The sequence below is a fragment of the Gigantopelta aegis genome, chromosome 6 (assembly GCF_016097555.1).
Source record: "Gigantopelta aegis isolate Gae_Host chromosome 6, Gae_host_genome, whole genome shotgun sequence".
Taxonomy (NCBI): Eukaryota; Metazoa; Mollusca; class Gastropoda; order Neomphalida; family Peltospiridae; genus Gigantopelta; species Gigantopelta aegis.
In genome coordinates this window covers 76,381,922-76,490,637 of record NC_054704.1, presented here as the reverse complement: position 1 = coordinate 76,490,637, position 108,716 = coordinate 76,381,922, and the positions used below count along the sequence as shown (strand labels likewise).

The 108,716-nt window shown below is 35.0% G+C and overlaps 3 protein-coding genes across 6 annotated transcripts; 1 reads left to right on the top strand and 2 right to left on the bottom strand.

Moving 5' to 3' along the window:
* The first annotated feature begins 1,696 nt into the window (after positions 1–1,696).
* On the top strand, positions 1,697–29,230 carry LOC121373890 (protein-L-isoaspartate O-methyltransferase domain-containing protein 1-like). Its single transcript, XM_041500688.1, has 6 exons — positions 1,697–1,764; positions 20,025–20,354; positions 22,788–23,062; positions 25,081–25,198; positions 25,784–25,966; positions 27,198–29,230. The coding sequence occupies exons 2-6, from the start codon at positions 20,048–20,050 to the stop codon at positions 28,049–28,051; spliced, it is 1,737 nt and encodes a 578-aa protein (XP_041356622.1). The 5' UTR covers positions 1,697–1,764; positions 20,025–20,047; the 3' UTR covers positions 28,052–29,230.
* Positions 29,231–42,517: 13,287 nt separating this feature from the next.
* LOC121376547 (myelin transcription factor 1-like) lies at positions 42,518–92,199 on the bottom strand. Of its 4 annotated transcripts, none has more exons than XM_041504457.1 (18): positions 92,057–92,199; positions 86,732–86,770; positions 86,174–86,201; positions 85,097–85,159; positions 83,879–84,558; positions 80,555–80,797; positions 79,466–79,538; positions 77,915–77,955; positions 77,000–77,090; positions 74,321–74,382; positions 71,946–72,020; positions 64,300–64,873; positions 60,169–60,372; positions 55,222–55,368; positions 50,988–51,050; positions 48,693–48,806; positions 46,890–47,050; positions 42,518–46,370 (listed from the first exon to the last, which is right to left on the bottom strand). In XM_041504457.1, exons 2-18 carry the CDS (start codon positions 86,751–86,753, stop codon positions 45,991–45,993), a joined length of 3,021 nt encoding a protein of 1,006 aa, XP_041360391.1. In that variant the 5' UTR covers positions 86,754–86,770; positions 92,057–92,199; the 3' UTR covers positions 42,518–45,990. The 4 variants fall into 4 exon arrangements, with proteins under 4 accessions (XP_041360391.1, XP_041360390.1, XP_041360392.1 ...); XM_041504456.1 differs by lacking the exon at positions 71,946–72,020 and adding an exon at positions 70,026–70,136; XM_041504458.1 differs by lacking the exons at positions 50,988–51,050; positions 71,946–72,020 and adding an exon at positions 70,026–70,136.
* Positions 92,200–94,921: 2,722 nt separating this feature from the next.
* On the bottom strand, positions 94,922–107,980 carry LOC121375867 (EARP and GARP complex-interacting protein 1-like). The gene is made up of 9 exons (XM_041503543.1): positions 107,860–107,980; positions 106,237–106,320; positions 105,298–105,430; positions 104,538–104,688; positions 103,447–103,546; positions 102,075–102,211; positions 100,984–101,151; positions 97,869–98,036; positions 94,922–96,370 (listed from the first exon to the last, which is right to left on the bottom strand). Exons 1-9 carry the CDS (start codon positions 107,899–107,901, stop codon positions 96,196–96,198), a joined length of 1,158 nt encoding a protein of 385 aa, XP_041359477.1. The 5' UTR covers positions 107,902–107,980; the 3' UTR covers positions 94,922–96,195.
* Positions 107,981–108,716: the final 736 nt, after the last annotated feature.

Below are 108,716 nucleotides of genomic sequence, written 5' to 3'. Positions count from 1 at the left end.
CTATGTATACAAACTTGTATGATTGAATAACTTAGTATTTTGTTTATTGGATTGTTTTCTCTCACAAATGTGATTATTCCTGCTATTTTAAAGTTTAATTTCACATTTATTTAAAAAAAAAAAAAATGTTAGTTTTGATAGGCGATACATTTTTACAATTTGTATTAATTATGATATTAAAATCTTATTTGTTTGTCTTTCAATAATAAAATAACAATATTATAAAATGAACAACATACTTAAAAATAAAAGTGGCATGTTTTATATTTTTAAAAATATAGAATGTTAGGTGTATGCACATTCAATGTAGCCAATACCAAAAATATGACATAGGCCAGTATGTTCTAAATGGTGTGGCCATATCTATGTAAAATCTGAAATTAAACCAATTTTTTTTAAATAAAATAAATAATAATAAATAAATAAATTTGTTAAATTGTTATATTTGTTAAATAATTATAATAAAACGTTTCAAAAGCACTAAACAAAAATAAAAATAGGTCATAAGTGATATTAATAATTGTTGTTTTTAAAACGAAACACAACGCCCAAAAGTTAAACTAAAATATATATAAAAACTAAATACCAATTGTCATATTATATTAAAAATAAATTATCATCAAACTGTTACACTATTTTACTTTGCTTACTTAAGTTTTATGTAGTTGTTAAATTGTTGACGCGCAATGCGCGGCTGTGAGACATGTGACGTCCCCAACTAAGCAATGGCGGAGCAATCTACTCACAAATAAACTAACAACTTATTAGTCTTACAAACAAAAAACATTTTAAAATTTGCAAATAATAAATTAGTCTATAACATATTAGGTAGTTTTTTTCGAGGGAAAGTATTTTTCATTAACTACTGGTGCTGAAAAGACTAAAAACCATAAAAGTCAATAGCTGTTGCCAACAGCCTCGTTTTGGATATCCCAAATTATCACTGATTATGTTGTGTCGATACACTTTTACATGGAAAACTTATGGAAAAAAAAAAAAAAACATAAGTTCTGTCATTAAAAATTAATTAGCACAACGAAATTACATCTTTGTACTATTGTTTTATGTTTTTTAGTTTAACCATTGGTATGTTTTAACCAAAATATACAGAAAGGTCGTTCGCCTGGTGCGCAAACCAGAAATAAAAACTTCCCTTTCGATTGCATTTAACATTTAAAAATGTACTTTAAACTAACACAATTCTCCCCGACACTTTATTCAAAGTGAAGAACAAATTACAATTAATTATTCGGAATATAACTTTTATTATGCACTTCTAATTTCAAACCAAATAAATTAAAATTCTTACCCTCAACACAGCATTCTCTCGAGCGCCATTTAACAGGATCGGTTTGCATGTAGTCGTAAATTTTCGATACTTTCCGTAACTGCGTTATGACCCGAAAATCATTAAGGTTCCATTCGCTGGAGGTAAACGCATTTGCCAACTGGCTATTCCATTTCATGGTATACAATGATGCTTTTTTTCTTTTCTTTTTTAATCTTTTTACCATTTCTTTGATTAACTTTTGAATTATTTTTGCGATTTCAGTAGTTACACAATATATTTATTGTCTTTTAATTTTGTCGATTTATAGAAAATTATAATACCATTGACTGGTATTCCGTTTGTCTACTTTTCAATAATATAATTGGACAAAATCATGTACACCAGTGCAGTGACGTCACCTTGTGTTGTTGTTTTGGTTCACAGCTGAGCTGATTTTGACATACTGACTGACAAGTTGAGTTTTAGAAAACAAGGTAAACAAAAGAGTTTTAAAAGGAATTTTATGTCGATATCATTGCATTATAACAGCGGCTATCTAATTGTCACGTTGCTACTTGTGATCGTTTGCTATGTATCCCGTGGTACTAAACAAAAATATTTTATCGAATATGGACGATATTTTTGAGGTTTTGTTGTAACATTTTCACGGTCATTCAGATCGCATTTAGCACAAAAGAAAAAAACTGTCAGTATTTTATCAAGCTCTTAGTTTCTTCAATAATTTATCTCTGTGTGTATTTGTGGATTTGTAAAACCCACAAATAGTTTATTATTGCTATAAAAATAACACAAATGAATACCAGTTAAAGTTTTTGCAGTGCAAAATAAAAATGGACCAAATTATTTAAGTCTTATTGTAAGGAATCAGTTAATCTAAAATTTAGTTTGAATGTCCCAATATTATGATAAAAAACAACAACTCATGCTTGTATCAAAAAAAAAAGAAAAAAAAAAGCTATACCTGCAGAATTTTGATTTGCATCTGAGTGAATTGTCCTAATTTTTAGTTACCAAGTAAATGGTATCTGGTTTATATAGGTTATGTTCTGTATGTACTGTACAACAAGACAAGACTAGGTTTCATCACCATCTATGTGTCTGTCTGTTCATCCATCTGCTGTCTGCCCATCCGTCTGTCTGTCTGTCTATCTGTGTCTATATATAGTTTTCCAGACTATTTTTGTGTAACATTTTGATTATAAGTAATCATTTAAGCTAAGATTCAATTTGTATGTCCCAATATTAGGCTCAGAGAAAACTCATGCTTGTCCAAAATAATATATAAGTTAAATCAATCTGCAGAATTTTAATTTGCATCTGCATGACGTGACCTAATTTTTATGTAAACCTAATTAGTAAATGGTATCTGGTTTATATAGGTTATGTGCTGTATGTACTGTCCAATCGGAGGAGACTATGTTTGATCTCTGTCTGTGTGTGTGTCCATCCATTAGCTGTGTGCCCATCTATCTGTCCGTTTGTGTCCACATATAGTTTTCCAAACTTTTTTCTGTAAGGGGCCAGATCAGGGTCAGGTCAGGTAAACTTTTAACATGCTTATATGCCACTAGAGCTTCAAGCATGTCTGCCCCAGGGCCGAGTCCTGGATAGCCAGGGGTCTGCTCCGGGCCAGAAATTTAACGGGACAATTTAGAAAATTACTTAAAATTAAATAAATATAGGGACTAATTTAATTTAAATTAACAAAAATTTGTTTGGTGTCTTCCAAAATTAAAAATTAATATAATATAAAAAATCATAATCTTTTTAAATTTCTACACCATTATTTAACTTTTTGAGCAGGCAATTCCAAAAAGAAAATACAGAGCATTTAATAATTAAAATTTAACATTATAAATTAAGCCCTGTCTGGAGAGAACGGGAGGATTGAAGGTTTGCCAAGGGCCACAGGAAAGTATTTATTAAATTTTTCTTTAAACAGTTTAAGGAGGGGTCTGAGCATATCAGTAACTAAGGTGTGACCGAAGTGAGGGGAGGGAGGCAAGCGTGAAAAAAAGGGAGAGGAGGCAAACCCCCAGACAAACCTATCTCTCCCTATGGCCTAAACCGCCTACGCCTAAGCGTCTAATCCCTATCCTCTGGAGGTGTACCCCGTACCCCCCATCGCCCCACCGGACACACCCCCCATCCTTCCAACCGTTGTGCCCTCCAATATCAGCACCCCCCGTGTAGATTTCCAGCAGTGGTATCCCTAGGAGAGGGACACAAGTTACTTATCCAGCGCTGGTAACAATAATTAGGAAAGACTAATTATAGAATGATAGTTGAGTCTGGCAAGTCGTGGCTGTGAAACGTATTCTGTAGAATCGAAGAACCAAGGCGCCTCTCTGTATGGGTAAACCTAATCATGGTACGCTGGCATAGGAGCAGCATCCCGCCCTATTGAATTCCTATTTTATATTAAATCAAAAGATTTCTAAAAAAACTGATAAAAATACCAGATCAGGGGTCAAATTTCAATTGTTGGGAGGCACAGCAAGTGTTGCCTTCAGTTTAATAACAAAAATTGAAGGCAAGGCAAGTTGAAGGGGCACATTGGCAAACACTTTCTTCAAAAGAGGGGCATGAAGGCAACGGGATATGTATTGCTTTAGCAATATTGTCAGAATTTTGTTTCAAAAGGGTCCTTGAATTTTTTTTTCCTATTTTGAGATAATTTCTGTTTACAGAGGGTCCAGTTTTGAGGCGTTTCACTGCATAATGGAAATTTTATCTGACACAATTGTATTTAAAGTATCCAAAGTTTTTTTGTTTTTCATGGTCATATATAAAAAAAAATAGTGATTGGTAGGTGGTGGGGGATTGGCAGGCAGGGGAATAGTAATAATGAGGGTTTTTTTAATAAAATGATTTGGGTTTTTTCAATAACAAAAAAGATTTCTTCTGGACATTGTTTTGTTACTTTTTTCTTTCATCACTACCTTTATTTCATCTATGATATACCGGTATACTGCAATATTTTATCATCTCAATACGAACCACAGTACAATTTAGCACATGACAATTTTTATACGTTGTTGATTTTTTGTAACACATTTTACCAGAAATAGACTGATGTCTTTGAGTAAACCTCTGTTGGTAGGCTATTTCTCCTTCCAGCCAGTGCAACACGCCTAGTATATCAAATGTGGTATGTGCTATCCTGTCTGTGGGATGGCGCATTTAAAAGATCCCTTGCTGCTAATAGAAAACTTCTGTTCATGACAGGCATGCACTACAACAGCTTGTTCTGAATGTGCACATAAAACCCTATAATAGTATAACCTGACCTAATGAAAAACTGGTATGTTTTCTCTCTGTGACTGTCAAAATGACCATATGTTTGACATTCAATAGCTAGTGATTAATAAATCACTGTACTCTAGTGGTGTTGTTAAACAAAACAAACTTCTTCTTGAGTAAGCCTCTTCTTTTTCAATGAATTTAGGATAAGAATCCCACCACCAAGTCATAATAAATAACTACGTATATTATACACTCATAATCCAGAAGTACTAGACTTGCTGATATTCTTAAAGAAAAATATATATTAAATGATTTAGCATATCAGCTGTAACTAATAAATAAAGTTCATTAAGGCTATACACACCCTACTTTTTAAAAATGTACATTTGTCTAAGAAGTAATGGTTAATGAGACAAGCTCAAGTTAATTTTGACGATATTTCCCTGTTTAAACATCTCAGACTTTAGCTTCTCTCTGTTATAATCATGTGTTGCAGGTTTGTAGATTAACTAAACTTGATGTCTTTCTTCTTCTGCGTTCAAACTATAGTTGATCAGGCTTTAGATTTGGAGTCCAGTTGTGGTGATAAAAAACACTGTCTCTGTCAAGTCTTCTTTGGAACCCCAAAGCTTGACAGCCAGTGTTGCTCCGTTCAGCCAGTGCTTTAGCCTGGCTTCATCATAGAGGGGGCAGAATTGCAGGATGTGACTTGATGCAGGGATGTCATTAATAGCCGGCACCCGGCGATTTTTCACCAGCTATCGAATCAATTGTCACCGAGTATCGAACTTCCAATAAACAATGCTTGTCGACTTTTTGTTGATTAATGGCCGCCTATAATTTTATTTTTACCTGCTATTTTTATTTTTAATGACATCACTGTGATGTCCATTTTTACGGACTGAAACTAGGGTCTGCATCTTTAAGTTCAAAGTTCATTATTTCGTCTGCTTTCATTTGAAAAATAAGTATCACAATATATCACAATATGGTTTTGACCCTATTACAGCACCCATAACTTCATCTACTATAAACATTCATAATTTTACCAATGAAAATGAAATTATTCTACAAGGCCATTTTTACAGTAAAAGCCCCAAATCACCAGTTTGGTCGATTAATTTTTGTTATGGGTTACTTTAACTCTCTTTAAAATCAATATATGATTGGACGCAAAAGTAGAATGTTGATATTCCTATACATGTATCAAAATCAATTTACCAGACCCTCTGCTACAACACCAACTTGAATTACAACACACACTACATACATATATGAGCTGTCACACGCGAAAACCTACAACTTGGCATAACGTCAGAAACCGAGTAAATGCGGCTCAAAGTTTGACGTCACATGTAAACGTGGAAGTAAAAGTCGACATGCTGTTTGCATTGTTTGTTTAAAAGAATTTAGAAGATGACATCTTCTTCTTTACATAAAGATCAGTTTGAAGTAAACATATATCTGTATGTACAATAGTAAAGTTTGTTTTATTTAACAACACTACTAGAACACATTGATTTTGTTTATCTTATCATCATCTATTGGACGTCAAACATATGGTCATTCTGACACAGGTTTTTAGAGGAAACCTGCTGTCGCCACATATGCTACTCTTTTTATGACAGACAGCAAGGGATCTTTTATTTGTGCTTCCCACAGGCAGGATAGCACAAACCATGGCCTTTGTTGAACCAGTTATGGATCACTGGTCGGTGCAAGTAGTTTACACCTACCCATTGAGCCTTGCAGAGCACTCACTCAGGGTTAGGAGTCGATATCTAGATTAAAAATCCCATGCCTCGACTGGGATCCGAACCAAGTACCTACCAGCCTGTAGACCGATGACCTAACCACAACGCCACCGAGGTGGGTATATGTACAATAGTGTTTGGTTACTATTTTGTATTTTGTACCTGAGAACATTGGTCGAGATTGTTAGCGATACCATCAGTACTTTGATACACATTTACAAGCATAGGGAGAAGTCCTATATATCGATATGGTATTCAAGTATCACACTTTTTTATAACGTACATGATTATACATAACATAAAGTTCAGCAACCTTTCCAGAAGTTATATACAATATTCATAAGTTAGACCAAACATCAAATTAGGATTGTATCGGGTTGCATAGGTCTACCACTTGGTTAGGCCTACTTGTTCTGTGGACTACAATCAACATAACTATTTCTACTCCTATTTCTGTTTATAATCTAGATACTGAAAACTAAATCATTTCCTACAACAACCAAAATATATATATCTGTAACAATACTACATTTTTAGTTATTTATTTTACCATCGTTTGCAAACAAATTTACTGTCGTCTGCACACACATTGCGGTACAGTAACAGAAACGTTCATTTATATACCTTTATTATACGTCATGATGTCATTGCATAAGCTGGTCTAGAGATTAACGTGGAGGTATAGTAGATCAATTCTCGAAAGGTTGTTTCTTCCAATTTTATTATTATTATTATTATTATTATTGCTGTGTGTTTTTGTGTGTGCGTATTTAATTATTAAATTATTATAATATATGTTCACTTTACTCACATCACATCATTTGTATAGAAGGAGTTGGTTTTCTTTTCTTACAGATTTATATTTTAATTTTACAAGAGCCTGAAGTAGGCCTACTCTTTGAGGCACATTTTGGAATTCAAAATAGAAGACCAAGACTAAGAACAGTGGAAATGGAAGAAACAGTATCTGTATTAGATGATCTGACACAATTGTATCTGAAGTTTTGTTTGTTTTTCATGGTCATATATATAAAAAAAATAGTGATTGGTAGGTGGCGGGGGATTGGCATTAGTAATAATGAGGGGGGTTTTTAATAAAAAAAATTAAAAAATTTAATAACAAAAAGGATTTCTTCTGGACATTGTTTTGTTACTTTTTTCTTTCATCACTACCTTCATTTCATCTATGATATACCGGTATACTGCAATATTTTATCATCTCAATACGAACCACAGTACAATTTAGCACATGACAATTTTTATACGTTATTGATTTTTCGTAACACATTTTACCAGAAATAGACTGATGTCTTTGGGTAAACCTCTGTTGGTAGGCTATTTCTCCTTCCAGCCAGTGCAACATGCCTAGTATATCAAATGTTGTGGTATGTGCTATCCTGTCTGTGGGATGGTGCATATAAAAGATCCCTTGCTGCTAATGGAAATCTCCTGTTCTTGGACGAAGAAACCGGCCAAGGCCGGTACCTGCGCCCATGACAGGCATGCACTACAACAGCTTGTTCTGAATGTGCACATAAAACCCTATAACCTGACCTAATGACTGGCATATCAAAGGCCGTGGTATGTGCTATCCTGTCTGTGGGATGGTGCATATAAAACATTCGTTGCTACTAATAGAAAAATGTAGCGGGTTTCCTCTATAAGACTACAGGTCAATATTACCAAATGTTTGACATCCAATAGCTGATGATTAATAAATCAGTGTTCTCTAACTTTAACTGTATTGGATGAATATGATAAATATGATAAATATAGATGTTGACAATAATACTGAACATAGAATCAAACACTTATCTGATGATAACACCAGTGAGCAGAATGACATTGAACCTGATCCAATTAGCAAAAAAAAAAAAAAAAAAGTTTTATTTAACGACGCACTCAACACATTTTATTTACTGTTATATGGCATCAGACATATGGTTAAGGACCACACAGATTTTGAGAGGAAACATGCTGTCACCACTACATGAGCTACTCTTTCTGATTAGTAGCAAGGGATCTTTTATTTGCACTTCCCACAGGCAAAATAGCACAAACCATGGCCTTTCTTGAACCAGTTATGGATCACTGGTCGGTGCAAGTGGTTTACACCTACCCACTGAGCCTTGCGGAGCACTCACTCAGGGTTTGGAGTCGGTATCTGGATTAAAAATCCCACACCTCGACTGGGATCTGAACCCAGTACCTACCAGCCTGTTGACCGATGGCCTAACCACGACGCCACCGAGGCTGGTTAATTATCACAAGGTACAGTGGATTGTCTTTTAGAAAATAATCTGAAAATCAAATTTATGACCATATTTTGAAGTTGAAGGAAATGGAAAAAGAGCAGAAGGAAATGTAGTTCTACGTAATATTCTCGCTAGGTAAAAATTAAAGGAGGGCGGAAGCCCCCCTCCACACCCCTCCCCCCCCCCCCCCCCCAAAAAAACCACAAGAAAAAAAGATAAAAAGGGGGTGGAAAACATGGTTACCGTATAGGCTAGCCCAAGTACTTGGGCTACGTGTAGGCCTATCGTTGGTTATTGGTCGATTTTGCGAAAAGACATACCCCTTGTTTTAATATTATTTTAATAAAGATTTCAAGATATCTAAAAAAAAACAATGGTGATCCCCTAAATTGGAATAACATGTCTGTGTTCTTTTTATTTCTTCATCGAATGAATCGATCGCATTGATATCGCCAGGTGATAAAAAGTAGTTTCATTTTTGTAAAGGCGGTGTATATTAAATTTGGCGTCCCAAGAAAAATACTTTTAATGATGAACACTACCACTTCAGTTATTTTTATAAGCAGTGATACCCCCAAAATGAAAAGTTTCTAATATTTTATAAAGAATTACCGAATAAACAAATGACTAGTTAAAAATCATCAGTTACGACCAACTACATCTGCAATTGAGAATAAAATATCAGACGAAAGTTAGTGAACACAAAAGACTGATTGACCGGGGCTGTTAAAATAGTGTTAAATTGCATTACGGTAACTATCTTAAGCTACTGAAGTTTTTCCACACCACGGCTTGTTTTCTTTGATGTCAAGTGTGCCAAATGATCGATTTTTTTTTCACTGTGAAAAAGTGACCAATATGAAATAACGGAGCTGGGTTCTGTAAAATATAGTAGGATACGGGAAAATAAAGAGGGATGGAGGCAAAACATGAAAGCGGGGCAGCAAAATACAATAGCGGGCCAGCCGCCCCGCTTAAATGGAGCAGCGAGAACACTTGTCGCAACAGAAACAAAACTAAATATAAAACCATTCGACCCTTTGTCCGCCCCAAGTATCAGGTTACAACATGCCCACTACCAACCGAAGAGTCAAACGATATCGTTCAACAGTATGACACCAGCAAAATATAAAATTACTCCATAGTGGATACAGGAATCTGAATAAAGTGGGGTGGGATGCAATATGTAACAGAAAATTGAAAAACATTGGTGCGAAATGTTGAAGTTCGCTAAATTTCATATCTCTCACTAATTAGTATATGGCTACATTCATGTACGAGATCTGTAGAGTTCTTTTTAAAAATTAAATCGGAGGATATCGCTTTAAAAAAAATAAGTTAAAATACTGGGTAAAAATAAAATGCAAAAAGTTACAATTCTAAATCAATTGATTTCATTGAAATTGGGCGGGAAGTAACCTAGAATAAGCCAATAACGTTGAAATTTCATTTTGACGCCATCTACTTTGATTTTGAAAATGTGACGTCATTAATGTTGTATTTTTACAAGATATAATTAAGATAGAGCCCAAATATCTGAGATTTAGTTTTGTAAGATTATTACCTGTTATTTACCAAAAAATAAGACAAACTTTTTTTATCTTCTAAGTTGTAGGTTTTCCATTGTGACGGCTCATGTGTACATATCGTCTAACTATTGCATGTATATAATCATTGTCATCATTACTATTACTATGAATCTGATTTAACCATTTTATATTTTTATTATGTTGTCCAATGTATACAATGCCATTTTTATATGATCCATATATAAATAAATGAATTGATAAAAAAAAGTATCGTATTATGATTGGTAACTGAATATGTTGGGATGGATTTGTTAACAGTAAATGACAGTAATGACCTTGGCCCCATTTTACAAAGCTATCTTAGCACTAAGATCACCTTAAATATATCTACCTTATGCAATAAAGGTGATCTTAGCACTTAGATCGCTTCATAAAACGGGGTCCTGGTGGATTAATTTAATTTTATTTTAACTTAGACTTCCATGCTTATATCTAATTAATGATCGAGCACACTGTCCCGGAAACACATCGTAATATGTTTTTGTATCATGGACTTGGGGCTGGGCGGTTAATGAAATTTCATGTTCTGTATCAGTATTTTTCGGGTGATTTACATCGGTATCAGTACAGTATTTGGTATTGATACAATACGGATATCGAGCGGCATTTTCAGTATACTCAGCTTTCAGTGCATGTCCGAGTTAAGTTATACCCACTAATTTCATCTAAATATATACAATTAAATTCCATACACAAGGCCCTCATCTTTATCTTCTTTTCAGCTATTTTACGTTCATCAGATATATTGTTAGTGTTTTACTAAAGGGCGGATGACATTTTTCAGTACTGAAATTGTGGTATTTTGAAATTCACTCGGTATGGTAAATCGGTATTGACATGATACCGAATGGTATATACGGTATTCCGCCCAGCTTTACATGGACTGTTTAACAGTACAAGCATTTATGTTTTAAAGATATTGTGTCTGTTAATAAGAATAATATACTCTTAAAAAAAAGAAACTTGACCTTGATTTTCTGGTAGACGTGATACAAGCAACCAAAGATCAAGATGCCATGGGAAGGGGATTACTCTGTACATGTCCAAAACAGTATCTCTGGGAATCCACTAGAAACATGTACACAGGAATATGTGTGACATAGGGGTGGGAAAAATGTCAGTATCGGTTATGACCACCACAAGCCCTGATAACAGCTTGACAACGGCGATGCATGGAAGCAATCAAACATTACACAACACATTGTGGAATGTTCTGCCACTCATGCTGCCATGCCGTAAGATGTTGCGGAAGTCACAGTGCCTGGGGTGGTGGATTCCTGCAGCACACACGCTGATCCAGAGCATCCCATAGATGTTCTATTGGGTTTAAATCCGGCAAACGGGCAGGCCAAGGTAAGGTCTGGACATTGTGGCACTGTAGAAACTGCTGACTGACACGTGCAACATGTGGTCTGGCATTGTCATGCTGAAACATTCCACTGTTGACATTCATGTGCAGAATGACATGATACTAAAGGATCTCGTCTCTATATCTGATGCCCGTCAGTGTACCTGGCACATGCACAAGAGACGTCCTACCACCATGATGGATTCCTGCCCACACCATGACACTGCCACCACCAAAACTATCAACTTGTTGCATTCAATTTGGAGCATAACATTGCCCTCAACGTCTATAGATATGTGTGTGTCCATCAACACATGAGAGGAGAAAACGAGACTCATCTAAGAACAAACCAGTCCTCCACCTGGCACGTATCCATCTCACCCTCTGCTAGCACCACTGCAGATCCTCCGCTAAATGACGTGGGGTCAAAACTACTTCTTCTAGGGAAAATTCCTGCCTCCCTCAGCCGATTATGAACTGTCTGGTCAGAAATTCTGCATAGTCCAGGGATTTGTGTCGCTGTGGTTGTTGATGTTGTGGTTCGATTTCGAAGATGGCGCACCCAGATGTATCGATCTTGAGAGGCGGTGGTTACTCTGGGACGACCTGACCTTGGCCTGTCATTAACACTTTGAGTGGTGTTGTACCGTGCCCATAAAGCAGAGATGGTCTTGCTGGAGATGCCAAAGTGCCTTGTCACAGCTTGTTGAGTTGCTCCTGCTTGCAATCTCCCAATGATATTGCATTGAGCTGACGTCAATCTTGGCATTATTGTGTTACCTACAGTGTCGTTATGCGGTCTGTTTGAATCACTGCAGATGTGGCCTTTTATGTCCCACCAACGGAGGGTTCGGCATGCAAAGTTACAGAACTCCATGATGCACATGCTTCTCTGAGGGTTGCGTTTTTGAATTTCAGTACAAACGTTGACTATGACTATGTTTATGTGAATCGGACGTTTTTTCTAGTGTTTTTGCATCACCATTTGCTAACTTACTTGATTGTCTTTACGATGTCTTTGATTCTGTAAAAATAATCTGATAGCATTATTTTTACCAATGTCAAGTTTCTTTCTTTTTTTAAGACTTTGTGTGAGAGAGTATGCCCTCCATGTTAAATTACCATGCATGTGCAGTTTTTGTCTTACTGTTACAAAGTTAAAAAGGTCAGATGTAGGGCTTTCCATATGGTTCGTCCACCGGACAATTCATCCACTCACCTCGGACAATTCGTCCACTCGATGACTGCATTTTTTAAAAACATATTAATAGTTATTTCTTTGACATTGTAATCGTTTCTTAACATTATTTTGTGGTATACTATAACCAAAAAAGTAAAATAGAGTTAGAATTCAACATTACTATCCAGTTTTTATTAACTGTTTGTATTCATTATTATGCGGACGATTCACTCACGGACGATTCGTCCACTCGCTCGTACATTATCTGACATGTCACGATGTGGTAAATAGGTAATGCAAGCCTCCGCGTCGGAAGACTTTATTACACACACACACACACCCCCCCCCCGCATATCATGTTCTCCTTCAGTGGTGTAAATTCTATCCACTGTACCCTCCCTCGTCACATGTTATCCCCATATGCCTAATAACCTCGAAATAAAATAAAAACTTGTTGTCTTCAATTCCAATTTAATTAAATGTACATTAAAAAACAATTCAACAAAACAACAAATGTCATTCAAAAGTTAACATATTTAACATATTTGACATTAGTAGAAATGAACAAGCGAATATTGTTGGTCAATTAAATCAGTGTAGAATCGATGAATGGTATTTCATCATTGTTAACTGCACAAATCACTGTAGGAGATTATCCATTCAAATATCAATGGAAGAGAAACATCCAACAGTCGGCCGACTAATGAATGGATAATCTTGCAACAGCACGAATCGATTCTATGGCAGTAATTTCGTCATTGGTGTAGCGTCTCCAAATGGCAAAGACTTCTCCCTGCCGGGTCCTATGCTTCAGCCATTGCATCCGTCCAACTCTTCCAGCAGTAATGAGCCTGCATTGCTAATTACTTCACAATATCACAATAGAGGACACCTGTACACTTAATTGGTAAAGCAAACAGAAACCAAACAAGTTGAAAGGGAAGGGCTAAAGATTATCTTCACTGGGCATATTGTACTAAAAACATCCTACGACATGTAGCGAGAAAGGCGTACATTATAGAAACAAATAATAACTGAATAAATAGAAACGCCAAAGAATTATGTCTGCAGAGCATTGTTACAAAAACATCTACCAAGCGTAATCTAATGCAATATAATTTATTTTCACCTTTGTAAATTTATGACACAGCAAAAAAAAATACGGGGTAAAATGTATCTAATAATTTATTGAGCCCCCATGTACATGTAGTACACATTATTTAGTCCGTGGACGAAATGTACTGGGGAAATAAAAACCCAGTGGACGAATCGTCTGGAACTGATTTTTTGTAGTGGACGAATTTTCAGTGGACGAATCGTCCGTGGATGAATTGTCCAGTGGACGAATCGACTGCATCCCGATGTAGGTAATACATTTTCGACTGTGTTGCATTAAAGTTTAACAGTAAGTTCATATTTAGATCAGTATCTCACATACTATAAGTCCTAGGTCAATAAAACTTGGTTTATAGTTGTACCTATGGATATACATCACAGTGCACTGTAACGTTTTATGGTAGGCAAAACATTTAATTTCATAGAATTCTTGTAATTTTTATGTGTGAGTATGTCACTGTGTGTGTATGTGTGTGTGTCACTGTGTGTGTGTATGTTGTGTGTGTGAGTGTGTCACTGTGTGTGTGAGAGTGTGTGTGTCACTATGTGTGTGTGTGTGTGTGAGAGAGTGTATGTGTGTGTGTGTGCGCGCACATGTGTGTGAGAGTGTGTGTGTGTGTGTGTGTGTGCGTGCGTGTGTGTGTATGTGCGTGTGTGTGTGTGTGTGTGCGTGCATGTGTGTGTGTGTGTGTGTATGTGCATGTACTTCATTCTTCTTTACACTGTAATCCTATAATTTATGACAATAAAATTCATTGTTGGTAAATAGTTAATTGTTAGTGGTTAGTGAGAGAAAAGTCAGCTTATTGTTTTTGTCTAAATTTGAGGATTTGCTCCAGCACTGTCTCTCCCCCCCCCCCCCCCCAATCTTATGCTTAAACTCTACGGTTCCATATTTAAAAAACACCTATGTCGAATCTTAAATATGTATGATACAGCTACAATTAGAAATATATTCTTGTTGTAGACTACCCCATTGATGGGCCTATTGGGCTATTTCTCATTCCAACCAGTGTTCTACAACTGGTATGTACTATCCTGTCTGTGGGATGCTACTTATAAAAGATCCCTTGCTGCTAATCAGAAAGAGTAGCCCATTGTGTGGTGGCAGCAGTTTTCCACTCTTAATATCTGTGTGGTCCTTAACCATATGTCCGATGCCATATAACTGTATTTAAAATGTGAGGGTGATTAATATAATATATGATACACATAGAATATAAGAAATATATTCTAATTGTAGACCAAGTGCTAGAAACAGTAGGGGTGATTAATATAATATATGATTCACATAGAATATAAGAAATATATTCTAATTGTAGACCAAGTGCTAGAAACAGTGAGGGTGATTAATATAATATATGATACACATAGAATATAAGAAATATATTCTTATTGTAGACTAAGTGCTAGAAACAGTGAGGGTGATTAATTTAACATGTATGATACATGTAGAATATAAGAAATATATTCTTATTGTAGACTAAGTGCTAGAAACAGTGAGGGTGATTAATATAATATATGATACACATAAAATATAAGAAATATATTCTTGTTGCAGACTAAGTGCTAGAAACATGTATAATACACGTAGAATATAAGAAATATATTCTTATTGTAGACTAAGTGCTAGAAACAGTGGGGGTGATTAATATAATATGTATGATACACATAGAATATAGAAATATATTCTTATTGTAGACTAAGTGCTAGAAACAGTGAGGGTGATTAATATGATATATGATTCACATAGAATATAAGAAATATATTCTTATTGTAGACTAAGTGCTAGAAACATGTATAATACACGTAGAATATAAGAAATATATTCTTATTGTAGAATAAGTGCTAGAAACAGTGAGGGTGATTAATATAATATATGATTCACATAGAATATAAGAAATATATTCTAATTGTAGACTAAGTGCTAGAAACAGTGAGGGTGATTAATATAATATATGATACACACAGAATATAAGAAATATATTCTTATTGTAGACTAAGTGCTAGAAACAGTGAGGGTGATTAATATAATATATGATACACATAGAATATAAGAAATATATTCTTGTTGCAGACTAAGTGCTAGAAACATGTATAATACACGTAGAATATAAGAAATATATTCTTATTGTAGACTAAGTGCTAGAAACAGTGAGGGTGATTAATATAATGTATGATACATGTAGAATATAAGAAATATATTCTAATTGTAGACCAAGTGCTGGAAACAGTGAGGGTGATTAATATAATATATGATATACATAGAATATAAGAAATATATTCTAATTGTAGACCAAGTGCTAGAAACAGTGAGGGTGATTAATATAATATATGATACACATAGAATATAAGAAATATATTCTTATTGTAGACTAAGTGCTAGAAACAGTGAGGGTGATTAATATAATATATGATACACATAAAATATAAGAAATATATTCTTGTTGCAGACTAAGTGCTACAAACATGTATAATACACGTAGAATATAAGAAATATATTCTTATTGTAGACTAAGTGCTAGAAACAGTGGGGGTGATTAATATAACATGTATGATACATGTAGAATATAAGAAATATATTCTTATTGTAGACTAAGTGCTATAAACAGTGAGGGTGATTAATATGATATATGATTCACATAGAATATAAGAAATATATTCTTATTGTAGACTAAGTGCTAGAAACATGTATAATACACGTAGAATATAAGAAATATATTCTTATTGTAGAATAAGTGCTAGAAACAGTGAGGGTGATTAATATAATATATGATACACATAGAATATAAGAAATATATTCTTATTGTAGACTAAGTGCTAGAAACAGTGAGGGTGATTAATATAATATATGATACACATAGAATATAAGAAATATATTCTTGTTGCAGACTAAGTGCTAGAAACATGTATAATACACGTAGAATATAAGAAATATATTCTTATTGTAGACTAAGTGCTAGAAACAGTGAGGGTGATTAATATAATGTATGATACATGTAGAATATAAGAAATATATTCTAATTGTAGACCAAGTGCTGGAAACAGTGAGGGTGATTAATATAATATATGATACACATAGAATATAAGAAATATATTCTAATTGTAGACCAAGTGCTAGAAACAGTAGGGGTGATTAATATAATATATGATTCACATAGAATATAAGAAATATATTCTAATTGTAGACCAAGTGCTAGAAACAGTGAGGGTGATTAATATAACATGTATGATACATGTAGAATATAAGAAATATATTCTTATTGTAGACTAAGTGCTAGAAACAGTGAGGGTGATTAATATAATATATGATACACATAGAATATAAGAAATATATTCTTGTTGCAGACTAAGTGCTAGAAACATGTATAATACACGTAGAATATAAGAAATATATTCTTATTGTAGACTAAGTGCTAGAAACAGTGGGGGTGATTAATATAACATGTATGATACATGTAGAATATAAGAAATATATTCTTATTGTAGACTAAGTGCTATAAACAGTGTGGGTGATTAATATAATATGTATGATACACATAGAATATAGAAATATATTCTTATTGTAGACTAAGTGCTAGAAACAGTGAGGGTGATTAATATGATATATGATTCACATAGAATATAAGAAATATATTCTTATTGTAGACTAAGTGCTAGAAACATGTATAATACACGTAGAATATAAGAAATATATTCTTATTGTAGAATAAGTGCTAGAAACAGTGAGGGTGATTAATATAATATATGATTCACATAGAATATAAGAAATATATTCTAATTGTAGACTAAGTGCTAGAAACAGTGAGGGTGATTAATATAATATATGATACACATAGAATATAAGAAATATATTCTTATTGAGACTAAGTGCTAGAAACAGTGAGGGTGATTAATATAATATATGATACACATAGAATATAAGAAATATATTCTTGTTGCAGACTAAGTGCTAGAAACATGTATAATACACGTAGAATATAAGAAATATATTCTTATTGTAGACTAAGTGCTAGAAACAGTGAGGGTGATTAATATAATGTATGATACATGTAGAATATAAGAAATATATTCTAATTGTAGACCAAGTGCTGGAAACAGTGAGGGTGATTAATATAATATATGATACACATAGAATATAAGAAATATATTCTAATTGTAGATCAAGAAAACAGTATATTAATATAATATATTGTATAAGAAATATATTCTAATTGTAGACCAAGTGCTAGAAACAGTGAGGGTGATTAATATAATATATGATACACATAGAATATAAGAAATATATTCTTATTGTAGACTAAGTGCTAGAAACAGTGAGGGTGATTAATATAATATATGATACACATAAAATATAAGAAATATATTCTTGTTGCAGACTAAGTGCTACAAACATGTATAATACACGTAGAATATAAGAATATATTCTTATTGTAGACTAAGTGCTAGAAACAGTGGGGGTGATTAATATAACATGTATGATACATGTAGAATATAAGAAATATATTCTTATTGTAGACTAAGTGCTATAAACAGTGTGGGTGATTAATATAATATGTATGATACACATAGAATATAGAAATATATTCTTATTGTAGACTAAGTGCTAGAAACAGTGAGGGTGATTAATATGATATATGATTCACATAGAATATAAGAAATATATTCTTATTGTAGACTAAGTGCTAGAAACATGTATAATACACGTAGAATATAAGAAATATATTCTTATTGTAGAATAAGTGCTAGAAACAGTGAGGGTGATTAATATAATATATGATTCACATAGAATATAAGAAATATATTCTAATTGTAGACTAAGTGCTAGAAACAGTGAGGGTGATTAATATAATATATGATACACATAGAATATAAGAAATATATTCTTATTGTAGACTAAGTGCTAGAAACAGTGAGGGTGATTAATATAATATATGATACACATAGAATATAAGAAATATATTCTTGTTGCAGACTAAGTGCTAGAAACATGTATAATACACATAGAATATAAGAAATATATTCTTATTGTAGACTAAGTGCTAGAAACAGTGAGGGTGATTAATATAATGTATGATACATGTAGAATATAAGAAATATATTCTAATTGTAGACCAAGTGCTGGAAACAGTGAGGGTGATTAATATAATATATGATACACATAGAATATAAGAAATATATTCTAATTGTAGACCAAGTGCTAGAAACAGTAGGGGTGATTAATATAATATATGATTCACATAGAATATAAGAAATATATTCTAATTGTAGACCAAGTGCTAGAAACAGTGAGGGTGATTAATATAATATATGATACACATAGAATATAAGAAATATATTCTTATTGTAGACTAAGTGCTAGAAACAGTGAGGGTGATTAATTTAACATGTATGATACATGTAGAATATAAGAAATATATTCTTATTGTAGACTAAGTGCTAGAAACAGTGAGGGTGATTAATATAATATATGATACACATAGAATATAAGAAATATATTCTTGTTGCAGACTAAGTGCTAGAAACATGTATAATACACGTAGAATATAAGAAATATATTCTTATTGTAGACTAAGTGCTAGAAACAGTGGGGGTGATTAATATAACATGTATGATACATGTAGAATATAAGAAATATATTCTTATTGTAGACTAAGTGCTATAAACAGTGTGGGTGATTAATATAATATGTATGATACACATAGAATATAGAAATATATTCTTATTATAGACTAAGTGCTAGAAACAGTGAGGGTGATTAATATGATATATGATTCACATAGAATATAAGAAATATATTCTTATTGTAGACTAAGTGCTAGAAACATGTATAATACACGTAGAATATAAGAAATATATTCTTATTGTAGAATAAGTGCTAGAAACAGTGAGGGTGATTAATATAATATATGATTCACATAGAATATAAGAAATATATTCTAATTGTAGACTAAGTGCTAGAAACAGTGAGGGTGATTAATATAATATATGATACACATAGAATATAAAAAATATATTCTTATTGTAGACTAAGTGCTAGAAACAGTGAGGGTGATTAATATAATATATGATACACATAGAATATAAGAAATATATTCTTGTTGCAGACTAAGTGCTAGAAACATGTATAATCACGTAGAATATAAGAAATATATTCTTATTGTAGACTAAGTGCTAGAAACAGTGAGGGTGATTAATATAATGTATGATACATGTAGAATATAAAAAATATATTCCTGTTGCAGACTAAGTGCTAGAAACAGCGAGGATGGGAGGAGCTGTTAGCACCGGCGAGGACAATAATGATCTGGTAGACAACCTGGTCGAGGCTGACTACATCAAGACTCCCATTGTGGAGAAGGTGTTCCGGGCGGTGGACCGCGCCGACTACTACCTGCCCGAACACCGCGACACGGCCTACAAGGACCTGGCGTGGAAGCACGGCCACCTCCACCTGTCGGCTCCCTGCATCTACTCAGAGGTGATGGAATCGCTGGTGCTGGAGCCGGGCAATTCATTCCTGAACCTCGGCAGTGGCACAGGATATCTCAGTACAATGGCAGGACTTATTATTGGTGAGTGTCATGATATTTACCGTTTACAGAGTACAGTATTTCATGAGAACTGTTGTTCTGTTCACGTGTTGGTTAAAATCACGAGAACCGCCAATGTGGTGAACAATTACATTCTAAAATTAAAAGTACCATATATATCGGTAACGAAAGTAAAAATCAGTTTATGTTTTTGAACCACCAATGTAGCACAGAACCGTACAGTTAAGTGTTTTAGGATTAGGTAGGTCTAACTCATCGGTCACAAGAAATAAATTCACGTTACCAAACAATCGGTTACTTAAGTAAAACTCACGTGAACTGACTTCCGGTTACTGTAGATTTTGAAATATTGTGTCCAGGTTTACAGTCGACTATGTCTAAACCAGACTAAGGGGAACTGACGAAATGCTTGGGTATACCATCAAATTAGATGAATTTGAATCAAGCTATCTATACTGAACAGCTAAGATCAACTTAAGTGCTTAACTACCTTAGGCACTTTAAGTGATCTTAGCACTAAGATCGCTTTGTGGAATGGGGCCCTGGGACCTATTTCACAAAACATCGTAAGTTTACATCTGCAACTAGCAGTTATACCAGGCACACATTCACACGTGTTTGGCATCTATTTCATGCAAAAAATTACATTATTACGGAAGATGGATTATTTTAAGGATAAAAGAAAATGAAATATGTGTACTTTTAACTATATTTGTTGTACTATAATAGTAATAAAAATTGTGGTTTAGTCGTAGATTTACATGCAAAACTAGGCTTACGATGTTTTGTGAAATTGGGCCCTGGGCTTATAAAACTTGACTGTAATAATCAGATTTTTATTGACATCATATGTATGCAAGTTATATGGTCTGTCTGTCTGTCTGTCTGTCTGTCTCTGTCTGTCTGTCTGTCTGTGTCTGTCTGTCTGTCTGTCTGTCTGTCTGTCTGTCTGTCTGTCTGTCTGTCTCTCTCTCTCTCTCTCTCTCTCTCTCTCTCTCTCTCTCTCTCTCTCTCTCTCTCTCTCTCTCTCTCTCAAACACACACATATACACAAAACAGAAGCCCTCACTTTTTAAAGACATTTGTTTTTGTGTTTGATTATGGACTATTATGCACTTGTTAAAAAAGGTGGTGGTAAAGTGGGCTATTGTCCATACACCAGATTGCTAGAACACTTGATGATAATCTTGTGAACAGCCGTCTAGGGTTGGAAACTTCCAGTGCTCAACATCCAAAACTACCAGATTTTACATTTTTACAACTGGGCATCAATGCCTGGTGTTGCTGCCAGACATTGTGTTCTTTCTTACGGTACTCATCGTGATTCATAACTGGTTCAACAAAGACCATGGTTTGTGCTATCTTGCCTGTGGGAAGTGCAAATAAAAGATCCCTTGCTGTCTGTCGTAAAAGAGTAGCCTATGTGGCGACAGCAGGTTTCCTCTAAAAACAGTGTCAGAATTACCATATGTTTGACATCCAATAGCCGATGATAAGATAAAAAATCAATGTGCTCTAGTGGTGTCATTAAATAAAACAAACTTTTATCTTGTGTGTTTCTGGTTATTCTGATGATTGGAGTAGATCAAAATAGATCCCACTTCCCATGAATTTTATGCCTGTTAAAAACAAACAGTACATGCACCATTGGTGTGTTATATTACTAGGAAGCAGATTAATAAATTATTTTGCTTTGATTTTAAAAACATATTTATTGTTATCAAAAGACATCATAAAAATTAAATTATTGGCATCACTTAAATACATTTTGAGACATCATGAAAATAAAATTATTGGCATCATTTAATACATTTTTATTATTATACAAATTAACATTTCATAAAAGTATGTCAATTGTGTTTATATGCAACCAGTATCATTTATAAGACAACTTCTCATTGGCTGTACATAATTAAATCATTAGGTTTGTACATTATCTTGCTTATTAACTGCTACATGGGACTGCAATCTCAACAAAACCCAAGGGTGTCTGATTACTGTTAGTTGGTCATGATTGACAGAGTTTTAAGCAGGTGACAGTAACTATAAAGATGTTCATTCACCCATGGAATAAAACCTTTCATATTGTGAGTACGAAAATATTTATGTAATAAAAGCTGATACCATACAATTTATCATTTGTTTTTGTTTCATAGAAATAAAAATGTATGGACAATTATAATTTTGTTTTCTTTCTCTCCATCTCTCTGTCTGTCTGTATCTCTCCCTCAATCTCCCTGTCTCTCCCTCGCTCTCTGTCTGTCTGTCTCTCTCTTTCTCCCTCTCTTTCTCTCTCCCCTCTCTCTGTCCTCTCTCTTTCTCTTCGAAGTGTCGAAATAACCATATATTGTACACAAAATAGCTCGAATTTAAAGTGTGATGGAGGTGTCATGCAACAAATATTCCTTCTTTTTAAAAAAAATTTATGATTAATTTTTATTTTTTCGAACACAGGACCATATGCTGTGAACCACGGTGTCGAGATACATGCAGATGTTGTTGACTATGCAAGACAGAAATTGGAGGAGTTCACTAAGAAATGTGATGCATTTGACGAGTTTGACTTCTGTGAGCCGAGCTTCGTTGTGGGAAACTGTCTCCAGATTAACTCGGGCTGCCGGCTGTACGACCGAGTTTACTGCGGGGCGGCCTGTCCGCAGGAACATGAAAATTACATGAAGAATCTAATTCGTGTCGGAGGAATTCTTGTCATGCCTTTGAATGATCAGGTAAAAGAAGAACATGTTAAATATAATAAGATAATATATTTATATTTTTTACTATTTATTTGAAAACCAGTAAAACCTCTCAAAACTGGAACCTCTGTAAACTGGAATGTTGTCAAAACCAGACAGTATAAAACATAACCTCTTTAAACCTTATTCTTTCTGGGGGGGTTTTGTACTAATTCCCATGGTTGTACAGCTTAGAGGAGTTTCAGTGTATTTGGAACAAAATTAGCATACCTGACCCTAGCATTTGTGTATTAAAGATAGTGTCCTCAATTTGCTACCATTGTACTTGTTTCCAACTAACAGAGCCTTTTTAAATATATTATCTTGTTTAAAATATCAGTGTCTGTATACATATATATGTTGTTTTTACATGGCTTGAATTAAAAAAAAAAAAATCTGCAGCAATTTAAAATATTTTAAACCAGTATCTTTTGCAACAAATACATGTAACACAAATTATCAACCAATGGCAATAGTTTTTATCCAGTGGCAAAAACTGCTATTGGTAATGGCCTGATTTCTAGCAGTTTATATTACAGTTTGAGTCTAAGCATCTTCCCTGGTGTAACAAAGGCCGTGATAGGTACTAACCTGTCTGTGGGATGGTGCATGTAAAAGATCCTTTGCTGCTAATCGAAAAGAGTAGCCTATGAAGTGGCAACAGTGGGTTTCTTCTCTCAATATCTGTGTGGTCCTTAACCATATGTATGGTGCCATATAACCATAAATAAACTGTGTTGAGTGCGTCATTAAATAAAACATTTCTTTCCTTCCCTTCAATTAAATACATGTACCGTATATCTTCGGCTGTAAGTCGATCTCGGCTATAAGTCGAGTCCCTAATTTCAAGCCCTGAAAACTTATTTTTTTATTGACCCGTTTATAAGTCGACCCATGAAAAACAACGTATAAATATTGAAGTGTTTTTTATTTTCAGCACATGAGAACAATAATGTACAATATTTGAACAAAAGAAAATTATTTTACAAACTTAGTTTTTCACGTTTTGTACATCGCAATAATATTCCAATCAAACTACATAGCATCAAAACGAAATATTCCCTTAGTAGAGAGTGAAAGCTGTTTGACTGTTACTGTATGGCACTGTACAGCATGGTTTTGTGCAAAGACAACAACTTTATTTGTAACAACCGACAACAGATCTCTACGATAAAATTGAAAGTACATGTATCGTCGGTTAATCACATGTTTTGCCGCCATATTAATACAAGTAAGGAGGATAACTCTGGAAAGTACACTGGTTTTTGTACCAAATGATGTGTGTCCCTATTGCTCTAGTGAACTGCAGAGATCAGTCTATTTTAAGGGAAAGCTTAGTAATATTCATGAAGTTAATCACTGACAAAACATTGTTTGAACAACCATTAATGCCAGTGACCAGATTTCAAAATAAACTCAGGCAACAGGTAGTTAGTACTGTTTACATTTTTGATATTAGTGATGACTGTTATTTTAACTAAGTGGACTGTTGTCTTGACATGTGAGTGAGATCGCACGCCTTTTCAAATAACCAAAACCGTTATAATGCCAAAAAAAAAAGGTTATAAAAAAACAAATGTGTCAAATTAGCATATTTGAGTATAAATACAGGGCATACTTCAACAATAAAACTTGTAAAATAATCCCCAAAACGGTAATATTTTTGGGTGAAATTTTTTACCCTCTTATAAGTCGACCCCCCAAGTTATAAAATAATTTTTGGGTGAAAAAAATTCGACTTATAGGCGAAGATATACGGTAGGTGCTTAGATTTTAATTGTGTTTTGATTTTATTATACAGTGAAACATCTCAAAACCGGACCCTCTGTAAACCGAAATTCCTTCAAAACCAGACAATTTTTACGGTCCCTTTTTAAAAATTACTACAGAGCTTAACCTCTCTAAATTGAATACCTCTTGATACAGGATGTTTTGTAGGTCCAGAGTGTGTCAGGTTTAGTGGGATTTCACTGTAATTATATATTGTAATCCTGTCTTTGTTTTTTAATCAGCTACTACAGATCCGGCGAACCGGTGAGACAGAATGGGAGACCAAGCAAGTCCTTCCCGTATCATTCGCAACACTCGTCCTTCCATCCAAGAATTTAGGAAACGACATGGTCGAGCTCCGTAAGTTATTATTTGGCAGTTAAAGGCATATTGTCACAGATCACTGACCTATTACATGACCTAACAAAGTATTACTTAAAAATATATATATTTGATTTGTCCCTAAATGTACTTTAGTCAACCATCTACATAACCACCATACTCCACTTATTTATGATATTTTGTAAAAAATAATTGAATTATGGCAATGGTCCATAATTCAAAAACAAACATACTGACAGGGTTGACATGGATTTCACTCCATCGTGCTGTAGTTAAAGTGATGCAATAGCTAGGTTTGGTCTGTAAAAATTAATGTAATTTTGATTTATTATTAATTTTTAAGGAAATAAGGTCCTTAAATCTGTGACATTATGCCTTTAACAGGGTGAGCCATGGGACAAAATGCATTGATCCCCCCAATTTAAAAGCAAGTTAATATATAGCTGTCCCCCTTTCAGTTGCTGACATTTTCCATTGCTTGTGCATGGTTAAAATATACCAAGGATGATAAATGTTTTTGACATATACCCTCACCAAAAAAATATATAAATCCGCAACTTTTTGTTTTTTTTAATTCTAGCATTATCATGTTTGTATTTACAGCTGATTCTCTAATGCAGTCACGATTCCTGCAGGACATATGTAGGATATCGATCCGAAAGATCCTACGCGAGAACGTCCTGCAAGCTCACCCACACCTCCAGGGAATCCGCAAGAAGAAAAAGAAACCAACGAAGAAGAAATCACACCGCCGACAGAGGATGAACATTGTGCCAATGAGCATGGGTATATTATTTCTAGCAGTGGTTATATAAGAGTGAAGATTGTGCCAGTGAGCATGGGTATATTATTTCTAGCAGTAGATATATAAGAGTGAACATTGTGCCAGTGAGCATGGGTATATTATTTCTAGCAGTAGATATATAAGAGTGAACATTGTCCCAGTGAGCATGGGTATATTATTTCTAGCAGTAGATATATAAGAGTGAAGATTGTGCCAGTGAGCATGGGTATATTATTTCTAGCAGTAGATATATAAGAGTGAACAGTGTTATATTCCTAGTGAGCAGGGCATGGGTAAAGCAGTAGATAACGACGGCTTAAACTTAACGACGGCATCAATGGCTATTGCCATCGTTGAGATATAAATTGCCGTAGGCAGGGAGCATCACTGTTGGCACTTTTGTGCTGTTGATAAAGCTCAACAATGGCAAAATGTATACATCTGGTGTACATTATCTGCCAGTATTTAGCATTTGTACATTTGAAATATGTCTTCATACAGTAAAATAACCTTTCAGTCAAGTTTATTTGCTGCAAAAGTCACTTTAACAAATAATTGCCATAGGCAGGCTCAAAATTGCCGTCAGTGGGCCTTTATAAAATTGTCATGGGAGACAAATTCTTAAGTTCAAGCCCTGAGTGAGCATTGATATATTATTTCTAGGAGTTGTTAAGTAGGATGGAATATTATCCCAGTCAGCATGGGTATATGACTTTTATCAGATCTCAGCAGATAGAAAATTGTGGCAATGAGCATGGGTATATTATTTCTAGCAGTAGTTATATAAGAGTGAATATTGTCCCAGTGAGCATGGGTATATTATTTCTAGTAGTGGTTATGTAGAAGGGAATATTATCTCAGTCAGCATGGGTATATGATTTTTATCAGATCTCGGCAGATAAAACATTGTGCCAATGAGCCTGTCATTAGGTATACATGTATTATTTCTAGCAGTGGTTATATAAGAGTACACAGGTGCATGTCATTAAATATATTATTTCTAGCCATTGATATATAAAAGTGAATATTGTCTAAGTAAGCTCAGGTAATTTTTTTATCATATCATATTTCATATTAGCTGTAAAATGTTAAGATGTGTCAATAAAATTAAAACTATGCTAATATAAAATGACACAATCCACCAGTCTTTCTACCTGATCCGTTTGATGATCATTTAAGACATTTAATTATTGCTGAATTCTTTTATTTAATTTTTTTATTTATTACTTTAAGGTATGATGATTCTTGGACAGTTTGACAGTGATGATGATGGCCACTTCCGGTTGCACAGTAGCCATAGCGACACCATGAGACTGGAAAGCGACGAACCGGATGAAGTGGAGGACATGGCTGAAGACGACGTTGATGAGAACAAAACTGATGACACGATGGAGGAAGACTTCACCGAGACCGGAACGAGCGACAACGGAGCCTCTGCCGATGTTTTCGAGGACGCCAGCGATGTTGTAGTCACCGAATCAAAACTGAGCGAAAATGGACAGCAGGAGAGCAATAACAACAACAACTGCAGCAGAAATGGATCAAAAACGAGAGATAAAATCCGGTTCGTAACTGTGCCGGAAGAATTCCCTCCGGTTCAGACCAATGGAATAGAGGAGCAGCCGAGACGTGAGAAGCTTCGTGAAAAGCAGAACAACAATTCGTCCTGCGATGATTCCGGCGACGACATGGACTTTGACGTCGTGGAGATGCTGAAGCGGCACAGTCGCCACAAGGAGAGTCAGTCGAAGCTGCGAGTTCGATCCTCATCAAACACCAGTGGGGACACGTCCGAGACCTCGGGCATCGGTTCGTTCTCCGAGACCTCGGCCATGGGATCGGTGTCAGAGACATCGGTGCTCGGGTCTCTAGGGGATGAACATGAAGGCAACGTCTTGCACCACCTGAAAGCTTCGCCGGGGAGCAGTTTGGAAGACTCCCCTCTGGGGAAGGATGTGGAAGAAGGGATGGATGTGAATGTGAAGGATGAGCCGAAGGATTCGGTCGGCTTGCATATGAGACTGTGTATAGATGAGCTGCCCATTCCAATCGCTCTGAAGACTTTCCTCAAGTATTACAGAAATTGATTTGAAATTTAGCAATATTGTCTTTTTCTAATAATTAAGGCCTTTAAAAAAAAAAAAAAAAAAAAAAAACACGGAGCATTAGAATTAAGGTACAGTAATCAATTAATAAAATTTGTCCTGACCTACTTTTTTGTTAGTCATAAACTTTTTATTTCCTCCTCTTTTTGATTTGATTTTAAAAAGTTAATAATGCTGTAAAATTATCTATGGACAAATAGGGTGCATTACAATAAACAAATTTTTGCTTTTTTAAAACAACAGCCTAATGATGGACATGTATAATTATTAATGATTTATTATATTATGCTTTCCATTATATAACTAGGAACATTGCCTTTGTTTATCATATTACACTTAGTAATATGTAATCATATTGCATTATGTAGTATGTAATCATATTGCTCTATGTAATATGTAATCATATTACACTATGTAATATGTAATTATATTACACTTTGTAACAAGTAATGATAAACATTTTATGATTCTGTGTAATAGACAACATTTTATTGTCATGTTTACTATATTGCAACTTTGTAATGCATAGAAATGAAAATTTGTATGCCTATGTTTTGTAAATCATATTACTCAAAGACTTTGTAATATGTATTGAAGTGGAAAACATTAATGGCTATGTTGTTTCTCCACATTATTTTTTTTGGGTAATATGTTACAATAAACATTTTAATCCCACTGTATTTTTAAAATCATGTTACACTTTGTAATATATATTAATGAACATATGGTAATGTTGTTTTCTCATAATACATTGTAGTATAATTTCTATGTTTATTAGAGTATACTTTGTAATACAAAGTATGTAAGAATGGACAATGGCCTACTATTGGCAGTTGATTTTGTTGTTTGTTTTTGTGAGAATATTGATGTGAATTTTCAGTGAACGGAATGTTCAGTTTGTTTTGTTTGGGTTTTTTTGTATGGTGAACTGAGTTTGATTTGTTTGAAATCATTAGAATATTTTTATACATGTCTTTATTTTTAAACCTGTGTATGTGTTCAAACTCTGATAAACTCTCCACTTAATAAGTCATCTTCAATCAATGTAAAACAAAACTTGTTTCTTTTTTAAAAAAACACTAATATTTAGCACTCTTAATTTAACCCAGGGCCGTAGCTAGCAGGGGGAGCAATGGGGGGGGGGGGGGCAGTTCCCCCCCCCCCCCCCCATTTTGTTTACTGGTTATTGATATTGACATTTTAAGTATGTCACCTCCCTAAAATGGCTGCAAAATGGTATTTCAGAGACTGGATTAAAAAAAATTCTAGTGTCTTACACCTTCCTTGCTCTTTTGTTCCAAGAATTCATCCCCCCCCCCCCCCCCCCCCCACACACACACACACACACATCAGAAATCCTAGCTACGGCCCCGAAATTATTTTCGCGGAATATCCTCAGAAATGGCATTAGTAATGCAGTGATATATAGGTGCAGATTAGTCTTTATGATAATTCTGTCAAAAGAAAGGGCCACTTTTAGTGGTATTTGGTGCTACATTCAAAGAGGCATAAAACATCTAACCATGGGGTTCCTGTTACCCTGTGTTTTGCATTGTGAAAAATGTTTTTAAAAATCATTTGAGAAATTCTTGATTAAATTAAGGAATTTGATGTGAGCAGAGGCATTATATTGGAGATATATTTGAAACCTATTACTATATGACAAAGCAAATGCTAACAACATGACGTTTATTTATAAGTGAGGAAAGCATCAAAATAGCTGGGAAAACTTTAACCTCGATTGTTATTTTCCTGTTTGTGGTAGTTTTTTTCCAATATCGCTCAGGCTTTTTAAATTAATAACTATATGATGTGACATATATTCTTTGTTTGATGTTTGTTGTAAATGGTATAGTTGTCTGACTGTTCCATTTTTGGATGATACAATTTGCAATTATTATGTCATTATCTATTCAATTAGCAGGTAAATTACATTGTGCCTTTAGCTACTATATATTATAAAACACAATGGAACTTTTTTAATATACAAATCTAAGAACATTTTGTTTTAAAAAATATGCTTAGTACTTATAATTTTGTAATTAACTGCCATAGTATGGGGAGGTGATGTATGAGAACTAGCTAGAAATCAGATTTCAATCTAGGTTTTACCGTAGTTAATTTTTGTAATTATTTTAATGTTATTGGGATTTATTTATGGTGGGTATTTATTTTTACATTTTTTCTATTCTTAAAGGTTATGGGGTTTTGTGGGATTTGTAAAAGGTTTAGGGGTTTTGTGGGATTTTAAAAAAGATTTAGGGGTTTTGTGGTATTTTTTTAAAGGTTATGTTAATAATTTATTCAAATATGTAATGTAATATGTTTTCATTAAGACAGTCCTATCGTAAAAAAATACTTAAAATTTTCAAAAAACTTTTCTCCAATATTTATGTATCAGGTTTGTTTTATTTTTGTTTGCCAGTAGAATTCTGGTTATAAATATATATTATGTAGCACATCTTTTTCAAGAAATTATATTCTTATTTATTATGGTAACTGTATATTTAAATTATGTTAATGTTTTTGCCAAAAGAATGTACATTTAAAATCTGGTCAAATCTTTAATGTAGTTTATAATCAGAACATTATTTTGGTCAGGAATTTCCTTTTGGACGACACTCTTAATTTCGTGTGGGCTTCCATTTTAGCCTGTTTTAATTTGTAATCCACCCCCACCCCAGTTCTGGAACAGCTCTTCCATTTCTGTGCTTTTCTTCATTTGTAATTTGAGGAAAGTAATGAACATGTATACTGTATCAGTCAGTGCTATTAGTATAATCCAAAACCGTGATATGTATTACTCCTAGATGGTGGTCATTTTGAAAGTTGCAATTATTGAAACAGTAATTTTCTGAATTTGTCATTTGCCAGATGAGCCATTTTCCATCCCTCCCACCCCAAACCCCCAGCCCCAACCCCCCACAACCTTCTTCCAGGTTCAAGTTATGGATGCAACCATACATGGGAGTGATTGGCATGGATTGCTTTTCTTAAAAAATTATAGCCGTCATACTGTGTTTCAGTTATTTGGCATTGAAATAATGGCAGTTCATTCAGTAAACTAAGAATTTTTTTTTTTATGCTTTTTAATTTTTTTCATGGTAAGTCAGTCACACATCAATGCAATAACACTTTGTTGGATTACATCGTCGTTGGACCATGTTACAGTCTCGGAAGTTTGTGACTCGGAAGTCTGTGACTAACAAGTGGTGTGTTCTGTGATATTTTGTGTACAGAATTTGTGTGTGTGACTGTATATGACTATACATGCATGGGTGAATGTGCATCATTTGGGTGTGTATGTGTGTGTGTTTGTATACAGAGGCGTATTCGGTGGGGCATGGATTGCGGTCGATTGCTAGACTGGTTTTCTCATTGAATGTTAGATGAATGTTGTGTGACAGAAGACGATGGTGCCAGTCAATTTGTTCACAAGTACATGATCATACCACAGACATGTATGCTACATGTATGTATGGGTGGGTGAGGGTGAGGGTGTGTGTGTGTTTTTTGTGTATGTGTGTGTGTGTGTGGGTGCACACTTGTGTGTATATGTTATGTGTGCATGAAGACGTGTGTGTTCTGTGATATTTTGCATACAAAATTGTATGTTTGTGTTGTTTTTCTCTATATATGAATGTGTGTGTGTGTGTGTGTGTGTGTGTGTATATGTTGTAGAATTTTTATATATATTATTATTAACATGTATGATTTTTGTTTCTGTCCTTGGTTTTCTAGTCTGCACTTTTTTTAAAGTTGGCTACACCTACAGTTAAATTTGTGTTAAGCAGACAATAAAGGGAGTGTCAAAGAGTGTCCTCTGTAGACAGCTGGCTGCTAAATACAGTTCAGAATAATATAATCACTCTGGTAAAGGTGGCTGCTGAAGTAGGTTTGATTGTATATGTATATGCATGGTTGTTGGGTTGTTTTTCTCTCTGAGAAATTAACATAGGCAGTATACAAACTTAACATGTAATGTATATTTGTCATTAAATTGTTATACAATGTATTTGTAAAAACAATAACTTAACACTGTTATACTATTATTGCAAAAGATTTGTATACATGTATATATGTTTATGGGGGAGAAAATGACTGTGACTGTTACTTAGTACTGTAATAATTATGTCTCTGTACAGTTAACATTAATTAATTGTGTTCATTACTATGCAGCAGACAATGTAATATTATGTCACTTGAAAATGTATATCTGTGAAAACTCTTAATCTGAGCTTACCTTTGTTTCACACCCAGTAGCCGATGTGAGTTTTTATGCTGGGGTGTCGTTAAGCATTAATGTATTTCATTTATTCACTCACATATTCACACACACACACACACACACACACACACACACACACACACACACACAAACCCACCCATCATAAACATGCATATGCAAAACACACACACACACACACATGCACACACACACACACACAAACACAGAGATACACACACAAACCCTCCCCTGAGAAACATGCATATCCTCATAACATTTTTATTCAAATTAGACCAGTTGCCTGACAGTTTGACAGACAGCACAGTGTACATTCAGGTGGCATTAAGTATATTACATGTACTTCTTATTTCATTAATCAGTTGGTCTCCATTTTATATGGATTTTAAAAATGTGGCAAAGTTTTAAAAAGAAATTTTGCTTACTAATAAATGTATTTATTTAATTAGACTGTTGTTCATACATTAATGTTTTGTTTGTGTTTAGGTGTGTTGGCATTAATTACACAATGTAACAGAAATTTTCAAAGTTATTAGTTATGTCAATTTTTGTGTTGATTATGTTTAGTTAAAGTGTACTGATTACAAAAATGTCACTACTTCTTCTAGAGTGTTAGTTTTAGTCACAAAATCTCACTTTCACTATTTTTAGGAAATGTTTTATGAATTTATGAGAGTTTTCGCTCCAAAGACGTATACAGAACACTATATTGATGGATTTTTTAAGGGCATTTATTAACAAAAATATTACATAGATATAAATAGTTATTTGATAAAAAATTATAACATCTATAGTTATATGACCAAAAAAAACAGGCTTTTATTTAAACTCTAGTTCATTGTTTTATTTAATATTAATTAATAAAAAAAAATATATATATAGTAGAATATATATAGTAGTTCTAAGTAATGTATAGTTATAGTTTAACCCATAAAATAATCAAAATTGATATAGGACATGACTGGGGCAAAATTGCTGTTGAACTTACATGTACCTGTTAAAAATGTAGCAAAATTAGAAAAACGTTCTTCCAGTCTTGCATTTAATATTAGTGTTTTACACTACTTGCTGTCTCAGATGCTACTTTTTTTTCTAGGTGGGGTTTTTTTTTCGTGGGTTTTTTTGCAGGGTAATATTTATGTGTTAACACCGAAATAAATAAGAACTGCATAAAATCTAGTTTAAACATTGTTCTGGTAAATTAATAATGTTACATTATTCTTATGTGTACTTGGTAAATGGCTGGCATATATTACTTATACTAAATTATGTGATATTTATGGTAAATGTAGTTTTTTTTCATCTTTTTTAAATTTTCTTTCGTATGTTTGAGTTTTTGTTTTTTCTTTTTTGCAGTTGATTAATTGGTTGATAATACTTAATATATTTCAAAATATGTTTTTGTTTGCTTTTGTTGTTAAAGTGATTAATACCACTAAAATAGTATAGTATTATCACAGACATGTACATTAACCTTTGTGAGCTAAAATTATCATAAGTATTATAGGTGGGGGGGGGGGGTTCCGATATAGTTAAATCTGCAGTTTCAGTTATAAAGCTATTACAATATATTATCATGTTTCTTGAATACCTTTTTGCTGATAAGCATAATATTGTAATATTCGCCACGTAAAAAAAAATGCAGTTTTCACCATATTGATATCCTCACCAACCTAGTTGGGCATTGTTTGTATTTTGTATCAAGACTTGTATTTTTCATCAAGATGTTTTGACAATATTCATTGATAGTGAAAAAAGGATGAGAAAGTGAAATAAAAGTTTTAAACAGACTATATTTAAGTTAGTCTAACAAATGATATTTGGTCACCTGTTGTCATATTGATGATGACATTAATTGTCTGTGAACTGCGGTGTACTGTTTGATGGTAGTAAGGATTGGAGATCATGATTAGCCATCTGGCTTTGCAGGTGTTAAAAGTACAAACCGTTGTTCCATAAAGCACATGTAGTGAAGTACAACAACAGTTTAAATCATGAAAAATCCCAACTACATGTAGCTGGGAATGCAAGTTCTGAAACCTCAAACCGCCATTTGCAAGAGCCCAGTAAAGAAGGAATTCTAAATTATGGATAAACTAGTTTAACTGGCAAGGCAATTTCTGAAGGCACAAGCTTTTGTTTTGGGGATCATCAGGAGCTTAGTACCATATTAATATTTTCATTTAAAATCACCTTCTTCTTTTTTCCTTCAAAAACATTTTTTTTTTTTTTAATTCTGACTTGCTGTTCCTAATAATTCAAATAAACAGTTTTTTGTGAGTTAAGTCTGAATTTTATTTTGGCTCATGTTTTTTTAATCATCACATTAATGTGTATTTGATTTTGATTTTGATGTCTTTATTTGTAATTCAAGTGTGCCATATAAATGTTTTTGTTGTGTGTTTTTCACACAAGTTGATGAAAGATGACCCAGAAGTCATGAGCTGTAAAGAGATGATCCCAAGTTTGGCGCCTGTGCAGGCAGTTTAGCAGGGGGAGTGAAGTTTATAGGGGGTAGCGTAATGCTCCCCTAGAAAATATATTGGAAAAAAACTTTTTTTGCTTGAGCAGGGAGGGGTTTTGACTCCCAAACATCCCCAACACCCTGCACACGCAACTCAATAAATCATTCTTAATAACTAGAATTACGCATTACCGGTAAATACATTTTCGTTTTTAGATTTCTAATTCTGACAAGAGATTAGAAAACTTTCAAAGAGATTACCAAGATTACAGAGAGATTATTAAGATTGTGATAAAATTATTGAAAATCCACTTAAGAAAAATGGCATTGTGCATGTGATATGTTTGCTTCATATAAAGATGGCAAGTTGACCATTTAAGTTATTAAACAAAATCTGGTGTGCTTGAGAGATTAGAACACTGGGGATGTTTTTATACTATATTGGGAATCTCAAAAATATAACTAGAATACAAAACTAGAATTAAATTACATCAGATACAAGTATGTAAAACCCACCATCTGAATCATGTTAAGTTTATTGAATTAAGGTTTTATTTCACAAAATCAGTCAACAATATGTGTTACTGTGAACCAGATGACAATGTTGGTTTGTCCTGCTTATCAATAGCATTGAAAATTACATCAGATACCAGTGTGTAAAATCCACTCTTTCTGAATCATGTTAAGTTTATTGAATTAAGGTTTTATTTCACAAAATCAGTCAACAATATGTGTTACTGTGAACCAGATGACAATGTTGGTTTGTCCCGTTTATCGGTATCATAGAACCTTCAGCTGTCATATAACAATTTTGCAAAGTAGTGAAAGTGCACACAATATACTATAGAAGGATTAAATTGACCGGGAAACACATGGTAATGGTTTTCAGATAACTATTTGTGTAAAGAAGCTTGCAGGTGTTATGGATTATCTAAAATATTGTACTTGTTATTTTTTTTCTTCATTATGCATGCAGTGCTATTTTGCTTATTGTAAAGTTTGTATATATTTTTTTTAAAGCGGAATTCACATTATTACTGAATGAATATAAAATAAATGTGTAGTTAAATGCAATTTTTTTTAAAAAAAAAAAAATCCTATCGCATGACGTTGCTTATTTTTTGGTTTGTTTTGGAGACAGGTAGAGTATGCCATGATTTGAATGCTTTAATACTGAATGATGTAATATATGTATACAGTGGATGAATAAACTTTCAACCGAAATAAACATTTATTACTGCACGTGTTTCAAACGAATGTTATTTAATATTTTATAATTAATGATGTAATATATGTATTCAGTGAATGAATAAATGCTAAAATAGACTGTTATCTTGTCATTATTATAGGCTGGGGTGGGATCCAGTTGAGTGTGTAGAGCACTTGTCTTAGGATCAAACTCTCTCCGATTAGGTTTTCCCCATCCCAAACAAAGAAAGAAATGTTTTATTTAACGACGCACTCAACACATTTTATTTACGGTTATATGGCGTCGGACATATGGTTAAAGACCACACATATATTGAGAGAGGAAACCTGCTGTCGCCACTTAATGGGCTACTCTTTTTCGATTAGCAGCAAGGGTTCTTTTATATGCACCACCACCAACAGGATAGTACATACCATGGCCTTTGATATACCAGGCATGATGCACTGGCTGGAACGAGAAATAGCCCATCCCAACCAGTGCCCAGCGACTATTATATCAAAGTTAAAGTTTGTTTTGTTTAACGACACCACTGGAGCACATTGATTTATTAATCATCGTCTATTGGATAGCAAACATTTGGCCTCGGTGGTGTCGTGGTTAAGCCATCGGACATAAGGCTTGTAGATATAGGGTTCGCAGCCCAGTACCTGCTCCTACCCAGAGCGAATTTTAACAACTCGGTGGGTAGGTGTAAGACCACTACACCCTCTTCTCTCTCTCTAACCACTAACAACTAACAAACTGTCATGGACAGACATCCCAGATAGCTGATGTGTGTGTGCCCAGGACATAATTGGATATAAGCACGAAAATATGTTGAATGAATGAATTTGGTAATTTTATACTCGTAGTCTTAAGAGGAAACAAGATATATTTTTCCATTAGCACCAAGGGATCTTTTATATGCACTTTCCCAGACAAGAAGGCACATACAACAGCCTTTGATATACAGTGAAACCCCTCTAAACAAGACACCCTCGGCTCCAAGTAAAATGTCCGGTTTTAAGAGGTATCCCATTTAGAGAGGTTAAGTTCTTTACTGATTTTTAAAAAAGGACCGTGAAAAATGTCCGGTTTTGAGGGAATTCCGGTTTTAAGAGGGTCCAATTTTGAGAGGTTTCACTTCACAAATAATGGTGCACCGACTGGAATGGGGGAAGACCCAGTCAGAGAATGGGTCCACTGAGATGTCTAGATTCTAGGACACTAGCACCTCAGGGAAATGCTCTTCTAACAGCTAGATCCTGGCCCTTGTAGACCTGATTGATAAATATAGCAGACGATAAAATCTGTTTTCAATGGATTCACTAAATCAGCTTCCATTCCAATCGGAGCATCATCACCATCACATACATCAACGGTTGTGGTGTGTGCTGTCCACGTCTTATGTGAAAGGAGACGAATGTTTAAAAGCTGCCATGTCTGTTTATTGGCAATAATGGCAGATTAAAAAAAAATTATGTGACCTAGAATACCAGCTGTATCTATAGTATCCCCTGCGCGTGCTGTAACCTCACTGTGGTGCAGGGGTGTAACATTCTCTTTAAGAATGGCCAATACAGCACAAATTGAAGTTTAGAGTAAAAGTCAGTATCTATCTGTGATATTTGTATTTGTATTTTTGCACAGTTCTTTACACTATTTTTATTTATATCTTGAATTTTTCTGTTGATGTTGATCATCACCTTGTTTGTTTCCATTACCATAGTTTGACACCCAACAGCCGATGTATTTTTCGTGCTGGGGTGTCGTTAAACATTCATTCATTCTATAGTATCCTGATGTTGGGGCCCATTGTTTTTCTTTTCATGGCCCAATCGGAGCCTCATGACAGGAGTATCAAAGACTGTGGGAAAGTGCAGATAAAAGATCCCTTGCTACTAAGGGGAAAAAATATAGTAGGCTTCCCCTGAAGACTGTCACAATTACCATATGCAGTGCACAATATTTCATAAGAACTGTTGTTCTGTTCATGTGTCAGTTACGCAACTTTAAAATCATGAGAACCGCCAATCAGTTATTTGATGAACAATTACATTCTAAAATTAAAAGTACCATATATCGTCGGCGCTCTGACGATGGGGCGAATATTCTAAATTTTGAAAATTGACATAAAAACTTTTTTCATATTGTTGGGCCAGTAGATTTTTATTCTGAAAACAACAACTTGATATTTTACTTCTTTAATTAGTTAATTAATTAATTAAATTTAGACAATGAGGCAAATTGCTGGATAGAGCCCGTAACGTTATTTGATGAACAGCCGCATTTACATTCGCCAGTTTGTCAGAGAAGTGACGCGATTAATTAGTGCATTGTATTCTCGCACGAAAGGGCATGTTCTAATGCCAAAGACAACTTGATGAATGCATTTATAAATACGTGCTCTATTTATCCTATATTCATGTAAATTTCAAATTGACCACTGCCAACATTAAGGATCACCCACAACTACTATATGTCTAGTGTTGATTAGCTCCAATAATTAATTCTGTTCCATTCATGATGAAATTGTTATTATATACTGTTAAACATAATTAGGAGTATTCATATATAACATTAAATAATGGATATTGTTCATTATATATTTTAATAGGAATTATTGCAGGCTATTAGACAATGCATTAGCGTGAAATTTTAATGTCTAGGTAGTTTGACATGGAGAGATGAAACACAAATTGTTGCCAAATTTGATGTTTTTGGTTCAGGGGTTAGTAACTAGTTGAATTCTCACAATTCGCCAAACATGCATGGATCCAGTGAGACATTCTCCTTATCAAGCATCCAATCTGATGATGGTGTATTCTGACCCATTCGTCTTAGAGCGCTATACCCAACTCGGCCAAAGTAGTGGGCTGACATTCCTGTTGTCACCTCATGATGTCCCAAACTTGTTCAATGGGTGAAAGGTCAAGGAAGAGTGTGGATGGTTTGCTGTTGCACAAATGCCGTCACTAGTGTACTACGATATGCACGGACATTATTGTCTCGATAAACAAATTTTTTCGGTCAGCGTGATGCGCGAAAGGTGCACATATTGGTCGATAGTACTGGCCTGTGAGCCTCCATTGGACAATGTGAAGTTGCATTCTGGTACATTCTGCCCCTCCAAAATAGTCATGAGCTTGGATGTTAACCTCGACGTACGGCTCAATGGGACGTCGCCAAATCCGGTCACGCTGATTATGTACATCTAGAGAGTACCTATCGATTCCTTTGAAAACATCACTCTGGCCCAGCGACGTGCCCACCTTTGTCTACGTCTTGCACAATATTGGCGTGGCGTCTGGCAGCAATGTGTCTCACCGTCAAATTGGTCGTGAAGTGAGGCCGACGTTGGACTTGATATGTATGCCATCTGTTTCGAATTGTCTGTAACACGAAGGCAGTAAACTATCTGAGATGTAGATTCCTCAAAGTGTAGGTTCTGATCAGGCGATCTTGAAGTGGAGTTGTGGCCCTAGGCAGGCCTAAACGAGGCCGATCATCCACGTTTTCAGTCATTGGATGTCGGGTCCACAAACTACTAATCACTCTCTGAGACACGTTGAGTGTTTGTGCAACAATTCGCTATGTTGTTCCAACCTGGAGCATACCCAGAACGCTGAGTCTTTTCCCACGTTGCAGATGTCGAATGTTTACGAAATGGACGAATGTTGACGACAGTTTGCCTCTGGGGTTAAGATCTAGTGTCTGTATTAAAAACAAGACGGCATTCTGCCACAGTGAATGCAAAATGTACGCAAACAGTGTTAAATTTGAAGTTGCACACCAATCACGTGCAATATGTGCTCACAAGATTTTGTACGAACAGCTGTCTTTAGGGGATGCGTTAAGTAGAAATGTTGTCATGCACAATGCTCCTGGTTTATATTTATATCTTATTTTCGTTCTGTAATTATTCACAATTGATTTTGAATATTCCGTACTTATTTTGATCAGTATATTTTAAAGTTCAATGTCATCACCTATAATGTTAGTTCATGAATGGGAATGTTATATTGTATCGATTTATTATGGGTATTCACTAATTACTGAATAACATTCTTTCATTATTATATGCATTTTTGATCAATTGATTTGATATCTGGAATGCCCATCAGCAGTTACTGACATCAGCTATACATACGTTCAGTGAAAGGGGCGGGATTTAGCTCAGTCAGTTGAGTGCTCGCTTGAGGTGCTTGCATCGCAAGATCGAACCACCCCGGTGGATCCATTCAGCTGATTTTTTTCTCTCTCGTTCCAACCACCAGTGCACCATAACTGGACAAAGGCCGTGGTATGTGTTTTCCTGTCTCTGGAAAAGTGCATATAAAAGATCCCATTCTGTATTAGAAAAAAACGTAGCAGGTTTCCTCTGATGACTACGAGTCAGAATTACCAAATGTTTGACATCCAATAGCCAATGATTAATTAATCGATGTGCTCCAGTGGCTTCATTAAACAAAACAAACTTTCACGTTCAATGAAGTGTTGTTTTTCAATACTATTAATTGCTAGATTTGCTATTTTATGACAATGCAGAAATAAGACTTATTGATGTTCATGTTAAATGTTTTCTGAATAAAGGTGCCACAAAATTCATTATGATGATCAAGAATAGCCATCAAAGCGGTTGTGTAAGTTATTCATTGTCCAATTATTGTTCTATAATTAAATTACGTTGTATGTTTTAATATTGGATCATTAATTGCCAGCCACATGATAAGTGCTTAATTTTTAGACCAAAGTCGTTAGAATATGGTTACATTAATTAATTTTAACTTTGATTTTTCCTTGCTTATATTAAAATTAAAGCATCATGCCTTGGACACACACCTTCACTATCTGGGTGGTCTGTCTAGGACAGGGTAGTTGTCCATGGTTATAAATAGAGAACCCATTCATGTTCTATGTTTGATACCCAATGGCTGATGTGTATTTTTTTGCTGGGGTGTTGTTAACCATTCATTAATTCATTTAGAGAATTCTTTCTGGGTGGAAGCCGATAGTGGGATGCGAACCCCTGTTCCTACCAACCATACGTGATATGCCGTACTCACTATACCATCGAGGCCGGTCATATCGTTAGAAAACAGAGGCTGAAGACATTGCAGCCAAGCTAGATGATACCCATCAAAAAGGGAAATCGTCGTCGAATCATCAAAGTGGAATGATATGTTATTTCACAAAAGGGCGAATATGTACTTACCATTTTAAATAGACTGTAGTTAATTGAAAAATATTCAGAATCACGTGAAACCTTTTGGAATTAAAATACACGATGTTCAGTTTAATGACTTTCAAAATTTTATGAGATTTTATGATATCAGTTTCAAATAGGATCATTTTTAAAAACGTTAAATTTTGATAACGTTTTTACTCATATTATGAGTAATGAAAGTGAAACTGAGTTTGTTTTTAAATACATTTGAACCACCAATGTAACACAGAACCCATAATTCAAGTGTTTTAGGATTAGGTAGGCCTAACTCATCGGTTACGAGAACTATATTTACGTAACCGAACAATCGGTTACCAAAATAAAACTTGCGTGAACAGACATCCGGTTACCTAAGATTTTGAAATACTGTCCCCTGCATATGTACGACATCCAAAAGTTGATGATTATTTAATCAATGTTCTCCAGTATTTTAACTTGTCTTTAATGCTAGACTTAAATGAACTTTTACAGAATATAGAAGTGTCTTCTTTTACCTTGTGGGGCAAGATGTAGCCTAGTGGTAAAGCACTCGTCTAATGTGCGGTCTAGGATCGATCCCCATCAGTAGCCTAGTGGTAAAGCACTCGTCTAATGTGGGGTCTAGGATCGATCCCCATCAGTAGCCTAGTGGTAAAGCACTCGTCTAATGTGCGGTCTAGGATCGATCCCCATCAGTAGCCTAGTGGTAAAGCACTCGTCTAATGTGGGGTCTAGGATCGATCCCCATCAGTAGCCTAGTGGTAAAGCACTCGTCTAATGTGCGGTCTAGGATCGATCCCCATCAGTAGCCTAGTGGTAAAGCACTCGTCTAATGTGGGGTCTAGGATCGATCCCCATCAGTAGCCTAGTGGTAAAGCACTCGTCTAATGTGCGGTCTAGGATCGATCCCCATCAGTAGCCTAGTGGTAAAGCACTCGTCTAATGTGCGGTCTAGGATCAATCCCCATCAGTGAACCCATTAGGCTATTTCTTGTTCCATCCGGTGCGCTACGACTGGTATATCAAAGGTCATGGTATGTGCAATTCTGTCTGTGGGATAGTACATATAAAAGATATCGTGTCATGAATGGAAAAATGTAGCTGGTTTCCTTTCCAAGACTTTACGTCACAACAACCAACGATTAATAAACCAATTGCTCTAGTGGTGTTGTTAAACATAATATACTAACTTTTGTTTCACCTTGCTGTCATTCATCTTGAACCGATGTCATTCATCTCAGATCAATTCTGTGGACCAAACTTTCAACAGTCCAAGGAAACATCATTAAAAAAAAAAATATTTTGAGGTTAAAACTGTTTAAAAATAAAATGAAAATAAAACACAGTATGCATTATGTTTATTAAGCATACAACAAATCTGGCATGCCAGAAAATGACTGACAAGCTTAACAACATGATTACAACAAGGTTCCGTCACTTCTATGGCTTGGATCCCTAATAATAATAATAAGAAGGAATGACAAAGTAAATGTGTCGAGTCATTGTTCACACAAACAAAATCATTGTATGGCATCCACTTGAAATAAATTAGCATTGGCCTGAATTCTCAATAAATATTAACAGGAAATGATTGAGTTACAAATATAACCAAAAACATTCACAATAAATACTAACAGTAAATGACTGAGTTACAAATATAACCAAAAACATTCACAATAAATACTAACAGTAAATGACTGAGTTACAAATATAACTAAAAACATTCACAATAAATACTAACAGTAAATGATTGAGTTACAAATATAACTAAAAACATTCACAATATATACTAACAGTAAATGACCGAGTTACAAATATAATCAAAAACATTCACAATAAATACTAACTGAAAAAGGGAATTGAGCAACAATAAAAACAAAACAAAAAGCAAACAAAAACATTCACAATAAATAGTAATGAGTTTGAACTACAGTAAAACACTATGTTAACAAAATAAATTAATGAGCTAAAAAATATACATTTGATCATGGATATTGCACAAAAAGTGAATGCACCTCAATAAATATTAAAAATGCAATGCTGTTCTGTCATAAGCAACACATTGCTTGGAATGCACTTGGTTAACATCACCAAGATATAAATAAATAAATTTCAAACAAGAGGGATAAAAATTTACCTTGGACATATATTTGGAAAACTTTGCAGTTTTATAAGTGGTTACTATGAATTTTTGATATAAAAAAAATCCAAAGAAACAGTTTTGGGGAAGTGCAAAAAATCGGAAATTCTTAAAAAAATAATTTGAAATTAAACAATAAATGCCTTCATAGAAGCACATAGTTATTGTAATGCACAACAGAATACAGAAATAATGTGAGATAAAAAGAAAATAACAAAAACATAAGATTTTCTCAACGACCAAGAAAAGAACCAACCACTGACAGAATGCAAGCCAAATGTATTAAGATTCAGGGTAGAGCAATTTTAAACCAGTGGGTTATGAATATTATACATGTAGTGGAATGTATGATATTAACGGCATGGACCTTAATAATAAGCAATACACTGGAATGTTTGGAATTTGTTTGGAAATTGTACTGGTGTACTAAATGGAAAAGGCTAAATGAGGATAATTTATAAAACAATACTATGGAATGTTTTTTTAACTGCTATTCTGTATTCGATAAATATTTCCATTTGTATTCTGTACCCATTCAAATAAACATTCAACCTAACTTCAATTGATTAAGACTATTTAAAAAAAAAAAAAAAATACACACAATGTTATTAAGTCTCCTTAGAATTAAAAATCTTGAAACAATAAATTTGATTAACAAAATAAAAATATTTGTTCAAATTTGTAAATCTAACATTGAGCATCCCTATCAGAGATATGAAGAATTATTTGGCTGGATTGTAATAAATAAACGTAAAAAAATTACTGTATTTTATCTAGTGGAAATGGATTCAAAATGAAATAAAATGTGTATATCGTGGCCTTTTCTAAATATGCTGCAGGTTTCAAATACCCGATTAATTATTTTAAACAGTTGGTGCATTGCAACCAGACCCACCTTTTCATCCAACTCTCTTCAATTTCCAAGCAAGAAAGCACTTAATTGTAGAGTACATTAAATGCAACAAACTTTTAAAGACGTAATTCATAACTATTAAAGAATTCATGTTTCACATTTGTACATTTCATCCTTGATAAAAAAAAAGAAAAAAAAAAAAGAATTTTGTTGAAATTCACAAACAAATAGATCCGACTAAATATTATGACATTTCACAATTTGATGGATATGTTAAACATTTTATATTGTAAATAACAACAAATATATAACATGAAATTCACATGACTTAGAACATTATTTGACATTAAATCAAAGCACAAGTAAAACAATTGTAAATTATGCTGTACTTCAATCTAAAAGGCGAAGCATGGAATAAATAGCAACAATATGTATATAAAACAATGACTATATCACAAAAATGATATGTATATATTACAAATACAACAGTTTACTACTAGTTAAAATGCATTTCTATAAAACTGGATTAAAATCACAAAAATATCCACATTAAAGAACATTAAAATTTGTGTTTAAAAGTATTAAATAACCATCTGGTTTTAGAAAATACATTTTTCCTTCATTTGACACAAATGATATCATACAATCATTATTATCAATCATAATTTTTGGCTTACATTAAAGATTTGGATTTATTTTTTGGATTCACATATGTTGAATTTTGTTCAATGTGAGGCAGTTTTTACTTGACAGCTGCTTAATCTACAAATCAGTACCCTTTGCCAAAACACAAAAACATTTAAAAATTACAAAAAAGATGTTATGCTTTAATTTTATGACTGCCTGGATTTTTCAATTTCATTTGGGTAACAAGGCAATATAAATTGTATATACAACATTAAACATTTTCCATTTTGATACTCAATATTTATTAGTGATACTTTTTAAGTATTAAATGACCGGGTTCAAAAATGGAAATTATCTCACTAGTCTGCCAGGCTTGTACCAACCAAAATGTACTAGTCTGTCAGAATTTGTACTAATTCATCAAGCTACAGAACAAATTTCCCAGCATTTTTATTATCTTTTCCTCAAGAAACTTCAGTGCTTAACGGTGCCATCTGAATAACAATAAACAACACGAAATAGGGGATATGCCAACATATTCAATATGTTTTCCTCAAAAACCTTCAGTGCTTAACAGTGTCATCTGAATAACATTAAACACATCATGTGTTAATACTGTTATGACGAAATAGGGGATATGCTAACATATTTATTATATTTTATTTTCATGCCAGCATAGTTGTTATATTTTCCATCTCAAGTTTTCTGTGCCATCCTAATGCAATTATGCCAGTATATTGTTTTACTGTTCCTTTTTAAGCTACTTCAATACTCAACAATGCCATCCTAATGGAAATTATGCCAGCATATTGTTTTAATGTTCCTTTTTAAGCTACCTCAATACTCAACAATGCCATCCTAATGGAAATTATGCCAGAATATTGTTTTAATGTTCCTTTTTAAGCTACCTCAATACTCAACAATGCCATCCTAATGGAAATTATGCCAGCATATTGTTTTAATGTTCCTATTTAAGCTACCTCAATACTCAACAATGACATCCTAATGGAATCATGTCAGCATATTTATGGTTTTAGTTTCTTTCTCAAGCTACCTCAATACAGAACAATGCTCTCTTAATGAAATTATGCCATCAGATTTATTGTATTTTTTGCCTCAGGCTACTTCTGAGTTAATACTTGACAGTGTCATCTTAAAGGAATTATGTCAGTATATTTATTCTTTTATTTCCTCTCTTAAGCTACCTCAATACTCGACAATGCTGTCTTAATAGCACTAAACAACGGGTTGACCTCGGTGTTCCGTTCAGACACCATCTCCTGCATCTTGCCGATAAACATATCGAGTGTGTCCTCTGTGACCGGCTCGGTGGTCGGGAGCTGGGCTGTCTGCAGGGACTGGAGCAGCTTGGTGCGCAAGGACGAGAGGTACGACTTCATGTTGTTACAGTGCGCGTCCAGGGCCTGGTTCGCCTGCTCCTGCTGCTGCATGCGAGATTCCATACAGGAGACCTCCGATCGTAGGGCAGCCATCTCGGAATCAGCTTTCTCGTTAGACAGACGGATTCTCTCTATGTCCTTGTCCAGCTGTAACAGGCTCTCGTCATTCATCAGATCTGAAAGAGAAACATTAATTTTTTAAAGACAAAAGAAATATATTTAGATGTAAAAGGATGTTGATTTTTGGAATGCAGCTGGCAAAGAATCCTTTAAAAATATTGCTATCAAAAAACAAAACAAAAAAATATAAAACCCAATCCCAACTATAAAAAAAAACCCAAACTCACCCAAAACCCGTTAAAAACAAACAGAAGAGTGATATATGAATGCTAATTCTAAACAACTAAAAATGAAGCTCTAATGAACTAGAACTGGTTGGCTTTGCTTCCAAGGTTGTGACTTCAGCCTGATGCTTTTTAATCAAATATAAAAAATAATATCCCACTCCCACAACAAATAGCACATTTAAAGACAAAAATAGGTTTACAACTTGCTTTTACAATACATCATCCCATCATTTTACTTTTTGTTTTGTTTTTAATTGATGCCATATTCAAAAATGTCCATACATTCCAAGCAAAATTTGTAATGAGTTATTTCTGTAGAACTAGACCCAATCAGCTTGCAGATCATACCTTCTCCAGCCTCTGCTCTTATCTGAAGACTGGCAAGGGCATTTGGAGTTAGTCGAGCTTTCTTCATGGCAATCGTAGCTCGGGGACAACCCGACAAACTTCGGTGGGAGAGGAAACTGCCATTAGCATGGCCAGAACCATCACATCCAGGTGTGGGACACCTAGTGAAATGAAATTATTATACTTTTATAGCACACTCAACTACTGAAGACAAGGGAATAACTGGCTAAGGTTAGATTGGCAAATGCAGTTGGGCTCTGCCGAGCTGCATTTGCCATTCGACCTGAGCAGGATAAAGCCAATATCTTAAAACAGTAACCAGTTATTTCTTTTATCCTGCAATCCTACAGGAATAGTTTGAAAATCATTATTTATTCTATTTTTGTGTACGCAAATAGGGTATTGTCAACCTAGCAAGGCTTTTGCCATATGACATCATACAAGATACATTACGTCATTCTTTGTAAGACGCTAGCTACATTCTATCACATTCAAAGAGCGTTTCTAAACTCTAACTCATAAATAAATATACAAGTTTTGTTTTGTTATCGAAAAACTAAATGTTATTTATATTTACTGTAATAAAACAAATGGTTTAAAGAGTATGTTTATTGAAAATCTAGTCTGAAATACTTGAGTCGAGTCGGGTGTATGTCACGTGACCTATATTTTTGGTCAGTGATTGAAACCATAGCGATTTATCTAGTCATCCTATCTTGCCAATGAAAACAGTGATCATGGGATAAATTTAAACAAGGTTCACTGCATAATCATCCTATTTGTGAAATATTTTGCAAAACTTTAAAGGCATCTAAACATTGTCTAAGGCCATAATAAAATAATTCCCAGATTTTCATCCCTACTAATCCTGAGGAAAACGGCCTGCCCTATTTCATGTTGTTTTAATTGGCAAAACAAAACAAAATGAATGTACATTTCAAGTCATATAATTCTATGCTTTTATAAGACAAGTCTATCATAACTTTCAACATCCACTTGTCATGTAATGCAAGTTCCTTTCCATTTTTAATTGTCCTATCTAACATTTCCTCCCCCCCCCCCCCACACCCTTAAATGATTCTGTTAAAAAGAGTCAAGCAGTGTATGATCGTTCGTTTGCAAGCATTTTTTTAAATATTATTATTTTCCAAGCCTTTATTTACAATTAAAAAACCCCATGCCAATTAATGAATGATAAAATGCAGAGACAGACACCAATATTCTAGACATGAACTTCATATGTAATTAGTTGTTGACAAAGCTTTACTAGACATAAAAACAATCCATGCAAATTACGACAGGTAAAATGCAGAAACACGTAAAATTTACAGACACCAATATTCTAGACAAGAATTACACGTCATAAGTAAGGTATAAGATTTTAGTTGCCTTTACGAGACAAAAAATGTTATAACTGATGAACTATTTACTCAGGATAAGTTAAAGTTTGTATTGTTTAATGACACCACTGGAGGACATTGATTAATTAATTATCGGCTATCGAATGTCAAACATTTGGTAATTCTGACTCGTAGTCAACAGAGAAAACATGCTACATTTTTTATAATGCAGCAAGGGATCTTTTATATGCACTTCCCACAGACAGGATAGCACATACCACGGCCTTTAAAATATACCAGTTGTGGTGCACTTGCCAGAATGAGAAATAGCCCAATGGGCCCACTGACGAGGATCGATCCCAAACTGACCGTGCATCAAGTGAGCACTTTACCACTGGGCTACATCCTGCCCCATACTCAGGGCAATATCTTTACTTGACAAACACTAGAGATAAAGACGTACATCACAGACTCCAGTTTGATTCCCTGCACCTGCAGCATCGGGTCCTGGTTCTCGATCCCGGCTATCAGCTCTCTGTGCAACTTGTGGCGGTTTGTCAGCGGGCAACCCGACGCACTGCGAACATAACAAACATAATGAACAACAAATTTTAAAACAATTAGCTCATTAATTACATTACTTGAATAAACTCAAAAGTTTTTAATATTCATCATAATTTTTTTCTATAATTAATGAATTAAAAATAGAAATTTGTCACAGCAATATAGTAACATTATTTCATTACATTTGTTTTATTTAACAAAATGTGGTGTATGGTTAATATATTCTTATGTCTATGATATATTGAGAATGACCATGTTACCATAAATCAAAATATGATGATTGTTAGTATAAAACAAGTAATTTTACAATGAAATTCTACAACTGGTTGTTTTGGTTGCTTACATTTCAGCATCTTTTTTTAAAGCATTTTATTTGGTAAAACAAAACTCACCATCATCTAATATTTTACCTAAATACTTTTTATACCATTATGTATTTTCTATCTGAATGCTATAAATATGTATAAATTACAATACATACACAAGGGCAAACTGTGCAACAATTGAGAACAACAGCACAAGGTTTGAACAACGATCACAGACAGTCAAATGTTCCATAATGGCTACCTTGTACAAGCAACAACAGCCTCTAAAAGGCACTCACGACTTGAACTTTAATATACAGATTTATGTATACTGGCAATTAATTTAAAGTAGCATTAATGCATGCTATTTATTCATTAAAAAACCCCATTTAGTAGATCTTTAAGTAGCCTTTATAAACAGGTTTGACTGTACTACAAACATACTTGACAGAAAAATTATTTAAAATATTTGTTTCAAAGTGAAAAAAAACCCTGATATTTTTCACTTTTCATTGCTACTAAACCTGACCTCTCACCCATGTGCATTCCCTCCCCTGCTTTAACCACAGACTGGTCTGAACATCCCATCCAATGGTAAAACAAAGGAAATGCACATATGTGAGAGGTCAGACTAATGTGTGATAAATAAATGGTACAATATATTAACAGGAATAAAAATGCAACAACAAGTCATGATGATTAGCACAGTATAAATCAGTGTAACTAAAAGGTAATTGTAAGTCAGTGAGAGATGCTCCGTGGAGATGATATTCAAAGAGTGAAAATAAAATCAACAAAACCATTAGCATATTTAAAGTTGTATCTCTGTACAAAATAGGAGTTCAGAGGATTTGTATAAAAAAACGGTGACATGATTCAAATTTCACCAAGCAACAAAACAATCACAACTGACCAGATTATAACAACAAAATTTAGAAAATTCAACTATAAATGATCACTGTTCAGTTTTTGTGTATATGCACGGTTTCATCAGCGATGAATATTTTATATGTAGTTTCTCACAGTCAGGACATCACATACAATCGCTTTTTAATATTCCTGTCATGGAGCACTGACCAGAATGGGAAATAACACAATTGATGGATTAAATGTGGAAGTTAGGAACATGACATCTCCAGTGGTTGAATAAAAAAGGATCAGAAACAGCAGCATTGCAATGACAGTATCATTCAACATATACGGGATTGATAGAATACTGCTTGTTCTTTTCCAAAAAGCTTTACAGTCAAATTACTCATCGCACATGCACATGTATACACATACTGTTTAATAAGTGCATTATATACGAGTGTATAGCTTTAATTATGTATTGTTTATGTATATACAATAATACCATGTACAGCAATGATTCAAGACCTTGACCCCCCCCCCCCCAAAAAAAAAAAACCCCACTATTTATAACCAAAATCATTAGTGCATGGAGGCAGCCCCCTCCCAAACATTTCATTAGCATTAAAACACAATGACATAATATTTTTTATGGTAGTGCAAGGAGGTGCAAAGTAAACACACTTATTTAAACAAAACTTTAATAAAATCAGAATGGGACTCATTAAATCTTGCATGCAGCAAAAGAACAAACATATTTTTACTCATTATAATTTCAGTACAACATATCTCAACAAACTTTAAACAAAATTCTACAATACAGAAACTGTGACTTAAAAAACAAACAAACATCAAATAGATGCAACTTCAGTTTTACTGTGTGTGTATCCAGGGCATTCACACAATATGACACATTTACAGTTCATAAAGAACAACCGTGGCAACAAAAATGTATTTGTTTTGGTGTGACGACATAAAACACACGTGACAACAATACTTGAGAAAATAACAAGCACATAGCAAGTCCCTGTAACTACTACCTGCGATGTGACAAGTATTTGCCAGTTATGTGACCTGACCCATCACAGCCTGGTACGGGGCATCTAGAAGCAGAATTAATGTCAACTGCTAACCAGGGGCCTAATTCATTAAACTCTCACAACTCTGCCATCTCACAGTGCAATGCAAAAAGACTTGCAAAGAGGATGCTTTGTTGTCTAGCAGAGCCTAAGAGACCTTTGTGAATTAGGCCCCTGGTTCAGATATTATTATTTAATTTTTTTTTTATGCTGAACCTAAATTTGTCTTTGTCGAACTTTACCCCTATAGTCCATCCATGCTCCTACGAAAATATTTTTAGTAAATAATTTCAGTTTAGATTGATGTAAAAAAAAACAGAAGGAAAAGTGTTTTGGAATATATTAGTTTTAGGTGCAATTTTAGACAACAATCGGGTTAGATATAAATAACTTGGTAGTAAATTTCATAGTATAAAAAAGGCGTTTCCCTGTCGGATGGACTATAGATTCAGATAACACTATCTATTATTATTTCCAATTCAAGGAAGAACCAGACACCTAAAATCTCTAGCATAGTTGGACCTACAGCAGGGCTTGAAACAGGAAGTAAAATATGGCCTGCTGTTAAACTGTTTTAGATAGCAGGCCAAAAGAAATATGTGCTGGTAAAAAAACAAATATGACAGCCTGGAGTGAGGGGAGGGTTTGTTAAGTTTTGTTTTGTTTAATGACACCACTAGAGCACTGATTTATTAATCATCGGCTATTAGATGTCAAACATTTGGTCATTTTGACAGTTTTAGAGAGAAAACCTGCTACATTTTTCCATTAGTAGCAAGGGATCTTTTATATTCAACATCCCACAGACATGATAGCACATACCACACCATTTGATATACCAGTCGTGGTGGTTGGAATGAGAAATAGGGAAAGTTTGAGATAGCGTGTGAAAAATTAGATCCTCTGATGTGTATTTTTGAGTAGCAGATGAGATCATCTTAAAAATTAAAAAATGACCTGTGATATTTGAAAATGACCTGTGACCTGTGATATCTGAAAATGACCTGTGATATTTGAATGGTTTTTAGCAGGTGAAGTTTCATTTCATCTCGTAGGTATAAAAAATGGAACAGATGAAATAATCATCATCAACAAAACAAACTTTAACTTATTTAATTAAAGTTCAAACATATCTGCAAAAGCTTGAAGTAAGTAAGGAATGTTTTCTATTTATGAAACACTCAACACATTTTAATTATGGTTACATGGTACCGGACATGTGGTTAAGGACCACACAAATAATGAGCGAGGAAACCTGCTGCTGCCACACAATGGGTTACTCTTTACGATTAACAGCGAGGAGTCTTTTATATGCAGCATCTCACAGGCAGGCCTTTGTTACACCAATTATGATGAACTGGCAGGAAGGAGAAACAGCCCAATGGGCCCACTACAGGGATTGATCCTAGATCGACTACACATCAGATTAGCACTTTACCACTGGGCTACATCCCGCCCCACCATGGACATGAAGGAAGGAAATGTTTTATTTAACAACGCACTCAACACATTTTATTTACGGTTATATGGCGTCGGACATATGGTTAAGGACCACACGGATATTGAGGGAGGAAACCCGCTGTCGCCACTTCATGGGTTACTCTTTTCGATTAGCAGCAAGGGATTTTTTATATGCACCACCCCATAGACAGGATAGCACATACCACGGCCATTGATGTACCAGTCGCACCATGGACATGAAGTCCAACATTTGACAGAGAATACCCACACAGAGCAAAACAATTACAGCATCAAATTCTTTCTTTTTTTAATGGCAAATCTGATGATGCCAACTGATGACCAACAAAAAGGTCAAGGGTATGATATTTAAAACTAATGAAAGGAACAAGGGTGGATACTGGACATATTTTAGGGAGGGGACTAAGAACAAAAGGACACATGGACAAACACCATGAAAAGGGCACTTAAATGAAAATTGTAAATACACTGCTGAAAAAAGAGCCATTTTTTTCTTCTCCTTTTAGGGGTAGGGGGGGGGGGGGGGGGTGGGGTGGGTAAGTGGGGGATGTTTCCTATAGTCCCCTACACTGAATGTAAAAAAAAAAGTTTTATATTATTTACCAAATATTAAAAACTAAATTTCAAAAGAAAACCAAACTTTACTGTAAAGTTTCATCAGAAAAAAAAAAGTTTTACATTATTTAAGAGAGATTAAAAACAAAATTTCATAACCAAAACCCACCATAAAGGCTCATCAGAAAAAGTTATATACTAACACACAATGACAACGCAAAACAGATATTTTTCAATATTTTGTTGTGATTAATGAAAAATATATTTATTGGACTTAAAATAACAATTTATGAGAGGAAGCCATTGATTGGTACTTTTGTCTGGGTTTTAATCCTGGTTTTGTTCTTGTTACACATACAATAGCAGAAACACACAAAATGGTGAGAAATGCGTTCACTACATGCTCAATCATGCTGCATGCAATGCACGTGAAATACCAGTATGTGGACACATAAAAGTCAAGTAACGGTGTCATATTCCTCGTCACATTAAGAATGCCACGACTCAGAGAACAACAAAGGGAGCGAGTGTTGGGCATGGTTCAAGGGGGGACTTCGCAAAGCCAAGTTGCTAAGTCCTTCCGAGTCCATCCATCAACTATTGGACGACTTGTTGAATGGCATCAACAGACTGGGAGTATCCGTGATCGACCTCGACCTGGTCAACGTCCAGATTTGACACCACCACCTCCGTGACCGGTTTAGAACTGCAACGATGACAACAAGCAACAACATGATAGGATGTCATGGAAGGCATATCCATCCGATGACGGTCGCCCATACAACGGTAACATCATGACACCGCAACATCATGCTCCGAGACTACAGTTTGCTCTCCAGAATGGTAATCATCCACCAGCCTTTTACCAGAGCATTGTTTTCTCAGATGAGTCCCGTTTCTCTGTCTCCTTTGCCGATGGAAGAGCATGTGTGTACTGGAGACTCCATGAACGGTTCACCGACGGATGTGTGAGGAAACGTGATCAGTTTGGCGGCAATTGTCTGATGGTATGGGGGCAATCAACTGTGATTTCAGGAGTGATCTCATCATTGTCCACAATGCCCTTACAGCCCAGCATTATGTTGACGTTATTCTAAGACCAGTTCTCCAGCCACTTTTGCGCCGTCACCGAAGACCAGGAGGCCCGTCCACATACTGCACGAATGACCTAGGCATTCCTGCAACAAGCCGGTATCACTGTTATGAATTGGCCTGCCGTTTCACAGGATTTGAACCCAATTGAACACATGTGGGATGAGTTAGGATGTCGTGTACGTCACCGCCAGCCACCACCGCGTAACTTCGCTGAGCTTGCACAGGCGTTGCAGGATGAGTGGAGGAACATTCATGTGGCTTCTTTGAGATGTTTGTGCCAATCCTTTCCCCGTCATCTTCATGCATGCTCACGGGCCAGTGGTGGACACACCAAATACTGACCGTGATATTGGGGGGGTTTGATCTTTTTGATTACGAATGCAACTCGATTACTGATGATAACTGGCCATGTTTCCATGTGAATGTATCTCATGAATACCAGTCATTAATGTCATATTACATTATCCATCAATTCATTAATAGTTTGTCGTTATTTGCAATGAAAAGTTGTTTTTGCGTTTTCATTGTGTGTCAGTATATATTACTGAACAGAAAGAAAGAAAGAAATGTTTTATTTAACGACGCACACAACACATTTTATTTACGGTTATATGGCGTTAGATATATGGTTAAGGACCACACAGATCTTGAGAGGAAACCCGCTGTCGCCACTACATGGGCTACTCTTTCCGATTAGCAGCAAGGGATCTTTTATTTGCGCTTCCCACAGGCAGGACAGCATAAACCATGGCCTTTGTTGAACCAGTTATGGATCACTGGTCGGTGCAAGTGGTTTACACCTACCCATTGAGCCTTGCGGAGCACTCACTCAGGGTTTGGAGTCGGTATGTGGATTAAAAATCCCATGCCTCGACTGGGATCTGAACCCAGTACCTACCAGCTTGTAAACCGATGGCCTAACCACGACGCCACTGAGCCCGGTTATATTACTGAACAGAGATTAAAAACAAAATTTCACAACCAAAACCCACCGTAAAGGCTCATCAGACAAAGTTATATATTACGGAACAAAGATTGAAAACTAAATTTCATAACCAAAACCCACCGTAAAGGCTCATCTGATTCCTTTTTATCCAATTCTTTACCCAGAATCCTCCTCAACTTGGCTGCTCTTGGGCACCCAGACAAACTGCGGTGAGATGCGTAGTTTCCTGTCACATGTCCAGACCCATCACAACCAGGAGTGGGACACCTGCGATTCACAAGTGCGTGGAAAGAAACACAACATGTCACAAAGACCAACATCTACAAACACTGCCCTATCAACAAAATGCACAATGGTAGAGGGCGGACTGCAAAAAATCCACCATTAATCATGTGAACAGTTAGCAAAATGCACAGGGAGTGTTTGAAAAACAAAACAATTGTGACAAGTTATTAATTATGCCAAAACGTATTAATATTTGTTACAAGTTCAAACAATATGATATGATTAAAGATAATGATCATGATCTGATATTTATTAATGATGAGAGATGATTTTAATGTTGATGGGTAAAAAAAACAAGAAAACAAAAAACAATGATATAAGTTCATGCAAACATTAGCAAAGCAAAACTAGATACTAAAAAAATTCCATTACTAAACTTTAACAATGATGCTGAGAGAAACCACTCCATGTAAAGTTGAAAAAAAAAAGTTCTACAAATACCATACATGTTCCCACAAAATGCTATATTAAAAACATCTCCAAACAGCTTTGCTTTATAGTTTAGACAGTAGTAATTTAAACCTTATAAATCAAGACCTTTAACAAAATTAGTCATTTTAACATTTCTTTTAACATAATCTTACAATAATTATTAGTAATTATAAAGAAAGATGAAGTGTTTGCCCCCAATTAAAACAAGTATACTGGAATATGCTTCCCACCCTGTCAAATAGCATGCAATTTTCTGTTTCCAGGTAAAAAATATTATTACTGCAATATAAAGACTCCATGCAAAAATAAAATGATAAGAACAAAACGAAATAACAAATGCATGCAAGCAAGTTTCAAAAGTCAGTTCCAGATCAGTTTAAATAGTATTAGATAATGTGCAATAAGAACTGTCAGTTTTATCAGTTTGTTATACAGTGAAACCCCTCTAAACCGGACACCCTTGGGACCAAGTAAAATGTCCGCTTTTAAGAGGTATCCGGTTTAGAGAGGTTAAGTTCTTTATACTGATTTTTTTTAAAAGGACAGTGAAAAATGTCTGGTTATGAGGGAATTCCGGTTTACAGAGGGTCCGGTTTTGAGAGGTTTCACTGTATTATCAGACTTTTGTACACACCCACTGATTATAACACCATGCGTTATTTATGATAACACACAACAATACCATGTGTTATCCATTTAAAGACATCTGACTGGCTACTCCAAGGTGAAGACCTGGTTGTCACATCCAAATTTTGTTTTCGAGGTTACATATATTTAAGAAATACCACACTTATGTCTGTGTCGTTATTTAAAAATGTATACTGTATTTAGAACTGTCAGTTTCAGATCAATTTGTAGAATTCAATAAGATCATCTGTATTTAGAATGTGTATTGGGTTGAATTTAATGTTACTGTTTTGTGACATATGCTTTAAAAGCCGAGATGGTAAATTAATGTTAACAAGTCTCTGACATTTAGTTAAATCCTATTTAATATTACAATCAGAAATTTGAAATCATAATACACTGGTTAAAGGTGGACTCAGTTTCAAACTCTTATCACATTGCCAATGTCTTTTAGGTTACAATTTTTATTTTTAGTAACAGTGACCTTGACGTTTAATGTTGAGATGTAAAATGTAATGATCCTATTCCTACATGTGAAGTTTCATGAAAATCAGACGAGAAATTAAGTCAAGATTTCCATTTTTAATAACAGTGACATTGATCTTTGACACATTGAGGCATAACATGTACTGATTCAATATATCATGATTTTATTCTTATATGTGAATTTTCATGAAAACCAGATGAGAAATGAAGTATGTAGAGGGGTTATTTCTATATTTAGTATCAGTAAACTTGACCTTGACACAGAGGTAAAACCTCAACTTGTTCAAGGTGACATGATCCTATTCCTACATTTATATATAAGATATTTCATGAAAATTAGATAAGAAATGAAGCTGGTGAAGGGGCGATATTTTAATTTTAATTTTTTAGTAAGTGACCCTGACCGTTGACAAGTCTGCATATTATTAGCCAATAAATATTAGGGACAACTCATAGCTGCAAACTGCAATTCTGATTTAGCACACACTGTTGGCAATGCATTTTTGTCAGTACAAACCATGCAGCATTAGCAAAATACTCTGAAATATCTAACCTGTGACTTTACTACATACGCAGTCACTGAAGAACATTTTCTTTATCATCTAGAGGCTTTTGATCCAGCACTGACCTGTTTGAATACTTAAGCAAAACTGAACAATAGACATGAACAAAACTTTTAAACACTCAACAACAAAGAATTTTTTGTAACTACAACAAAAACATAAAATAAAATAAAGAAATTAAATTAAGGTATATGGTCCTCTAACCTGTTTTGTCTAAAACTTATGTTTTTGCTTGAAATTATTGGGGGGGGGGGGGGGGGAGAGTTGATGATGGTTCACCAGGGCTGTAGCTAGCAGGGGGGAGGGGAGGCAAAGGGGGCAGTTGCACCCCCCCAAAAAAATTTAAATCCGGAAAGCATTATAGAAACTTAAAGAAAATTCTCTTCTTAACTGTTTAAGGAATTTTAGACTATTAACTACTCAGTTGCCCCCCAAAACAAAAAATCCTAGCTACAGCCCTGTTCACATGCAGAGATTTAGATCAGGTTTTTTTTGGTTTATTCTGAGCACAGCTAGGTCTTTGTAGATCAACAAGGTTATTAACAGCTGTTGATGGGTTAAAAAAATCCAAAAGTGTTTTTAATGCAGTGATTTTGAGGTTTAATGTCTTCAGGTTAGCATGCTGTACTTAATTTAGTTGTGATTGTTTTGGGTATACTTATTTTGGGGCACAGCGTTTATTGCCCTGACCGTTGGTGCAATCTAAAGCCCTGTCATCACAAACTTGTTTGGCACTGGACAACCTAAATTGTTAAAACATTATCTGGAAACAATCTTGACAATTAAAACAAATGTATACCGATTGGAAAAAAAAAATCACACGAATAATAACAGCAAATAAAGACTGCAACCAAAACCTTGAATTCAGTGTCAGAAGTTGACTGTTAATGAAAGTCAGTTTGACACTACTGGCATTCAGCCAATACACCGCAACTGGTATATCAAAGACCGTAGTATGTGCTCTCCTGTCTGTGGGATGGTACATATAAAACGGATTCTAGATTTTCACAAAAATCCACAAGCCATGGGATCGGTAGTTTAAAAATGTACTTGCCATTATTAAAAATGCACTAGCCCTACTTCAAATAAATACAATTTTACTAATAGTAATAATCAGATATGTCACCTAAAGAGGAAGATTGAGCTTAAAAATCCTTAGATTGGGGTGGAAAGAGGAAGCAGGATATTCATATTTACAAAATATGTAAATTATGCAGCATTTGACAAGGGTTTTTTTCCACTAGCCATCAGGCTAGTTATAGTAATTATTTACTAGCCCAACACTGAATATCACTAGCCATGGGAGTGGGGCTACTATAATCTAGAAGCCTTGTATAAAAGATCCCTTGCTACTAATGGAAAAATGTAGCGGGTTTCCTCTCTATGACTGTCAAAATTACCATATGTTTGGCATTCAATAGCCGATAATTAATAAATCAATGTACTCTGGTGGTGTCGTTAAACAAAACAAATTTTACTACTGACATTGAATACCACACTGCAGTATGAAATACAGCCATTACTACGCTAGTAGTGAATTCAATTTACTACTGACATTGAATACCACACTGCAGTATGAAATACAGCCATTACTATGCTAGTAGTGAATTCATTTACTACTGACATTGAATACAACACTGCAGTATGAAATACAGCCATTACTACGCTAGTAGTGAATTCAATTTACTACCGACATTGAATACCACACTGCAGTATGAAATACAGCCATTACTACGCTAGTAGTGAATTCAATTTACTACCGACACTGAATACCACACTTGCAGTATGAAATACAGCCATTACTACGCTAGTAGTGAATTCAATTTACTACCGGCATTGAATACCACACTGCAGTATGAAATACAGCCATTACTAAGCTGGTAGTGAATTCAATTTACTACTGACATTGAATACCACACTGCAGTATGAAATACAGCCATTACTACGCTAGTAGTAAATTAAATTGGTGTAGAATTCCATGTGTTCCCTTATTTCTTTCCATCAGACTGAGTATATTTCCAAAATGTATTATAGAATACCCAGGGCCATAAAAACGTCACGAAGACACTGTCTTAGACTTCTTAAAACTACAACCAAGAACACACCAGGCATAGTTAAACTGACCCTGGGTTCGTCTAATATTTTCCTTTAATTATTTTTACACCAATACCAAATAGACTTTAGATTTAATTATGTACAGATACATTTGGTTGTTCTAAATCAAACTTCAACATATGTTTTCAAATATTACTTATTTGTACCAATTCAATCATTGGTTTGAAAATTTCTGTTACCCACTGTTAAAGCTAAGTAACATTTGAATAATTGGCCCTTTATGTTATAAAATAAATATTCAAGAGACTGTAAATTTTGAACCAAAAGTACCTGTATGTTTTTAGAGGACCATGTACCTTTTAAGCAAGAGAACTCAAAAGTACAAAAATTGAAAAATTAAAATAGAAATAATAACAACAAATGTCAACAGAAGATGGTATAATTAATCATGCAAACAATACACTGAAATCTGAAACAAAATGAACTAAAGCAAAAATAACATAAATCATGCATAAATTATTGACACCAAAAAATGAAATAAAAATGACAACAAATAGAGCAACTGAATTGATTAGGCTGAGAACTGACTGCAGAAGTTACTGCGAGACTGCTCACTTACTTCTGTTCAACCTGACTGGCCGTTACCATGGCGCGATCGGCCATGGGGCAGCCTGACAGACTGCGATGAGACGAGTAATTACCGGTCACGTGACCTGAACCATCGCAGCCAGGAGTGGGGCATGACAGAAGTTCGCGACCCGCCTCCCTCTTAGGAGAGAGTGGGTCGTCAAACACACTGAATCCAGATTCGGGGCTCTCACGGCTGTTAACGGAAATATAAGGTGACGTTCAAGTTTCAAATTACACACAAAACGATTTTATGTAACGATTTATGCTAAATTATACATGGTTTACTTGAACAGAATTTATTAACGTGTTAAAAATCATAGTAGTGTGATATATGTACATATAAAATGACACCAAAAATTGGCTGTTAACGGAAATATACGGCAACATTCAAGTTTTAAATTACACACACAACCCGTTTTATGTAATGATTTATGCTAAATTATACATGGTTTACTTGAACAGAATTTATTAACATTAAAAATCAAAGTAGTGTGATATATGTACATATAAAATGACACACAAAAAACCATCAAGCCACATGAAAAAACCCAGAGAAAAGGATGATAAACAATGATACAATGAATGTGTTAAATCTGTTAGCCACATATTCATTGGCTAAATTATATAATGATTAACCAATGGAAACTTTGAGATCATAGTATGTAATCATGTCTTTCAAATATTGTAAGAATGAAGAGAAAAATAAACACGACAGCTAGATGACTGTATATATGCTTTATTTTCATAATACGAGTACTCAACAATATAGACTATACAAAACATGGTATAAAAGTTCAGTATGACAACATGGTACATACACAAAAGAGGAAGAAAAAATGAACTGCCTCAAAACATGACTCCAGAGTCATTTGTAAAGGAATGGATTAATGAATGTCTAACGAAGCCCCAACACAAAAATACACATCAGCCATTTGTAAAAGTTTCTTATTTCCGTAACATTATTGTATGAACACTATATATAAATCAAGCATCGAAAAACTTAATGAAATTAACGAAGTATTCCTGTCAGTGTTTAACATACAAGCATAAACTATTGCAAGTCTAAAAACAGAAGCAGCTAATATCGCTAGTTCTCCACTAAAGATTCTTTTTAACCTGACCATTTCGATTACATTTTCTAAAGGTTCTTTTCTTTTCCACCTGATCACCTCCCATTAATGTTACCAGTAATCACTATACAGTTCACAACTATGGGTTTTAATTTTTTTTAAATAAGTATAAACTGTGAATCTTTCTTGCCCCCAAAGAGCTGTATGTCATTAATGTTATGGTGTTCTATTTAACTTTATATTATTTCCCATTACTAGCAACCCTCGACTATGTGATTGCTTAGTCCTACTCTAAATTAACACAAGTAGCTTTTGTCTTCTCTTGTCATAATTTTGTTTTAATGTTTACATTAACTTAATGTTCAAGCATGCTGTTCTAGGCACACAATTCAGCTAATAATTAATAATTAAAGTTATTACAGGGGTGCAGAAAAGTACTTACAGGAGTGCAGAAAAGTACTTAATATCTACTTGTCAAATATATGTAAAAATAATTACGACAGATCAGTTTTAAAATATGGAATCAACTGTTCAAATAAAAATACATTTTTTTAATCTACTATTTTACAAACAAAAGTTGCAATTTAAAACAAAAACTTATGTTAACCTCATTATTAACATGTTTTCAGTAAAATACTGGATGGTCATTTGAAGTGAAATGTTTTGGGGTGGGGGGGTTTCATAAAATTATAATATTATTCTGTGATGTGGACTGACAAGACTACTGAAAATTCTGGTGGACAAGTAAATTTTGGTTGGTACTGGTCTATCAAGACTAGCCAGATATTTCCCATTTCAGCACCCCTGTGTCATAGTGGCCTTACACTTCCCCCACTATGTCCCATTCCTCTTTTAATAATTCCCATGTTTTATGTTTAATTTTAAAATAGCCTTGACCCTATCAATCGACATTTGTTTAGGATATAACTGGTAGCTAGCAATTGTTTTGCATGCGACGCGCAACTGTTCTAATTTTTTCTCAAATATTGTCCACCTATTCTTAAAGAAGATATGTTCGTTTAATGGTACCCCAGCACAATTTAATCTTGAGCTATCATCAGTAAGTATTTAAACATTTCTGATACTTCATCTGAAGAAGGAAGGAAATGTTTTATTTAACGATGCACTCAACACATTTTATTTATGGTTATATGGGATCGGACATATGGTTAAGAACCACACAGATATTAAGGGATGAAACCCACTGTCACCACTTCATGGGCTATTCTTTTTGATTAGCAGCAAGGGATCTTTTATATGCACCATCCCATAGACAGGATAGCACATACCATGGCCTTTGATGTACCAGTTGTGGTGTCATCTAAAGAAACAACAGTACTAGTGAGGTACTAACAAACCCAGAAGAAAGTTTGTTTTATTTAACGACACCACTAGAGCACATTGATTTATTAATAATCAGCTATTGGGTGTCAAATATTTGGTAATTTTGACATATAGTCTTAGAGAGGAAACCCGCTACATTTTTCCATTAGTAGCCAAGGGATCTTTTATATGCACCATCCCAGACAGGATAGCACATACCACAGAGGTACATGAAACGCCCGTCAGTAGTTTGATAGAGAAATACACACATTAATGAATGCGTTACAAAAATGACTGGATTATAATTGAAAAATTTGGAAAGGAAACCACCTATGCCTTTTTAGATTCAGCCAAAGTATGTGAAACTAGTCAACCATAACAAGTTAAATTATTATAATTTGCAAATGAGTGGCATACATCATTGAAAATAATAAATTTAAAGTTTTACCAATAAATGTCTTAATATTTCTGTTCATAAGTGCCATATTAATAAATAAATATAGAATTATTATTAAGAGAAATAAAATTATTTTTAACATCAAATTTTACAAAACAAAACGTTCATGTTCTACTTTGAAATGTGTATCCTTGATACAAACATATGCTGCCTAGACCTATAAAGTTTATGTAAGACACTGCAAACCATTTTTTCATTGAATCACCATTATTATCAGGTGTCTAGAAACATAGAAACCGACTGTATATTATAGAAGTATTATCAGACATACTTACAATGAATTAAAAAACAAACATTTATTAGATCTATCGTAATGTTAATTTTGTTTCTACAAGATGTATTATGTGAAATGTTGTATTTTAAAATAACTACTCATTTAATTGTTACTTTTTACCATCCATTACCAGAAGAGATGCTCTTTCTTTGATAAACTTTGGGGGTGGGGATGTTACATACAAGCTAAAACCATACACATAAATGGGTCTTCTTTGGAAAAAGGGCCAATTCAGTGTTACGAAATGAAAAAAAAAAAAAAGTTCCTTAAATAAAATACATTTTTTTCCTCTGGAATCTTGGGAAATATGTCTGGTTAAAGAAATAGGCCTATAGTCAGCTGTGTATTTTAGTTAGCTGTGTATTTTAGTTAACTAAACTTTTATTTTAATAAAATGTCAACTTTGTGACAGTGTGGTAACTGTTTTATAATACATTTAATCATGCATAACTTGTCGACATTAGTACTTATATTAGTTATTGCCCATATAAACCTCATAATTTCTGTATTTCTTCTTATCTAAATATCTAATCACCCTCATCCTCTCCACACACGCCCAATTACCTGGGCTGGTTTGAACATTTCAACATCCGAGCAAATGTCTAGAAAATGTTTTTATCAATTGTTTTATATGTTGAAACCTTTTCTTTTTTTCTTGTTATGAAATATATTCACCAAACTGAATTCAAATTTGTATTAGCAGAGTGACAAACAACTAAGAAAACCCTGCTATGAGCTCCATCAAATGGAATTAACACTAAAAGATGTTGAGTTCATTACCAAGAAACAACACTGTTCTCTTCCTCATAAAAACGGTACACGATGTCTCATAAAAACAGTGCCGAATGTCTCATTATAAACAGTGCACTCTATCTTTAGCACTGTACAATCTCCAGTTTTGAATTCTAATATTTACATCCAGAGAATAACAAAACAAAAAACAAAATATCTTTTTTAAATGTTTTAAAAATGTTTTCAACCATTATGTGAACCTACCCACTGCCAGGAGACGTGATGCCGTTTTCCTGTGAAATGATCCTGGCATTCGCAGCGTTGGCCAGCGCTGCATTCACGCTGAGTGTCTTGCTAACGGGCTGTGGGATATTCAGCGTTGTGCCACTGCGACTCAACAACAGACTGGCACTGGCACTAGCAGGCCTTGGCGGATGGGCCACATCCGTCATCACTGGCACGTTCTGACTCACTTTCGGTTTCAAAATATCGGGCGACTTTCTATTCAAGATAGATGCCGAATTGGAATTTGAACTAGTACTTGAGTTTGAGTTTGATGAAGGGTCGTAACGATACTGAGGCTTATAATGAGGACGCCGACTTAAAATATTCGGCCTCTCCGGGGCGAAATCTCTCGGTTTCGGAGGCAGAACCAAAACTTTGGGTTTAGTGGGAGGCTCTGCAGCTTCCTGATGTGTACGATTGTATTTTTCAAGTTCTTTCGCAAGATTGTTTCTTGGAGTCGCTTGTGACACAGATGAGCCAAATCCAAAAGTGTTTAGATCTAGTTGTTTGGTGAGTATCATCGGGCGCAGAACGCGATCGGACGAGGAACCACCTGTAAAGACAGGACAATAAATGAAACAAAGATGATATAAAACTTGAATACTTTTCAACAAAAGAAAAATTTGTGTAAAATATTGAATAACTTTATGTTTTAAAGTTAAAGTTTGTGTTGTTTAACGGCAACATTAGAGATCATACGTAGATTCATTAATCATCGGCTATTGGAAACCCGCGACATTTTTTCATTAGTAGCAAGAGATCTTTTATATGCACCATCCCACAGACAGGAAAGCACATACCACTGCTTTTGATATACCAACGTGGTGCACTGGATGAAATGACAAATAGTCCAATGGGCCCACTGACGGGGATCGATCCCAAACTGACCGCGCATCAGGCAAGCGCTTTATTACTGGGCTATGTCCCGCTTCTCATCTTTTAAAGTCTTTGTTGTAATATATAGTTTGACATCGAATAGCCGATGATTAATTAATCAATGTGCTCTAGTGGTGTTGTTAAAAAAAAACAAACTTTAAATTCTGTATGCAATCCTGCTTATAAAATGTTTAACTAGTTAACCTTCAAAGAATTAGTTACATGTACAATTCCAAACCTAAACAAAGAACACTTTTTTATGTTTATTTTTAATTACAATGATGTTTATTATAATTATGTTTACAATATAATAAAAGAATGATGGAGAATCCATTTGGTGTCTAACACATGGTTATTATAACACTTGATAACAGCAAGAGATCTTTTACATGTGCTTTCTAACAAATAAACATACAACATTAAATATATATACCCGGAATATTTATTTATATAACGGTCATTGGCAGGGGACCAGAAAGTATGACAGGGCTAGCCTTGGGTTTCCATTTTTGTTTGCCAAAACATTTGCTGATGTTCAATTTCTTTCCCCAATTTCAATATGTATTTGCCAACTACATTTCGGCATTTCAGTTAAAAGCTTTTTCAAAATCTCACGCTTTGATTTTAAAGTACATTATGAGTATATAATGAGTCCTCTTGCCAGATGTGAGTGAAAATTATCACAGGTGAGTAATGACAACATCCTTTTCCAACTCACTATTCAAATAAAACATTTATTTCCTGTTGATTCTACTCTATTAAAAGCAAAAGTTGCAATAAAAAGATATCTTAACATATTTACACTTCACAGGATGGCAAAAAGAAGTGATGTTGTTACAATTTTATGATACTATACTACGCTGTAGGCTTATAGATTAGTAGACATTCTGACTGACTAGTAAATTTTGCTTGATACTGTTCTGTCTGGTGGGCTAGTGGGCCATTTCCTATTTCTGCACCCCATATTTTCGAAGCTATCTTAGCTCAGACAGCTTTGAAAATCTATAGCCTATTCATTGGGCACTGATAGGGATGGGAAAAATACAATAGTGTTCCCACCAAGAAAATTCAAATTGGCGACCAATGCATCTCAAAGTGAGTGCTCTATCATTGAGTTACACCCTACCAAGGAATAAAAAAACAGAAATGTATCAATTTTAAGAGAAAACCAACAATTATATTAAACCATGTACAAGAAACACCATTATCAGTCCATCCTTAAAAAATCTATTGATCTGTTGTTACTTGTTCTATGATTTTTAACTGAAATTATTGGTAGGTTTTTTTTTTTTAAATTATTGTATTTTTAACAAGAAGAAAAAGGAAATTATGGCAGTTACAACAAATGACAATTTTTAACAATTAGCCACGACAAACAAAAATATGAACAGCAACAGCAAGAGAGAGAGAAAAAACAAGCATAAATCTGAACATTTGTTGGGTACAGTTGGTTAAATATGTAATCTTATTATTATGGTATATAATTAACTTTTAGGATCATCAAAGTAGCTTTTTTAACTTGTTGTTTCCTTGTAACATCACATAATTACCACAACGGAACATTAAGAGAAACTTGAGGTACCCTAAATAAAGTGCTACACATGTTGTCCGAGAACCCCAAATTGTAATGGTTTTTCAGTATTTTAAGTTGTGATGAAGTCACATCAATTAGAACTTTATTGGTTTTCTACCACCATAACTCTTAACTATAGTCAAGAATGTTTACTGTTTTCAACAAGAGTACCGGTGAGGTACATGATATGCCCATCAAAAGTAAAAGTAAAGTTTGTTTTATTTAACGACGCCGCTAGAGCACATTGATTTTTTATCTTATCATCGGCTATTGGACGTCAAACATATGGTCATTCTGACACTGTTTTTAGAGGAAACCCGCTGTCGCCACATAGGCTACTCTTTTTACGACAGGCAGCAAGGGATCTTTTATTTGCGCTTCCCACAGGCAGGATAGCACAAACCATGGCCTTTGTTGAACCAGTTATGGATCACTGGTCAGTGCAAGTGGTTTACACCTACCCACTGAGCCTTGCGGAGCACTCACTCAGGGTTTGGAGTCGGTATCTGGATTAAAAATCCCATGCCTCGACTGGGATCCGAACCCAGTACTTACCAGCCTGTAGACTGATGGCCTGCCATGACGCCAGTCCATCAAAAGTAGGTCATGGTGACCTAGTTATGGTAAAGCAACACACCACCATCCCAAGATGTACTTGCATGCAAAGGTTTATGATCCTATATGAACAGATGAGGCAGATATGGCCTGGCCAGGGATTTCCTTTAAAGTGTAATAATGCATAAAAAGTAGGTCATGATGACTTGGTTACAGTATGCAACACACCACCATCTTATATGAATTGATAAGAAACAAAACATTTACTAACATATGGATGAACAATGCCACATCATAATAATACGACCTGTCAAAAACAGGCATATAAAAATAGGTGGCTCTTTGAGAAATTCATTCATTTATTTCAACTTATTTTCGTGTTTATATCCAAGCACGCTGTCCTGGGCACAAACCTCAGCTATCTGGGCTGTCTGTCCAGGACAGTGGGTTAGCGGTTAGCTGTTAGTGAGAAAGAAATTGGTGTAGTGGTCTTACACCTATCCATCGAGTTGTTAAATCTCGCTCTGGGTGGGAGCCGGTACTGAACTGTAAACCCAGTACCTATTAGCCTTGTCCGATGCCGTAACCACGATGCCAGTTGATTGAGAAAGGTATGCTCTGAAGTAAAGTAAATGGCTGTGCTGACAACTAGGGAAGTATGGTATTATCAGTATAGTGATACTTTATGATTCAGATAAATAATATGTATATATTTTGATACTTCCTATCTGTATTGATGGACTCAGAAATTTCCACTGATGTGATAAAAAAAAAAAAAAAAGGGCCGGACATTATTAAATAAGTTTTACTACAATGAAGTACATTTCAATTTTTATGCTTTAAATAATAAACTTCAACTTTTTTCAGGGCTCGAACTTAAACATTTGTCTCCCACTGCAATTTTGAGCCTGCCTATGGCAACTGTTTTTAATTTAAAAGTAACATTTGCAGCAAATAAACACGACTGAAACGTTATTTTGCTGTATGTAGACATATTTCAAACGTGCAAATGTTGAATACTGGCAAATAATATAATGTACACTAAGTGTATACATTTTGTCATTGTTGAGGAGCTTTACCGACAGCACTTTTGTGCCGTCGATGATGCTCTCTACCTATGGAAATTTATCTCAATGACTGCAATTGCCGTCAGTGCAGTCGTTAAGTTCGATCCCTGTTTTTTTTAATAATTATTTTCTTAAATGCCTTCTTCAGTGGTATGTACAGGAAGCCCATATTGTGATATTATATTATGATATAAAAGTTCTCACAATACCCATCCCTAGTAAGATCATAGCCATCTTAAATCACTTGCTAGTGAACACACTGCAAGGTGTTAATGAAAGTCACACTGTGAGAACACTCCTATAAGACACGGACTGATGGTGGAGTTTGTTGGCATTTCAGAAAGTAATTTTGACCTTTTAGTTTGTATGCAATAACCAGTAAACCAAGAGCACCAGTGACCTACATGACAAACCCATTAGGAGTTCAACTAAGAAGCATACAAATTATTGAATATGCTATATGAATTTGTAAGTTAGATATGACCTGGACAAGGATTTTCTTTGATGTTCAATAATGTTTGATCTAGTTATGGTATGCAATACACAACCATTCCAAGTTGTAGCTTATTAGCATACAAGGTTTGATGATCTTATATGAATTGATACAATAGGCCACAGAAACGAAATGTTTATGGATGGACGGACGGACGGACGGACGGACGGACGGACGGACGGACGGACGGACAGACAGACAGACAGACAGACAGACAGACAGACAGACAGACAGACAGACAGACAATGTCAAAAAATAATACAACACATCAAAGATGCATGTATAAGAAATGTAATCTAATTCTATATTATATATAGTGAATTTTTTTTATTTCAATTTCATTTGTAAACTCAATTATTAATTAACCAACTGTTACCCAACAAGACTAAGGCCATCCTTTAACAATGCATTACTGTAACTGGACCCAACATTTTAGTAGTGGGTAGACCAGAAACAAATATTTAACTACAATCCAACATGCTTTTAATCAATAACTATCCATATCAGGAAGGAAGGAAATGTTTTATTTAATGACGCACTCAACACATTTTATTTACGGTTATATGGCGTCGGACATATGCTTATGGACCACACATGAGAGGAAACCCGCTGTCACCACTTCATGGGCTACTCATTTTGATTAGCAGCAAGGAATTTTTTATATGCACCATCCCAAAGACAGGGTAGTACATACCATGGCCTTTGATATGCCAGTCGTGGTGCACTGTCTGGTATGAGAAATAGTCCAATGGGCCCACCAATGGAGATTGATCCTAGACTGACTGCGCATCGAGCTAGTGCTTTACCATTGATATATATATTCAATCCCACATTACATCTTTGTACCGTGTACATTTATGAAACTATTAGTGACTGAAATTTGTCCTTCGAAATACCAAGAATTAATATATTTCTTTCTTTCTTTTTTTTCAGAATAGTAGATTTCTACTTTTTCAAAATAAGCCTACATTTTCATTTTAAATAGTTTGCAAACTGTTAATTTTTAAAACATTGCAGTTCATTACATAAACATAAATGTTGAGTCTTGTTACAGAAAACAATAAATTTTATAGTTGGCCTGGGCTATAACAAAAAAGGAAAAATGGCAGAAAAGAAAAACTGCACAGCTACAAATACGAACCTGGCTGAAAGGTCTCCTTAGCAGCTAGTTTGATGAGCTCCGCCTCGGAACAAGCCGCTAGGACCGCCCGAGACGGGTCATTGTGTTTTGGCAACACCACCAGATGGAGTCCTAATACCAAGAACCAAACAACAAAACATAATAGCAACAAATCAAACAAAACGTAAAGAAACATCAGTCGGTCGTCGGGAAATGGTTTTCCTGGCTTGTGATAATAAAACATATGAATTTGTCATAGGCCTAAATTTGGTTTTCTATCAACCTTTTGGTTATTTTCACTGACATGTCTGTTGTTATTAGTTAATATTTAGCCAAATTTTAAAAATATTTTCAATAATGATCTTACATTTGTTACTAATGTCTTAAATTTGTGTTAAGACACACTAACTGGTTTTAACTGGAGGTAGTAAAACTACCAATTTGAATTTTAAGGAGCATAAACAAAAGTGAGTAATAAGTTACAGTTTTAAGGGGTATTTCATTTAGAGGTTCTGTACTGATGTATAAAAAAAGACACTGGCTTAGCAAGGATTTTATATTGGGGTAGGGGAGGGGGCAGGCCAACCCACACAAAATTTAATAGTTAAAAAAAAAAAAAAAAACATTTGATTGGGGAGCTTTTCCCCCTGTGCCCACCCCCTGCCTATGCCACTGACAGAGGGATCATTAAAAACATCTGGTTTTGAGGAAATTCTGGTTTAAAGACAGTGGTTAACACCTACCCATTGAACCTTGTGGAGCTATAACTATCAGTGACCAATCTATATCAATTTTGTGCAATCTCTGCCCACCAAATGGTAGTCAAATATTCCCGGTTCATACAACAATAATCCTATGTTTGATGTTAAATACCTTTACATGGATTATTTCCTAGCTCCTTAAAGCAAAAACAAATCACATATTAATCACTAATACACACACTACACGAGGAAGCACGACAGCACCCCTTTCAATAATGTTCCGGTTAAATACATAATTGCTGACGGGTTTCTTCCTGTAGTGTGTGTATTACTGATTAATATGTGAATTTGTTTTTATAAAGGAGCTCGAAAGTTCTCGATGTAAACCTATTTAACATCAAACATAGGATTGTTGTTGTATTAGATCGGGAATCTTAGACTACAGTTTGGTAGGCAGACATTGTGAAAGAGGGATCATGAAAAACATCTGGTTTTGAGGAAATTCTGGTTTAAAGAGGGTCCAGTTTAAAGGGGTTTCACTGGATATTAAAATCTTTATTTTAAAAAGCATTTATTTCTGGATTTGTTTGCAAAATATTTTACAGTGAAATATTTAATGAAAACCATTTCCAACCACACAGTAACATTTGTGTACATTGTCCCAGTTCTTATGAATGCACAAAACTTATGTTTCACAATGCGAACAATTGAAGAAAAAATCTAACATTTCTATCCCTGATTATAATCTGGCAAGTTATAAGAGCAAAATAAAATAACACAACATCAAAAACAGAAATACGAGTAACAGAGTAACAAAAATAAAAACACCAACAAAGGATGCAGCAAGCAAACGTGCCAGATATTGAAGTGATTTGACAAGGAAATGAAAAATGCATTTCAGTTATATTTCTATTAGTTCCAATTGTTAGTAAAATTTGATTTTGACTGGAGTTTTAGTAAAAAAAAAAAAAAAATTGTTATATGATGTTATAATAAACTAAAAAAAAAAATCTAACATTTTTGCAAAGACAAGTCATTGATTATTTTTTTTAACTGCTTTTGTTTTTGTTCACTGAAGATAATGTACACAACTTTATGCAAAAAAAAAAAAAAAACATTAAACAAAAGAAAATGACAACAGCTGGTACCAACACAGAAATGCAAGCTTTCAGGATGGAAAATAGTATTTGAAAACAACAACCATGATTACAAAGAGTCATCCAATGACAAATGCTCTAACCTTCACTGCCTATGCCGGGTAAATCAACAATTTCATTCTGATTGTGAAAAATGTTATTCTGCGCAGTTTCTTCTCCTGTAATGGTCAAGGCTCAAATACTCAATGTTAGTCAATATTAATAACAAATTCAGCCTTGCTCGGTGTGTAAAAGTAAAGCAACAGCCAAGGTTATTCCAGTCTGCTTCACAGGCAATAAACAAACAAGTTAGTAGAGCTATCTTTAGGTATACAGTGCCGGATCCAGAAAATCCATCTGGGGGTTGGGGGGGGGGGGGGGGGGGGGGGGGGCAAAGACATGAGGCGGAATGCCAGGGAACTTTGGGGGAGGTTTAGAGTGTGATCGTAAAAAAAAAAAAAAAAAAAAATATATAATAAAATCATAACTGTCGCAAAATTTAGGGGGTCTCGTCTAGATCCGCCTTTGGTATATAATATATTAATTGAAGTGCAGGAGCAAAGAACCAAAAATCTGTCTGGTGAGAGATGAAATTGACTACAGGTGAAAAAAAGAAAATCTTAATAATTTTGCAAGGCCTTGAAAAGAAGGGTGCCATCATAGCTCTTTATCAAAGATTAAGAAAAGACTGGCACTAAAATCCAGAATTCAAAAATAGTTTGGAAATTTTCATCTCTGTATATAAAGTAAAAACCCTTCTTTACAAATGTCTTGTAAAAGGGCAAAAATCTTAAAAAAAATTTTTTTTAAAGTCAAGTTTTATTGGAACAAATTGTGGAATAAATATTATATGGTAATGTACACTAGGGTCTCCAAGAGTATTCGAGCACTCGGGCATGGACCAAGTCCAGCACAACTGAGTCCATTCACAGAGCATGAGTACCCATGCAAGGAAGAGCACTCTCGCTTAATCTTATTTTTTACTATGTAATTTTGCCATATGCTTGCTGCCAGTTACCTTATAGGGCTATGAGAATGTGTGGAATGCAATACAATGACATGATTTGGCATCCATGTTCAGCGCTGGAATTAAGATGCATCATGTTATTTGACTTTATTCCTTAGTCTCATTATCATCTAGTGTAAGTGTCGGGTACTCGTGTCTGGGTCGAGTTTGACCCTTGAGTACTCGAGTCCAGTATTCTGGACTCCTGGAGGCCCTACTGTACACACACTGGAAATCACAAAAACCAAGTTTTAAATCCAGTATGTACAAACAGCAATTCCAGAATAAAATGCATGTTGGTTTAGTGGAACATTTTTAATATTAACAAATGGGCTGGAAGGTAATGCAATGATATTAACAAACAGAACATTTTAAAAATTTATACTGGGATGAATGGTGTGGTATAAAACAAAAACTTATAATACAAAAGCAGAATTTTAATCCATCACCAGTACATTAATTTCTGGAATAACCAGAAGAAAACACTGTCCACAATAAATAAGATAACTGTAAATATTAAAGAAATGGTAATGAAACACTGATTATGTAATTTGAATCAGGTAAAAATTTAATGGGGGTTCTGAACGATAACCAAACAAATCTGTATTAAAATAAAATATTAAGATTGGAGATGTTTTGAAAACCTATTTTTGGGTATGCATCAGTTCTTTTTTCACTTTTTTGTTTTATTTAGTATTGCTGGGTGGGTGGGGTTTACAACCTCAACCCTCCTTTAAAAAAAAACCCAAAAAAACCCCTGGTTAATGAAGATAAAATAAAAGATATTTGAAACATCGTTATCAGAAACAACCCTCAAACTAAGAATGTGTTATCAGTGAAACAAGTAGATGGTTATTTTTTAGACTGGCTGATGCAGCCCTATAAAAACTATCAAGAACAACATTAACAATACAACCTCAGGTGTTTTTACATTACATAATCAGTGTTGAAAAACAAACTTGCCAGACTAAATCAACATTCCTGGTCTAGCTTTTGCTCATGGGGTATTAAAACTGATGTTTTACCCCCATAACAGTTCCAATTCTGAAAACATTTTTGAAATAAAACAAAACAGCATTTGTATTTAAAAATAACAATTACTTCAACAAGAAAAATTAAACTGCAATAAGAGACCACTGTAATACACTCACCCTTAAAAGTGTTGTACATTCACAAGAGCTGGGGAGGTCACAAGATCAACTTAGAACATAGTGTTATGTTAAAAATATAACAATGTATCACTTTTTAACATTCATATAATACATGTTAATGCATTTAATCATGAAACATTCTCTGCAATTATTAATTAATGTTAAGCAATTAAAACAAAAGTAACCTATTGTACTTTATGGAATAACACATGTAATTACTGAAATTAATGTCACAGAAGTAAACTATTTTTCATGTTTGATTCATTAAAAGAATTAGTTTTAAACTTTAAGCATAAATTACACAGTTGTGAAGAAATCTTACCCTTTTTGTTGTTTTGTGCACTGATTAGTTTGCCCATTGCTGCAATTGGACAGCCAGATAAACTGTAAAATCAAACATAATATAAAGTTTTTCTGTTTAAAAAAAAAGAGAGAGAAAAAAACCGTTTTATAAGCCTACATATAGACCATGTATCCCCCACCATGCATTACCTAAAATGGTTAAAATACCTGGGTATAATACTGTAAAAACATGATAATACATTGTGCTAAAGTATTGTTGGAAATAGAATAAAAATTATTTTTGTGGATTATTTCTTTCATATTAAACTGACATCTAAATATTTTGTAAATACCCATTCAAGGACACTTTACCTAATTTAGCATTTACTTGTTTGGGCTCTCATTGATGTACAAGGTAGTGTTTACTCTTGAAATTAAACTAAAGATGTCAGTAAACAGGTGATTTGTGACCTTTATTGGAACAGACTATAACACATTTTGATCGATATGTGTCAATTTCATTTACCCATAAACAAACTTTTAATTTAAAACTGCAAGTTAACTGATTATTTTGAATTACAGCATAAATTATTAATTATGACATTAGAAATTTACACAATCTTGCAACAATTTAAAGGTGCTATATAATGCAAGCTGTGAAAGATTCTCCAATAAAAATGTATTTTCTACCAGTAGATAAAATTATTTCCTATAATCATTTATGGGCATATTGTTAATGGTGACTTCTTTAAATGTTAAATAAAAAATTTATAAAAAAAATAAAATGATTTGCAATAACTGACCTTGGGCAACATTGAGATAGCACCTTTAATACCGGTATAATGGATCACTCATAATGGCTCTTGACAGTTTTGCTCAAAAGTTACTTATAAATGACTACAAATATTTTCTTTTGGAGAGGGATAGGGGCAAACCATCATCAGAAACAGTCCCTCACATATTGTAACAGCAATGAAATTGACACATGTTGACCAAATGTTTTTATAGTCTGTTCCAATAAAGTGCACAGATCACCTGTTTACTGACATTTTTCTTTTAATTTCAAGAGTAAACACCACCTTGAACATCAATGAGCGCTCAAACAAGTAAATGCTAAATTAGGTAGACTATCATTAAATAGATATTTACAAAATATTTACTTGTCAGTTTAATATGTAAGAAATAATTGACGAAAATCATTTTTATTCTATTTCCGAGACTACTTTAGTTGAAAAATACTATATATAAAACTAGTTTAAATGTCGTGAACATTGTATAACATTATACTAAGAAACAACAATATATTATAACATTGTGTCACTATGTTATAGTTGGAAAATAATTTATTTGGCTTTCAGCCTGCTTTAATAAATTATGTCAGTATGTCGACTGGCCAGTTACATTCATGAACCATGTTTGATATCAATGGCTACTTTTCTAGACACAGGTTTTTCTCATTACCCTAAAGAACAAGTTCAGATTCAAAGAGGAGACAGTGACGCATGCCCACTCCCACTCCCCATTCTGTTACCCCCCCCTTCCCAACTTATTTTACCTCCTAATCAGGGGCATAGGCTGGGGTAGGTGGGCTGGTAGTCCAAGTACTCTGACAGTAAGAGAGCTAGATGGACATTTGGACAGTTATCTGACAGTAAGAGAGCTAGATGGACATTTGGACAGTTATCTGACAGTAAGAGAGCTAGATGGACATTTGGACAGTTATCCGACAGTAAGAGAGCTAGATGGACATTTGGACAGTTATCTGACAGTAAGAGAGCTAGATGGACATTTGGCAGTTATTATGCTCTGTAACTATCAGTGACCAATCTATATCAATTTTGTGCAATCTCTGTGCACCAAACAGTAGTCAAAGATTCCCGGTTTATACAATAACAATCCTATGTTTGATGTTAAATACCTTTATATGGATTATTTCCTAGCTCCTTAAAGCAAAAACAAATCACATATTAATCACTAATACACATACTACACGAGGAAGCACGACAGCACCCCCTTTCAAAATGTTCCGGTTAAATACATAGTTGCTGACGGGTTTCTTCCTGTAGCGTGTGCATTACTGATTATTATGTTAATTTGTTTTTATAGAGCTCGAAAGTTCTCAATGTAAAGCTATTTAACATCAAACATAGGATTGTTGTTGTATTAGATGGGGAATCTTTGACTACAGTTTGGTAGGCAGAGATTGCATAAAATTTATATAGATTGGTCTCCGATGGTTAGAAGGGGCGGGATGTAGCCCAGTGGTAAAGTGTTCGCTTGATGCGCGGTCGGTCTAGGATCGATCCCCGTCGGTGGACCCATTGGGCTATTTTTCGTTCCAGCAAGTGCTCCACAACTGGTGTAACAAAGGCCGTGGTATGTACTATCCTGTCTGTGGGATGGTGCAAATAAAAGATCCCTTGCTGAGAAATAGCCCAATGGGCCCACCGATGGGGATCGATCACAAACCAAGCTCGCATCAAGCGAGTGCTATACCACTGGGCTACGACCCACCCATTCCCCTACTAATGCTTAGGAATTTGTAGTAAAAACCACAAAAAATGTCCTACATCACATCACCCATGCCACCCACCCACCTACTAGAGGCAATGATTACATCATATTTTTGCCCTTGGGTATGTATCTGTGTTGTTATTAGCCCTGTGTGGTAGAGATATTCATGAACATATGAATTGAAAGGTATTTTATTTACACGTACCTTCTGTGATGGTTACGATTTCCATTAACATGTCCACGACCATTACATCCAACTGTAGGGCATTTCACTGACCCCTCATGCATCGCAAGCACTGAAATTGAAATAGAAACATGAAAAAAATCAGAGCTCTGAATCCAAATGAAATGTGGCAACTAGAAAACTAATACACTGTACCAGCATTAGATATATCAATCAATCAATCAATCAATCAATCGATTTACAACAACCTTGACAACAATTAAACCTTTTAAGAAAATTAAGGTTACTACAAAAATTACTTTGATGATTATATTTTACATGGGCACAATTTATATTTTACTAGTAGAACTTTAGATTTTATAAACAAAAGTAGAGGTTACTGTAAACCGTATTAATATTGCAACGTATTTTTTTCACGAATGTATACCTTAGTGCATGTTCGCGACGTGTAAATTTCGCGAACAATCGTTGACAGCTCAAAAAAAAAAGGTGGATAAAGACAGCTCACTGTAATTGTTATAAAGTTACTGTCTGTAAATCAATATTCTGTTATCCTACATCAAGAAATTGTGCCTAGTACAGAGTCTATAGAAGGGATTAGGCCTGTATTAGAATCACAACTCACAGCTTCAGTTGTTAACTGTTAACACCCTTTGGTAGATAAAACAATAAACGATTAGTCGCCATTGATTGAAGTTACATAACACAATTAACGATTAGTCACCATCAAGGAGAGCTCGTGTATAGGCTGTGCCTGTAGAGTGAATCTTTTTGTGAATTTTATTCTCAATAAAATATTTCAAAACAAAACAAATTACTTTAAGCACACTTCAAACTGGAAAATAGTGCGTGCGTATTAATTTCGCGACATAAGGATGGACGCGAACAACGCGAAATTTATATGCACGCAATTTTTTCACGGTTTACAGTACTTACATTCTGGGTCAATCCTGTCCTTTCTAGGGCATCCTGACAAACTGCAAGGTACAATGTAAACACTTTAACATTTCATGAAACATTTTACACAAACATGCCAACAACCGAAGATGCCTTTAACTCTGGAGAGAGCAAGCATAATTTTGATGACTCATAAAATGAGAAATAATAAAAGTGACACAATGGGGTACAGGGCCCCATTTTACGAAGCGATCTTAGCACTAAGATCACCTTAGTGCATAAGGTAGCTATGCACTTAAGGTGATCTTAGGGATAAGATCGCTTTGTGGAACGGGGCCCTGGGCTTTAGATCTTACTCATTGGTATACTTAGTACCACATTACGGGGTGTCCTCTCACTGTCTGTGAGTTTCTTTAGTACAACAGTGGTGGGATTTTTTCTGTACTTAACACAGTGACATCTTTTTTATTTTTAACAATAATATTGTTAACAGCTGCTGAAGAGTTGTGAATATCCAGCTCTGGGTTTTGTGGTTAATCCATCAGGTTTTTTTTTATTCAATGCTATTAATAAAATCTTGGTAAACCATGCAGGTTGTTCAAGGGAGGCTACTTATTTAAATGAGGCAAATATGTTAGTCACCTTACTAAACAACATAGTCCAGAGGATATGTGCACAAAAATGACCGAACCGTGCACTTTTTGATACAAGCAAGAGAAATGAATCTATACTATAATCTGTGGTATATACATATACACAGTATTCAAGTTAAAACCATAACTGATGAAACTGACTGGTTGTATACTTTTACTGACAAGCCTATGTAACAAGGTTAAAATTAATATCATCATACATTAAAAGCTTTAAATGAAATACAATTAATTAGAGGTATTTTTAAAAACAGTGTAATAAACAAGAAATTTCCAAATTTAATGTCTCGCCTACACCAAACTAATTTGGTGTTTTTGCTTATTTGCATCTATGGATTAGTCACTTCATTTTATAAAAGAAATTTGTCATGTAAAATGCATGAATAATCTAGTTCTATCTAAAAAGTTTGTTTTTGTTTAATGACACCACTAGAGCACACCGATTTATTAATCATCGGCTATTGGATGTGAAACATTTGGTAATTTTTACATTTAGTCCTAGAGAGGAAACCCGCTACATTTTTCCATTAGTAGCAAGGGGTCTTTTATATGCACCATCCCACAGACAGGATAGGACATACAAAGGCCTTTGATATACCAGTCGTGGAGCACTGGCTGTAACGAGAAATAGTCCAATGGGCCTACCATAAAGTGTTTTCACTGTAATGAACATACACAGGTAGAACTATAAACCACGCTTCATTGACATAGGACTTGTAGCTTGGAAGAAACTAATATCAATGCAAAAACTTAACTTTAAACGCAAACGTTGACGCAATTACCATTTGAAAAGTAATACCTATATTTTGCCTTTTTACTTTAAGGTAAGACAAAAAACAATTATTATACTAAAGAGAAATTTGTAATTTAAAATGTATGGTTAATCTATCTCTATCTAAAAAAAAGTAGATAAAAGAAAAAGATTTAGATTTATCATTACCTCCTGTGGTGAGAATACAGTCCCGTCACATGTCCCGTGCCATCACACCCTGGAGTCGGGCACTTGCTGCCTTCTGAAACACAACACACTCAATGTTTCAAACACCGTTTAAATATCATCTTTCATCTGGGCTAAACACTGTGTTCATTTAAAAGCATTGTCTGTCACTGTCAATGACAAATAAACGTTTTAGGCAATTATAAAAAAAAAAATCCCTCCCTGAACTGAGAATTGAGCAATACCACCACTAATTGCCCCTGAAACAATCACTCAACCACTGAGGAATTATTAAGCCTCTATAATTTGCTGGGGTGAATTCAGACTTTTGTAATTGGTGGTGGGGGAGAAGAGGGGTCACAAAAATCTAAAATTGTCAAGTTTGAGTTTGCCAAATGCCCGTGCTAATAAGACTTTTAGAGTCCAGACTCAGTCTCTAATGACATCACACGCATACAATTTGTATGGCATTGTCATGACATTACTGTCTCAGACTCTATACTCTAAACGTTTTATAAGTACCAGGCCAGTTTGACCACTAGGACGGTCCTAAGGTATGCTCCTTGAATATCTTGAAACAAAGATGCCCTGACACTCATTTTCATGGCAATTTACTGTTGTATATATATTGTGGTTGATAAAAATCATTAAAAAGAGGACTTCAAATGGGACTTGGGAGTGGGGGTCACGGGACCCCTGTGATACCATCTCTGGATCCACCAATGCTTTGGAATACCTGACAATATTAAAATGATCAGCACACAAATCAATGAATTGATCGACCTGAATCTTTTTTTTAAATCTTCCCATGTCCAACGGGGTGGGGGGGGGAGGGAATGTCCTGGAACCTGCGACCCACCTCTGGATCCACCAATGGTTTGGAATACCTGACAATATTATAAAGCTCATCACCAAAATCAGTGAACTTATTGAATTGAATCTTCTTTCTTTTTAAATCTTCCCATGTCCAACGGGGTGGGGGGAGGGGGGAAGGAGGGGATATCACGGAATCTGTAACCCACCTATGAATCCAACAATGCTTTGGAATACCTGACAATATTATTATGCTCATCATACAAATCAGCGACTAACCTGAATCTTTTTTGGAATCATCCCGCGGCTCCTCCTGGTTGACCCCGGGAATGCCAAGTTTGGGTCCTCCGTCCGAGCCATCAGTGGCCCACTCGGCCAACACTGTGAAGTCAGAGTTGGCGACGTCTTCGTCGGAACTACTCCCGCCATCGTCGTCCTCTTTCTTAATGTCGTCTTTCGGCTCTTTCTTCACCTCATCGGGAGGCTTAGTGCTCGTCAGCTGTTTGCTGAAGGCAGCAGTAGCTAAAAATAAATTATAATATGCATTCTAATTCAACACATTTGTAAAAACGAATCTGACTGGATCTCCACTAAAAATTTCACGTGGTAAAATCACCGATATACCGGTTGCAAATTTTCTGGCAGAAATACGTCATAGGTTAAGCAAAGAACAGGGTTGTTTTGTAACGACGTCATAAAGACAACTTCTGTCGCGTTCATATTACGTACAGAAGTCGTTAAATACTGAGACGTTTTTATGTCAGAAATGAACATATTATTCTTTATTAGTCGTTTATTAGATCTGATTAAATATGTCAAATTACACATCTATGTTCGAGCCTCTAACTGTCCAACCACCCATCATCTGTTAATGGGCTGCCTAATGACGTCACCAGCTGGTGATGTTTATTTGCTTATTCTTACTAAAAATGTGACAATTTCCTATTTAAAATCAACCAGCAAACAGTTTAATTAGAATAGGGATAACCCTACTGTGTTTTCCGATTTGTGGAGGTATATTGGTGGTTTTTCTGTCGAAAATTTACCGTTTTATTGGCTCTGCCAACACATCGCCAATAAAACTAAATTTGCGACAATAAAACCACCAATATACCTCCACAAATCGGAAAACACAGTAGGGTTATCCCCTAATTCTGTCAATTGTATACCTGTTCAATCTTACTATAATAATATTTAGACATTTTGAAACCATGTGATAAATTTATTTTGTATTGCACATATGTGCGATACAGACCAGAACTTTTAAATGGGGAATTCCCTTTTTCTTTTTACTGCAGTTAGCGCCTTTTATTTACTGATGTCATATATGATCGTATTTGAAACATTACACAAGGCTGCCACAGAGTATGATTCTTAACGTTAAGTAAATCCATGAAAGGAGTTTTGATCATAGATTTAACAAAGTGTTGCAGTGTTCTCGCTGCTTCATTTTGCCGCCCTCCTTTTACGTTCCCCGCCCTCCTTTATTTTTGAGCGCCCTCCTTTATTTTTGAGTGCCCTTCTTTATTTTCCAGCACCTATCTCCGCTATTTTCAACTGCACTTTTTTCCACACAAAAAACAAACGATCAGTCTGCACACTGGACATCAAAGAAAACAAGCTGCGTTGTGTACGAAAAAGCAATTGACGAAACATTTACGACAGTTACCGTAACGTAATTTAACAGTATTTTTAACAGCCTCTATTTTGTCCAATATCTGTATCCATTTGTATGTTTGATAGACACAATAAAAGTTATATTTTATGTAAGCAATGAAAACATTTTATTTTTTATGGATTCGGCAATATCCGATTGAAAAATCCCCTCTTATTTGGCACCATATTTGTCACGTGATCAGAACGGTCATTCTATCTTTTGTTTCCACTAACTATCGTTTGATATTTTGTCCTCAGTTGCAGATATAATTGGTTAAAACTGATGATTTTTACTTTCTGTTATTCTGTTTATTCAGCAGTTCTTTATAAAATATTGTAAACTTTTCATTTTGAGGGGATATGAAAGCTTATAAAAACAAAGGAAGTGGTAGTGTTTATCATTAAAATCATTTATCTTGAGTGCCAAATAATATATACACTGCCTTTACAAAAACAAAACTACTTTTTATCAGCTGACGATATTTTATCACAGCGATCGATTCATTCGATGAAGATGAAAATAACAAAAATGTATCTGACATTAGGAGATCACTTTACAAACATCTTTATTTTTTTTTTAGTTTATCTTGAAATCTTTATTAAAAATAATAATATTAAAACTTTGATCGGTCCAGCAAAACCGGAACTGCCTGTGAAAGTCAGATCGATATCATCTTCGGTTCAATTAAAAGACGAGGTGTTTTTTTTATAAACCCCTTTGCACTTTTTTTTGTAGGCAAAATAAGGAGTATGTCTTTTCTCAAAGTCTACCAACACACAACAATATGATAACCAAACTACTCCCCCCACCCCCTTTTTTTATTGGTGTTTTTGGGTTTTTTGTTTGTTTTTTTGTGTTTTTTTAAGGGTGTGGTGCCAACCGGCGCCCTCCTTTAATTTTCACCCAGCGAGAACACTGTTGTTATGACATTAAATTAAAAAGCGTTTTTGTAAAAATAAAAGAAGGTATGTATTAAATACAGAACTTCACATACACTGTTTTCGTTTCCTATTTATTGCACTGGTATATTTTGTGAAAGAACATACCACTCGACCGCTATGCTGTCTCATAGTATATATTCTTGCGCAAAATAAACTTGTGCAATAAATAGGAAGTGAAAACAGTGTATGTGAAGTTCTGTATTTATATTCTACATTAGCAGTCATTGTGAGAGAAATAGTCTTTTGTAGATCACTGGTTTCACTGGCCTTCCTTTTCATAAATAAAACTTTTTTTTTTTTTTTATATCTGACAGATTACTCATTTAATTAGATTTTAAAACTTGTGCAGACAAAACCATTTCTCAACCAAAGGTCACCAAATTCTGAATTTATTTCTCTGAGGTGACAGTATGAAAAATAAAGTTCTAATTAACATATCAGAAATAATACAAGAAATTAAGTATGATATACAATATAGTGATCACCCTTATTTCCAGCCAAAGAAGTTTGTTTTGTTTAACATTTGGTAATTTTGACATAATATAGTCTTAGAGAGGCAACCCACAAAATTTGTTCCATTTGTAGCAAGGGATCTTTTATATGCACCATCCCACAGACAGGATAACACATACCACGGCCTTTGATACACCAGTTGTGGTGCACTGGCCAGAGTTCGAAATAAGCACTTGTCCGTTTGTCCTGACAAGTGAAAAACTGTTTCGGACAAGTAAAATGTACTTTAATGGTTGTCCAGTGGACAAGTAAAATGTTCAATGCAGTTTTATTTTGAGCAAAAATACAGTTCTTGTACTTGAATAAAAGTAAACATTTGGAGAGTGAAAATATTAGATTTTGCAATGTACTTGTCCGGTGGACAAATGCCACATTCTGCCTATTTCTACTGCTGCTGGCTGGAACAAGTTATTTCCAGCCAATGTATACAAAGAGTATGTGGCTGAAATTTATTCTTAGTGATGAATTAAAGACGATTCCAAATCTACTCACCCGCAACAACTTGAGACTGTATACTAGCACACTGTTCCTGGATCTTCAGGAGAATATCCGCATCATTCGTAGAGGTTAACATTTTGGCCATATTACTCGTTACAGGGCCAGATGACACACTGTCAGTTTCAGGGTCATCTTTCTCCTCCTTGACCTTCACCTCAGAATCATCCACCACAATACTATCACCCATTGTCAATTCACTCTTCTCACTGGCTGTTTTAGATGAAGAAGAGTCTGATTTTGTGGGCAGGGCATCCTGTCCACTCTCGCTATCCGGAGAATATATGTAATGGAATGGCTCCGAACTGTCCAACTCGCCAGAGAGACTGCGCAGCGCACGCTCAGCCTCCCGAAAACAGTTTTTATCATCGTCATTTTCTTCTTTCACACTGGGTTTCACGTCATCACTTTCCATAGGCTTGCTTGCCTCCGGAAGTTCTATTTTTATTGACTCATCTGGAAAAGCGACGGAATTAAGGACTAGATTTGTTGGCACAACGGCATCATCATCATCGTCGTCATCGTCGTCGTCGGTCTCAGACTTCACTTCCTGTTTGATTTCTTCTTCAGGAATCTTGTCCTCTTCTTTTTGTGATAGTCTCGCTTTCTTAGCAGCAGGAGTTTCAGATAGTCGTTCTTGTCGACGCTTCTCTGCCGCCAGGGGACAAGCTGTCAGGCTGAAAAGGGAAAGAAAGGAATATTTATTTAATGACAATTTGTAAAACTATGTTAAATATTATTTTTATATATATTTGGTCAAGCTTGAGAAGAAAACTACTGCCACCACTAAGGCTATTACTACCCCCCCACCAAACGATGATATTTTATATGCACTTTCCCACAGATAGGACAGTACATACCATGGCTTTTTATGAAGCAGTTGCAGGGCTAGCCCTGAATGAGCAGAAACAATTACCAAGTTTATCTATTATTAGTATTAAACTTCATAAATTGCGAAAACCAGTTATTTTCTAATAATATATCAATGACTACAAAAAGTTTTTCATCAAATTCAAATAAAATTCACAATTTGTGTTTTAAAATTCACAGTTGAACAATTTGGCAAGTGAGATAGCCCAGAGTTGTGAGTCATTGGTTTGACAACCAGAAACACACTGCATTTGCTATATAATAGTGTTAATTTAATCGTAACTAAGTTGTAATACCCAAAAATATTTTACACTGTTTAATAAAAGGTTTCATAATTATACTTACGACCGATGTCGAGAAAACTTTACAGACACATGACCTTCACCTTTACAACCTGGGAAGGAACACCTGCAGAATGATGAAACAATACTTTACTGAGTAAACATATAAAATTCTAAAATCAAAAGGTTGAACAACAGAAATGTAAAAATGGGAAATGTATCTGGTGAACCAGTACCAATCAACATTTACTAGTCTTACCAGAATTTCTACTAAGCTATACAGTAGTACACCATAATTTAGTCAGTAAAACAAAATTGCATCTTTATAGCAAAAATCTTTACTGTTGTTTCAAATATATATGTAGTATGTAGTCTTGAAAACAAATGATTAATGTTTGTTACCTGTTAGATGTTTTGTAATGTGACCTTGGACGAAGATGTAGGTAAAGTGCATCATCAAAGTGATGTTACTTTATCCATACAAGGTTTTTAAATTATGGTAGCCCCACTCCCATGGCTAGTCATATTCAAAGTTGGGCTAGTAAACAACTACTATTGCCATGCCTGACGGCTACTGAATTTTTTTGTCAAACGTTGCAATTTAAGTGTATTTTGTAAATACGAATATCCTGCCCCCACCCCAACCCCCCAATGTTAGTGTTTTTAAGCTATATCTCCCTCTTTAGGTGACATATCTGATTATTAATATTATCTTAATTAGTAAAATTGTATTAACTTAAAGTAAAGTAGGGCTAGTGAATTTTTAATTGTGGCTATTATTTTTTTTTTTAATCACTGATCCCATGGATAGTGGATTTTATAAAATTCTACAAGCCCTGCCATACAAACAAAATGCTTTCAAAGCACCATGTACACAATAGTTACAGTGGAACACTTATGTTGGGGATATCAAAGAACAATAAAATGCATGCAGGCACTCAAACTAAAAGATACAGGGCAGGCCCGTAGCCAGGATTTTGAGGGGTGGGGTTCATTTAGTCTTATGGTGAGGCATGAAGTGCCTCTGGGGTCACCTTGAAAAAAAGCAACCGGTTGTGGGGGGGGGGGGGGGGATTGAGCGCCCTGACCCCCACTGGCTACGGGCCTGCAGGGTATGAATAAATATAATATGATTTCTTACCCATTTGTTTGACCATCACTACTTTGTTCTGAAAAAAAGATGAAAAATAAATTAAATAAAAAATATTATAATTGGAGGGTTTTAGATCATAATTTGGTAATAACTTTATTGATAAGGTATATTCAACTTTCTCTCAAGATGATTTAATAATATATCTGAAGCAGCAAGAAACCACATTAAATTTAATATATTGTGTTAAAATTTCACACAGTATTATTCTTCAGATCATATTTAAACACTGACAAAAGCCAAAAAATTTGATGTAAATCTTGACTACCTGAAAAATAAATCCTTCCATAAACTAACTTAATAGAACTTTACACGCATGCACGCACACACACACACTCACTCCCTCACTCACTCAGAACCCTACAATTAAATGTAAATACATTTACAATGATTTACATTTTAATAAAGAATTACAATAGTAAAAAACAATTTTAAATACTGTCATCATGGGTGGGCATACATTTGTTGGATTTATAAATATGTCATACCATGGATAGGTAACAATTTACATGCAACTATCAATAAAACACAATAGTTTCGAATACATACCTTTCTTTTTCCCCGTTGACATTCTGTATTGTCTTTTGGCTAAAATAAATAAATAAATAAGTATTAAACAATTACACTTTTTCAGGATACACCAGGAAAAAGCATGAAACCAGAGCTAAGGACAGATAACTGTAATCCACGGTCTATGGTCCAGAAAGGACGACGGGCATAAGTAAGTAAGTAATTACACTTTTTCCTATCATACAGCAGTTTTTGACAAATGTTTGAGAAAGTCCACACAGAAGCCTTGGCTAGTGCCCTACGCAGTGTTTGAGATTAACAGTATCCCGATATCCCGGGGATACCAGAATTTAATTTTGGATACCAGACTTCAAGACCCCAGTATCCCACTGGTATAATACTAAATTCTCAGGTGGGATACCAGATTTTGAAATGTTAGTATCCAACTGGGATACTGCCCCAAAATATTAATGTCGAACACTGCTATGATATTATAGTAAAGCGGATGATAATTTTTACTACCCCAGACCAAAAATTCAGTGGCACTGTTGCAGGGACCGAGAGCTAGGGGATTTGCAGGTTTTCTAGATTGTGGTAGCCCCACTCCCATGGCTAGTGATATTCAATGCTGGGCTAGTAAATAACTACTATTGCCATGCCCGACGGCTAGTGAATTTTGTTTTTGTTAAACGTTGCAGTTAAGTCTATTTCGTAAATATGAATACTCTGCCCCAACCTCAAGCCCCCAATGTTAGTTTTTAAACTCTATCTCCCTCTTTAGGCGACATATCTGATTATTACTATTATTTAGTAAAATTGTATTAACTTAAAGTAAAGTAGGGCTAGTGAATTTTTAATTGTGGCTAGTAAAAAAAATTGAATCACTGATCCCACGGCTAGTGTATTTAATAAACATTCCAGAAGCCCTGGATTTGTCGAACCCTACTATAGACAACAAAGTGTGGAAGCCCTGGATTTGTCGAACCCTACTATAGACAACAAAGTGTGGAAGCCCTGGATTTGTCGAACCCTACTATAGACAACAAAGTGTGGAAGCCCTGGATTTGTCGAACCCTACTATAGACAACAAAGTGTGGAAGCCCTGGATTTGTCGAACCCTACTATAGACAACAAAGTGTGGAAGCCCTGGATTTGTCGAACCCTACTATAGACAACAAAGTGTGGAAGCCCTGGATTTGTCGAACCCTACTATAGACAATGAAGTGTGGAAGCCCTGGATTTGTCGAACCCTACTATAGACAACAAAGTGTGGAAGCCCTGGATTTGTCGAACCCTACTATAGACAACAAAGTGTGGAAGTAATATATGATCAACAACATTGGAATTAGTATTTGGATGGTAATTCTTGTTATTGTGCACAACAAAAATACAACCTTAACAAAACTTTAATAAGTAACTTGGAGTGTGTCGTTGTTCAGACGAAATAGTCGAAATAGGCTTTGTGAAATACAGTCATGCAGCCTAATAAAGAACATACACATGTGTATCTTGTAGGGATCCATGCATACAAATTAAAGGTACATGTACAGGTAACAATAAAACTGTTCAAGTGGCCACTTGTATACATGTTGTACTCAGCAGTCAAATTATATGTTTTTTGTATTATGTTGTTATATAATCAAATACAGGTCACATTGACATGTGTATTGAGCAAACACCTGCCTTAAGAGGCATCCTTTTTAAACATGCATGTAGAAAATTATACAGATACGTTCTTGTGTTTTGGTAGGGGGTTTGGGGGAAGAATTTTTTTTGCTTTAAGCAGGGAGCCAGCCTACACATGCTTTTGGTGGCTGTTTAACACTAAGTATTATAACTATATGTATATTTAAAATAATTATCAAACCTTTTGAAAAAAGCTTCATCACATCAGCTCCAGAAATGCATTTTAACATGGTGTATGAAATACGAACATATATTAACCACGCATCAATGAAAATAAACACATGCAGTCAAGTATCCACTGCTTGATCAAGTCTAGGTTTCTAAGTACTGTCTGTGAACATGCACTAACTAGTGTTATTAACCACTGCCCATCTGTCTATTAGAGATTTTTTATCAAAATGCTTTGTGTGACTGCCAGGTGCATTCTGATTGGTTCATGCTGTCTGCTGGCTGGGGAAGTGGGATAACCAATAACAAAGTAATCCGACATGGAACACCTGTTTCACACAGGTACAGGTGATAATTATTGACAACCATTTATTCACAAACTTTTGTGTCACTGTTGCTTTATTAAAACAAAATACAACTGCATGTAAAGAAACATATTGCATAAACATATACAATATTTAATATACATAATTTGTACTTTAACTAGTAATTATTTAATCAGTTATTTTAATATTAATAATCAAACTTATTAAAAACTGTTATAATTAATATATATATATATATATATATATATATATATATATATATATATATATATATATATATATATATATATATATATATATATTATATATATATATATATATATATATATATATATATATATATATATATATATATATATATATATATATATATATATATATATATATATATATATATATTATATATATATATATATATATATATATATTTATTTGCTTATGAATATGATTAAGAATTTTAGGCAACTAAAATTGGTTTGCATGATTTTTACTTCTAAATAAAAATCAATGATTGGATACCGTAATCATATTTGCTTTAAAGAAATTCAATTAGCTCAAACTTGCAATGAACTTTAAAAACAGTATTTGAACAAGTAGCTGATTTTTCAAGTTTAAGCAAAACAAAATATAATTAAAAAAATATGTTAAATTGCATATCATTAATGAACAGTTTCTTTGATACTTGGTAAAGTGACTTTGAGAATGTAAAATAGTTACAGGCATAATCATTTGGTGCCTCATAATGTCAATTTAAAGTTGCGTATCAGACACTTGTTCACAATTGTTCACATATAATATCGGTGTATGGATGGAGTGCATTCTAAAATGAATATATTTCAAATCACATATATACAGGGTCATGACCCATGCCTACTAGGCCTAATATATATACTGTTTCTAGAAATGTGCTGACATTTTGTTTAAGGTAGGGTAGGTCAGCTTTTTTTTTTTTTTGTACTACATTCACCTATATGGGTCTAGACAAAATGTTATGTCTGTACTCTTTTTCAACATATTTTTAAAAAACATAAAAATAATAATAATACATCACTTTTTTTTTTTTTAAGGGCCGACACCTTTTTTGTAGGCACGGTCAGATACCATTAAAAATGTTTTAAGGTCTAACCCTTATTTACCCAGTTACAGTGGCTCTGGGTTCTGACACCAGTATTGTCTTTGAGGCAAAGTGAGCGAGTGAGCAGCTTAGCCACTATGCCACAGCCAAAACCCAGATACAGGGATGTAGGCTAGGGGTGCATTCGGGGGTTTCAGACACACATCCCTAACTGATACTAGAATTATTTTTTTTTACAGTGCAATATTAGGCTATTCATATATAGGTATCCAGTGAAAATGTAGACAACGGGGTCTGCTAGTTTGTATTCGAACCCCCCCCCCCCTTATGCTATGAAAAATTAAACAGACAACCTCAATTAACAAAATAATAATAATTTAATTTATGTGAGCTTTACAAATTGTACAATGAAAAGTTATTTACTTCATTTCCTGGGATTGATTTTATCGACCTTGAATAAAAAATTAGCCAAGTGAATTTTTAAGCATGGCCAGCACATTTCCAAATACACTGACGCCATGGCACATGAATTAAAAAAAATTCTAAAACTCCTGCCATGCAAAATTCAGATTATATATCCATAAATTTAGCAATCATTTTCACTTGAAAATATTTATCTACAAAGAAACAGTCTGGTAATATATCCGGCCATTACCCCGCTGTTTGGGTTAGTTTTTTGGTTTAGGGTGAGCTAGGTCTACTCTTCATATATATGTATCAATATAATGGGGGTAACTGGCAGAAATCTATTTGTTACTTCACCGCACCTGGTGATTAGAGGTATTTTTGGTCATCCAGAATGATTACCAAATGGATGCCTCCCAAGTTAAATTTTACAGGCAATAATATTTCACACAAACCGTTGATGCATTAAGTTACAATGTATTAGTCCTACATATTCATGAAATAAAAAATGTATACATGTAACTTGAAAGAAGATACATAATTTGATTCCAAGTTTGAAATAACTGATTATATATACATGTACAATCAAACAGAACAATTGTTCACATGAAATATTGATATCGGTCTATGTATAGGGTGCATTCTTTCAAGAATGAACATATTTTAGTTTAATATACATGTAGTGTGGAAAATTTGGGGCCATGACCCCTGCCTATAAGGCCTAATATATATAGATAGATAGATAGATAGATAGATAGATAGATAGATAGATAGATTGATATATTGAACTGTTTCTGGAAATGTGCTGGGTTTTTTTTTTTTAAGGTAGGGTAGCTCTGGTTGCACAGGTAAAAATCATATTAACTATGATTTTGAAATATTGTCGTGTGTTTTTTTTTTTTTTTTAATAATATAAAATCCATTAGTGTCAAATCTGACCCGGCTGTTTACCCCATTTCAAAATATAATGGCTTTTAGTCTGTAACTTCCCATGACTGTTTTTGGAGGCATTTAAAATTACATTTTAGTCTTTTACCGAACATGTTTTTACAATCAACACAATCTAACAAGGTAATTAGAAAATATTAAATGTTTTGATGCTTATTCACATTATCTTCATGTTAAATGTGAACAACAAAATATATATCCTGTTGACCAATTTTTATTTTTCATCACTTTTACAACATTAAGAATTTAATGACATTTGTAAATTCCATTATTTTAGTGTTTACATGATTTATATGTATACTGTCAATCAAACTTATTATTTTAACAATATAACTAATACAGGCCATAACAACTTCCCCAAGTTCAGCAAATGAAGCTGCTAAAAAACAACAACAAAACAAGAACATGCTGTCAAATGTATTAATAGCCTGGAACAAGTACATGTGCCTGCATCGATTAATGTCACGTGACTTAACTGTTCGTGCCCGCCATTATGCGAGTGTCGAGCAAAATGAAAACCACTTTTATCCAACTGTAGACACGAACAATGCGGAAGTAATTATTAAAATGCTATGTAATACAATGACGAATGCATTCGATGCATACGCTGACCTCTAAAACTACCAAGTTACACACTGTTACTGGTTAGTCAAACATTGTACTAATGTGTGTCACACCGCTTCAACATTGTACGATTACGTATTGATGTCACACCGACAAACGACTGTCGCCGACTAATATATTGCGTTTACTCACATGTTGTATTATGGCAGTATATTATCCGCTTGCTCCAAAATACAGACTGTCACATGCTTAGCACGGCATGCGTTTGGTAAAAACATTAACTCCCGCGCATGAAAGTTTCAACAAAGAAACCATCTTCGACTTCACATTTATGATTTGCGTTATGTGCGCACGCGCAGTTGACACTTGGTGCAAGTTTGCATTACGACCATCTGCCCGGGAAAATCAATAATATTCGCTCAACATCACTGATTCTTTGTCAGTTTGGTGTTTTCTAATAAAATGCAAATGTGTGCGGATTTTTAATATATTTTTTAACTGTGCAGGAGCATTATAATTTAGGGGGGGGGGGACCACTGCTATTATGCAGGTCCATAAGAACGAAATCGGGGGGGGGGGGGGGGACAATATCTAGTGCTGGGGTCAAAGACACAAGTAGGGCTGGGCACAAGACAAATTTTAAAATTGTTTATTTATATATAGTCGAACAAAAAAAGAAAGAAGAAGTTTATTTTCGCCTTCGAGTGGCGGGGGAGGGATAGGGATGTTATGTTAAATAGTTGAGGCCACAATATATATATAATATTAGAATAACTAAATATTTTTTTTTTTTTTTTAAAGTTGGTGACGGTTATTATTCCCCCTCAAAAATGTAAATGAGGGAGAAAAAAATTAAATAAAAATAATATATATACACACACACGTGTATATATTACACACCAGTGTAAGATATTGCTCATGTCATAACAATCTCTCAATATCTAACTAGTCTAATATTGGCGTGACGTAGATCACTTGCTGACCCAATTCCTAGAAAAATAACGTGTAGCAGGTATAGTATCGACATCTGCTTACTTCTGTGATGCAACTTGTTTGCAGTTGGTTTGTAATAAATAAAATACTAGACTAACTTGCCTGTCATACCATTTTTTTTTTTAGTGAAAGTCGTGAACAGTGTTGGTATCTGACGAACAAAAGCGCTCGTCAGATACCAAAACTGTTTCCTCACTCGTTTCTTGAAAATGGTATGACAGGCAAGCTCGTTTAGTATTATATATATATATATATATATATATATATATATATATATATATATATATATATATATATATCCCCTATATATATTAGAGGGGCAGTCTGGGTTTTGTCCGAATTAAACGAAAATGCTCGAAGTTGGATAACATTTATTCATGGCACTAAATAGCATTACTGCGAAGCAGCTATATAGGGTTGCAATCGAAACACTACACAACTGCCCCCTGTGTCAAACCCTCAAATTCGCGTGCAAAAAAAACTTTTCACTGTGTATTTCCGTCATTCTATCCACAATATTAGGTGTAATCCATGTAAACCAAAATACGTTGCGCTTCATTTACAACCCAAAATAATTATTTGGCAATAATGCTAACATGAATAAATGTTATAATTAAGATTCGGGCATTTTGTTTAATTTGTTTAACGCCTACGAGACGAGTCTATGTATGTATGTATGTATATACATGTACACACACACACACACACACTCCCGCAGTGACGTAGGAAGGTGCCAGAAAGTGTGTGTAGGCACACACACACACACAGTCCCCACCACTTTTTGGCACCTTCCACCACCCTCTGTGGGATAGTGGTTATAAACGATGCTACTAATGGAAAAATGTAGCGATTTTCCTCTCTAAGACTACATGTATATGTCAAATTACCATATGTTTGACATCCAATAGCCGATGATTAATAAATCAATGTGCTCTAATGGTGTCGTTAAACAAAACAAACATTCCAACTAAACCATGACCAAGGTGCCAAAACGTGCCATGCGACGCAGTCTCAAGGGACCCATTCTTTCTAGACTTTTTAGAATTAACAGCACTGAGAGGAAAAAACACCAAATGTTACAAGGTTGCGTGTCGTCATTTGGGTGCGAGGGGGTAAAGCGCTTGCGTGATAGATCGATCCCCGTCATTGCTCCCATTGGGCTATTTCTCGTTCCAGCCAGTGCACTAAGTCTGGTGCAACAAAGGCCGTGGTATGGGCTGTCCTGTCTATGAGACGATGCATATAAAAGATCCCTTGCTGCTAATTATAATCAAAAAGAGTAGGCCCCAAATCCTGACTTACGACGGTTGTACTCAGATTAACAAATAACAAATAACCTGTTGTTATTTTTATCCTGCAACTCAACAAGAAGTGTGGTGAAATAATTTTTATTCCTAACTTTTGATATGCTAGTGCTAAATATCCAAGAATAGTTTTTATATTCATAATTTCATAATATGTAAACAAAATTACATTTACCACAACACAAAATTTGAAAGTCTAGTCCAAGCAACAGAGTTGAGTCAAACTGGTAACATGATAGGTGACAAAACTGCTAGTAGAAGTTAATCATTTAGCTTTAAATTGTCAATATAATTGGTTAATATAGAGGTTGCAATAAAAATATTGATAATGATAGACTGCAAGATTAAAACTCAATATTCATAAACATTTAATGAGAGAAATAAAACCTGTGACACTATTTATTAAATGGACTGTCCTGAGTTTGTTGCCACTGTAAAATGTTTCAGACTATTAAGGGTTTTTTTAACAAATAAAATTACATGTTAAATACATTTTCTTATTTAGAATATCAGTGGGTTTCTTGTTGTTCTAATATTCATTTTATGTATACAATTAATGAGAGGTAAAATAGCCTAGCAATCCAGAAACATTCAGATGACCTTTTGTATACAAACACTGATATTCTAAACAAAAAAATGCACTTCATATGCAATATTAGTCATTAAAATGTTTCAATGGTCGAAAACATGTTACCATAGCAGCAAATTCGGGACAGTCTCTTTAATACAGTATTATATAACTAACAAACAAATACTAGAGTCAAAAATCAATATTTTTATTATATTTACAAATAAATACAAAACACATACATAACACTGGAATGCTGGTTCAATTGTAAGTTGGATTTAAAATTAACACATTTTAATAAATATTATACACTGAATATTAATTCAATAAAGTTCGGACACCATCCATGCATCCTGAAACTTAACAACACTCACCCAATTAAACCTGTAACCAAAGACAATATATCTGACAACCATTTGTATACCACACCACAAGTGATTAACTATTGATCGATATTCAAGTCCCCCTCTACCCCCAACTTCTACCATTACACTCAAATTGAGAAACGTTCAGTCAAAATTATCTCCCTTTGAGGATAGTTTGAAATTCATTAGTAGGTTAAACATATTTCACAGTTTAAAAATAAAGTTTGTTTTGTTTAATGATGCCACATGAGCACATTGATTAATTAATCATGGGTTACATTTTCCCATTAGCAGTGAAAGATGACCACACATACTATGGCCTTTGATAACAGTTATGTGGCACTGTTTGGGATGAGATAAAACCACCTAAGGAATTTGATTCTATAACCTCAAGCAATCACTCTACCGACCAAGCTAAATCCAACTTTTTAGTTCCAAGTTTAACTGTTTGTTTATTTACTTCTTCCAATACACTGCTCATAAAATGTGAGTAGGAACCATGATTTAGAAAGAGTATGTGCATGAGTGTGTCCCAAAATTAAGAATCATAATTTTGATCGTCTGTGGCCACGTGCACATACACACATAAATATACAGTCCCTGCGAGAGTATCATTGCAGCCTAATAGGACACTGTAACTGGCAAGCATCATTTGGAATATTACCTCCATTTATGGAATATTCACTATACACACATTTGCATTGGACGAAATTTTCCAAACACTCTCCTTAGATATTAAACTTTAGAGTTCTTCAGCACTTACATAACAGTGGTGGTTATGAAATGTATTATGTTTGCACAAATTAGTATTTTTTAAATCGTCTGATTTTATGTTGTGTTGCGTAACTTTTGAACGTGCTCATATACCACAGAGGTTTCGAGCATGTCTGCCCCCCCCCCGAGTTCGATCTCTGGGAAGGCCAGGGACCCAACCTGGGGCAGACAATTTTATGTGATGTAATTATTACAGAGCCCCTTTTAACCACAAAATGGAACCTCTTGTCTCAAAATCCCTGCCACTGTAGACTGTTTTTGCACCTTTTTAGCAAATGAATTGAAAAATACTGTCATTCACATAGGATTTTCCAAGAAACCTGAATGCTACAACAGTATTTTGTATTTCTCTGCCCGTGGCACTCTGTTGATGACAAGTCTTCCATCGTAGCTGAGTGACCCAAACACCCAGGGGTCGGCGGTCGACCATGTCACGGCATACACACTGTCCTCGTGCTCCTCATACGTAGCTATCACTCCATCCTTGGGCGGGTCCACAGGTCTGTGGAGGGGGAAACATAATCAGACATTATTTCTACACGAAACATTTAAAACAATTTATTTCAGTGAAACTCGTTTATAATTTCTAGCAGTAACAAACTTAGAGCAAAAACTGGATAAAACGCTATGTAAAACACCCCTTGTTTTTCTCTTTAAAAACAAAATAAATTTTGTTTACAAACCTAAAAGTGAACTTAGAATGGACTTAATATGAAATTATTTATAATCATACAACTGAAATGATGATATACCAGTGACAGAGAAAAGGAAGGAAGGAAATGTTTTATTTAACGACGCACTCAACACATTTTATATACTGTTATATGGCATCAGACATATGGTTAAGGACCACACAGATATTGTGGGAGAAAACCTGCTGTCGCCACACAATGGGCTACTCTTTCTGATTAGCAGCAAGGGATCTTTTATATGCACCATCCCATAGACAGGATAGCACATACCACGGCCTTTGACGTACCAGTCGTGGTGCACTGGCTGGATTGAGAAATAGCCCAATGGGCCCACCGACGGGGATCGATCCCAAACCGACTGCACATAAAGCGAGCGCTTTACCACTGGGCTACGTCTCGCCCCTGACAGAGAAAAAGCCAAATCGGAAGGTGGGTCCAACAAGGGGGTTTGATCCTACAACCCCATCAACTCAGGGAAATGGTCTCTTGACTGAGTCAGATCATGGCTCTATCGTTAGTGAGAGAGAAGTTTGTGTATTGATGTTACACCTCCCAAATGAGTCATTTAAATCTTACTCTGAATGGGAGCCAGATAAAGGGCCAAAGGGTAAATTACTGTGAAAAAGTTTGTTTTGTTTAACGACACCACTAGAGCAAATTGATTAATTAATCATCAGTGATTGGATGTCAAACATTTGGTAATTTTGACATATAGTCTTAAAGTGGAAACATTTTCCATTAGTAGCAAGGGATCTTTTGTATACACCATTCCAAACACATACCGCAACCTTTGATATACCAGTTGTGGTGCATTGGCTGGAACTTTTTACATACAGTCGTAGAGAGGAAACCTGCTATATCTTTTCATTAGTAGCAAGGGATTTTTTATATACACCATACCACAGACAGGATAACACATACCACAGCCTTTGATATACCAATCTGGTGCACTGCCTGGAACAAAAAATATCCCAAGGGGCCCACCGATGAGGACTGATATCAAACTGGTGGATTAGCACTGGGCTACATCCCACCCTTCACTATGAAAGTCAAACTTGATATGTAACAGTACATGAAAAAGCTATACACATTTTGTTTCGCTCAATATCTGGAGGCATTGCAAAAAATGTCTGGAAAACAATGTGGGACAGATGGATAGACAGACAGACAGATACAGACAGACAGACTAACCAACAGAAAGACAGAGACAAAACCTATAGTCCCCTCTAAATCCATACTATTTTAATCATTGGCATATATCTCCACAAAGATGAGTTCCTGTTAAACTAGAGCAGTACATCAACAAACCTGTCTTGTAAACTATCTCCATCGTTGTCACTGTCGTCGTCCTTGTCAACCAGATGTCCAAAGGGTTCCGAGGACAACGATACGATGTTGTTGAGGATGACGTGGCTATCACTGCTCGATGTCAGAATCAGCTGATCATGAAACTGGTTGTAACGCACTGACCACACCCTGAAACAGAGCAATACTGCCATTAAGAGTCTATCCTACAACTACAATGCAGCATACTGACCACACCTTCAAATGAAATGAAATCAGTAGTGGCAACACTGTGCAATCAAGAGATTCTGTTGTCTTGATATGTACGTAACAGTGCGAGTGTTCTGACATTGTCATCAGAGATTCTGTGGTCTTGACATGTACGTACCAGTGCGAGTGTTCTGACAGTGTCATCAGAGATTCTGTGGTCTTGACATGTACATACCAGTGTCCGTGTTCTGACAGTGTCATCAGAGATTCTGTTGTCTTGACATGAACGTACCAGTACGAGTATTCTGACAGCGTCATCAGAGATTCTGTTGTCTTGACATGAACGTACCAGTACGAGTATTCTGACAGCGTCATCAGAGATTCTGTTTTCTTGCTATGTACGTACCAGTGCGAGTATTCTGACAGTGTCATCAGAGATTCTGTGGTCTTGACATGTACGTATCAGTGTCCATGTTCTGACAGTGTCATCAGAGATTCTGTTGTCTTGACATGAACGTACCAGTACGAGTGTTCTGACAGTGTCATCAGAGATTCTGTTGTCTTGATATGTACATACCAGTGTGAGTGTTCTGACAGTGTCATCAGAGATTCTGTTGTCTTGATATGTACGTACCAGTGCGAGTGTTCTGACAGTGTCATCAGAGAATTTGTGGTCTTGATATGTACGTACCAGTGCGAGTGTTCTGACAGTGTCATCAGAGATTCTGTAGTCTTGCTATGTACGTACCAGTGCGAGTGTTCTGACAGTGTCATCAGAGATTCTGTGGTCTTGCTACGTACGTACCAGTGCTAGTGTTCTGACAGTTCCATCAGAGATTCTGTGGTCTTGCTATGTAGGTACCAGTGTGAGTGTTATGACAGTGCCATCAGAGATTCTGTGGTCTTGCTATGTACGTACCAACCAGCCTCGGTGGCGTCGTGGCAGGCCATCGGTCTACAGGCTGGTAGGTACTGGGTTCGGATCCCAGTCGAGGCATGGGATTTTTAATCGAGATACCGACTCCAAACCCTGAGTGAGTGCTCCGCAAGGCTCAATGGGTAGGTGTAAACCACTTGCACCGACCAGTGATCCATAACTGGTTCAACAAAGGCCATGGTTTGCGCTATCCTGCCTGTGGGAAGCGCAAATAAAAGATCCCTTGCTGCCAATCGGAAGAGTAGCCCATGTAGTGGCGACAGCGTGTTTCCTCTCAAAATCTGTGTGGTCCTTAACCATATGTCTGACGCCATATAACCGTAAATAAAATGTGTTGAGTGCGTCGTTAAATAAAACACTTCTTTCTTTTTTTCTTTATGTACGTACCAGTGCTAGTGTTCTGACAGTGCCATCAGAGATTCTGTGGTCTTGCTACGTACGTACCAGTGCGAGTGTTCTGACAGTGCCATCAGAGATTCTGTGGTCTTGCTATGTACGTACCAGTGCTAGTGTTCTGACAGTGCCATCAGAGATTCTGTGGTCTTGCTACGTACGTACCAGTGCTAGTGTTCTGACAGTGCCATCAGAGATTCTGTTGTCTTGCTACGTACGTACCAGTGTGAGTGTTCTGACAGTGCCATCAGAGATTCTGTGGTCTTGCTATGTACGTACCAGTGCTAGTGTTCTGACAGTGCCATCAGAGATTCTGTGGTCTTGCTATGTACGTACCAGTGCTAGTGTTCTGACAGTGCCATCAGAGATTCTGTGGTCTTGCTATGTACGTACCAGTGCGAGTGTTCTGACAGTGTTATCAGAGATTCTGTAGTCTTGCTACGTAAGTACCAGTGCGAGTGTTCTGACAGTGTCATCAGAGTCATCAGAGATTCTGTGGTCTTGACATGTACGTACCAGTGCGAGTGTTCTGACAGCGTCATCAGAGATTCTGTTGTCTTGACATGTACGTACCAGTGCGAGTGTTCTGACAGCGTCATCAGAGATTCTGTTGTCTTGACATGTACATACCAGTGCGAGTGTTCTGACAGTGTCATCAGAGATTCTGTTGTCTTGCTATGTACACACCAGTGCGAGTGTTCTGACAGCATCATCAGAGATTCTGTTGTCTTGCTATGTATGTACCAGTGCGAGTGTTCTGACAGTGTCATCAGAGATTCTGTTGTCTTGACATGTACATACCAGTGCGAGTGTTCTGACAGTGTCATCAGAGATTCTGTTGTCTTGCTATGTACACACCAGTGCGAGTGTTCTGACAGTGTCATCAGAGATTCTGTAGTCTTGCTATGTATGTACCAGTCCGAGTGTTTTGACAGTGTCATCAGAGATTCTGTTTTCTTGCTATGTACGTACCAGTGGGAGTGTTCTGACAGTGTCATCAGAGATTCTGTTGTCTTGACATGTACGTACCAGTGCGAGTGTTCTGACAGTGTCATCAGAGATTCTGTTGTCTTGCTATGTACGTATCAGTGTCCATGTTCTGACAGTGTCATCAGAGATTCTGTTGTCTTGACATGAACGTACCAGTACGAGTGTTCTGACAGTGTCATCAGAGATTCTGTTGTCTTGATATGTACATACCAGTGCGAGTGTTCTGACAGTGTCATCAGAGATTCTGTGGTCTTGCTACGTACGTACCAGTGCTAATGTTCTGACAGTTCTATCAAAGATTCTGTGGTCTTGCTATGTAGGTACCAGTGTGAGTATTATGACAGTGTCATCAGAGATTCTGTGGTCTTGCTATGTACGTACCAGTGCTAGTGTTCTGACAGTGCCATCAGAGATTCTGTGGTCTTGCTATGTACGTACCAGTGCCAGTGTTCTGACAGTGCCATCAGAGATTCTGTGGTCTTGCTATGTACGTACCAGTGCTAGTGTTCTGACAGTGCCATCAGAGATTCTGTGGTCTTGCTATGTACGTACCAGTGCTAGTGTTCTGACAGTGCCATCAGAGATTCTGTTGTCTTGATATGTACGTACCAGTGCGAGTGTTCTGACAGTGTCATCAGAGATTCTGTGGTCTTGCGAGTGTCCCAGAACTTCACCTTGCAGTCGTCCCCACAGCTGGCTAGGTAGTACTGCTTGTTGGGATTGAAGTCCAGATCACGCACTAGTTGACCGTGTGCATTCTCTATAACAAACACTTGTCTGAAACAACAAGCACACATGTTTAAAGAAGAGGAAGGAAGGAAATGTTTTATTTAACGACACACTCAACACATTTTATACATGTTTAAAGATATTATAAAATAATATTCAAGCCTGTAAACATTTGTAAGACATTTTAGTTTTGCATAACACATTTTTCTGTTTGCGCATTAAATTTAGAACATCATTTATATGATCATGATGAATTATGCAAAAACAAAATGGTTTACCCAGACCTCAATGTTTAATTTTTTTAAAGGAGAGAAATGCTCCCCCCCCCACCCCCAAAATAAAATAATAATAATAAAGCATTTTGAGAGTACTACTAAAGTTATAGATCTCCCTTATTGGGCCCCACAAATTTTCTTGAGCTCTTAAGTTCAAGGACTATAACTCTGTCAAAAATGGGTAAATTGCCATGAAAGTCAAACTTGATTTGTAACTGTACATGATAAGGCTATACACAAAATGTCAGCTTAACACCTTGAGGCATTGTGAAAAAAAGTCTGGAAAACTATATGTGGAACAGATGGATAGACGGACAGACAGACTGAAGGACGGAGACAAAACCGTATGTCCCTCAAACCCACTTTTAGTGACAAGTCTGATGAGAACGTACCACCATCTTTAACACATCATCAGTCTTAGATATCAAGACAATAGGAAAAAACTAAATGCATAAAAACAACCCCACTCTAAAACATACAGCCATGATGCTTAGTCAAAACAAAAATATTCTTGCATGATGTTCAGTGTTTCAGAAAATAAGAGGTTGTTTGAGAAAAGAAAGCAGCGATATCTACTGTGTGTAGTGAGGTATATGAAAAGCTGAAATAGGTGATGGTAGCAGTACCTGTCCAAAATTGCTACTATTCATGCACTATAATATGGTGTTTTGACATAAATTTCTGTGTTTAACTTACTGCCAAGAACGCATATCCCAGCCTCGTATTGCTGTATCATTAGCAGTGACTATCTGTGAACAATTATGGTGAGGATTCCATCGACCACATGTTAATTTTGGTTGACCTCTACCTTCCAGTGGTGTTGAGCTTGACAGCTGAAATAAGACAGAAAATATAAAAACATTTGACCTGGTTAACAAATAAAGCATATACAAAAACATAATAAACAAATTGTTTTGTGACAACAGCAGCATTAAAATGCTATGTCGTAAATTAATCTATTAAAAGTTGCGGAGGCTGGGGTGGGGGTGGGGTGGATATTGGCATTGTCCCCCCCACTTAAGTACTAAAATATTCATTTTTTATCCTATATGTACTCTATTTAAATAAAGATAAAAATCTGGATTAGGCCCCCCACGATAAGGACTGTAGTAAACCCCCGTCCACTGGATGTTGTGCCCCCAACTCCAGATATCACTCCTAAGGGTCTGCTGTCAATTGCTATGACAAATTTTGAAAGCTGAAAAGCCCAATATAATGTATGAATATTAGTTTAGACACACACACAAAAAAAAGGCTTTGTGTGTGTGGTAAAATAAACAAACTGACAGACTTAAATTGACCTTCAGTAAAAAACAGGGTTTTTTTTTTAGAGCACATTGATTTATTAATTATCAGCTATTGGATGTCAAACCTTTGGTAATTGTGACTTATAGTCTTAGAGAGGAAACCCGCTACCACTAGCAAGAGCTTTACCACTAGGCTACATCCGGCCTCTACCTTCAGTGCTCAGTACAAAACCTACAATCTTACATCAGACCTCACTGTGAAACAACTTGAGGGGAGTCATTAACTGCTCCCTTAACTTATATTAAGGGGAGCCATTTAAGATATTGCCATATTGACACTATATAAATTCACATGCTAAGGAGTCTAACTAAAAATATACCGTCTTGAACTGGTCTTAGGGGAATGATGGGAAGCAAGAGGGATAGATCCCCTTAATTGACGAGGTCTAAAACATAAGGCAGGGCTCAACTTAATGATGGCACTGACAGCAATTACTTTAGTTGTGATATGAATTACTGTAGGTGAGGTGCTTGCTGCTTGAATGGATAATTTTCTGTTTTTAATTTTGTATTTATTTGTTGAAAATAGAATAGAATAGAATAGATGTTTAATGACACCCCAGCACTAAAAATACATCGGCTATTGGGTGTCAAATTTTATTTGTTGAAAAAGTTACCGGCTTAAAATTGCAATAGGCAGGCTCAAAACTGCTATAGGTGTGCATTTTGACTACAGAAAGAAACATTTCAAAATTGCTGCAACAAATTTTAAAGTTCGAGCTCTGATAATGCATAAGATACATGTAAAAAACCCACCATACCTTAGCCATGGAGGAGGAAGCATCAAGGTCCCACTGAACGATGTGATTATCGGTCAGCCCCAGCACTGTCTGAGATTCACCGGTTGGGTGCCAAAGTACACTGAATAGAAAGTGGTTAAATTGAAAAATTTACAGGATCATTTCAATAAAAACATTCACTGTGAGTCAATGTCAGTTAATGTGAATCCATGGTCAATGTATCTTGTGGCCATTGTAGCAGGTTCAACCATTCATTTTGATCAATAAAAATGGCCACTGGCTGCTTTAAGCAGATGGTTATATTAAAGAAGGAAATGCATTGGGCTTTTATATATAAGTAGTCATTAGAAAGAAAGAAAGAAATGTTTCATTTAACAATGCACTCAACACATTTTATTTACGGTTATATGGCGTCAGACATATGGTTAAGGACCACACAGATATTGAGATAGGAAACCCGCTGTCGTCACTTCATGGGCTACTCTTTTCGATTAGCAGCAAGGGATCTTTTATATGCACCATCCCACAGACAGGGTAGTACATACCATGGCCTTTGATATACCAGTCGTGGTGCACTGGCTGGAACGAGAAATAGCCCAATAGGCCAACCGACGGGGATCGATCCCACACCGACCGTGCATCGAGTGAGCGCTGTACCACTGGGCTACGTCTTGCCCCAAGTAGTCATTAGATTCATCTCAACAGTATTTGATTTAAAATTTGATTATTCCAACACTTTAAGAGAAAGGAGAGTAACCTTGGTCACCATATAGATTATTCCTACCAAAAAAGTAAAAGGGATCTTTCATATGCATTTCTCACAGATGGAACAGCACATACCACATCCTTTGATATACCACATCCTTTGATATACCAATCATGGAGCACTGGTTTGTAAAATAGATCAATGTTATGACCTAAGGCAAGTGTTATAATACTAAGCTAAATCCTGCCCCTTTATATGATGTGATCACTGATGGCCTGCAGCTAAATATATTTAACACTTTTTTAAAATATCATCACCAGTGCTTTCTTTGAAGACAGAAAAAGAAATTTTTATCATTAGGGTAAAATGTTTTGTATTTTTTTCAGTGTATATTATTAGTTCTCACCTCTTGACATCAACATTTTCCACAGGACTTAGATGACATTTTAATTCCAGTGGCTGATGTGAATTAGACTGGTCATCAACTATTGCACTGGAATCAAAATCATCAGGAAGTTGCCAAATTGCTGCCTTGATTTCAGACTTCAAATCCGATGCTAAAAATACAAAATATTTTTTCAAAAATATCTGTACATTTTGCCTTGCAGGGAACATTTTGTTTTAAAAATCTTGATTAGCAACATTTCTAGTCAATTGAAAATTGATTAGAAACTACTATTTAATGTTTTAAAATTGTGTAGTGATCTCTAAAATTTGCATAGCAAATCATGATGCGACACTTAACAAAATGTTCCCTGCCTTATAACATTAACTGTAAGTAATAAAACAGAAACTTTGTTTCAATATTTGCTTCCAGCATTAGACATGTAAAGATCCTTGTTCTAATTCTCTAAAGGAAAGGAATATTTGTATACGGTAATTAAATCTCTACACATTTTTGTATTAAAGCTATTTGATATTTAACTTACTACAGGCCCCTGAGAATTGAAAATTTGCATGTAACCATTTACTGGTTAGGCAAAATAAAAAGCAGATAAGCCATACAATTTTTGAATTTTCATATCTGATCATCACATTGTTGAGTTCAGGTGATCAATTTTTTTATCATTTATCAATCAAGACTAGACCATGAGCTGAAAGAACGAAGCAAATGAATTATTATTTGATGGTATATTACTGTTAATATAAAAACATAAACCACTTACTATGGTTATAGCATGTTGCCAAGAGAGACTGGTCGAATGTTGACGCACTAATATACCAAATTTCCCCCTCTCGATGAAGAAAGATGTTCTTGTTAATAAGATTGTTTTCATCATCAAAATCAATATGATGAACCTGTAAATAAAAAAAATACCAACTGTACGTAATGCTGTACTTGTTCAAACTAATGTAAAATGAAATTGAAAGTTCAAGTTCCACTTAAACTCTGAAAAGTATTTTATGTACATGTGGCTGATAATTTATGTAAAGGTTACCACAAAATAAAATAGACTTGATACAACATATGTATCAAACTAACAATTTGCATTATTTTTATTTTGTTTATTATCATAGCTCTTCACATATATACTTTATTATTATTTCATATCATTGTTTAAACAGTTATCATTTTATTAATATTGTATACACATGTATCTTATTTATGATTTCAATAAAACATTATTGATCATAGTACATATATGTTTTTGCTTTTGTTTTATAATGATTGTCAAACATGAAGTTCAGGGCTGTGATATTCATTTGAAAATAAAAAATCTGAAATGGATCTCCAAAAATGTGAAACCTCCACACTATACCTAAATAAAGGTAATGTTTTAGCATTTCAGACCAAATCTAATCTAGTTTGTAAAAATAATTTAAGTCATATAAAAACTTGAAAAATTACATTCTTGACTTTATTTTAATTTCTACAGGTAATGTCCTAATAACCTGAATAACTGTTTTGAATTTATTTCAATTTTAAAACAAAAATGTTTGATCAGTGATTTTCAACCAACCAATATTTTTTTTTTTTAAACGTCTAAATGCCCCCGTTTGCAGTTTTATAGTTATTTTCATCTTCATTATTTAATTCTTAAACATGAATATATTGCAAAGTATACATGAATTTCTGTATGACACTGTGTTTGCTGTATGCATACCTGGTTCTCTGCTCGCAAAGACTGTGTTCCAACAAGGAACCTGATGTGATCACTATCACCTGATTGGGCAGTTAATGCACGGGCCTAAAAAAAAGTAGAGAGAGAGAGAAAAAACGAATTAAATATTAAAAATATGTAAATTTTTGAAGTTAATGTAATAATATTGACTTGTGGATATTTATATATAATTATTGTTTTATGTTAATGCATTGGTTTTATTTGTTTTCATGTACTTAATATTTTATTTCCACAAACAGGTAATGAATTACAACAGATTGTGTACCTTTAATTATTTTATTCTTAATGACAAGTTGATTACTATTTTCAGGTATCTTGGCTTGTTACAACTTGCACAAGCATGTATGACACCTTGCACAATGTAGGAACAATAGCACTATCACCCATGCACTGTGCCTGTCCTATTGTTTCCAGCTTGGGTACAGTGTAAGCTGATGTGGTTTTAGTGTTATTGTCTGAAGTGATAGCTTACTATAGTTCACTGTTTCCTTAAATACTGGTATCACATACTTGGTATGTAATATATTTGTATATGTATTTTTATAATATAATCCTTATTTCAGGACATGTATGTATTTCACATGATTGAGAATATCTTGTGTATTGTAATTTGTTATAATGGAGACATATGTTAAATCATTTATTTAGACATGCGAGTGATAATGTATATTATGTATGTATGTATTATAACTATCTGTTATAATCATAAGACATATTGTGTATTAATTACTTTTATGTCATGTCATGTATCCTGAGTTATATATGCATAATGAATGTATTGTTATATTGTATTTTAATTATATTGTTACAGGGTGATAAAAATGGAAATTACTATCAGCCATTAAAGAGACTTTAACCCAAAACAATGCAGTTGTCATTTATTCCAAAACGATGATGCTACTACATTTGGAGCCGACGTAGGGACTGGGTGTGTTCTTGACAGTTCAACTGCCCGTGGACCACAGCTCCGGGACGTAGGTTCACTTGAGGGGATAGTATGTAGTAGTATAGGTATAAAGTGCTCCTACTGGCAGTAGCTAGTGGGAATTTCCCTATTAGCTCAGTTGGTAGAGCACTGGATTCTCGTACTGAGAGTGTGTGGTTCGAATCCCCTCAGTGGAGGTTGATTTTTATCTGTAACATTTGGAGCCGACATAATTAATCATAAAAAATACTTACCATCTAACCTGGCACCAAAGTTATTTTATTTGATACAGCTGGATATAAATGTACATTTTGGTTTACAATAAAATGCTATGAGTATGACATGATACTAAGTGCTCCTCATCAAAGGAATGTTATTTTTTATACTGTGGTATGTTCTACAACATATTTATTTCTAATCCAACTGTTTTCTAAATTGCATGCATGATTTTGCAAATGACATAGTATTTTTTTCAAGTATCCAAATTAGTTTACAAAATATTTTGAAATATTAATTTTAAAACATAAGGGTTTACCATGTAACCGATTAATAAAAGTACAACGCTTTTCGGTTCACCGATACTAAACATAAAATGGGTGACCGGCGACCAATAATTATAGTTTAACCTTCTGTAATATCTTGAACTCTTCTAATTAGATGCAAAACGGTGGGACAATTACCTGAAACTCCAGACCATATATAACAGGAGCCTCGTCTTCCATTTATTTATTTATATTTAAAATAACAGATCGAAAATAAACCAAAATGTCTACAAAATGAAAGTAACGACCGATTTACGATTGTCGTAATGACAAAACCCAATGACAGTTATTTAAACTTTAATAAATTGTTAGAAAGATCAACAATAGTCCCAAGTGTCATGCTGATTTAGGTTATTATATAATGGTTGCTTTAACGTTGGGTCTGACAAAACAAATCGTGGCGTACGACAACAATATGAGGTTGCACACCACTAATTTTTCCTTTTTTTGGGACAAGTATTTAATTAAAAAAAATTTCAACTTGTGCTATTTAAAATACTTTACATGTTAGCAAAATGTTTTAGTTGGAATAAATCCTATTTAGACCTAACATATGTGTCCCCAAAATCCGACACAGGCCCGACATCTTTAGTGTAGGATGGATCACTAGTGGGTGGTGCTCAAGAGGGATTTTTTTTTTTTTTATATATGAGTAAGAGTTGGGCACATCCCCCGACCCCTATCCATGATTCCTAGTAACCCATCACTAAATTAATATACCTGTACCAAAGATTGTGGAATGTGCTGTCCTGTCTACCTGGTAAGTGTATTCAGAGGGTGGGATTTAGCTCAGTGGGTCAAATGCTCACCTGAGGTGATCTATTCAACTGATTGAGTTTTTTCTTGTTCTAACCAGTGCACCACAACTGGTCAAAGGTTGTGGTATGTGCTTTCCGGTCTGTGGGAAAATGCATATAAAAGATCCTTTTCTGCATTAGGAAAGATATAGCAGGTTTCCTCTGATGACATGTCACAATTACATTAATAAATATTAT

What these genes read in the sequence shown, in the direction of transcription:
- LOC121373890 (XM_041500688.1), top strand. Translation starts at nt 20,048, where the DNA reads ATGGGAGGAGCTGTTAGCACCGGCGAGGACAATAATGATCTGGTAGAC. An exon ending in AATGGCAGGACTTATTATTG is followed by an intron (nt 20,355 to 22,787) that starts GTGAGTGTCATG and finishes TTTCGAACACAG; the next exon opens with GACCATATGCTGTGAACCAC. An exon ending in AAACGACATGGTCGAGCTCC is followed by an intron (nt 25,199 to 25,783) that starts GTAAGTTATTAT and finishes TTGTATTTACAG; the next exon opens with CTGATTCTCTAATGCAGTCA.
- LOC121376547 (XM_041504456.1), bottom strand. Translation starts at nt 86,753, where the DNA reads ATGTCAACGGGGAAAAAGAAAG. An exon ending in TGATTCCAAAAAAGATTCAG is followed by an intron (nt 79,539 to 80,554) that starts GTTAGTCGCTGA and finishes GTTGTGTTTCAG; the next exon opens with AAGGCAGCAAGTGCCCGACT. An exon ending in GCCAGTCAGGTTGAACAGAA is followed by an intron (nt 55,369 to 60,168) that starts GTAAGTGAGCAG and finishes TGTGAATCGCAG; the next exon opens with GTGTCCCACTCCTGGTTGTG.
- LOC121375867 (XM_041503543.1), bottom strand. Translation starts at nt 107,901, where the DNA reads ATGGAAGACGAGGCTCCTGTTATATATGGTCTGGAGTTTCAG. An exon ending in TATATGGTCTGGAGTTTCAG is followed by an intron (nt 106,321 to 107,859) that starts GTAATTGTCCCA and finishes ACTTTTTTTTAG; the next exon opens with GCCCGTGCATTAACTGCCCA. An exon ending in GGCAACATGCTATAACCATA is followed by an intron (nt 104,689 to 105,297) that starts GTAAGTGGTTTA and finishes TTGTATTTTTAG; the next exon opens with CATCGGATTTGAAGTCTGAA.